This window comes from Harpia harpyja, chromosome 18 (genome assembly GCF_026419915.1).
Source record: "Harpia harpyja isolate bHarHar1 chromosome 18, bHarHar1 primary haplotype, whole genome shotgun sequence".
Classification (NCBI taxonomy): Eukaryota; Metazoa; Chordata; class Aves; order Accipitriformes; family Accipitridae; genus Harpia; species Harpia harpyja.
Window position 1 is genome coordinate 15,035,309 of NC_068957.1, and position 121,896 is coordinate 15,157,204.

At 43.6% G+C, this 121,896-nt stretch overlaps 5 protein-coding genes across 22 annotated transcripts; all 5 read right to left on the minus strand.

Moving 5' to 3' along the window:
- Nucleotides 1-15,145: 15,145 nt before the first annotated feature.
- On the minus strand, nucleotides 15,146-35,459 carry GCNA (germ cell nuclear acidic peptidase). Of its 3 annotated transcripts, none has more exons than XM_052813121.1 (10): nucleotides 35,092-35,459; nucleotides 34,182-34,228; nucleotides 31,560-31,611; nucleotides 31,110-31,183; nucleotides 29,164-29,604; nucleotides 26,752-26,923; nucleotides 25,510-25,654; nucleotides 23,759-23,897; nucleotides 19,604-19,808; nucleotides 15,146-17,566 (listed from the first exon to the last, which is right to left on the minus strand). In XM_052813121.1, the coding sequence occupies exons 1-10, from the start codon at nucleotides 35,442-35,444 to the stop codon at nucleotides 17,314-17,316; spliced, it is 1,881 nt and encodes a 626-aa protein (XP_052669081.1). In that variant the 5' UTR covers nucleotides 35,445-35,459; the 3' UTR covers nucleotides 15,146-17,313. The 3 variants fall into 3 exon arrangements, with proteins under 3 accessions (XP_052669081.1, XP_052669083.1, XP_052669084.1); XM_052813124.1 differs by lacking the exon at nucleotides 15,146-17,566 and adding an exon at nucleotides 18,298-19,134; XM_052813123.1 differs by lacking the exons at nucleotides 31,110-31,183; nucleotides 31,560-31,611.
- Nucleotides 35,460-36,353: 894 nt separating this feature from the next.
- Nucleotides 36,354-63,874, minus strand: OGT (O-linked N-acetylglucosamine (GlcNAc) transferase). Of its 3 annotated transcripts, none has more exons than XM_052813118.1 (22): nucleotides 63,629-63,874; nucleotides 59,656-59,836; nucleotides 58,364-58,607; nucleotides 56,736-56,804; nucleotides 53,648-53,764; nucleotides 52,138-52,217; nucleotides 50,515-50,710; nucleotides 50,137-50,277; nucleotides 49,823-49,923; nucleotides 49,476-49,629; nucleotides 49,274-49,375; nucleotides 48,831-49,010; nucleotides 47,442-47,600; nucleotides 45,668-45,757; nucleotides 43,528-43,653; nucleotides 42,026-42,196; nucleotides 41,789-41,905; nucleotides 41,542-41,709; nucleotides 39,294-39,446; nucleotides 38,324-38,576; nucleotides 38,006-38,129; nucleotides 36,354-37,397 (listed from the first exon to the last, which is right to left on the minus strand). In XM_052813118.1, exons 1-22 carry the CDS (start codon nucleotides 63,663-63,665, stop codon nucleotides 37,223-37,225), a joined length of 3,138 nt encoding a protein of 1,045 aa, XP_052669078.1. In that variant the 5' UTR covers nucleotides 63,666-63,874; the 3' UTR covers nucleotides 36,354-37,222. The 3 variants fall into 3 exon arrangements, with proteins under 3 accessions (XP_052669078.1, XP_052669079.1, XP_052669080.1); XM_052813119.1 differs by having other exon boundaries at nucleotides 59,656-59,806; nucleotides 63,629-63,873; XM_052813120.1 differs by lacking the exons at nucleotides 59,656-59,836; nucleotides 63,629-63,874 and adding an exon at nucleotides 54,973-55,117 and having other exon boundaries at nucleotides 58,364-58,525.
- Nucleotides 63,875-64,250: 376 nt separating this feature from the next.
- Nucleotides 64,251-98,107, minus strand: TAF1 (TATA-box binding protein associated factor 1). 7 transcript variants are annotated; one of them, XM_052813115.1, is made up of 40 exons: nucleotides 97,935-98,107; nucleotides 97,549-97,666; nucleotides 96,836-96,952; nucleotides 95,729-95,848; nucleotides 95,047-95,120; nucleotides 92,755-92,973; nucleotides 92,107-92,322; nucleotides 91,718-91,919; nucleotides 90,353-90,469; nucleotides 89,781-89,948; nucleotides 88,076-88,203; nucleotides 87,864-87,971; nucleotides 86,833-87,006; nucleotides 86,558-86,731; nucleotides 86,369-86,473; nucleotides 84,772-84,972; nucleotides 83,727-83,868; nucleotides 82,815-82,945; nucleotides 82,177-82,257; nucleotides 81,616-81,765; nucleotides 81,325-81,444; nucleotides 80,971-81,146; nucleotides 80,009-80,250; nucleotides 78,508-78,721; nucleotides 78,074-78,239; nucleotides 77,697-77,908; nucleotides 77,344-77,452; nucleotides 77,036-77,134; nucleotides 76,114-76,291; nucleotides 74,685-74,752; nucleotides 74,180-74,302; nucleotides 72,965-73,057; nucleotides 72,805-72,889; nucleotides 72,222-72,289; nucleotides 72,024-72,140; nucleotides 69,051-69,176; nucleotides 67,646-67,744; nucleotides 67,210-67,360; nucleotides 66,241-66,418; nucleotides 64,251-65,192 (listed from the first exon to the last, which is right to left on the minus strand). In XM_052813115.1, the coding sequence occupies exons 1-40, from the start codon at nucleotides 98,058-98,060 to the stop codon at nucleotides 64,976-64,978; spliced, it is 5,712 nt and encodes a 1,903-aa protein (XP_052669075.1). In that variant the 5' UTR covers nucleotides 98,061-98,107; the 3' UTR covers nucleotides 64,251-64,975. The 7 variants fall into 7 exon arrangements, with proteins under 7 accessions (XP_052669075.1, XP_052669072.1, XP_052669074.1 ...); XM_052813112.1 differs by having other exon boundaries at nucleotides 95,047-95,288; XM_052813114.1 differs by having other exon boundaries at nucleotides 96,809-96,952.
- An 82-nt stretch (nucleotides 98,108-98,189) lies between these two features.
- On the minus strand, nucleotides 98,190-111,979 carry LOC128153647 (rho-related GTP-binding protein RhoG-like). 6 transcript variants are annotated; one of them, XM_052813139.1, is made up of 5 exons: nucleotides 111,876-111,979; nucleotides 109,374-109,413; nucleotides 108,248-108,303; nucleotides 104,611-104,681; nucleotides 98,190-102,726 (listed from the first exon to the last, which is right to left on the minus strand). In XM_052813139.1, exon 5 carries the CDS (start codon nucleotides 102,703-102,705, stop codon nucleotides 102,130-102,132), a length of 576 nt encoding a protein of 191 aa, XP_052669099.1. In that variant the 5' UTR covers nucleotides 102,706-102,726; nucleotides 104,611-104,681; nucleotides 108,248-108,303; nucleotides 109,374-109,413; nucleotides 111,876-111,979; the 3' UTR covers nucleotides 98,190-102,129. The 6 variants fall into 6 exon arrangements, with proteins under 6 accessions (XP_052669099.1, XP_052669098.1, XP_052669102.1 ...); XM_052813138.1 differs by lacking the exon at nucleotides 104,611-104,681; XM_052813142.1 differs by lacking the exons at nucleotides 104,611-104,681; nucleotides 108,248-108,303.
- Nucleotides 111,980-112,703: 724 nt separating this feature from the next.
- On the minus strand, nucleotides 112,704-121,608 carry ITGB1BP2 (integrin subunit beta 1 binding protein 2). Of its 3 annotated transcripts, none has more exons than XM_052813135.1 (12): nucleotides 121,512-121,608; nucleotides 119,487-120,868; nucleotides 119,208-119,257; nucleotides 119,053-119,109; nucleotides 118,356-118,504; nucleotides 118,099-118,211; nucleotides 117,768-117,826; nucleotides 116,752-116,822; nucleotides 116,405-116,507; nucleotides 114,937-115,056; nucleotides 114,416-114,478; nucleotides 112,704-113,115 (listed from the first exon to the last, which is right to left on the minus strand). In XM_052813135.1, exons 2-12 carry the CDS (start codon nucleotides 119,548-119,550, stop codon nucleotides 112,867-112,869), a joined length of 1,098 nt encoding a protein of 365 aa, XP_052669095.1. In that variant the 5' UTR covers nucleotides 119,551-120,868; nucleotides 121,512-121,608; the 3' UTR covers nucleotides 112,704-112,866. The 3 variants fall into 3 exon arrangements, with proteins under 3 accessions (XP_052669095.1, XP_052669096.1, XP_052669097.1); XM_052813136.1 differs by having other exon boundaries at nucleotides 119,487-120,008; nucleotides 121,512-121,598; XM_052813137.1 differs by lacking the exon at nucleotides 121,512-121,608 and having other exon boundaries at nucleotides 119,487-121,261.
- Between the last annotated feature and the right edge of the window lie 288 nt (nucleotides 121,609-121,896).

Here is a 121,896-nt window from a genome sequence, read left to right on the forward strand (position 1 = left end):
GAGCCAGCCTTTTGCCTTTTCGGCAAGAGGCTCTGCCACGGCCGAGCGCCATGAGTTGTTGCGTCTCTGGGAAATCACAGATCCCCACTGCTGTTGTGCCTGTAGATAGGGCGCCAAGGCACCGTGAAGAACAGCAACAGCTTTCAGGGCTGGGCCATTGCTTTGGGGAGGAGCCGGACGTTTGCCTTTTCGGCAAGAGGCTCTTCTGCGGCCAAGCGACATGAGATGTTGCGTCTCTGGGAAAGCACAGATCCCCACTGCTGTTGTGCCTATCGATAGGGCGCCAAGGCACCGTGAAGAGCAGCAACAGCTTTCAGGGCTGGGCCCTTCCTTGTGGGAGAAGGAGCCGGACATTTGCCTTTTCGGCAAGAGGCTCTGCCGCGGCCGAGCGCCATGAGATCTTGCGTCTCTGGGAAAGCACAGATCCCCACTGCTGTTGTGCCTGTAGATAGGGCGCCAAGGTTAGGTGAAGAGCAGCAAGAGCTTTCAGGGCTGGGCCCTTCCTTGTGGGAGAAGGAGCCGGACGTTTGCCTTTTCGGCAAGAGGCTCTGCCGCGGCCGAGCGCCATGAGATGTTGCGTCTCTGGGAAAGCACAGATCCCCACTGCTGTTGTGCCTGTAGATAGGGCGCCAAGGCACCGTGAAGAGCAGCAAGAGCTTTCAGGGCTGGGCCCTTCCTTGTGGGAGAAGGAGCCGGATGTTTGCCTTTTCGGCAAGAGGCTCAGCCGTGGGCGAACGCCATGAGATGTTGCGTCTCTGGGAAAGCACAGATCCCCACTGCTGTTGTGCCTGTAGATAGGGCGCCAAGGCACCGTGAAGATCAGGAACACCTTTCAGTGCTGGGCCCTTCCTTGTGGGAGAAGGAGCCGGACGTTTGCCTTTTCGGCAAGAGGCTCAGCCGCGGCCGAGCGCCATGAGATGTTGCGTCTCTGGGAAAGCACAGATCCCCACTGCTGTTGTGCCTGTAGATAGGGCGCCAAGGCACCGTGAAGAGCAGCAACAGCTTTCAGGGCTGTGTCCTGACTTCTCGGAGAAGGAGCCAGCCTTTTGCCTTTTCGGCAAGAGGCTCTGCCGCGGCCGAGCGCCATGAGATGTTGCGTCTCTGGGAAAGCACAGATCCCCACTGCTGTTGTGCCTGTAGATAGGGCGCCAAGGCACCGTGAAGAGCAGCAACACCTTTCAGGGCTGGGCCCTTCCTTGTGGGAGAAGGAGCCGGACGTTTGCCTTTTCGGCAAGAGGCTCAGCCGCGGCCGAGCGCCATGAGATGTTGCGTCTCTGGGAAAGCACCAATCCCCACTGCTGTTGTGCCTGTAGATAGGGCACCAAGGCACCGTGAAGAGCAGCAAGAGCTTTCAGGGCTGGGCCCTTCCTTGTGGGAGAAGGAGCCGGACGTTTGCCTTTTCGGCAAGAGGTTCTGGTGCTGCCAAGCACCATGAGATTTTGCGTCTCTGGGAAAGCACAGATCCCCACTGCTGTTGTGCCTGTAGGTAGGGCGCCAAGGCACCGTGAAGAGCAGCAAGAGCTTTCAGGGCTGGGCCCTTCCTTGTGGGAGAAGGAGCCGGACGTTTGCCTTTTCGGCAAGAGGCTCTGCCGCGGCCGAGCGCCATGAGATGTTGCGTCTCTGGGAAAGCACAGATCCCCACTGCTGTTGTGCCTGTAGATAGGGCGCCAAGGCACCGTGAAGAGCAGCAAGAGCTTTCAGGGCTGGGCCCTTCCTTGTGGGAGAAGGAACCGGATGTTTGCCTTTTCGGCAAAAGGCTCAGCCGCGGCCGAACGCCATGAGATGTTGCGTCTCTGGGAAAGCACAGATCCCCACTGCTGTTGTGCCTGTAGATAGGGCGCCAAGGCACCGTGAAGAGCAGCAAGAGCTTTCAGGGCTGGGCCCTTCCAAGTGGGAGAAGGAGCCGGACGTTTGCCTTTTCGGCAAGAGGCTCAGCCGCGGCCGAGCGACATGAGATGTTGCGTCTCTGGGAAAGCACAGATCCCCACTGCTGTTGTGCCTGTAGATAGGGCGCCAAGGCACCGTGAAGAGCAGCAACAGCTTTCAGGGACGGACCCTTCCTTGTGGGAGAAGGAGCCGGACGTTTACCTTTTCGGAAAGGAGGTATCCGAGGCCGAGCACCATGAGATCTTGCGTATCTGGGAATGCAGATATTCCTCAGTTGTGTTGTGCCTGTAGATAGGGCGCCAAGGGAAGGTGAAGAGCAGCAAGAGCTTTCAGGGCTGGGCCCTTCCTTGTGGGAGAAGGAGCCGGACATTTGCCTTTTCGGCAAGAGGCTCAGCCGCGGCCGAACGCCATGAGATGTTGCGTCTCTGGGAAAGCACAGATCCCCAGTGCTGTTGTGCCTGTAGATAGGGTGCCAAGGGAAGGGAATAGCAGCAACAGCTTTCAGGGATGGACCCTTCCTTGTGGGAGAAGGAGCCGGACGTTTACCTTTTCGGAAAGGAGGTATCCGAGGCCAAGTGCCATGAGATCTTGTGTATCTGGGAATGCAGATATTCCCCAGTTGTGTTGTGCCTGTAGATAGGGCCCCAAGGGAAGGTGAAGAGCAGCAACAGCTTTCAGGGCAGGGCCCTTCCTTGTGGGAGAAGGAGCCAGACGTTTGCCTTTTCTGAGAGGCTCTGCCGAGGACCAGCGCCATGAGATGTTGCGTCTCTGGGAAAGCACAGATCCCCACTGCTGTTGTGCCTGTAGATAGGGCGCCAAGGGAAGGTGAAGAGCAGCAACAGCTTTCAGGGCTGGGCCCTTCCTTGTGGGAGTAGTAGCTGTATTTTTTCGATTTTGGAAGACTTTTTGCTGTATAATATTTATGAGCAATTTTGCTGGTTGAAATAAAGAGAGGACAGAGTTGAAGACAATACTACTAATAATGAAATGACATTAATAGTAATAAATGAATTGGAATATTCAACACAATTGATGCGCAATGCAGTTGCTCTCCACTTCCGACCATGCCCATTTAGTTTCCAAGCAGTGATTCGCTCGCTCCCAGTCAACTCCTCCCAGTTGATGTACTAGCTGTGACATCACATGGCATGGCATATTCCTTTGGCCATTTTGGCTCAGCTGTCCTGGCTCTGTCCCCTCCCAACTTCTTGTGCCACTCCAGCCTTCTTGCTGGCTGGGCATGAGAGGCTGAAAAATCCTTGACTTTAGACTAAACACTACTTAGCAGCAACTGAAAACATCAGTGTGTTATCAACATTCTTCTCATACTAAATCTGAGACATAGCACTATACCAGTTACTAGAAAGATTATCCCAGCAGAAACCTGGACAGTGTCTGAGCCCAGCTGCTGGAGGCACCTACCTTACATGTGTACATTCAGTCTCACTAGTGGCCTTCCTGGGGATATAGCCCTCATGGTGACACTGAGAGTTGCTAAAACGAACAGAGGATTGTGTTCTGGAGGAGCCACTTGGATTGGGTAAACTTGGTGAGGTGCTGGCAGCTGGGGGCAGGGGGGCTGCAGGTCTGGCCTCTGTGTGAGAAGACTGGGGCTGCCCTGTGCTGGAAACGGCTGGTGCCAGCTGGCAGCCACAGCTCAGCCTGCAGCAAGGCTGGGGACACCTCTGGGAAAACATCCAGCGAAGGCCACAGGGGTGAGAGAGCGTGGCTGGACTAGAAGATGCCAGAGGTGCCTCCCTACCCACGCCCTGCTGTTGGCTTGTCAGTCTGTGTCCCCAGGGGGGTGCCCTCAAACAGGCGTGGGTCTCTCCATGGTGACAGCCAGGCCTTTGTGACCAGGGCCGACATCATCCCCAGAGGCACTATGACAGAGGGCTCCACATGGCAGCTGTGGGGGCTCTTATGGGGCCAGAGCCTTAGGGTGCCCAATCCCAGGAGAGTGGCTCCATCACAAGGCAACATCTCCCCTGGGTGGCTGCAGCAGGTGCCCAACAGAGGACCCCAAAGATGCCCGAGAAGCATGAGGCAAACACTCGCTCCAAACCTAATGAGGTGCTGCGGCACTTGCAGGAGTGCCACCAGGTGAGGGATGGGTCTGGAGGGAGAGGCGGGTGGTGAGACACAGGGACGGCTGGGGCTGAGACGGCCAGCCCTGCGGGTCTCCGGCCCAGGCATAGCCATGCCATGCCCCAGGGGTTTCTCTGGGGCAGGCCTGCCTCCGGGACAGCCATGGCCCGTGCAGCCCCGCAGCAGTGCCCCAGAGGCAGAGAGCAGCGCGGAGCCGAGTTCAGCCTGGCTGTGGTGGCCAGGAGCTGCCTCGAAGCCAAGGCCATGCTTAACGGCACTGTGGAGGGGGCTGCTATGCCGACACAGCTGCCTCCATCGGGTGCTTCCTCTTTCTCCCCACAGGTGCACTGCAGGCAGTGCCGCAGCGCAGCCGGACCACAGGCTGTCACCTCTCCCCTGCCCAGTGAGCTCACAGAGCACTTGCAGCCATTGTACACAGTTAGGGACCTTGAAGGAGGCAGGGCCGAACGTCTCCCCAACCCTGGCAGGTGCTGATGGGAAGGCAGGAGGTGCTGGAGGGGACAGGTGCGAGCAGGCCCCCCCTGCAAGCTGAGATGCCTTTGCAATGCCCAGCTGGATGGCCGAGTGTGCCCGGCATGCTCCTGAGACCCAGTTGGGGGGCCACTCAGGGACTAGCCCTCTCCCCATCTGGCTCTGGGAGTATGGCAGCAGCCACCTGTGGGGCTGAGCACTGCCCTCAGAGCTGGCAGGAGGTTCTTGCCACAGGGGGTTTCCCGGTGGGACATGGGGGTGAAAGAACCCCCGTCACATGGCTTTTCTCCACATCTTCTCTTGCAGACGGACAGGCTGGGGGGCACAGCCCTGCAAGCAGGGTCACATGAGAAGAAAGAGTGCCCATTGCAGGCCTTGCTGCCTCTCCCAAGGCTTGAAGTGATGCAGGCACCTGCATCCCAGTACACACTTGCAGCTCCAACAGCAGGATCTGCAAATGTCACGAAGCTTCCCACTCTGCCAGCAGCAGCAACCTCTGGATCTTCTCTGAGAGGCAGAGCACATGCTGTGGGTCCCATGGCCAGTGGCCACCAAGAACTTGTCCCACCTGCTCGGGGCATCCTTGGTGACTGGGGCATGGCAATGAGGGCTGAGAGGTAGGGGCCTGCCCCACACAGCTGCACAAACCATGACGTGGCTCTGGAGACCAATGGTCCAGTTCTTGGTGTCAGGGGTCCTGAGTCGTGTTGTAGCCGCAAGGCAGGGACCTGACCAGCAGCTGGCGGCACAGGGACACCTTGCACTCACCACTGGTCTGGCGATACCTACAAGAACAGCCCAGGTGCAGGCCACCAAGGGTGGCAAGGCCCCTGCAGCTCAGCCAGGGCTTCATCCCCATGCTCCAGGGGGCACCTGGGCTGCTGGCCAGCTCTGTGCACCGGTCTCGTTGGCAAGGTGGACTAGCAAAGGGCACAGCTGGTGGCTAGGCGTCTGCCACCCTTGCAACCTATCCATGGCAAGCCGTCGCACAGACAGCCTAAGGTTGCCCCAAAGCGTCTTGTGATCATGCAAATCGAGATGGAGCATCTGGAGGAGCTGCAGTAAGAGGGCAATGACAAAACGTCTGAAGACCTTTCAGGACAGAGTCAGCTGGAGGAAGTCACCTCCATCCATACCATCACTGCCTGAGGACACCAGTTTCTCAACTTCTCCCTTGCCTGGAGCTCCCCATGAAGAGGGGCACAGAGTGACTGTCCCTTCATCAGCACCTCCAGATGCTCAGTCATTGACTCCTCCCTTACCTGCAGCCATGCACCAGCTTGCAGGTGGTGGTGCCAAAACTGTCACTGCAGATACCATGGACACTGCTCAGGACATCCTGAGTGACCAGGGCTTGGCAGCGAAGGTGGAGAGCCAAGGGCCTGCCCCTGTTGGCCCTGTAACGCTGACTTGGTAGACCTGAAGGAAGAGTGGGAAGATGTCCCTGACAGAGATACTGCAGGAGAAGGAGACACAGACCCCATCTCTTGCCCCATCAGAGGACACAGACACAGAGGCACCAGCTTCTCCCCTGGCCGGAGGTCCCAGGCACAAGGGGCACAGAGGACCTATCCCTGCCCACCCCCTCGCCTACAGCTCTCCTTCCCCCATAGGCGTTGCCACCCTCCTGTCCACCCCAGGTCACCGGCAATGGCCCTCCATCCTCAGGACAGCTTGTCGGGCTCTGCACAGAGCTTTCCGCTGCAGCTGCCTCACAGGACAGTGACAGCTGTGGCGTCCAGCTGCCAGCGCCCTGCGCCTGACCAGCGCAGCCTATCCTGTCTCCTTATTAAATTCCTTAGTGGCTATGTCCTGGGTGAGGGCTGTCTGTCCTGCGTGCATGTCTGTGCCAGGAGGGGCACAGCGCAGCTATCCCCAGAGGTGACCAGCTTCTGTGGATTTGCTTGATTATTGCGATGTATATATACATTTATGTGATAGAATGCCAAATTCCCCAACACAAGGATTAAAATTGTCCAATACATTAAGTTTCCTGTCTTTTTGATATTAACATTATTTGCAGTGGTAGCACTTTACTACAGAGAGTATTAACAAATTTTTAGGGAATACTTTGTGTACTTTCTAGATGGATACTTTCCATGGTATGCAGGTTGAATAACAGCTCTTCACTTATTCATCCAGGAGTTCAACAGTTTCTAGAACTTCTAGTGAAAGACGACTTAGGTCTTGGATCATATCCAAGCCTCAGCAATGACGAATTTCACCCCAACAGCATCCACAGTTTCATATATTCCTTTCCCTCAAAAGTGCTGGAAAGTGACCCAGTGTTCTCCGTGTGATGCGTGTTGATTTCTTACCTGATCTCCTGGATGCCACAGAGGTATTCAAAGCATCCTGCTGGTGTTGGTTCAGCACAGGGGATTGTTCATAACCTCTATATAGTGGACTGCCATTAGGAGTCTGCCATGAGTTCAGTGCTCGTACAGCTTCGCATAAGTTCCTTCCCCAATTAGCATTGCCATTTTGACATTTAAGCAACCATTCCATTTTTCTACTATACTATTACTCTGAGGCCAATAGCGTCAGTGGAAAGTCCACTTAAGACCATTCCTGTACTAGTTTATTTTAAAAAGATGAACCATTATCTGACTGCATCTCTTGTGGCACTGGCTGCGAAGCAAGCCATTGGTTTATTCCTGTTACTGTTGCCAATCCAGATGCAAGGCATGTAGGGTAAACACTACCCAAACCACTTACTATTTCATCTCCAGTCATAATCAATTTCCTTCAGAGGTATGTCATGGGTCCATTACAGCCAAACTGCCAAGTACCCCAAAGTGCTTTCCCTTTCCTGAGGTTTGCTTGTTGTTGACTTTTAACAAGATAATACCTCATATCATTACAAAAACCACAAGTGGTCACTAGTTGAACTGCTTGTTGTTTAGAAATTGGCCAGCCTCATCTTGCTGCATGCTGATATAGGTCACATGCACCAGTGTAACCCAACCATTCATGCAGCCATTTACCTAACCATTCAATACTCAGGGTAGACGAAAATCCTGCCACATTTATACTGGCTAGGTGGTCGGCCATATTGTTCCATTTGGCCACCTGAGTACTATTTTTCTGATGTGCGGCTACATGCCCTATAGCAATAGGACAGGAGATGGCAACCTCATATATTTGTTCCCAATATCTTCTTCCCCATACATCTCGATTCCCAATCTGGCAATTGTGTTTTGCGCAATTTCCTTGCCATCATATAGCACCAGCCCATATAGCATAGGAATCGGTGTATACAGTCCATGCGCTGTTTCTAAGAGCTAGTACTATGGCATAGCGCTCTGCTAATTGAGCAGAATCTTTATTTGTTCGGTTACTGCAGGTTCATTGGTTATGGCTACAGCAGCAGCCGTTTCTTGCCATTTACCCTGTATTTTACAAGCACTGCCATCGGTAAACCAGACACCATCTGGTTGATTGTTTTGAGTTTGTGTGGCAGGGTTTTGGTAGTGGGGGAGGGGCTACACAGGTGGCTCCTGTGAGAACAGCTAGAAGCTTCCCTGGCCACCTCTGCACCAGCTCCCGTCCCTTATGTACAGCCTGCCACAACATCCTGGCTCCTGTCTGCAATAAATCTCAGTGGGACAGTTATTTATTAGTCAATGTCCAGCTGCCAGATTTACAGTCACAGATGCTTGATACAGTTGCAGGCAGAAAACACCCAAGCATCAATGTCTGTAAATAAGCTCTTGGGACATCTGGATGACATGCAGATCCAGCTACAATTATTTATAAATGGAACAGAGAGGTCCTGTTAAGACTTGCGCTTGAGCCTGCAGGCACAACTCCAGCAGATGTGCTGGATGAACCACCAAAAGTGTCTCAAAGTCACCTCAGATCCAAGTGTTTTTAAACTCCAAGGAAGGAAAGAAACAGCAAATATGTTGAACTGGGCTTGTTTTTTAGCTAAAGAGCATCTGGGCCAAGAATTCCCCTCACCTGTGTTCTTGCACCATCGCTGAAGTTAACAGCTTGGCAGCAGGCCTAGGAGCAATCCTGCCCTCTGGCATTGGCAATCTAACAAATACCTATTGCTGCCCAAATGGGCAATTTTCCATGATCTGTCTGGTGCTGTTACTGTTGGTACAAGGTCTTATAATCCAGAGAGTCACCATGGGGAGGTGTCCTGGGTTCAGCTGGGATAGAGTTAATTTTTACAGGAACCTGGGAGGTGGGGGGGCATAGCCGGGGCAGCCGACCTGAACTAGCCAAGGAGCTATTCCATACCATGTGACATCATGCTCAGTATATAAATGGGGAGCGGGCCGGGGGAAGGGCTCTGGACTTTCAGTGGCGGAGCGTTGGGTTCCGGGTGGTGAGCAGTTGCACTGTGCATCACTTTTTTTTTTGTATATTCTTTCATTAGTACCGTTGTTGTAACCTTTTTTTGTGTTGTCCCAGTAAACTGCCCTTATCTCAACCCTCGAGGTTCCAGGTTTTTTGTTCTTTTCTCTCCTCCGTCTCCTCCTTATCCCACTGGAGGGGGGCGGGAGGAGTGAGCGAGCGGCTGCGTGGTCCTTTGTTACCAGCTGGGCTGAAACCATGACAGGAGGTTTCCCATTTAAATCTCTCCGGGAAAGAGCCAAGCTCCTGGATAAGTCCAGACCTTAGAAATGCTCTTACAATCGCTTTAGATCTGAACATTTGCAAACTCACTGCTGAACTGCCTTGAGCAGGATGGGAGCTGAGGAGATGATGGCACAGCAGCAGTTGCAGGGATGTGAGCTCCTGGCTTCTCCAGCTGCATGTCTCCTAGAGAAGGGGCTATTCTGGCACAGGAGACCGGCAGTACTATATCCACCAAAGAGCAGTTGCACAAGGAAGAAAAGAAAACCTACAGCAGTTTAAAAACACTCAACCGCTCTGCATAAGCTTTTTGGGTGGAAGATGAGGAACAGACCACGGCAGTTGGCTGAGAACTTTTATGAGGTCAGAATTGAGTTGTCCGAGCTGGGACGTGGTCAGGGAACTCAGCCCATCACAGGCTAAGACTGTAACAGGACATGGGTTTGCATCTCCTCTGGCAGACAGTCCAAGGGACAGAGGGTCTCCCATTGCTTAGTGCAGGACAGAAACCTCCTGTGTCAGCCACCGATTTCAGTTTCCCACACAAGCACTGACTCCATCTAACATGCAAGGTTGTTGCTAGTGTACACAGAGCCTGGGACTATGCCTTTTGGGCCATAATCTTTGTACCCTATATCTCCCTGACACCCGTCTCCAGCTGCTGTGGTAGGAGGTCCAGCTTCATCATTTCCACCTCTGATGCTAGAACATGGGAGAGGGATGGCACCCTCATTGTATTTGGGGCCCAAAGGACACAGATCCTCAAGGGCCTATAGTGCAAAAAAGCAGGTCAAGTTAAGAAGAAACACAGTTTTAATGTTTACAAGAATGTGAGCAAGGATCCTCTCCCTGCCCTCACCCACCCTGCCAGTGTGGGCAGAGAAGGTCAGAGCACAGGAAATCATCTCCTCAGCCAGAGCCACGTGTTGAAAAGGAAGGCAGAGATCAGACGGAGTAGACCAGGGCGTCCTTCTGACACCAGGCATTGCACTGCTCCTCCAGCATGCAGAGCTTCCCTGAGATACTTGTCAACTGCAAGGGAAACAGTGAGGCCACTGTCAGCCCTGCAGCAAATTACAGGACAGTGGCTGCATCCCAGAGACATGAGACAGCAAGGGATGGAGGAATGGGAGCTGCCATCTCCTTCAGATCTTCCTTTTCTAAATCAGCAGCTACCTTTGTGTGAGAGAATTAGAAGCACTACCTCAGCTCCTGAGCAGATGCTTCAGGAAAAGGTCCTTCCTATCAGAGGAGCATCTGAGCCCTTTAATGCCAGCAAACAGAGGGGTCTGGCTGTCTCCTGTAGACCTAGAGCCCCTCAAGATAGGAGCTTGATGAGTCATCGCACAAGTCCTCCCCTGCTTCTCTGTTAGCACCAGGGAACCTGGGAAGTCTAAATATTCACCATGTTCTCAATACACACTTTATTCATGCTTTTTTCATATGTAAACAATACTGGAATTATGTTAAGAAATTAACCCTTTCTTTCTTCACCTCCCTACCTCTCCTTCCTCCATGAATTGGGTTAAAACAAGCCCCTAGGCAATATATCAACCTGGAACAAAATTCCATTCCACCCTTACTTCTCCCTAAAAGACATTCTAGCGTTCATACTCATGTTTCTCGCACTAATAAACTTAGCCTTATTCTCACCTAGCTTAGTAGGAGACCCAGAGAACTTCACCACAGCAAACTCACTAGTCACACCCCCTCATATCTAGCCAGAACGATACTTGCTATTCACATACACCATCCCACGCTCGATCCCCAACAAACTAGGAGCACTAGCCCTAGCTGCCTCAGTATTAGTCCTATTCCTAAACCCACTCCTCCACAAATGCAAACAATGCACAATAGCTTCCCACCTCCTCTCTCAGCTCCTATTCTGAATCTTAGTTGCCAACCTCTTCATCCTAACATGACTGGATAGCCAACCAGCAGAACACCCATTCATCATTATCAGCCAACCAGCTTCCCTTACCTACTTCACCATCTCCCTAATTCTCTTTCCCATTACTGGAGCACTAGAAAATAAAATACTCAACTATTAAAAATACTCAGTTTATAAAAAAAACATTAGTCTTGTAAACCAAAGAGTGAAGATTACATCTCCTATTTCTAGTTATGGTGTGGCTGGCTAGAGTTGGGCTTCAGATGGTCTGGAGGGTGGCAGACATCTTTCAGGTGTAAGCTGAATGCTTCCCTCCGGTACACTTACCTTGTTATGACTTATCTCATCTTCAGCTGATGTGTCCATTAGCTATGAAGGCTTATAGCCTCTGAGGAGGGTGACAGGCAGTAGGTATGTCCCCAGGGCCGACTTAAAGGGGGCTCTATTGTTCCGCTTTACTGCTAAATCCACCTTCTAGCGATAATTTCAGATCCCCTTCTGTGAAGTTTTCTATTGTAGAAAATATAGCCTATTTCTTTTGCCCCATGAGCTATACCTTGACCTGTTTTGTTAGCAGGGTTAGCGTTAGTATACTGTTATAATCTCAGGACAGGTGAGCTAGCAACAGCAGTATGTAGACTGTCCTGGCAAGAAGTGGTTGGGTGTATCGTGGGTTATCAATTATAGAACAGTCTCTGCTAGGTGGATTTGGGGCACCACCAAGTCCTTAGAGGTTTAAGTGTTTGTGCTTATACTTCTTGGGCAGATAACATTGGTAAAGCATCAAGATTTAGGGCTAGGCATTGTGGAGTAACTAATCCCAGTTTGTGTCTTAGCTTTTGTGGGGTTTAATTCATCGTGGATGCTAAGATCATCTTGAGGATGGCTTTAGCTGCATGTTAGGCTTATGACAGCTCAGCTGCATTACTTCAGGCACTGGAGCAGGAATTCCCCTGCAGGCCCTGCAGAGGATGCCATGCTGGTCTGGCTAACTCCGGCAGACATTCACACTCTGGTAATAAACTCATGGAGAAACATTTACACCACCAGCTGATCCATTCAGGTGTTGACAGCTGTTTATTTAAAACAAAGGCCACCTTTGCAGGGGCTTACTAGTCAGTCACAGGCCCTTGTCCTGTGCTTATGCTGCTGGGCCAGCTGGGCCCCTCCTGGGGTCCAGCATGGGGGTCCTGGAAGAGCTCCAGGACCAAGGGGTTGACACAGGTGTTGTAGATGGTGATGCCTTCCCCTTGTGACAGCTCTTTGTCACTGTTGTCTTCCCACTCATCCTCCTCAGCCAAGGCACTTGGCTCAGCCTCTGGCAGTTGCAGGACTGCCCCCTCTACCCACTGCTTGCTGGGGGCATGGGCTACCAGCTGCTCCAGCATATCCTGCTTGCTTATGGCATTCTTCAGGAGCTCTGGCTGCCACAGGTTGAAAAATGAGTTCACCCTTGTCATGGTTTAACCCCAGCCAGCAACTAAGCAGCACAGAGCCACTCGCTCACTCTCCCACAGTGGGACTGAGGGGAGAGTCAGAAAGGTAAAAGTGAGAAAGAAACTTGTGGGTTGAGATAAAGCCAGTTTAATAATTAAAAAGAAATTTTTTTTAAAAATTGTTAGGAAAAAAACAACAAAGGAAGAGGAAAATAAAACGCAAGAAAAACAAGCAATGCAAATTAAAACAATTGCTCACTATCAACTGACCAATGGCCAGCCATGCCCCAGGCAGCCGCCCTGCCAACCTCCACCCACCAGCTTTATATGCTGAGCATAACATCCTGTGGTCTGGAATATCCCTTTGGTCAGCTGTCCCAGCTGTGTCCCCTCCGAATTTCTTGTGCACCCCCAGCCTACTCGCTGCTGGTGTGGGGTGAGAAGCAGAAGAGGCCTTGACTTTGTGTAAGCACTGCTCAGCAGTAACTAAAACTTGCCTGTATTATCAATGCTTTTCAGCACAAATGCAAAACATAGCCCCATACCAGCTACTATCAAGAAATTTAAGTCTATCCCAGCCAAAACCAGTACATTTTCCACCCCTTATTCCATACCATTTATGTCATGCTCAGGTCCCACACTATCACAATCATCCTTGTTCACCACCATCACCCCCCTTCCCATCCTGTGGTGTGTGTATATATATACACACACACAGATATCATTCCCTTAGTCCATTGACCACCACCCTGTAAAATGTCCACGAATGCCTATAAAATGTTCATTGCATTCATTTACTCTGTGGCTTTAGGGACCATCTGTTACAGTGGTCCGTAGGTCCAGCCTGGTCTCAGGACAGGAGAGGTGGTGTGTTGCATGTTGCATTGGGCACCGAAACCAGGTCAAGTAAGGTCACTGATGCATTTGCACTGCTTCTTGTAAGGTTCATCCTTCATTGGTTCAGGTGGTTTCTGCCATAGTGCTTCCTATAACATGCAACTCAAATCATGGATTGTTACAATTTAAATGTATATCAATTGCAATCTCCATTCCTGGTCCCTTTGGGCCAGGTTATAGGGTTTAATATTGCAATGAACTTCTACCCTTGCCCCTAGTCTGGCTACCAACAAGGGTTTCCTGCTATTAGTACCTTTGACACACAGCAGCCACAGCAGTGCTAACACAGCATCACGTAACACTGCCATCACACAACTCAAATCACAGGTTATTTTCACCCAGGATTAAAATCACCTTGAGGTACACATTGGACTTCCCTGTCTTTCCGCATTACCCACCAAGTGCGCCCAGGTCCTTGAGCAAAACCAATCCCACAAATGGGTTTGCCCTTTCCCAAGGAAGAAGTAACCCAGACAGTTCTTCCCAGCCAGTTCCTTGGATGTATCACAGGGACTTTATCTCCTTCCAGTGTGCAGGGGTTTTGAGTGCACAGGGGCAGGTCAACTGGCAGATCCTCTAAAGTAGCCAAGTGACTTCTGCTAAATTCATACCCCAGTGCTTGAATGTCCCAGCACCCATTGCTCTCAGTGTAGTTTTTAACAGTCAATTGTATAGTTCAATTTTCCCACAGGTTGGTGCATGATAGGGGATGTGATACACCCAGTCAGTGCCATGTTCCTTCGCCCAAGTCTTCATGAGGTTGTTTTGAAAACGTCTGATTCAATTCTTTCAGAGGTGCTGCACCACCAAAGAACTTGCTTTTCAAGGCCCAAGGTAGTATTCTGAGCAGTGGCATGGGTCACAGGGTATGTTTCCAATCATCCAGTAGTCACGTCCACCATTGTAAGTACATACTGCTTGCCATAGCAGGTTTGTGATAGTGTGATATAATCAGTCTGCCAGGCTTCCCCATATTGATATTTCAGCCATTGTCCTCTATACCAAAAAGCCTCTAGTTGCTTAGCTTGTGTGATTAGGACATGCCTGACATTCATGGAGAACCTGTGCAACGGCATCACTGGTCAGATCCACCCCTTGATCACGAGCCCATTTGTGTCATGGGCTCATCAAGCTATAAATAGCTCACCCTTATGTTCCCAGTCCAGATATACCTGAGCCACTTTGTTACGGGTTTGTGTGGCACAGGTTTTTTTGGTAGCAGGGGAGGGGGCCACAGGGGTGACTCCTGTGAGAAGCTGCTCAAAGCTCCCCCAGCTCCAAGTTGGACCCACCTCTGGCCCAGGCCAAGCCCATCAGTGACAGTGGTAGCACCTCTGGGAGAACAGATTTCAGAAGGGGAACCTGCAGTGAGTTGGGGATTAGAATGAGAGAGGAACACCTCTGCAGATACCAAGGTCAGCGAAGAAGGAGGGCGAGGAGGTGCACCAGAGGAGGTTGATGCCCCTGCAGCCCATGGTGAGACAGCAGGCTGTCCCCCTGCAGCCCATGGAAGTGAGCAGGGGAGGGGAGGCCCCCGAAGATGGCCGTGACTCCATGGGAAAGCCCGCCCTTGGAGCAGTGTGTGACTGAAGATCAGCCCGCGGAAAGGACCCACGCCAGGGAAGTTCAGGAAGAACTGCAGCCTGCGGAAAGGACTCACATTGGAGAAGATCATGAAGGACTTTCTCCTGTGGGAGGGACCCCACACTGGACCAGGGAGAAGAGCGAGGAGTCCTCCCCCTGAGGAAGAAGGAGCAGTAGAGACAATGTGTGGCAAGCTGACCCCAACCCCCACCCCTGTTCCCCTGCACTGCCAGGGGGAGGAGGGAGAGAAAACCAGGAGAGGAGTTGAGCCAGGAAGGAGGGAGGAGTAGGGGGAAGGTGTTCTAAGATTTGATTTTACTTCTCATTATCCTTGTTTTGATTTGATTTGTAGTAAATTAAATTGATTTTGTTTCTTCCCCAAGTTCAGCCTGTCTTTTTGCCCGTGACCGTAAGCGGGGAGTGATCCCTCCCAGTCCTTATCTCGACCCACAAGCCTGCCTTTATATTTTCTCCTCATCCCACTGTGGCTGGGGTAGGGGGAGTGAGCAAGCGGCTGCGTGGTGCTTTGTTACCAGCTGGGCTGAAACCACGACACACTTCAATTCTAGCAGCCTGGTCCACCAGCTCATTGTTTCCATGTTCTTCAGTGGCACAACTCTTGGGTATGCAAGCATCTACATGACAGACTTTTACTGCCAGGTTCTCTACCCAAGCAGCAATATCTTGCCACAATTCAGCAGCCCCAATGGGTTTACCTCTGCGCTGCCAGTTGCTCTGCTTCCATTGCTGTAGCCACCCCCACAGAGCATTTGCCACCATCCATGAGTCAGTATAGAAATTTTTCTCATTCAGAAATATCTAAAGCCAGCTGGATGGCTTTCACTTCTTCAGACTGACTTGATTCACCTTTTCCTTCAGCAGTTTCTGCAACTTGTTGTGTAGGACCCCACACAGCAGCTTTCCACCTCCAGTGTCTTCCCACAATATGACAGGGCTTACTGCTTTTCATTTGCTGGTGATTTACTATACAGCAGGATCTCTTCAGTATGAGTCCCCTCCTCTGGCGACACTCCACAGTTTCAGCCCTCTGGCCAGTCCATGATCACTTCCAAAATTCCTGGGCAGTTGGGGTTTCGCATTTGAGCCTGGTACAGTACCAGTGCAACCCACTTACTCAATGTAGCATCAGTTGCATGATGCATAGAGAGGACCCTCCCTTTGAACATCCAACTCCACACAGGCAATCAAGATGCCAAGAGGAAGTGTGCTTCAGTACTGACTATTTCTGAAGCGGCTCAAACTCCTTCATATGCTGCTAAAATTTCTTTTTCAGCTGGTTTATAAAGGGAGTGATAAAGACAGGGCAGGAGGTGGGGAGCAGGGAGAGGTATTCTCAACAGCAAGCAGGGTGACCTGCTGTAGGTGAAACTCAAAACTAGCTAGGAGAAATCAGAAGTTTTCACATACTATACCTACACAGCCACGATTAAATTGAAACAAAGAAGCCTGGTTCATTGTCATGGTTGGTATAAAATTGGCATTTATTGATTATTCAAAATTACTAATCCCCTGAGTAATTTGTTCACAGCAGACACAAACACTGTAACACACATTCAGGCACGTTCTACGTGAAAGACTTAAGTCATCTGACTAGCCCTTCTCATTTCATGGTGGAAAGTGTTTGAATTCACTTTCCCCAACCTGACCTTTTGCATCTATTTTAGCTTCTATGAAATCTCAGTGGTAGAGGCACAACTGCAATCAGAATTTAATCAGAAAGAGCTTTGATCTCACTAAGGGCCAGAGGGCTTTGCAGAAACTCACGCTTTCTCCAAGAGATCTGAGGCATCATCTACTTACTACCCACTTTTAACAAAAACAGCCAAGGATCACTCAAGAAAATTTCCTTGGGAGAATACCTGAACCCATGTTGAAGCCTTCCTCAAGGCCGCCCCTTTTCCTGCCTGGAAGTCATCCAGACAGAATCAGAGGACTTTGACTCGTGGGCCTGGAATTTTCTTGCATCTGGCAATCCCAGACAGATGTACATCTAGCAGTTCTTCAGCACATATACAGAGTCTAGAGCGTAACAGCTACCCAGATGAAAGAGTAAATCCATTGCTCACTGGAGCCACTGAAGACCTCCTATGGAGCACTATGTGTAAATACCATTGAGAAAATTCCAGACATAACGAGTCAGTCCCACGAAAGGCCTAGAACTGCATCTTTCCAGGCACAGGTAGTGTTTATCTTAAGTCTACGAAGGATAACCTGACTTGTGCATCACCGTGGACTTCCTATCATTACTTCTTGCTCACTCTTGCCATTTTAGAAATGGTCTTAAGGTCTTCTTTATTAGAAGTATTCAATACTAAAATATTAAAATGATTTGGAATACTCCAAAACACATTCTTAGACTTACATTAGACTCATTTACTACTACATACAAAATTTAAGTGGCATCAAGAAAGGAAGAGTATTGAGATACTACAGGGAATCTTGAAGCCTAGTTTTTAAAGCAAAATCAGCACTGAGTTTCCGCATGACTTCTGCGTGACTCAGCTCATGCTGCTCTCTTTTAGTAAGACCATAGTTTTCTTTCACATACTTTGCAAAGGGCATTAGATGTGTCCTAGCAGGAGTGCCATCCTTCTGAGTGGGCTGACTCAGGACCAGCTGCCCGCCACAGAAGGCACACATGAAGTGCTCTGTGTCCAGAGACTTGGAATGACGTCCAATCCTGAAATGGAAGAATAAGTACTTTGATTTCACACATGTAGTAGACAGTACTTGTGGGAAAGGGCTCCTTTCATCTTCTGCCAGGCTACTTAGGTCAGATTTCTAAGCTAGCATTTTAAAACAGGAAACAGACTAAATACTTCACACAGTGGAACAATCAAATCTGTATTACACATTTCTTTATGCTAGACCTTTTTCCACTGCCTTTTCAGCTTGGTTCCTTTCTCTGACTCTTTTAGTCTATTAGTATGAAGTGCTACAACATTTCAAAACACCTCCACAACCCATGTATCAACTACCCCTCGGAGTTTCTCCTCAAAGCCATCACCATCAAATCTTCTCAATGCTTTGTTGCATCTAAGCAACTAAGACATTGCATAGTCATATTAAACGCTTCAGGAAGATTCTTTGATATGTGAAATACTGTTTCCTTCCAGTGCTTCTGGAAGTAGCTCATATGATCTTGAGAAAAAAAATCCCATGCATGCTTTCTAAGCATGTATTTAGCCCCTAAAGTGAGGGGGGGAATAATAATCTTTAAAAAAAAAAAAAACACAAAAAACCCACACACCATTGTCAGCCACTTTCCTGGGCTATGCAGAACTGAATTCCCAAAACTTCATGCTTTCCCACTGAGACTGAGGTCATTACATACAGAAGCCTGTGGTCAGCTACGGTATTCCAGAAAAGGCAACACCTTCCATACCCATGAAAGGTAAGAAGTCTTTGAAATTACTATAGCAACTATTTATTCTGTTTGATCTCAGCAACATAAATAGCTCTCATCTCACAAGTGCAGTAAGCAAGACAGAAGTCTGACAACCAATGTTGCAATCTATCAGTAGAGCTGTGTCCTAGCTTCAACCCTTCATATCACAGTGCTGCTCACATCTGTGTGGCTCCAGATATCTATTCTTCCTTTAATATATACACAAGCTGAAAGAGTCCATGAGATAGATCAACTAGAAAACTGACTGTAGCTTTTGTAGAGTTTTAAACCAATAGATATCGTTATATTGTTGGTCTCTACATTTTACTTAGCACTACCATAACAAAGATACAAGATTAGTCAAAATGTTTAGTCTTAATTCAAAGTCATCAAGATACAAAACCCAGAGAGCTTCCTCTGATACTTTGTTCTAATATCTAATTACTGTCACACATTTTGTGCCCAGTTTTTATCAGGACTTGTTCTGCTTTTGAATTCCAGTTACTACTAACTGACTTCTTTCGGCATCAGATAGTCCTCAGCATCTTTACAAGGATGAGCATATAAAAAGTAACTCAATCCACCATGCCAAGTCTAGCACTCTTCTGTAGACTGTTTTTCCTTAGATCAAACCTAGACTGTTGTCATGGCACATTCAACGATGTTAGTTTATAAAATGTCTACAGATTTCAAAAGAACTTGGAATGCCTTATTTCTGCAACACATGCTAGTACTTTGCTTACAAGCATTCTACAGGGATGTACCAGATCCAGCCATTGCTCCATCAGTGTAGGCCCACAAGTATTACTCCTGATGTAGTACTTAGTTAAGACTGGAAGTACCACCCCCTAACAAAAAGCCTGTAATAAGATGTGTTGATCATGAAATCAGAGATAACTGGTCAAAAAATATCTGAAGTTCACTCAGTATTAACTACAGTAAGAAGTGAATCCAAATTTACATCATTTGAGCAATATTTGAAAAGTGAGAGCAGCCACGTGGGTGTGACCTTTCCCTGCCATGTCCTTCAAAGCTGAGGCACATATTCTGATCATTGACTGCTTCCCAAAGACCTTCCATCACCACCAATGGTCCTCAGATGACACTTCTGCCTGTCCTGACCTCTGAACTGGAAATGAAACTACCTGGAAAAAAACATGTGGAATCACATAGCAAGGTTCTGTAGGCTCGGGAAATGTGAAGTGACAACTCGGAGAGTATCCCAACTGCTTCACAGTTTAAGAGACCCATGATTTCTAGAGACAGGAGACTGCCAAGATAGAGACAAAGTTAATACATAGTCATATGCAAGATCAAAACATTACTCACGTAGCTTTGCACAGAACACACTCATAGATGAATTTGTAATTAATCTCATAGCTGTGGCATCGTGTTACTACTGGCAGTTCTGGATGAATCACAGCTGATTTATTGGCATAGAACCTCCAGAATCGTCCATGTCCATCACGAACACCATTGATCAGCCAGGTGGCTGCATGGCAAGCCTCATGAACTAGCGTGTCTCGAAGACGATCTTGGGTAAGGCAAACAGACATTAAGATCAGTCAGGTATGGGGAAGTACAAACTTTCATCCTTAGTCACTACGTCATGCCTTTGACGCTCTTTCTTTATTAAGATGCAAGAGTTCTTTTGGAGGTTGGAATTACCAATGTTTTGATAAGATAAAATGCCCCAAAACAAGGTTTTACTCAGTGCATTTCCAGTTTTGTGATTAGCCCCAATTCTGCATCCTAGTTACTTCCCTGCACACCTAATCTGTTTGGGGGTTTTTTTGTTTGTTTGGGTTGGGTTTTGGGGGGTTTTTTTCTTAATGAGACCTGAAACACCTTTATTTAGACCAAGATTCATTGATTGCTTTTGTAACATTGGTATTTTTCATCCAGAAACATCTAGAGTGGAGCACTGAATTTTCTCCACAATTAGAATAGAATATTTCGGTTGGAAGGGACCTACAATGATCATCTAGTCCAACTGCCTGACCAAAAGTTAAAGCAAGTTAAGGGCATTGTCCAAACGCCTCTTAAACACTGACAGCCTTGGGGCGTCGACCACCTCTCTAGGAAGCCTGTTCCAGCGTTTGACCACCCTCTTGGTAAAGAAATGCTTCCCAACATCCAGTCTAAACCCTGCCTGCACAGCTTTGAACTGTTCCCATGTGTCTTATCACTGGATAGCAGGGAGAAGAGATCACCACCTCCCTTTCCACGTCCCCTCCTCAGGAAGCTGTAGAGAGCAATGAGGTTGCCCCTCAGCCTCCTTGTCTAGTAGACAAGCCCAAAGTTCTTAGCTGCTCCTCATAGGACATGCCTTCCAGCCTGTTTTGGGTTTGTGTGGCAGGGTTTTGGTAGTGGGGAAGGGGCTACACAGGTGGCTCCTGTGAGAAGCTGCTAGAAGCTTCCCTGGCTCCAAGTCAGACCCACCACTGGCCAAGTCAGACCCAATCAGCAACAGCAGTAGCACCTCTGGGATAATGTATTTAAGAAAGGAAATCTGCAGTGGAGAGGGGAGTGGAAGGTGAGAGAAACCCCCATGCACACAGCAACATCAGTGAAGAAGGAGGGGGAGGAACTGCACCAGAGGAGGGGATGTCCCTGCAGCCTGTGGTGAGACGGCAGGCTGTCCTCCCCCAGCCCATGGAGGTGAGCAGATGCCCACCTGCAGCCCGGGGAGGACCCCACGCCAGAGCAGGGGGATGCTCCCGAAGATAGCCGTGACTCCATAAGAAAAGTGTGCACTGGAGCAGTCTGTGCCTGAAGGACTGCAGCCCACAGAAAGGACCCATACTGGAGCAGTTCGTGTAGGACTGTCTCCCGAGGGAGGGACCCCATGCTGGAGCAGGGGAAGAGCGAGGAGTCCTCCCCCGGAGGAGGAAGGAGGGGCAGAGACAACATGTGATGAACTGACCCCATTACCCGTCCCCCTGCGCTGCTTGGGGGGAGGACGTAGAGAAAACCGGGAGTGGAGTTGAGCTAGGAAGGAGGGAGGGGTGGGAGGAAGGTGTTTTAAGATTTGGTTTTACTTCTCATTATCCTGCTCTGATTCAATTGGTAACAAATTAAATTGATTGTGGTTTTTTCCCCCAAGTTGAGTCTGGTTTTTGCCCATAACCGTAATCAGTCCCTCCCTGTCCTTTTTTTGACCCACGAGCTTTTCATTATATTTTCTCCTCCCCATCCCACTGGGGGGCAGGAGTGAGCAAGCAGCCTCATGGTGCTTTGTTGCCAGCTGGACTTAAACCACAACACAGCCCTTTTACCAGCTTTGTTGCCCTCCTCTGGACACATTCAAGGACCTTCACATCCTTCTTAAATTGTAGGGTCCAGAACTGCACACAGTACTCAAGGTGAGGTTGCACCAGCACTGAATACAGCAGGATAATCACCTCTTTTGACCAGCTGGTTACACTGTGTTTGATGCACCCCAGAATGTGGTTTGCCGCCTTGGCTGCCAGGGCACACTTCTGACTCCTACTGAGCCTGCTGCTGACCAGCACCCCCAGATCCCTTTCTGCAGGGCTGGTCTCCAGCCACTACTCTCCCATTTTAGAATTGTGCCTGGTGTTACCCCATCCCAGGTGCAGAATCCAGCATTTGGACTTCTTAAATTTCATCCCATTAATCATTGCCCAATGCTCCAATCTATCTAGATTCCTCTGCAAGGCATCCTGTCCCTCAAGAGAGTCAACAGCACCTCCCAATTTGGTATCATCAGCAAACTTGCTAATAGCGCATTCAACTCCTGCATCCGGATAATTGATAAACATATTGAACAGGACTGGCCCTAGAATTGAACCCTGAGGAACACCACTGGCGACCAGTCACCAGCCAGATGTAGTCCCAATCACTACAACCCTTTGAGCTCTGCCCTTCATCCAGCGCACCATGAACCTGCTCATCCCACAGTTGGACAACTTGTCCAGAAGGATGCTGTTAGGGACAGTACCAGAACTCTGACTAAAATCCAGAAAAACTACATCCACCGCCTTGCCTTCATCAACTAGGTGGGTGACCTAATCATAGAAGGATATCAAACTAGTTAAACAGGACTTCCCCTTTGTGAACCCATGTTGACTGTGCCTGATGATTGAATTATTCTTCAAATGCTTTTCAATAGTACCCAGTATGATCTTCATAATTCTTCCAAGAAGCAAGGTTAGACTAACAGGTCTGTAGTTCCCTGGGTCTTCCCTCACGCCTTTCTTGTAAATTGGAATAACACTGGCTAGCTTCCAGTCAGTAGGGACCTCCCCAGACTCCCAAGACCATTGGCAGGTGACTGACAGGGGTCCTGCCATAACATCCCCCAGCTCCTTTAGTACTCTGGGGTGAATCCCATCAGGCCCCATGGACTTGTGAACATTCAGCTGATACAGCTGGTCCCTGACAATTTCAGTGTCCACAAATGGAAAATCACTGTTCCCATGCTCGTGGTCCCCTAACTCAGGGGACTGGGCAGCTCAGGGTCTGTCAGTTTTATTAAAGACCAAGGCAAAAAAGCATTGAATGCCTCTGCTTTTTCTTCATCCCTATTAATCAGATGACCATCTTCAACAAGCATCAGTCCAATGTTTTCTTTAGGCCTTCTCTTGCTATTAACATACTTTAAAAAGCCCTTCTTGTTATCTGACACAACACTGGCCAGTTTTAACTCTAACTGAGCTTTGGCCTTCCATGTCTTCTGCCTGCATACACAAACCACAGCTCCGTAATCTTCCTGCAAAGCCTGACCTCGCTTCCAGAGATCATACAATTTCTTTTTCCTCTTGAACTCCACGAGGAGCTCCCTGTTCAGTCAACTGGTCTTCTGCCCCGCTTGCTTGACTTACAACACAGTGGGATTGCCTGTTCCTGTGCTTCTAAAAGATGCTTCTTAACAACTGACCAGCAGTCGTGGACTCCTAAGCCCTCAAAAGCTGATTCCCAGGGTAGTCTTTTTGTATCTCTCAAATCAAATTTAATAAGCTTACTTAAAAATATTCTATTAATTACAGAACTGGTTCTCCTACAGTAACTGCAACATTCATTTCCCCAAATTGGGAGGGGATGAGGGAAAAATAACTGTTACAGTACCCACCACATAATAGAACTTAATTTGGCACTAACCTGTCTTTATTCCAGCTTTAAAATACTACTAACAAGGTGGCTAGCTATGATGGAAGAAGTCAGATTTCAGATTATAGTACACATAGAATTACAGTAACCTGGTCTTCAAATCAATAAGAAATATAAACAAAATACTGCAATTAGCATGAATATATCTCTGTTCTCATATTTTGTAAATTTGCCCCGCTTCTTAGAAGGGTTGTGAGGACAAGTACTACCATTAATGGATTTATTTATTCAAGAAAACATGAAATTTCAAAGCAAGGTCCAGTTCCAGATCTCTTCAGCCTCAGATTCATGTTTTTATCTCTAGAACTCGCTTTCTCAAAGAAGAATCAACATATCTTTTCTTTTACCTACCTGCAGAGTCACAGACTTTCTCAGAAAGTTCTATACGAGCGTAACGCTTTGCTTTAGGACCTTCTGTCTGCCCAGTTACACAATATCCTGCTGTTTTTCTCATTTTCTTATTCCAGATTATTACCATTTTCTCTGGCAACTGAAAAACAAACCAGTACATGTAATCTGCCCTCTCCTACCTCCCTTATCTTCTTCTGGCCCTCTGGCTTCCCCTTGTATTTACTGCAAAGCCAGTACAGGATGTGTCTGTTAGTGCCCTTAATACTGTTGTCAGTTAAGATGCAAACCCACCCTCCATGGCTTCTTATTCCCATCATGAATTTTTCTGTAACCAACACTGGGAGTTTCACAACACAAGATGAGACAAAAAGTCCCTTAGTGCATTGTTAGCATCCACAGTAGTACATGATCAGAAGTTCTACAGCTTAATAATTTACAGATCAAGTACCATCTGCTTTGGTTGTTCTGAACCTGCAATATGCTGTTTTAATTTAATGTACCTTCACACTGCAAAACGATAAATAATCACCCCTTGCTTATCTGTGCTGCTCCTGATTTTATAAGCCCTCAGCATATCCAACCTGGTTAGTTCTGTTCTTTTACTAACAGTTTTCTGTCATCTAAATTAGTTAATAAGCTTAAGTAACTGGTCCAACAGTAGTAAGTGCCAGCACAGGTATAGAGCTGAAGCACTGTGAAGTAGGATATTTTGCCTTCAGCAATAGTGAGCCTGTTCAGCTCAGCTTTATGTGAAATCATGACCTCTGCCTGTCCTTCGTCAGCTCAACAGTATTTTCTCAGCTGCACAGAAACATTTTCCTTCCTGAAAGAAATTCTACTGGAATTACTGAGGGCAGCATCCATCCTTTCAAGGATGTTTCTCACCAGAGGAGGGTCTCCAGTATCCCAGAAGATGTAAAGGTCAACACAGCGGTTCTCTGAAATTGAACCTTTAATTTGAAACATAACTTATAGCTTTAGGCTCACCCAAAACTGTTATTCAAAGGATAAGCAGCTTTTTAATCTGTTTCAGAATGGCAGACATGAACATGCAATAGGAATGAATGAAGACTGCATGTAACATGACTAAGCATGAGGCAGTAGGCCCTAACAACAAAGGGAAGCACTTTTATCCATCAGCTCCCTGCTCCCCAACATAGGCTCCCACCACTTGCCTTCTGTCAGCTGCTGGCAAGAAAGTTGTGCTACAACTAGCTATTAGGCTGTGGTAACACTGCAGAGTTCACTAGTACATGTTACTTCAGTAAAAGCTGAATGAGCAACAGTTGTAGGCAACCCTGAGCTTCTTTCAGCAGCAGAAAGCCATAGCTGCCTTTGCTGGGGTCTACTACCACAGAGGCAACAGAAATAATCCCAGGCTGCTGAGTGGATGACCATGCAGGTAAGAGAGGATACATGAAGATAAATTATCAGTCACCACTTCAAAGATGAAACTGATCCAAGGCCCCTCATGTACCACTTCCTCTCAAAGACTCTTGCACACCATCCAGACTGCTCACTTAAGGATGGTACACCATTACAGCTGGGAAAGCAAGCCAAGCTGAAAACTGCTGCATCACAGTGGTGATAAACCCCTTTCAAAGAAATTGCTTGAACTAATTCAAACGTAAGCTATTGCTATAAAGCTTAACTTCTACTAACTGAAGAGGATAAAGAGCAATCACATCAAAAAGTGAGGAGCAACATATTAACCAGTATTTTAGAATTGTAGTTTTTGTTTTGAAGCCAACCTTCTGCTCAAAGATGGTTCTATTATACAGACAGTAGAGCTTCTGCGCCAGCTCCTCTTTATTTTTCTTGAAATACTTCACATAGTGGGAAGCTGGATTTGAGAGATCTTGCAAGAAACAGCCAGGCACTGAGCACACCCTGAGTCTGCAAGAAAAGCCATAAAGCAGTTTACTGAAGTACAGAGATATCACACTGAAAAATAACAGCCACTTTATTGCCAATAAAGATCTCTGGGATGCTGCCACTGGCATAAACCTCTCCTGACTCTTTTCACTAGCTTGCCCTCACGAGGCCAGTGGGGCGCACATGTTTATACTGTCTTCTTCCCTCTTCAGGACCATGAAGGGGCAGAACTGTTGCAATAGTTCTGCACTTATTTCATTAATTCACAAAACTAGATTATGAGGACTCCTAAGTAGGAAAAAGAGGGTGGCTCAGATCTTTGTGACACAGCAAGCCATAATTGTACCAAAACTTGATCAATATATGAACAGCCCTAACATGATCACCCACAATAAAGGTATATTTTCAGAAACATAGCCAAAGATGTTCTGGGAATCCTCAGGACTTCATTCAGGGGAAGTGGATATTCCACTAGGATTACTAACTCCACTACTGCAGCATTCTGACAAAGCATCAGCTCTGAAGACATCATTTAAAGGTTTTGCATTGGTATATACAATTATAAAATGACTAAAGGAAACATCACATGGCTAAAATGCAGAATAAAGGCAGCTATTAGAAATGAAAAATACATTCTTCTGAAAAGCTTAAGCTGCATCCACATATAGAAAAAGAAACATGAATTCTGCAAGTTATAAGGATACAGGTCAAAAATACCAAGACAAGCTTGTTAAAAGGCATGAATTACTAATAGAATTAGTTTTAATATATATTCAGAGGCAGGCAGCTGGATAGACAGAATCTGCAGGGCCAGCGCATGTTAGAATTATGCTGTGCAAGACAAGGAATAGCAAGAGAGCTAACATTTACAAAGAAGATTTGACATTTGTCAGATTTAGTTGTCATCAATTCCTCTAAGTGGACATTAGCTTATATTCTGCCTGTCATACCTGAGACCGAAAGCTTTGATTTCCAGCTACTTAACTATTAACAACTGCTGAATTGGTAGCAGAAGTTTCTAGGTACCAGAAAAAACAGAACATCACCCTAGGCAAAATGCTTAGCATCTCTTTGTCCATCTATAATGGTCCTAGAACAGTAGATGAAGAAACACTTACCTTTTCTCTGTCTTTTCTGATTGTGAGCAACTGACCAATTCATTCCTAGGAATTCTTGCAGAAGCCTTTATCCTGAAAGGTGTTTCTTGAAGTGAAATGGAGTTTGGCCTTGGTGCCTTGACTCCCTCCCCTTTCAAGGGCTGGGCATCTTCACAGGGTGGCTTGATGTTTTCTAGTTCAACAGAAAGAGTCACAGGATTACACACTGTCAAAGAACGGGGAGCACAGACATCAACAACCAGGTAACAGACAACGGTGAAAAAAGTCAAATATTCCACCTCAGCATACACACTCTTGCTGTGCATACTTGAATGCAAAGGCTTTTACAACTGATGGAAAGGTAATTTGCTGTTATATACCACAAAAGTTACCATTCAATGAAGGAGTGGCAGACTCCAAACTTTCAAACATTCAGCTAGGAGGAAGCGGAGGGAAAAGAATTTGTGACCTCACTCAGGCGTTTCTGTGACATTTCCACTAATTGAAAATACGTCACCAGCACATTGGGAGCAGTAATGCAGAGACACCATCTGAACAACAAAAAAAATCATTTTAACCTTCTGTCATGTACCATAAGTCACATTGTTTGTTTCAGAGGCAAGTTCTGATCAGATAGCTGCCTACTTCACCAGTCCACATCTGGACAGATAGCCAAGACAACTGGCCCTTACACCAGAAATCAAGGACCGCTTCAAGGCTTGCAGTTTCAGTAGACGTTCTCTCTGCTGGCTTTTCTATAACTGTTCACCGATTTGGGCCACTCGTTGTGAGAGACTGAAAGAGTTAATGTCTCAAACATTGTGGTGGGGCAAGTTCTGCTTAAAGACAAACACTGCACAGCAAGGAACCAAGGTGAAAAGCCCATCAGCTCAGACATCAGCAACAGGAGGGGGAGGGCGTGCTGGAGGGTGCGCAGCTCCCTGTTCTGATACAAAGATCAAACAATGGCCCTGTCTGCAGGGAAGGAGAAGTTACTCCACAAATGACCCCCAAAGCCCAAAGGCTCACAAACTGCTCATTAACCTGACGAGTTTGGGTGCCCGCCCAAAGTAGGAGCAAGGATGATAAAAGGACACCAACTGAAGCCCTGGGTGCGCAAGCCCACCGGGACTGGACCCCTCAGCTGCCTGGACACCTCGGCTGACTGAACCAACGCTGGACCCAGGACCGGTGAAATCCTTCTCTCTTCCTTTTTCTCTCTCCGTCTTCTTCTCTCTTTCCTTTTCCTTTTTCACAATCCCTACACCTCATCCATTTCAAGATATAAACCGTTGACCATGTCTGAGACTAAGAGTAGATCCAGCTACCCCTGGGCCCTTCTCTGAGGAGGAGTCTAGAAAGCAAGGGGGTCTGCTCTGAACCTCGTGACTCAACGGGAGGGATCTCCTTATTCCCTGAATTGATGTATACAGTTACACGGTTTACAGAAGTAGTCTTATGCCAATCCCGGTTGTGAGAAACCCTGCCACCTAATACTACACCTCCCCAGTTCAGTTTGCTTCTGTCATGAATTAAATCTTTAACTGATCGTTTGGTGTCATTTCACCTTAATTTAGTCCAAGGGAATTTCAAATTAAACAGGACTCCCTGGTCTGTCCAGTCTGGGTCGTGACACTCGTCTCCTTTCACTATTCAGCCATATACAGGGAAGCCAATGCAGCTACCAGCTCACTTCTAGGATGTTTTATAGACCACACTGACATATTCCAATAAAAAAAAAAAAAAAAAAAAAAAACCACCACCACCACTTTTTTCCAGGGCATATTTCTATGCTGTCAGACATCCTCTTCCATAGGTGTCCTTGCCCTGAACTAGTCCTTGTTAGTGAGGAAGGCACTCTGCGTTTGCTTTTCTAGAAAGAGATTTGTTTTCACCTGCTTGTACTCAGCAATAGCCCTTTTCACCCTTTGCAATCTTTCAGTTGGAGCTCACTTCAGTTAGTCAGAGAGAAGGAACTACTGATTTACGAAATTCTCATTATAAACTGTATTTAAAATAAGTAAATTATAAATTCAAATACTAAATTAACAGCATCTAAACTGCTCAAAATTTCAGTCTTACCAAAACGACAGCTTCACATTAACTGCTATCATACATTTAAAAAAATTAAACATCATTCAAAACCACCAGTTAGATTTGTTTTCAGAACAATTTTAAAAACTAAAAATGCCTACAATTATAGGAATTATAAAAATAAGCAATAGTGAAAAACTTAAATCTTGATACCATGAGACTAGTAGAATCACTTTTCAGAATGCTCAGAGGAATAATTTCTGATTGCATCAAATTCAATTGCAAGATGCTGGGTTGCACTTCTAAAGCATATGCCACACAATTGAAAAGAATCAGGCAATTAGCACTACCATTGCTGCCAATCAGTAGCTTGCAAGTTAGCCAAGAACAATTGCTTACCTATTGTGCTTGGCTGGTAGACAGTTTTACTTGTGCTTAAGATTGGTTTTCGAGGTATACTCCGTTTCCTTATCCGTTCTATTAATGATTCAAATTCGTCATCTGAGCTATCTGATTCTACCTCTGTACTTTGCCTCAGCGCCACAGTTGGCACTTTATTTTCTGTACTTTTTTCACAGTTTCTTTCTTTCCTTCTAACAAGCAACTCTGGACTGCCTCTGGAAATTGACTTTTTCAGATTTTGTGGAGGTGGGAGTTTTATGCACCTCCGACTCTCTTTCAAGTCATTCACTCCCCCTTTTTGGTAGTCATGCCATGAACTTTCTACAAAGACAGAATCTTCAATGTCACTTGAAGCCTCTGGATACTGCAATTCTTGGCAGCAAGTGTTCTTCTTTCCAGAAGTCATCAACTTCTTCGGGGTCTGAAGATCCTTCTGTGCTGCAATTCAAAATAAACAGCTTAAAGTTTTGGTAATTTCGTTTAGGACACCTGCCTTTGTCTTAACACAAAAAAAATCCCTTGAAAGACAGGAAAACACAAAGAATAGAAAGATATCTTTGCATTTTCTTTATTACACCCTGCTCATTTATCATCATACTAAATGGAAAGTCACTGAAGGATGTATAAAAAAACCCAAATCTTAAACCCCATGTGTGTATACATCAGCCATCAGACCTAACAATCCTGAATAGGTAGCTAGCACTGGCATAATCTTCATTCCCACTAACAAAAGCTACATGCATGTAAGAGTGAGGCTGAACATTTCACATTAAAGTTTTATAACACCAGCAAGTGAAGGGTTAAAAAATGCTAAGCCTTAGCTGATCAGACCATAGCCTACAGCACAAAGCACACACTTGCCAACAAATGAGGCTTCTGACATCTCTGATTTGACCTATCAAGATCAAAGTATCATGTCAGATCTATTGGTGACTTTTTATTTTAATGATGCTTCTTGTCCACTTTCAGAAAAGCATTTCCCCTCCAGAAAGCATCCCAATAGTTTTTTACAGTCTGCAGCTGGCATACATATTTCAGGGTTGACATTCACACCAGCTGCAAGAGATCCCACCCTTCTTGATCAGGGGTCAGAGCTTCTCCAGGTTCACATGAGATCACTGTTATCATCCCTCACCTACTAGAATTCTATCACCTGATTGCTGGCCCAGCAACCATGTAAAGAATTCCAGAGCCCTGTTCACTCCTTCTAGGAAAGTCCAGTTTGCTCGTATCAATGAGAAGTGTGCCAGACAGCTGTAGTCAGTATCTGAATGTTAGTAAACCAAGGCACTTTCCATCCCTTGGGGGAAAAGAGGGATCTTCTGCTCAGACAAGCATTGAAGCCCCTCAAGTCATGGTTTGCCAGAGCACCTTGTAGCCAGCATTCACAGGATTACACACAGGACCTTGGCTAAAGACACTCCAAATTAAAGGACCCTATCTATAGCTCTGCAACACCCATAGGCAAGACTGGCCTGATTGCCAATATCTGCATCAAATTAAAGGTATCTAGCTTAACAACAGTTACCTTCTTTCTTTACTCAGTGTCTTTTAGCCACAGAATGAGCTGGTACAGCCATAGGAACACTGCTTTGCATATCCTAAGTCCTGTCTCCACAGTGATTATCCCATATTTGCAGCTCAGTCTAATCAGCCATGAGTTGCTACTCTCTTCACAGACCCAGATACTAGCAGATAGTCCACAGTATCTGCAGACCTACAGCAATGCTTCAAAATGTACACCTGTCAGAACAGTATAACCATGCTTTCCTCTGTTACCCCAGAGGAAAAAGAAAAGCCTCTCCTCTGGTACCCTTCAAGGAAGAGACAAAGTGATCTTATGCTTAACAAGCTCCCTCAGAAATTTATGAGCTTAGCAACGAATGCTATCTTTCCACCCATTAAAATGCCTGCTTCATATTTGCTGTTGGACAATTATTTACCATTCTTTGTTGTGCTCTCTCTCACTTTAAAGTCCAAGAAGAAATAATCCAAGTCATCAATTAAGTCCTTCAAACTATAAAACAAGCAATTAATGTGAAAAAAGGTAGGCACGAGCAGGAAAACAGAAGAGAAAGTTTGCCTTACTAAAAAAGCAAACAAAAAAAAAAAGCCACCCAATATACCATTATGAGCTGTTCACTGCAAATGTTACCAAATATGTCCATTAACAGGAATGGCAAGAGCACGTACACCTCCAAATATCCCATTTTACATTTGACTTGAACATACAGATTGAGCACATAACAGTTTTTCTGTCTGCACTCACTCCTATACATGTATCTGCCTATGAATCACTAAAACTTTTGATCATTTTTCTGTATTCTGAATAGTAGATGCAATACAGAAAACTAATATATAAACATTAAAGAGTCATTAATTACAGCACCTACCTTGCATCTGCCTTTTTAGAAACAGATTTGGGAGTTTTCATTCTAGCTAAAACTGAAGCAATAAAATATTAACTAAGAACAAGGTTCTGTTTCTTTTGTTATGCTTTTTTTTCTAAGAGAAAAGTTTGCAACTAGTAAAAATTCAGTCTAAAGTCTTTAAAAAACAAAACACACACAAACATAAGAATGCTTTACATGTAATTCCAACTCTTAATTCCTCAAAGCTGACACAGCAATTTTCTAGCATTTCCTTCATTATTCAATCCTTGCCAAGCACAAAGCCACATAAGAAGAGCCATTATGTATCTTGCAGTATCCAGTATAGCCTCTTCATATATGTGGATCATCGGGGGTGGAATTGAATGGGTTTAACAGTATTTTCCCCAAGCATTTTAATGACTGCAGGTAGTAGCTTTCCTACTGCACAGAGTTGTCCACATGCTTATTCCACTAAGTGACTCCAAAAAAGCATTCAAACGAAATGGTAACAGTAGTAACCCACTGCAGAACAGCAATTCGGTACTACTACTCAGAAATAAACACATTTTAATCACTCCGGGAATATTGTGGTGACTGCTAAACATGAAACATGGTTCAGGTAGCGGTACTGCAGATGCTTCAAGTAGTGACTCTTGAGAGGCTATCAGAAATGCCATCAAAATTTCACACACCATCATTATGAGAGATTCAGGAAAGTTGAAGGGAAACAAATTTAATTAAAACATAAATCAGGCTGGGGAGAAGGTAAACAACAGTCCCTTCTTCAGAACACAATGGGTCAAAATAGCAGTTAAGGAGTGTTCTCACAATCTGAAGATGCATACATGACTTCAATGGTATAAACTTTTGCACTATGCCATAAGCCCAAAACCAGAAGACAGATTTGTTGATAAAGCTTTTATGGTTGATTGGTAGATTCTGGTACCAGGAAGAGCAGCTGAGCTACACCCAAATAGTACCCTGAAAGCACACTGTAAGTTAAAAGGCATAGGATGGGACTGGGTATTGTCCTCTTTGAGGAAGAGCACAAGGTGGGGGGGGGGGGGGGGGGGGGGGAGAATTCAAGACCTTGAAGCTCAAGAAGTAGTTGGAGCAATAAATTATTCTCAGTTTTAGCACCCAGTAGTCTTCACCACTACCATCATTACAAAAGAAGTAACCACAGCATCTGCTGCCTTCCAAGCCACCACATCAAGGTGGCTCACTGAAGCACAAATGGCCAGCAGCCAGCTTTCCTAGATGTTCATAACCACAGTGTTCCTAGACCATGAAGCAGGACCAAACTAATAAGATGGCAAGCTGGTCACAGAAAACCAAATACTTACAGAAAAATATGACTTGCTACTTAATAAATCAATTCTCTTTAGTTTCTTGTCTCTTAGCACATATTTTCATTTCACTCTTTCCTACAACTGTCACTATAGTGATGGTATGGCAATAGAATAGCTTTGCAAATATTCTGCTCCAAGCCCCAACTACCAGCTACCCAACTCTCAGCTACCTTCCATGCCAGAGCTGACACATGACTTCGGCCTCAACAGCCTCCTGGATGGAGGAGGCAAAAAAGAGTAGAAAAAAAAGAGCAGACTATCAAATATGTAAGTTTAAAAAATTACAGGAAAGTGAGCAGTGACCTAATGAATGGACAGTATTGAAATATTTATCAGATTTAAAAGCCCAGAAGTAGTGCAGGAACTATACACAGCTCATTTTAATTCAACTGGACGCAAGTAGTAAGGCTTGACAATGCTTAAGATCATTCACATGGCACTGAGCTGGAGCACAGCATGAACTCTAAAGTAATGAGAAATCTGCTTTAAAAGCAGCTGGACTAACACGAGAGTGTTATGCAAAAGGCAAAATAAACAGATATGACTTGTTGCCTTACCATTTCTACCATCTCTTTTCAAATGTTGAATACATAGTGAGGAACATATTGCAAGATATACAAACCATTAAATTACTTACCACTCTGAAACTCACTTGAGATGTGGTAGAGCCATGATTAGTCCACCTAAGGAACAAGCTAAATAGAACTCTTGCAACAGGAAAAAACCCAGTGTGTGCTCAACTACCCTAGCACAAAATGATAGTCGTAATGGCTATTACCAAGAAGAAAAACACAAATATCAGGTACAGGCTAAACAAAGATAGGAAATTATGCACAGCAGACACCGCCATGTAAAATTTAGTATTCAATTCCATCTTACCAAGACCTCGAGCCACCATGAAAAGCCAAAAACATCCCTCCAACTGGTTAAGATTCATGTAGCAAAAGCCATGACACATAAGAGGGAATTCTGAGTAGTTTAGACATGTGTTTGGAACTGTAACTGCTTAGAGAAAATGTTTATTCAAAGACTCTCCATAGACTAAGAAGGAAGCATATGAGTGACATGGAACAGATAGAACTGAGGCAACAAGAAAAAGTAATGCCAGGCAAAAAGCATCCAAAATTGAGACATGAGATTCAAGAACACTTACTGTGGCAAGGAGAAAATGTACTTTGCAGCAGGAGCAATGAAAGAAAATAATGCATAAAAACTACTTCATTATAACTAGATAGAAATGTGTCCTTTTCATACTCCTTCAGAAAACAAAATAACACGTGCTATTACTTACACATTTCAAATTCTTCATCGCTGCTGGAAGAGAAGTACAGGGCATGGCTGCAAAAAATGAAATACAGAATAGTATCAGGAACATTAGGTCAACAGCAAGTAGATCTGCATCTCCACTGGTCTGAAATGCCTGTGAACACTGAGAACCAAATGTATACTGAAAAAAACCTGAACATCTCAAATAGGCTAAACTGTTTTAAATTATTTAAAATAGAAATATTAGAACTTGTATACTAAAATTTTTAACAACCATATATGTTCAATATTCAAGTAGCAACCAATTGCTGTCAAAATCTGAAAGACTGAACCGTTTGGAGACACGCAGGCTTAGGACATTACATTGGTTTAAGTTCAAATTGGGTATGAGAAGTCAGAAGGGATAGAAAGCTTGTTTCTCATCTTACATGTGGTATATGATCAGGTAGAGAACGCTGTGTTGTATTAAGTCTAAAACCTCAAAACATGCAGCAATGAGAAACAAGCTGCTTTTGTATAGAATGCACTTTAAATATGGTTGCCGTAAATATTTAGCAAACTGCAGTAGCTTTCATAAAGCTATTTTAAGATGCAAAATGGATGCATTACTACTTGGACTGCAATTCTCACGCAAATGTAAAGGCAAGCCATAATACTCTTACCAAATTATTTATTCCATTTTCTGGCAAAACCCAAACATTAACACCTTGAAAAATACACTATGCAATTGCTTAAAAATATGCAGACGGCTTCTTTTAATTACATTAAAGTTACTCAAACCTTAAAGGCTATAATTCTGAAACATGCTAATACCTACCAATTATCGTAAAACAAATCGAGCGCATAATCTAAAGCTATATTTAGATATGATCGACAACAATAACGGAGGACGCGTGAGGTGGGGCTGCTGCCCCACCGACCACCACCTCACCCACCTGCCGCCCCGTCGGCCCTGGCTCCCCACGGCCACTCGCCCCGGACCGCGTCCGCCTGAAGCCAAACCGCAGCAAGAGCCGCCATCGCACGAGTCTGAAGGCCCGCCGCCGGGACGTCCTCCGGCCACGCTCCCCGCCTGCTCCAGGCATTGACCGGGGGCGGGGGCGGCGGGGCGCTCCCCGCGGCCCTCACCGCCCTGGGGGGCCTGCGGGCGCCTCTGCTGCGGCAGTGCCCCGTCCCGTGCCTCCTCGAGCTGCAAGCGAAAGAGAGCATGAGCGGCCGGCCGGGGCGGTCGTGGCGGGTGGGGGCAGAAGGCGGCTGGCGGCCCACGACGCACCGCTGCCCGCTCCATCCCGCTTCAAACCGCCCGCGCCCCACGGCAGCGCTTCCGGGACACCGGGCCAGCCCGCATGCGCGCCGCCCCGCGCCTGCGCACAACGCAGAGACGGCCGGGCGGGACGGGCCCGCGGAGTCCCCCGTGGGTTCGCCGCTCTTGGCGGCGGAGGAATCGGCACCGGCTCCAGCTGAACTGCGGGTTCGGCCACCGCCACGCACAGACGTAGCTCGTAAAAAGGCTGTTACCGCCCCTCGTGATACCAGACAGCTGTTGCTAACAGGAGGGGGTGTGAGAGTAACTACAGGCAGGCTTTCTCCCCGGGGCATGCAGGCAGCGATGGCACCCCACCGAGAAGGGGTGCTCATCGGGGCAGGGTACACCCGGCACCAGCAGGGACTGAGTGTCTTAGGTGCACCGACACCTGGCAGCAAGTGGAGTCTCAAGCTAAGCACAACCAAGAGACACACTGACCTGCTGCGCCCCTAGCACCATCAGCAAGGTTGACACTCACTTCAAATTGCAGTCCTTGACCCACCACAGACATTTATGAGTAGGGGAATGCTATTGTTGCTTATTCAAAACAAAAGTATTAACTGACACATAGGCCATGTCTTTCAAGGTACTACAGAGTGTGACCTGAGATGACAGCACCATGAAGGCCAGAAGAAATAAGCTGCTGTGAGGCCCAAAACACTTCTGAATTAAGCATGCACACACACCCAAGCTTTCATGTTTGGGTGGGTTTAGTCTAACCTAGTGGAAACAGAAACATCTATGTACAAGATCTACACTTACCTGGGATTACTTCTGCTGAAATAAATAGCGTTATTTAAAACAGAATTACAGAAAGGAATATGAAAGGTCAGCAGTTCAGAATACTTTTCTGACAATAGCACAAGAAATGTAAAACACTGGTCAAATCAGTCAAACTGGCAAACCAAAGCTTTATTTTTTTGTTTGAAGTCTTTGCTACAGTACCTAGGACTGCACCTCTATACATAATTAACAATCATTCCTGAAAGATCTGTATTTGGCACCAGTTTGTGTTTACCTCAAACACTTGTGGGGAGGATTAATTTCAAATCAAATTTGGTTTTTCCACAGAATAGGAGCTGCCATTATGAAGCCAATTAGCTGAGTTATTGGAGAAGCATAAAAACAAAACAAAACAAAAAAACATAGTCCTTATCTAAACCAACACGTTACAGAGAGCTCCAAAACAGAGGTCAAACATTAAAAGGCTGATATAGGCTCCAGTGGTTTATAAAACCTATAAAAAAAGACTACACCAGCAAATACACCCTTTCAGTCCACACAGTTTAGAAATTAATGCAGGGAGCAACACTCGCTAGCTGGAAATCTTGTCATGGGAGAACCACACATATACCAACAGGAGTACCCAAAATCAAATTTTAAAATGCTCCAATTCCCAATCCACATAAAAGGAGAGAGATTCATAAGGAAAATTAAATCAATCCATGAAATCATAATTGGTTGGGCAGTTCAAACTTCCCCCAGCAGCCACTACATCACTCATACACACAGGCTCACATGTACACAGCTCAATCCCATTCAAATTCCTCATGGAATAAAAGGATCCCAGGCTCTATTGAGTCTTTCCCTATCATGCAAGAAATAAGTCTGGCTGTGCTTTAATCACCATCATGTATTACTTCAGCCACAGAGTACCAGGCAGATTAAGTAGAAATGCACAGTTTTTAGCTCATCATCTCCGCAGAATTGTTTGAGAGGCTCAGTTCCTGGAGAGTTCTGGGTGGGCACACAGTCTCTCTTCATGCAGACTCACTGGCCTCTACTGGCTTAATCATGTGGTCCGGCTTGTTGCCAGCAGCATAGTGATCCCACATCTGAAGATAAAGCCGCTCCAGGTCCATTGTGTACTGTTTTGTGTTGAACAAAGGACTGGATATTCTCTGCTTCCAGACTTTGCCACGTATTTTTTTCAGGCTACAAAAAGGAGTTAAAGCAGTCACAAGAGGTTCCAAACACTTCATAATACTGTTTACTTTCGAAATCTACTATTTTCAGCTAACCCAAAACTGCCAGTACAACTGTTTCAAAAATACCTGCTCCCCCACTTCCACCAAATTCATATTGTTATTTCATCCTCTCGGCACTTCTGATACAGACCAGCATGACCACTTCAACTCCGAAGAGCTGTGACATTAACACATTAAGTTGCTACATTATCTGTACTGCAGTAACTTTTTAGAGCATGATTTTAACTTGCAGTAAGTGACAAACTGCTTAATCCTCAATTCAAAAAGAACAAAAGGTGAACTATATTGCACTTTTTACCAGGTAAGAGCCTGCACATGAGCAATTTCTTCAGAACATGTAACATTATTACTCAACTGGGAGCACTGTTAAGTTTACTGTAAAAGCAGAAGCTGAGTTAACTGCAAGACAAGAAACCTCTAGACAAGGATTGCCCAGCTATTTTAAATATTAAACTATCTACGAGGTTAAAACTACTGGTAAGTTTCAGCACTGTGCCCAAATACAACACTTCACATTCCTGATGTTACCACATTACACAGTACAAGTTTGCTTACTATTCCAGATCAGTTCCCAGTTTCACTGCAATATCCTCATATTCCTGTCTACTTTTTGCAATGAGCTCAAGACAACCCAGGCAAGTAAGCTGGGAGGCAGCAACTCGTGATGCAAGAGTCTCGCCTGTAAGAAAAGGAAAAAAAAAAAGAAAAAATTGGTAACAGGAGTAAGCTTATCAAGTAACATATTGCAGAGCATGAGTTACTTTCCTTCTGCCTCTACAAGAAGCAACAAAGTTTGTTGGGCTTGCTGTTTGTTATTAAAAAATCAGTAATATTCAAACCCATCTGTTCTGTGTAGGTTCCCTGCTGCATTACCTGGCATAGTGACCATTGGAGTCCCAGCCCAGAGTACATCCATCCCAGTTGTGTGCCCATTGCAAAGCGGAGTGTCTAGACAAACATCAGCCAATTGCCCTCTCCTCACATGTTCTTCTTTGGGGGCAACAGGAGAAAAGATGATTCTGTTTTGGGAAAGACCCAAGTTTTGTGCATATTGCTGAATATTGGGTTCTCCTACAGCTGGGAAACGTAGCAGCCACAGCACGCTGTTCGGAACTCTTTTTAGGATCTGTAAAAAAATAAAGCAGCAAATACAGAAAGACAGGTCAGAAACATTTCCTTTTCTGAACAAGAAATTACCAGGTAACAAAATGAAGTGAAAGGCATAATCATTCAGTAATTTAATCTTCTGAGGTATAGAGCAGGAACAAAAGAGATCACCATTTCAAGTACATTAACTAGGACTGCATTCCCAATCCCACTGAAAGAGAGAGCAACTCTGAGCAACAGTTCATAGAGCAGTACTTAGTGAGTTAATCTTGAAATTTGTGATCTCATTTATTTATAGGCCCATGCTATGGAATATAAAAAAATTAACCCCTCAGGTAACTCTCAGCAGTACACTGTAAACTGGACCTTGATACTGACACTCAGTGCTCAGATCTATCAATCTACTGACTGCCAAAGCTAGTTATGACTTAATTGTGCAGACTAGGGAAGACCAAACTTATTTTGCAATGGAGTACCAGCATACTTAAGCTGTCCAAGACGTAATTTTTCACTGGCTAGAAGCAGCTGTGATTTGAAATCAATCTAAAAAAAATTCTGTATTTTATTAACACTAAGTCCTGCAACATAAGCATTGTAAGGATTCAAATGGCTCAGGGTCAATGTTTTCCACAGAACAGTTACAGTTTTAACTTGCATGAAGTTTTTGCTAACTTGAGTAGAACAGCTATGTTCCAGAAGTCTGGCCTTAGATTTTGTATTAGCTACAGATACTCACATTAGCCCACATCTGTAAAGTGGAAGGATCAATCTTATACAGCTGATTAAAGTTACAGTACACAACAGCATCCTCGGGTAAGCCATACTGAGAACGGGTAGTAACAATTATAGTTCGTGGAACTTCTTCACCAGTTGCTGCTTTGTTGTTAATCTGAAGAAGAAAAAGTAGCTATTGGAACACTGAAACTGCAGGAAACAAGACTATGCCCTGTGGAATTGTCCTAAGACACACTACAACATTTGTTAGCATCCTAAGTTACCGTAAGCATGTTTGGTTTTATTATACAAAACAAAATTGTCTGCTTACCCACAAGAATTTAACTGGGATGCCTACACGCTTGTGGATGCCACAATATTGCAACCATCAAGGCACAAAACACTGGGCATTTTCATGCCCTTGCTGTATCTCTCTGAAATTCCAAGTAACTGGAATAATTGGAAAGAGGAATCACATAAAGAGGCATTACACATGGATTCCTCCCCACCTTAAGGTCACTTCATTTCCTTGAGACCAAAAATGAAATTAAGACTTCAAGGAAAAATAAAAAAGTATTTAGGAAGCAAAGGTGGGGTTTGGTTTGTTTGGGGTTTTACAGCTTTTTTTTGGGGGGGGGGGGGGGGGCAGGTTTTTGGTTGGTTGGTTTTGGTGGTTTTGGGGTTTTTTTTAAGATAAAAGACAACAGGCACAGAACACAGTCAAGACTGAAGATACAGACTAATATGTAACTGATAGACTGTAAGGAACTAGCTGACAAGGAAATAATGGGAAATGCTGAAAATTAGACTAGAAGAGTTATTAATAGACTTTCAAAAAAGAATGGATCTTACAGCCTTCACAAAGAATAGGAATATGCTAATAAAAAACAGCAGAGGATGAAGTTGGGATAATCAGAATACCATGCAAGAGCCTTGAGGATTACTAAAATGGAAGTATGATTTTTTTATTTTTTGTTTTTTAAATAATGACAGGCAATGGTGGGATCAAAGACAGATAAAAACATCACTACAGATAAGGCAAAACAGGTGCTTAGAGCCTTCTCCTTTATATATATATATATATATTTTACATAAATATATATTTAAAATTTAGCTCAGTGGCAGTGTAGCCAGCCAAAATAAGCGTACTGTTGACAAACTTGACATGAATTTACAATGACTCGCTGTCACTGACTCTGTTAGAAGATGCATGAGATAATTTAGTTCAACAAATGTTGCTGAAAGCACTACTTATCCAGGTCACTGAGGAGACCTCAAAACCACAATGTACAGTTCTCATTGAACTACGCCCAAAAGTAGCTGATATCAAATCAGAACAAGCACAAAGAAGGGTTACAGTAGTGTGATCAAAAGATAGAAATCCTGTTTTAAAAGTGTACTGACAAAGCTTAGATTGTTTCATCTTGGTGGTGGAGTGCTAAGACAAGAATTCTCTATTATTCTCAGGGGACAACAATTTCAGAAAAAAATGCTAATAAGCTTACTGACCAAACCAAGACATAACCTATTACCAACTTAAAGGAAAGTCTCAGCTGTGAACAAAAGAACTCATAAAAAGAAACAAAGGCATGAGATTATGGATACAGCAGTGATAATAAAAAGTCTCATAAAATAACGTAAAAGTCTCCTGAATAACTGTAAACTTAATAAAATTCACAAGTTGAAAGAGTTATGCCAATGTCAGAATGTGGTATTTTTAAAAAGGAAGAACTGTTCTGCAAAGGAGGAAGTATTAAACAAAACCAGTAACTGTCACTATCACTAAAATCCCATTAACTGTTAAGCACTGAGAGGTGGTGGTATAGTGCATAGTTCAGAAAGATGTAAAGAGATGAATAAACATTGTTGAGATACAGTGGAATAACTTTGCCTGTATTACCCAGCAATTATTTTCTAAAGGAAAACACAACTGAAACTGGGTAACAGCTCACAAATGCCCTGCAGGCAATGAGCAAATCTTGCCTTCAAATTCTGAACAACCAAGTGTCTATTTTACGCAACAAGATTAAATTTCTTTGGGCTTTATAGATACCTCTTGATATAACCCCTCTATCTTTGGGTTAATAGATAGTACATCTTCCAGTACATCTGTGGCTTTTAACACATTTGTGAGTTTCCGTCAGTATGAGAACTAAACAAATCAACATGACAGAAGACAGACATTTGCTTGGAGTTTTTTCTTCCTTGCTATGTTAAAACATACAGATATAACATAAAACCCAAGAGAACAGCATCTTGAAGTGCCTCACCTGAGTAGTTGCTAATCCATTACTGATATTGAATCCGTTGATAGTTATCTGAATTTGCCCACGATTAATCATCTCAATCACAGCTTCTGCAATTGTGTTCATAGGAATGACAGGCATACTGAGGGCGGCATTGCCGTCTGCATTGTCACAACTGTCAGGACATTTCATCTAAGATAAATCACATAAGCATCAGAGAAAGTACTAGCTTAAGTCACTAAGACTGAACACACAAAGGAGTAGCTCTCACCTTAACAATCTTGACATCGGGGAGGCTGTCAAGGAAAGCCTTCAAGTCAATGCCATTCAAAACAATTCTGTTATCATAAATATGACCATTGGACTTGAAATCAATGACTGCTTTTTTCTGTTAAAATAAAAGTTTTAAAAAAGTTATAAGATGCCTTACCAAGTACTATACTAAGTACCATTTTATAAAGACAGCTACGGAAAACACCTGCTTTTCTTGCCCTATCTTCCTACGTACCTTCAGATGGGGGAACATGTTGGCATGGTCTCCAATAAAGAAAGTGTTTGGCATGTAAGCTAATTTCTCTGAATACTGCTCAGCCACCTCAACTGGAGAGGTTTCTTTGTCTGTGATGATATAATCCATGAACAACGCCCCACTGGTTCCAGGATACCCTAGCCACATTGCCTAAAAAACAAGAAAGCAAGCCTCCAGTCCCAGGTACATTGCAAAAATAAAGGAAGTTAAAAATCAACGCATTTTAAGTTAAATTTTCCACCTACAGATTCAAGTTTCTTGTTGCACTTTATCAACTGAAGAGCAACGACCAACACAAAACTTTCACTACTGAGACAGTGAACAGTCCAAGGATGTTCTAAAATTGATCCCTCAAGCAAAAGGCCAAAGTATACAACTATGTGCAGCTACAGCAAGAATTCCAACCATCGGTGATTACAATTTCTCTTAGCTGAGACAACTTCTGTAGCCCAGAGTGACTCTGATTCAGGCTTCTCCCACTGTCTTTCCATAGGCATTTTAGAAAATCCTTCATCAAAAAATAATTCTGACACCGATTCTGACTTATTCTAACCAGAATTTCACTAAGCCTGAAGAGATTAAAACACAACAACTCCACAAGTGCTTCAAACACCCTTGCTTTATTCTCAGTAATGCAAGAAAGCCAGTGGTGTACAGGAACCTCATGGAATTAAGGTGTTCTCTTTCAGGACATAGTCAACTGCCCATAAAGCACATAAAAAACCCAAACTACTCTGCTTCAACAGAGCAATCCTATCTGCCCCACATATGCTAAGCCCTAAAGTCTCTCTCGCTTACATGAGCCTTCAACATTTTTTCCACTCTGCCAGAAGGAAAAGAAAAACTCTTCCTACTCACAAGTGGTTTTCTGGAGATACAGAGCTGTCCTGGTTTTGGCTGGGGTAGTTAATTTTCTTTCTAGTAGCTGGTATAGTGCTATGTTTTGGGTTCAGTATGAGAAGAATGTTGATAGCAACAACTGAAAACATCAGTGTGTTAAGCAGTGTTTACATTAAGCCAAGGACTTTTCAGCTTCTCATGCCCAGCCAGCAAGAAGGCAGGAGGGGCACAAGAAGTTGGGAGGGACACAGCCAGGACAGCTGACCCAAACTGGCCAAAGGAATACTCCATATCACGTGATGTCATGTCCAGTATATAAACTGGGGGGAGTTGGCCGGGGGGGGGCGGATCATTGCTTGGGAACTAACTGGGCATCAGTCAGTGAGCGGTGAGCAATTGCATTGTGTATCACTTGTATTGTATATTCCAATTCTTTTATTATTATTATTGTCATTGTATTATCATTATTACTGTCTTCCTTTCTGTCCTATTAAGCTGTCTTTATCTCAACCCATGAGTTTTACTTTTTTTTCCTGATTCTCTCCCTGATCCCACTGGGTGGGGAGAGTGAACGAGCAGCTGCATGGTGCTTAGTTGCTGGCTGTGGTTATACCACAACAAGAGCCCTCTAACTTAGTTACCTGAATAGGTGCTGGTCTCAAGGCAAATAGTTCATTCCGGGCTCCTTTGGTGTAACCATTCATATTAATGAGAATGTGTATCCCATCCTGATGGATGCGGTCTGCTGCTTTTCCATTACATGGTATCTGAAGAATAAATAAATATATAAATAAATAGAAGTTATTTTTGGTTTCAGTCTTTCAGTAATAAATGTGGTTTGTCATCAGTGTACCAATGGATAAATGTCAACAGCATAATTTAATTCACATGAGACTTAAATCCTGTTACTCCTGGTTTTATGGAAGTGTAAATCCTCAACTCAATCAAAAAAAAAAAAAACCCTGTTGAATCCAAGAAAAACTTAAGTTTGCTAGACACAATTGAAGCAGTTACTGACAGAAATTGTAACTGCAGTACTTGAAGATTGCCTCTGCACATTCAAATCGGAAGAGCAATACCTAGCATTGCCAAGCTTAGCAAGTCATGCAGAAAAATAACACAAATGGACCACAGAAGAAACTTCAAGCAACACTGAAACTGCTTCAGTTCTTGGCTAAATCAAAACCAAAGAGCAGAACTTCACACAAGGTACTACCAATGACTTTCAAGAAAACAAAGCCTTGGAAATTACAGTGTGTCTCTTCCTGTCCAATACAGAAAGGTAAACAATTTTCAACCGTTTTAAATTCCTCCAAGAATTAATTACATAATTAGTCATTGCCTACAAGCAGATAAAACAAAATACTTAATAGAGGTCTCTAGCTCAGCCACAGTAAAACAAAACCAAAGGCTAGAAACTGAGGCTATACAAACCAGAACAACCCCACCACCACCACTCCTGTAAGGCTAATTAATGATCAAAGCTCATATGGGGCAAACTGGTTGATTCCCAAACTAAGGTAAGACAGAGAAATTACTTCAAACTGAAGATCAGGACTAAGCTAATTAACTACTCTGCAGCTACTACTAATGCTGACACACTCTATAGTTAATATGCACCATAAAAGTATTTCATTTTTGTAAAAAGGGAAAGCTACTTCACATTTTATAGCCTGGTAAACGCATGCACATACACAGTTATATCTCTGAGTAGACAACAATCTGAGTTCCCATCTTAGTTTAACTTTCAGTAAGTTACACTGCTAATGCAATAGATCACAGCAAATTGTTTCTACCTGTCTGACCCTCCTGTACAAATCTCTGAGAGTGGCACTGTAACCTAAAAATATGAGTTTGACACCTCAAGAATTTTAAATAAGAAAACTCAGTGGATCACTCTAGGCAAAGTAAAGAATTTTTCCTATATAGCTGTTAAGTGCAACAACAAATATGAAATTGCTGCCCGGTTTTACTATGACCCACGGCTTTCAACATCCACAGCTGCAAAAGTGGGGGGAGGGGAAGGACAGCTTTCCACAAGCATAACTGAAGCTCATTATTCTAGAACACTTTAAAAGATCAGCTTTAGCAAAATCCATCTCAAAGAGCAATTCTGCTGACACCAATTTAGCATTTTTACTTATAAGAGCAGGTTCTGAACAACATGATGAGTTTCAAAACTACAGGCAAGTTTTATCTATCACCTAATCTGGGATTATCCAGGTGCCAATCCAGTTCCATTATTAATGTATGCTGATTATCCCATGTTGCTTTAGGATTTTGCCAGTTATCTTGAGACAGTATAACAACTCCTTGACTTCTGTGTATACTGAAATCCCCATCAGTTTTCACATGGAACTTAAAAAAAAAAACAAAACCACCTGTAAGTGTTGCCAAAACAGCCTTTTGATAGAGGGGCAAAATCCCCACATTAATCATTAAGCCTCTGTCCTGCTTCACTGGAGTAAAGCAAGCTTAAATATATTTGCAGTAGTGGCATCTTGACTCATCCATGACATTTAGATACAACTATTATCTTAAGACCTAACACAACAGTTGTTCAAAACTGTCAATACCACTTCTTAGTAATCAGACAGAGGTCACACAATAACCACTGCATCCCAGGTAAGGCATAAAACCAATACATCTACAAAGTCCCAAATTCTGAAGGCTAACATCAGTTTAATTCAAGAAATGATTGCAACTAAAAATCTCAAACTACAGGCTGATCTCTTTCTTCATTTAGTTTTGCTAAAAGGTCAATGCATCAAAAAAGCTCACCTGAGATAAGTCAATGAAATGATTTGCTTCAGCCATCACTTTTACACGGAAGTTTGTACCATCGTCAGGACTCAGGGCATAACAGAATACCTGAGGTATGAGGCACCAAAAATTGAGTATCTGCAACAACTTGCCAACAAAGTAACTTTGCTATAAAACATATGGTATTGCAATTTTAAATTACATTAGCAAAATTACATCTAGTATCACGCAAACTGTATTACATTTGTGTAGCATTTACCAGTTGAGAAAGAAGTAAAAAAAAAAGGGGGGGGGGGGGCACACGTGGGGAGCATCAGGCATTTGATACATCTGCACCACACCCCAGTTTTACCTAGTTCTTATGCTGGAGTGTGGCACTGCATCTTGCATAGACACATGTACAATGTTGTCATCAGTGCAAGGTAAAGTAATTTTAACAAATGCATTTGCATAAACATTAAATTCTCTAAGAATGCCTTTTACGAGACACCTTTGAATTTGTAATTAGTGAGAAGCATAATTATGACTCAGGTTGAAGACAAGCTAAGCCTTGGGGAAGCTTTTTAACAGATTCTTTAAACGTGACTAGTTCTCTCCAGTTAAGAAACTGCAAATGTATCTGAGAAACTCAAGGTTGACAGGTTATGTAAACAGGCACCTTTAGCTAACCTAGGACATATAGAGAGTAGAATAAATAGAACAAATATGCAGAAAATTTATTATCTTGCAGGACAAAAGCATGGTTTTAGTAAAATAAAAGATAACTTCTATTTAGTATTTAAATTAAGCTCTGTAGAGCTTTATAAATGCAGAACAAGACAGACAGCCCTTTGTTTGAGCTGATACAAGGTTAAATGGTATATTCTCCCCACACCCCACATACTCAGACCACCAATTTATTTGTTTCATGAAAAAACTTGCTTCGTAGTCACACTTCTGATAACAATCCAAACATGCAGCTTTGCCACAGGAATTTCAGACTACAAAGACTTCATGACCAGGAAAAAGCAAGAAGGTAGGGGAAAAAAAGCCAAAAACCAAAACAAAAAAAAAAGATTAATAAAAAACACTTTTGCAAGAAGGAAAGACTTACAACTCTTTACGAAGATAAGCAAATTCTCACATCTTAGAAAACAGGAGCTCAAAACCAAGGCAATTTAAATAGTCATGGCGCAAACAATGTAACTGGGAATTAGTTCTGTCTACAGCCTCAATCCCTTAACATGACACTCAAATAAATACAGACATGACTGTCTTTAGCATTGCTAAATTGTACATGCTCCTTCTGGATTAAGTGTAGCATATCATTTCCTTTTGAAAAAGCATAACCAGACCAATCTGAAGTTCATGTTTGTGATTCAGGTATCCCTGAGAAAAATACATGTAAAAAAAAAAAACCAGCAGTAGAGAGTGAACAAAACCCAGATGCATATCTGTAAATCAGAAGTAACCAGGCAGTAGTAGCTTCATGTTGAAACACATCCACTCAAAGAACAGCAGCTGAAGCTTAAAAAGTTTTCCATGGGCCACAAATCCTACCTACAGTAATTCTAAGGACAGGTATCTAATTTGCCTACCTTCTAAATAACACTTCATATTGGTAAGGGAGGATGACTCAGGCTGGAGAACTCTTCAACCCATGAAAAAAAAGCCCGCTAACAAAAAAAACCCACAACCAAAAACCCTAGAAACAAAGATCTGCCCTTCCCTAGTTTACCTGCCTGCACCAAGAAAAAGAAAGTGCCGCTTACAGCCGTATTTAAAGCTTTAAGCATGCCATTTACATTTTTACCTCAAATTTGTCTGGGTTATGCATGCCTGGGATTGACTGCATTAGGTGTGAGGTTGGATGGTTTCCAAAATCAGAGCTCACATAGCCAATGCGAAGTCGACCTTCACTGGCCTTCAAATCCTTGGGATGCTCATATGGTGGCTTGTGAAGAACATTAATCTGTCAAGAAAACATACACAACCATTTATAAACTCAGGAACCAAAACCAAACTCTAAACAGATGGACAAAAAACCCCCATGAGTTTGTAGAATTAGCCTTATCCCGCATCCACTAAGTGGTCTGTGGGCATCTGTTGTTTCAAACCTGCATTATATGCATTGCATTGGAGCCAAGCATAATGTCCACGAATTGTGTTACGAGATGTCACGTACCCACGCTCAGCCAAATAAAGACAGACGTTACTACTCCAAGTTAACACTTCTGCTCTTCTACCAGTTTACTTTTTAAGTATTCCACCCCTGATTATTAAATATACTGATACACCACCACTATGACCAGGAAGTTCTCAAACTACAAGCCACTTGTGACCAGAACAGTATTCCTGTCAAGCACCACAGCACGCTTTCTGTTCTTATGCTCACTGTCTGCCCCAGACATCAGCTTGTAGCTGCTATCACTGACAGGATTATCAGGCTATTAAGACAAGCCAATTTGAAAGCTAAGTGTTATCTTCTGAAGTTTGAGATCTTTACATTAGCTAACCAGACCCTTCCACTGGCTGACAGCGTATTTTCAATTATAATTGGCAACCTGCTCAAGTAGTCCATCTCAACATTCACAAGCACCACCAGCTAGGACTCTCTGATTGAAGTGAAAAAGAAGTTGCATCAAATTTTAGTTAGAGAATTTGCCGTCAACTGCAACTGCACTCTTGGCAGCTTGAGGTGCTGTGCAGTCTCATGTGAACAGCACACAGTTAAGTAATTACAGCAAGAGTATGTTTTTGGAAGAATCTATTCTACTGTACACAAATTACTCCAAAACAGAATCACAACAAATACTCAAGTACTTCCTACTGTTATGTATCGCCCCTGTAACATCGCTGGCATCACCACTAAAGCGAGTGCATTTGGAAATCCCAGAGCCAATCAAACAGCAAGGATTCACTAGAGGCAAGGTCAGGTTCCAAGCACTATCAATGCTGGAAAGGACCAGAATTTGAGAAATACTATCACACAGCTGCCTGGATCTGTTTTACTGTTAGGAAAGAATAATTTACTCGCTCTGCTTTTCCAAAACGCCCCTCGTGTGTACTTTACAAAACTAGACAAGTAACACTATGTCCTACCTCGCTACGGGTCAGTGACCCAGAAACCTTAGATTTTCAGTAGGAACAGGCAAAACCACAAAGTACTTCAATCACAATTGGGCTGTGTAAAACTTTCTACCTTGTCCAAACACAGATTTCCATGTCTCTCAGCAATAGCCTTCCTAAAACTGTGAGAAAGGGGATACAGCATGCTATGATGTGGGTGGACAGAAGGCAGTCTGTTTTTCTCCAGTTGATCAGCTACAATGCTAACCAGCTTCTTCATTCTTTCATCATAGTCTGTCCAGTCACAGACAATCTAGAAAAAGGAAAAATTAAAAGATTATTAGGACAACAGCTTCCTTTGATCTATATCAGATATTTCTCAAGTTGAGACGAATGTTTCTTCCAAAAATGGAAGTGAGAACTTCAGTAATTACTGTTGATGACTGCATAATCTCTTCTGATTTAAGACTTAAGTCTACCCTTTACATTTAAATTAGTGTTTGGTTGAGGTGATCAAGCTTAGCACTTGCTGCAGAGGAATCTTAAGAATTACAATCAAAGCCTCATCTTCCTCACCTGCAGACAGTGGGCCAAGTTGCAGTAGGCATCTGGGAAATCAGGTTTCAGTTTCAGAGCAGTGCGGTAAGAGGCAATGGCTTCTGGTATATTCCCCGAGTCCTATAAAGACACAGAAGTGAGTCAGAAGATAAAAATATACTCAGGGTAAGTACCCACAGTGCCCCCCATACTCTAAGAGTGAATCATTCACATGTGCTACCTTGTGAATAGAGGCCAGGTTGCTGTGAGCATCAGCAAAAGCTGGGTTTATCTGAATGGCACGGGTATAGCACTGTAGAGCTCCTTGAACATCCTGCATCTCCTTCAAAGTATTTCCCATATTAGAATAAGCATCTGCAAATGTGGGGCTGATTCTGAGAAATAAAGATAATATATTATCATAAACAATAAAAGCTCCTCCTCCAATGAGAAACCATACCCAGACTTTTTCCATTTGCAAAGAAACTATCTGAATTAAAATACGCTACTGTAAGTCACTTTCTGTACAAATCTATGGCACTTTCCCGTTATGAAAGGCTGGGACTATTACAGATAGCATCCATTTACCTAATAGCCTCTTTGTAATGCATCAGAGCTTCCTGTAACTTTCCTTGCTGTTGCAGAACACTTGCTAAATTTGAATGTGCAGCAGCAAACTCTGGAAACACCTGGAAGAAAAAGAAGTAGAATCTCTCTCTCAAATGCCCCAAGTAGACCATATCAAAAAAGTACTTGTGCATTTCTTACTCTTCTTTTTATATGACTCAGGTCTCTGAGCAGACATTCCTCCACTTACTACTGAAGAGGGAAAAAAAACCTATGTCATATTACACATTCCCAACTTTAATTCCTCACCTCTCCCTCACCACATTCTACTGTACCTCAAGAGCCTTCCGATAAAGACGGACAGCTTCCTCAATATTCCCCTGTTCCCGTTTGATGTTTGCTAGATTGTTGAGAGAATCTGCATGAGTGGGACAAAGTCGAAGAGCTGTATTGTAGCATTCTTCTGCTTCTACCACCTTCAAAAAAAGGGATACTGTTAATATGGTAGTATTTGTTGTAACGGTACTGTTTATGAGAAGTCATTATACTATCACTTTTAACAGGTTCAAGGTGGAGATTTCCTGAGTTGTTCTTCCTTATGACTAACTAAATGAGGGTAACATCCCATCTTAATGAAGTTGGTGACACCTGCTGTCTAAAATAAACATTCACTGTACTTTTAAAAATTTTAAAAAGGAAAAAGAAGTACTTACACTGCCTTTCTCCTTCAAGGCGTTGGCCAAGTTACAATAGGCATCAGGGAAGTGAGGCTGTAGTTCAATAGCCCTCCTGTAGGTGTCTATTGCTAGGTCTATTAGTCCTTGCTCATAATACACACAGGCAAGGTTGCCATGCACAACTGCGTGATTTGGACTCAGACTCAAGGCTCGTAGGTAAGCTGCTACAGCTCTGTAACAAGAAAAAGAAGGTAAACAATCATCCACAGAGCAGCAATTATATTTACCTTGGTCATAAAAACGACCTACATAAAAAAACCCCAAACTTCAAGGGATATGTATTATTAATGCACACAAATCTGTCCTGTAAGATGTTACTGAAAACACAGAAGAGTACTGCCTGAATTAAAAGCCCAATCAAGGGATGAATTATTATTATTATTCATGTTATATTAAAGCTATGCTGAATTATGTAATGACTAGAAGACTAGAAGAAATACTTCATAAAACAGGAATGTTTTCCTCCCACCTGATGCTGTATAGCGATCAACACAAGTCTTCTGGCAAAAAAGTAAAGCTTTCATCTACTTTTTTTAAACACTCTTCATTACTAGGGTAACCATGAGACCTTCGCTCCATTTTTTTCCAGTTTATTATTCAATTGTAACAACATAAACAGTATTATTACATGTCTTTATTCTCTCCACTAACCTAACACATGAATCATGCTTTACTTACACTTCAAATTTCACTTTGTTCAAAAGTGAGATATTTAATTATACGCTCCTATAGCACTATGACTGATGTATTCAAATCCAATTTCTAGAAAAATCACAATATACATAGTACATAAATTCTCAAAAGGTGATGTAAAGTCCAAAATTATGAGAAAACATGCCCATTGATTCACAGTTAAAACAGAAATCACCAAGTGATTTACACCATGTGCAATGCAACTAGTTAGAATAATTAACCTATTCCCTGCAAGCTTTTATTAAATTTGGAGCCACAAACCACAGCTACCAGAAATTATAATCCAATTAACAGATGCAATATTGTACACTGCATATAAGCACCACAGCCTGGATCTTCTTCCAGAAACAAAGGTAAGATTCATGTATCAGATTAGAGGTCTCAAAACAAGTTAATTCAAGAAGACAGCAACAGTACTGCAACCCCATGCAATAACATGATACCAACACATAACAAATACAGAATATTCAATCAGATGCTTAGCTGAATTTCAGCATTTCAGCTTGTCTTACATAGAAGGAAAATTTTAGAAGACACACTCCTGTAGTTCATGTCCTGAATCATATAATGAAAACAGAGAACTCAAGGGTTCATGTCTTTCTCAGACATCTTATCTTCACCCATCCCCAGCCTTAAATTCAAATCTATTTTTATCCATACCTTCAGAAACTCTCATTTTTTACATTTTACTAAGTACAGGAAAGTAACACAGGAATAGATTCCATGGGAAATTTTTTTTTTTATTATTCCAGTAACCTGCTCTGTATGCATTTCAAAGCCATTTGCTTGCTTAGCTTACAGCAGAAGTCTTTGCTATACTGTCCAAAGAGATTTTATATTAGGAACCTAATTTGTATCTTGATACATCTGACAGGCCACTGACAGTGACAGGACTTATCTGCTTACCTGTCAAATATCCTTGCCTCCTTCAGGACATTTCCCAGATTGATGTAAGCATCCAAAAAATTTGGGTCAAGTGTTACAGCCTGAAAATATTTTTGAAGTAACAGTTTTGAGCATTAACACAAAAACATTCTCTATGAAACCTAGTTGGTTTTTTAGTTTGGTATTTTTTGTGTTGGGGTTTTTGTTTTTTTTTAATTTGACAAACCCAATCTGTAAGCATATAAGACTTTATCAATAACCTAGTAAGGAAGGAAAACTTTAAGTTACAGAAATCAATCACAGAGCATCAAAATTATTTATCTGTAGAAACAACAGCATGCACTACCTTCAAATTTATTCATTTGCTTACCTAGTTAGTTGCAACTACTACAGAACAAGTGTTAAACCTTTATTTCATGTTAGGCTGATCATACTTAACACTTCTCCCTACCCATGCTATGCTGCCTTTAATTTGTTTTTAGGGGAGAAAATCCCACAAAAAATGATCTATATCCTTTATCTACTGCAAAATAAAGACAGCATTTTAAAACTTCAGCAGCCCAGGAAAATAGAGATGGTTTCAAAAGAGCAAGAAAAGAGCAAATATTATCACTTGTGTAGGGAAAATTCAGTAGCCATTTAACTAAAAGAAAACATTTTCACTCTCTTTAGAACTAACAAAATGCAAAAAACTTAAGAACCAATAAAGTTACAGAAGATGCAGTAATAAGCTACATGTGAGTATTTGACAGGCCACACTCTTACAGTCTCTCATGGGAACTATTATTTCCAAATTAAAACACTTTATAATCTATCACTAACTAGACACAGATCCAAAAAAAATTCCAAGCAGTTAAAATTATTTTTGTAGATCTTAAGTCATAAATATCAGGAAGAAACTGTCCACCACATCTTAAATCTGGTTTTAGATCACTTTAGAAACTTTAGATGAGTACATTGATGAGTACTCACTTTAGATGAGTACAAACTGAATTAAGATGCTAACTAGATACTACCTAGAAGGTATCAGACAACTAGTTAATGACACCAATCTAGAGAAGTCTGAAACAATAGTGGTGAAAAATAATCCTGGAGAATAGGAATTAGTGTGTCACTTAAAATTGTTCTCCTCAGTTACTCAAAGGACTGTAATACCTGAAACAAAAATCACAATGAAAAATTATTTTAAGCAGAAAGTTGTTTCTCCCTCTCACACATGAAACATGCAAAACATTATTCCCATCAAATTAGGTTTTCAAAAAATTTATTCCGGAAAAGGACTGTAGAATAACTTAATGAATTTTCTTTTATTTGACATGTGCGTGAAGCCCTTAGGGCAATTCTAAACATGTCTCTCTAGTGGCATACAGGCAGTCTGAAACATTAGGAAGCAAAAAAAAAATGATTAACGTAAAATGTTTACTGGATCATAAGAAGTTCTCTGCTGATCAGAATATTTCTATCATCTACAAGTAAACAACTACATGTACATTAAAGTCTAGCAGGGAAGCTGATGGGCTTAGATAGTTACCTTTTCAAAGTGATGAATTGCAAGCCAAATTTCTCCTTGGGCATTGAAAACACAGCCAAGATTACTCCAAGCCACTGCAAAGTTTGGTTGAGTCTCAATTGCTTTTAAGTAACAGGCCTTGGAACAGTTAAAGAAGAGAGATACAAGGGAAGGGGAATATTTGTAAAAAGAAAAAAATGAGAAAAAATAATTGTTAGTATGCCTTCTCTAACCAGCCAAAAGTGACCCTGCAGTATAGGCTAGCTTGCGCCAAAACTAATGCGCTGCAAACTGTTGTTGATCCTGCGCCAGCGCAAACCAAAACCCAGGTGCAAGCCCACCATTTTTCAGTTATGCTGATAACAAATTAACATGCCTTTAGACACCAGGTCACTGCAGAAATCATCTTAGAAATAATTAAAGTAGTTCAGTGGAAATATGTGCCACCCTTACGTGCATAAAAACCCAAAAATTACTGTGTAAAAACAACCTCAAGTAATAAAATTACAAAATTGTGAAATATTCTAAAACAGAAATTACTTAAAAAAACAGAAAAACTACTGAAAAAGATGAAGCCATTCTTCAGTTTTAATTGTCCTTGTCAAGTGGGATGACACACTCAAATCCCTATCTTTTTTCCCCGGTTTCTTCAAATACATTCAATCACCTGCAGCTTCAAAACCTCAAATGACAGGATTGCATGAAGGTTTAGGTCCCTGTAATGCAAGCGCAAGAAATCGCTGCGCATCCTAAACAGCACGGCGCCACGCTATCGCTGCGAACTGCTTTGCTATATTGATTGCCCCTAGGTCCAGTGAACGGCCAACCAGAATCATTAATCTACCAGACAGGCCCATACAGAAACTCATGTATTAAATTTGATGTCTGGACTCTAAATGTGTTACAATCCAATTTTATCCAAAAGGCTACAGCCTGGAGCTTGGGCAGTCACCCAATCAGAGATTAATCATCTAGTCAACCGTTCATGAGGGCTTAATCGCACGCAATGCGCGTTACCGCTGCGCAGCCTTTGCGCTACTGCAGGATCACAGCGCATCATCAGAAGAGCAGAACGCTGCAATCCAAACAAAGAAGAAAAAAGGAAAAAAATGAACAACCAGAAGAGTTAGAAGCTTTTACTATTAACTATCTCCAATTATTTCTTTAAAAAAATATTTTAATTTACTTTTACTTTATTTCTTTGAAAGAATTTGTGGCTACTAGTATAAAATATTCTTACATTACTTGCTTGTAATTAAATATTTTAAGCTGTTTCTGAAGCCACAAGACAGAAGATTCAGGCATGGAGGCAAATGGTTTTGCTGTGGCAGTTACAAACCCGTTACCATATTTCTCATCATGTGACTTTTCGGTGCGTTCCTTGCTGGAAGAGGAGGAGGAGGTGTGTGTCTGCCCTAGATCCAGGCCTCGAGCTCCCTTCAGCGAGGCACCTTACGCATGGAATAGGAGGTTTCACCCACCTGAAACCTTCTAAATACAATATCAGTGGTGAAAAACCAAAAACAAGAGAGAAAATAAAACAAGATCATTAGTAAGAGTTCAACAAAGCAATTGCATTTTTTTGGATATGTCTTAACACATGGGAATGAGGACAATCTGTCTGTAACAAGGGAGACATGCAGAAGGGAGAGGGTTAATCAGGGCAACTGCATACAGCAGGGACTTTTTTTTTTTTTTGGAAGAAAGGCTCTGAAATATCTACAAAGAAATTAAATTTTAGTTCAAACTGTAAGGAATCTGCTGGCTTGATCTTTCAAATGGACTGATAACCAAAGAAACACATTGCAATTTACTCAAGGTATTTTTCCTCATTTATTAAGTTCTCACAAAACGGAATAACACTTTCAAACTAGGTGTCTCCAGAGCTCTGAAACAAAGAAGTCAGCAACCTAAGGCAGGCGCAGTGTCTTGGCCTATACCAGTCACACTAAAGCTGCAGTGAAGTGCAATTCATGTTAGCTGTCCGCTTGGTGGGCTGAGAACCAAGTGTCTCAAAGACTGTTCAAAATCTAAATGCTGCTAAATATTTTCAACCTGGATCTGACCAAATCAATTAGGCTGCCCTAGGATGGTATGCACATCCAAGTTGTTAAGAGAAATCAAAAAAAATAATAAACTTTGAAGCTGCACTCCCATTACCCCATAAAGATCATAACCCTCCCCAAATGGTGCTGCAGCCAAACAGACAGCTACGCTGTTCATACACTCCACTTTTTAGCATGCGCGTGGGGCTTGGAGTGACGGACGTGGAGTCCAGAGTGTTTCTGATTTCTCCACACTCCTCACCCCTGCAGCGCGGACGCGTAAGGTGGCTTGTAACAAGACAATTTCTTTGTGCAATCCAAGTTTTAACATGCCAAGAATTTTAAACTCATCTTGGTGTTCGAATTCTCAGTTTAGGAAACACAAGACTGCTATAAGCCACCTTTCCACTACAGCAAGTTTTCTTTCGATCAGTTCATTTCCCAAACAAACCAGCTTTGTCCTTCTGATTTCTTTATTTTGGGGGAGGGCAGAGGGAAGACATGAAGAAAAGATATTCGAGGGGTTCGCATACTGCAACTATTCATCATTTACTAGCCTTTCTTCCACTATAAAGGGAAGGGAAAAGTTAAATAAAAATCTTTAAAAGCCAATATTACAAGGTAACATTTGGATAAGTTTCTTCTCCACTTACAAGCCACAAAGGACTTTAGAAGAGCAGCATTTTCAATAGCACCTGCATCGTACAGGGATCTCGAGCTAACCACAGGCTCTCTGCTTGGCACCAGCAGGCAAGCCTCAGATTTGAAGGACTGTTACTTATTTCCAGATAAGAGCATGATGGAGCCCCTGCCCAATACTTCAGAATGGTATCAGATAGTCTAGTTCAGCAGAAAGGCTTGGTAACGTTCCATTTCTTGACTTAAACCAACTTTTTAACATGGACATGCCATATCTTGCCCTGCAACTACTCTGGGGTGTTTCAGTGCCTTCAGTTTTCAGCAGTTTCTCAGACTGTCTGTAGATCAACGCAGATTTGCAGACTTGGTGCAAAGTTCAAGTTTTCAAAACACTGACGTTTACATGTATTCTACCCAACACCTACCTTGGCTTCTTCCAAGCGACCCAGGGCTTTGAGCAGGTTCCCCAGGTCACTACGAACACAGTACAAGTCCTGAAAAATCAAAGTCACACTATCAGCTTCAGGACTTCAGACACCCAAAGGTCTTCACAGAGAACTTGCAAAGGAACACCCCATCCTCTACAGCTTATTTTAAATTCTTAAGAAATACATCACGAATGTAAATGATTTTTCTTGACCTAACATTACAACCAACAGATAATCTTACTGATTTTAGTACTGTAAAAATACAACTGTAAAGAAGTAGAAAGTAAGAAAGTAATATTTCATACAATTCTTCTTTATACAGAAATATAAAAGAAAACCGAGAATGAGTGCCCCCCCCCAGCAGCTTAAGTTCTTTTGCCATACATAAATACCTGAAGCTCCCCCCCCCCTTTTTTTTTAAAGCATGACTGCAAACCTGTATTCTTAAGTTACACCATTGCCGTTATGGCTTTTAACTAGATTATACATAGTGATTTTGCTTCCCGTATCCCCAAAGCAGTTTTTCTCCCTGTTTCTCCCACTAATCCATCCATTTTCAACAGCCTTGCCACATGTTCTTCTTCTTTCATTTTTAACAGCAGCACAGGCTGCAACTGCATTATCTAGCAGTAAAGACCACAGAGAATGGGGACATTTTTGTCAACGCTAACAAAAGAAGTTTCTAACCTAAACAAAACTCAGCTCTGGTAAGAAAACACCATCTACAGTATTTCTAACCAGTGCATAAACTCCACTAGTCACACCACTTAGCATACTAAGGTTAGACAAGTTCACCTAGGCTGAAGAACACAGCGAAACAAGATTCTGAGCTGTTGTTGGACTGGGTGTGCACTTGCGTTTCCAAAGGAAAAAGGATATACGCACACCAGACCAAGGCTGCATTTGAAGTATTTTTTGACAAAACGCATGACCAAATAGCAAGCAGATACCTTCATCGTGCTGAGTAGTACTATACAAATTATTTGAGTATGATGCAAAATAAACAGAAGATAGGAGTCTGATACACTGTTTACTAAAAATGTCAATTCAAAACAGTTACAACCAAAAATCCAAACACCAGATCTATTTTATAGGAGTCACTTATAGACAGATACTCAGTTTCAGCCTATAAAACATAAAAATGATGCTTCCGTAAACCAGTCCACAGTGGAAATCTAAGCAAGGCAACTGTCATCACCATGAAATTCCTGACTTCATGATACCGTAATACCTGATTTTTCAAGATCTCAAATTCAAGTCTGAGCAGTGATTCTCTCACTGTAATAATACTGCCTTAAAGCACACAAATGAGGTTATTCACTGAAACATCTGACTTCAGAGAAAAAAAAACCCAAACCAAAACCAAATGCCAATTCCTTGCTTTTCTGTTATCTCAATAATACAGATCAGCACAAAACCAGCAGCCCTGACTATATTGCAATTTAAAACTTTTTGTGACAGAAGTGTTTCAAAGATCCTTACAAAAAGTATAAATAGATCATTAAGCTTATGGTGTACAGGTTAGAGGGAAGGGTTATCACTTGTTTGTTCTCTGAAACCTGCTATTTGTGAGTCCTGGGACAGTAGTAAAGTATGGAGTTCTTCTATAAAATAGAGTTACTTACAGGGTTGTACTGAAGGGCAGACACATAGGCCTGTACTGCTCCTTCCATATCACCTGCAGCTACCAGCGCAGCAGCCAAATTAATATATCCATCAATGAAATCTGGTTTGAGGCGTAGTGCATGTCTATAATGTTCAATTGCTTCTTGTAGCTGTCCACGTTCCTTGTACACATTGCCTAGATTCGAGTAGGCTTCGGCCAACAGTGGATTCTGTTTAATAGCCAAAGTGCTGAAGTGAGCAGACCTGGAGAAAATTAGACAAGTTAGCAAAAAAAAAAACAACAACAAAACCCACCCTTGATTTTAAGTAACCAGGTAAACAGGCAAACACTGAACGGACATTCACGCTTAAGTGAGCCAAACTTAGCCAACAAATCTGGACTTACAGAGCTGCTTAAACTATCATCTCCCCTGTTCCTATTTTAGATTCTACTGAAGAAAGACAACTCTCATTTACAATCAGTGGGGTTCAAGTCACCTCACCAAATCTGAACTCAATGCAACTGGAGAACACACTACAGAAATCCTGTGAAGTCTCTTCCAACATTTGTATGCTTTAAGCAACATTCCACTCAATACACTTTTCAAGAAGCAGGACACAGCTGACAGATGTATGTGTAAAATTCAGTTGTATCCTCCCCCACTTTATTTTCCTGTATCTGAATGGTTATTACAACTTCATTCAGAAGCCTATATAAAATAAATCTCAAAGGTTCTTACTTCCTTCACCAGCACACAGAGATTTACAGCCAGAACTAGTAAAGTTCAAAATGCTTGAGGTACAGAAAGCAAGATCAGGAACAGGCAAGCAGAAAGAATATAGAGACAACTTTCAGATGACAAAAATCCTTAACTAATCATGCCATTTCAGAGCAAACAACCAGTCTTGCAACTTAAAAAAAAAAGACAAACCCAAAACAATAAACACCCACACTGCAGGTGGAATAAATAAACAAAAGCCTTTGTTTACATATGTAAATACCTCCAGTACACAGTAGCGTGGCTGACACTCCAGTATTAATGTGTACAACATTAAAATAATGTGAGAACAATAGCAAGATCTGTTGTAAAGCTAGCAATTCCAATTCGTATCTCTTACCCTAACAGAATTTAAAAAGGAAGAACATTATTTTTGACCAGTCCTTACTGCTGCCATGAAGTTAGTCAGTATTTGCGTTCAGTGATAAAAAAAAAGAAATCAATGTTAGAGTAGAACTTTTGTCAGCTATGCTCAGTAGTATTAGAGGTGCAAACTATAGAGAAAGCTTGACAGAACACCTCAAGTCTCCTACCTGTCCAATCTGCGACACTGGAAGTGAATGGATGATAGTAATAAAAGCACACCAGTATTATCAGGCTCTTGTCTCCAAAGCTGCATGCAGTGTCTCTCTGCTGCTTCAAAGTCTCCTGCCTGATACTCACGATGAGCCAACTCCGCTAACCCTTGGAAGGAAAGCATACGTTTCGTTGGTTCTGGAGAATCACCAAAACATTTAAGGGGGGAAAACAAAAAGTTAGATAATGGGAACAAAACAAAAAACAAAACAAAACAATGTGAAAAAAAAGTGTACACAACTGAAGGATGAAAACGTTTGACATTACATAAAACACCACAGCACATGGCAGTTTGAACTCTCAGATCTTCATGCTCCAACCTATTACTATGATATTTCTAACATCTGTACAAGTCCATGACTTCATCAGCTAATAATAGGAAACATGTAGACTGTAATGACTGTCAATATTTGTAAGTCAATCATTTTCCGTTAACCTGAAATATATTTAAAGAGATTTCTAGCATGGTATTGTACTTTGGTTCATAACAGTAGAAGTGCTGCTAACGGAACAATGACTCTCCTCACTCTCTCCCAAGACCGTAAACCTTATGCTTTGTAGTATTAAAAACATGTTCTAAAAACTTAATAGGGAAATGAAGGACAGCAGACAAAGACTTCAAAGGACTTGAACAAAAGAAGTTTTGCTGTGCCAGTAGTGAAAGCCCTTAAAAAAAAAAAGCAGCTGTAACATCCCTGGAATCCTCTATACTCCTACATTCTCTATAATGAATAAAAATTCCTTCATAGAAAAAAAAATTGGCCTTAGAACAATATCTGATGAGAGACAAACACACTTTAATGATTATGCAACTGGCCAACAGAAGGAACCATTAAACAGACAAGGTACTGGGAAGTAGTTACTGCTTCTGGAGGCTTAGCTGGAATGGAAGTAACAAAATGGTTTTAGTATTTAAGAGACAATTGTGGAGAACAATAAAGCACCACCTGTTCTAGACAAAACAACCTTAAGTGTGAAAAGTAAATAAAATTTCTTACAAAACACAGTTCTGTATTAAAATATAGACAAGTGCAGCCAGGAAAAAACCACAACCTATCATCCTAGAAAGAAGTGTTGGCCTTCAAATTCTGCCTTTAGACCAATGACTCTTACTATTAAAAGGTTTGATTACTGCAAGCATCTCTTATTTTCCCTCCTCAAGTCCAGCATTCCCAGTACTCTGCAGTCACTGAATTCCATTCATCAAACACTTCCCACCTGGACCTACAGAGTTTTAAAATTTTGAATTTAAATTAAACAGATAAATTTTGTATTTAAATGAAACGGATAAATCCTTCCTAGTACAACAAAGTACCTCAGTATTTGAGTACACATCTTTTTGCAGTTTGGTACTACAAAAATCCTTTGAGACTCTTTAATTCTTTTGTGAGAACTTTAAAGATAGCAAAATAATTACAAAGAGATTAGGTACAGAGTTACTATCTAGTGTTTATTTTATGAAATTAGGATTGATGTAAATTATTTTCAAAATCGCTTTTTTAGCAGTAGCAGGTTTTGAAGATAAGATGGCAAACACTACATGATACAACTAAAGTTGTTTTTCCAGATAGTATATTATCTCTATGTTTCACAGTAAGTTGGAACTAGCAAAACTACTTGCTTTCAGATATTTGACAAATTACTAACCCAAGTATCTTCATCCAGATTAGATTCTGTTCTCTAGGAACCTAGCTTAGTAGTTTTCCAAACCCTGACTAAGGGAAAAATGGACTTCAGTGTCTGGTTAAACCTACTGGCAATAAACAGATACAACTGCTATTCAACATGAGAATGACAGAACCATTTATGAAAGTCCAAGGTGCTGACAGTAATAATGATACTGGAGTACCAACATGCTCTTCCTTACTCCCTTCTTCTGCCATTAACAGCCACACAGGTTTAGCCCCTCTGGCAGTCAGTGTAATTTCAAGTTCTGCTGATGGCACAAACACAGGGAAGCTGGATAGAGGAAGAGCATGTCCCATGGAGTAATTTCTTCTTCAAATAAATTTCAATGGTACTATTAAATTTCAAAGCTAAAGCAAAAAAAAAACCAAAAGTTTAGACTTAAATTCTTACTACCATTTGGAAAGAAGCTTCCAACCCTTATCTAAATGCTACATTTTGCCTACTTAAGCAAAAAGTGAAACTGAAATGCAACTCCCGGGGCAAGAGAAAAGGTGGCGCAGAAATACTGTATTTAATACCCGGGAATAAGAACTGCTGACAAAAGCAACAAAAAAAGTGAAACACTATCATTTTCTTTCATTTATCAAGTCTTTTCACAAAACAATCCCCCCAAGAAGAGATGAAGCAAACCAACCACTCAGCGTAAAATAGCCAGTCATCTACCTCCGAACAACTATTTTAGCAATGATTCTTGAGAAGTTCATTGAAAAGCAGGAAGTGGACAGCTGTATCACAAAGTTCAAAATCAGCTAAACTTCCTATTAAAAGCTGGCTAGAAGAAAAGTTCTACAACCCAAATAATCCATAATACAGCCATCAATTGCTGCTCACTGAATCCATTTCTAAAGAAAATAATTGCAGTGAAGAGTCACAGGCAGAAGAATCCCTTATCAAATCTTGCATACATTACTTCATGTACATAGGCTAACTGGTGCTACATGCTTTGACTATGACCTTGGAAAAGCCTAGTACTGCTATGACAATGACCTTTCCTGAGACTTCTACAGAATACAAGCAAAATAAAAATCTGCACAGAACTATCACAAATGTATGCATGGCCATTTTTTTCCCCCAGAAATAACATCCAAAGCACTCAGCATATGCTCATACTCAACCTTACATTTAGATAAAATCCAGGCCCAGACAGGAGCAGTTGCCTTGTCCATCTGGGAGGTGGTGGTTATGAGGAGCACAGGATTATCCCCAAGCATGCGAATGTTCTTTTCACCTCCACAGATCAAGGCTGCAAGAGGATGCTCCAGCCTCACTGACTAGACATACAGTTCTAGCTGAGGAGCAACAAAATACCGTATTGCAGCACTTAGCCTCTCCACCTCCACTTCTGTATCACTACCATTTCCCTTTACATCCCTATCTCTATATTGCTATCCCATCTCTTTCTCCATAGACGCTAATTTTTTTTTTCTACTTTTCCCAGACCTCATTTCAGCATTTCAGACTCTTCCTTCCCTCTAGCTACAGAAACACCCAAAAATCTGAGGGATAAAGCTGTGTTGTCCTTTCATCCATTACTGTTATTCAGTAAACAAAATACTTCTTTTTCTTGCTCTACAGGGAAAGTGAGATTTCTCCTCTCTGCCATCCCTCAAGTTCTGGATCTGTAAACTAAATGTAAGACAAGATCCTTCTTAGCTAGAGCACACTATCCTACTGTTCAGAAAAGCACCTACTTCTCGGCTATGTATACCACAGAAGATCTGCTCCGTAAGTGTAGCAAGGCATTCTGGACCAATCAATATACATTTTGGGTCAGGTTTTTACCCTACTTCGTCCTCTACAAAAACCCAGTCACTTGATAGTTGGATAAATATAGCAGTGAGAGAGCACCGCACCAAGAACTAATCGCGCCGTGATACTCCAGGAGCGGCTTGCAGGCTGCGGCCGGGCAGCGCCGACAGGAGCCCGCCGAAGGACGAGCCCCGGCCAGCCGGCAGCCCGCGACAGCCCGTCGGCGCCCCAAGACAAGGGGAAACAAGCACAAAGGCGGCGGGGGCCGCGCCGGGAGCCACCGCCTCGTCCAGGCCGCCGCTTCTGGAAAGTTCCGCCGGGAGCGGGCCCGGCGAGCAGGCAGCGCCGCGCTCGGGGCGAGCCAGGCGCCGCCCCGGGGGGCGCAGGCCACCGTGCGGCCCCGGGCGAGGGCAGGGCCCAGCCTCCGCAGGGCTAGGGCTGCGGCGCTGCTGGCCCCCAGCGCGCCCGTCCCGGCGTGGCAAGCCACGGTACCTGTGCTGTCAGCCACGTTCCCCACGGAAGTCGCCATCGGGAAGGGAGCCGGTGAGGCTCTGGTGGAGTCAGCAGAAGGGCCGTGGGTGCGGAGAGGCCCACTCGGCTGAAGCGGGCGGCGCAGGACCGAGCTGCCCACAGTCCCCGCGCGCTGAGGCGGCGGCTCCCGAAATGGCGGTGGCGGAGGCAGCAAATTGTCGAATGGCTGCTGCCGGAACTAGCTTCCCCCCGGCAAGTAGTCCGGGCGGAGCCAACCAGTGGACCCGTATGGATCCCCTGTGCGGCGAACGGACCCCCACCGGAACTTCCTCCGTCTCCTTCCGCCAAGCCCGCCCTCCGGCAGGCAGTCGCCTACCGAGTGCACTTCCATCTTTGTCAGCTTAGGTATCCTTCCGCGCAAATCCGTTGCGACAAACGCAGAGCAACTGCGCGTGCGCAACCACCCTCCGCCGTGCGGATCCTCCCCACATGGCGGCCGCGGTACATCCGGGTGCGGGCGGCGCGGCGCCTGCTGGAAAGGCAAGGCTGGGGCGAGCAGGGACCCCCGGGCCCGGCCACGGCACCTGCGCTCGCCGGACAGGCATACTGGAGCGCGGAGAGACGGCAATAAAAGCAGTGCGTGTTTAAACCTTCTCGAGTTTTATTTACATGAACTCAGTCGGCAGTACAGCAGAATTTCCCACAGAACCCCAGAGTCTGCCCCTGCTTTCCAGGTGACTGAAAATGAGGAATCGCCTGTGAATAATAAGCCTTCCTGAAGACTCACATTACTAAATTCTGATTTCTGGGACTAATTGCGACTTCAAAAAAAAAAAAAAAATATAGGGCAGCTGTTTAGCATTCAAAGTAGTTAAGACAAATTATAAAAACCAGTCTGGGGTAAGACTTCAGACACTGCATTCATGCTATGGTCCCTGAGACAAACCTTCCCTTTAATGAAATGAAAACTTTCATAGTTGTTATCAACAGCAGGTATTTTACTCTGAGCAAGCTTTTTTTCTTCCTGACAGAGATGCATGTATCCAACAGGCCAGTATTTATGAGAAATTATTTTACATCTGTAAGACTGAAGAACAAACCATACAAATCTTTGTCAGTATTCTGGAACTAGTACAGGCTACAACAACCCAAAACTTCAGCAGGGCATGCTTGTCTAAAGCTTATTTTCACCATTTACTCAAGTCACATAACACGTTTTATAACCAATTATGATATTATATATAAAAAAAAAAATCTACTTCTTGTTAACACAGGCCACACTACACTGTTCCTTATACCAAAACTAGGACAAGAGAAATTTGGGAGCCAAGAGTAGCCCAGGATGACCACCATCTCAGGAAAAGGAGTTTATTCATCTGAGTCCAGGTCACTGTCTCCTGCAATAGAATGAAAGTCCTCACTGTCTTCCTCATCTTCAGACAGATGGACCTGACTTAATACACTCGGCCCACAGCGCTGCTGCTCTTCCTCTTCCTCCTCTTCTGAGATCTCATACCCTCCAATACTGCTGAAACTAGTATCTCTTGTGTTGGACTTTGGGTCTGGTTCTTCATAGCTGCCATAACTAGAAGAAAGAAAATACTCTTACTATACCATCATTTCAAATCAGCTGCTGATACCAACAATTCTGTATTTAACTCCTGTAAAAGTTCCCTGGCTCGAAGTCCTTGTGGAACACTTGGAACCACTGTACACTTTAATTCTGTCAATGGCCAACTTTTTAAAACAAAAAAACAGTTCTCCTGATGAAACAATTGTCTACCAGCATCCTCATCCCACTCTGATATACTCAAGGCAGGAAAAACAGACCGCTCTAACACCTTCCATCTGTCATGTTTAGTGCAGACAAAAAAGCAGACAGCCCATTCTCGTTATCTTCTTTAGCATTTTCTGCTGACTATGGTCAAGGTACTGGGCTGGACCACCCATTTGCCTGACCCAGCATAGCTGCCTGTACAATAATTTATTACGCAAATATCAATAATAGCATTAAGAGACTGAATTCCATAAGTAGAAAAAGACCAGAGAATCTAATGATAATACTCTACAGAATGGCCAGAGAAGGAAGAGTAGGTCAGTATTCTCAAGTGAATGCAAAAAAATAAAGCTGATAGTGCTGTACTTGTCATTTTCTAATAATGGAACTCCTTCCAAAATACAGAATATGCATATTCCTATTCTTTTGGACTTTAACTAAGCAGTTTCCTTTCAAGTAAGGAAATGTTTATTCTTTGCGGGGGGCGGGGGGGGGGGGTAATCAGCTAAATCATCTTTTAACTTCAAAGGCATCTTCTAGTTTCTGCGATAACCTATAAAAACCTTTATTTGTCCTGCCTTCAAAAACCACTATGTACAGAAAATCATCTAACCTACAAGAACGATTTTTTTTTTTAATTTAACTAACAATTTTATTAGTGAAAAATCTAACAGCAAAACCAAATTTCTGTTGATAAGTAAATTGCAATTATGGTAATTATGGTTGCAACACTGAAAACAGTGACTAACTTAATAAACGTGAGATATTCTTCAGCTTTTTATGATAAACACTTCAGAAATCTTTAAGAGAAGGGATTTTGAAGAATTACTTTAACAAGATTCTCAGCTCTCATTACCTGATATTACTGTCCTCCATAACATGAGATGTCTCCCCACCATCTCCTTCATACGACATCATGCTTTCTTCATTGTCCATGCCCATTCGTGTGTTCTCTTGAAGAACATGAGGTTGTTTAGGTCTCACTGCATTGGGCTCCACATCTGAGTCGCTGCCACTCTCACTCAGTTGGATAGCTGTGTAATAAACCAACATTTGGTCACAAATCAACAGTTTTGTTCTGGCAGTTACATACACATTGTCTTTGTTTAAAGGCTACAATATTGACTGTAAGGAATGTACACCAAGTAGTGTCTCCACAAGGTAGCAGAAAGGGTATCTGGGAGGTGATACCACTTACTGAGGACCCAATTCTGATGTTACTCAAAAGCAATCTCATTACCACCATTACTCAAAAAGGCCTTATTTGCTTGTCTACTCTGAATAATTCCCCCTTTTTCCCCCCTAATAATTTTCAGAAGCCATCGCTAAATACCACTATAAGCTTTTCTGCATGGCAAGTTTTTTAGTAAAACAGGGAAACAATCTGAAGAACCTCCAGACACCTCTTCCAGTTCTTGGTAACATTGACCACACTGTTTCATATCAAAATAAATGTTGTGCTTTTACTAAACTGCCCATTCCTACCTCTGCACACCAAATCATAGTCCCAGTCTTTTCAGAACCATTTGCAGTTTCACTTTATGAAATATAATAGACCAGATCTTGTCTTAACTCTGCTTTCTTTTGTGTCCATACTTACAGCACTCCTATTCCACTTTGTTTTCAGTTCCATTTATGTTCATCCAGTTTTCTCATCTGGCCCTTTGGTCTCTCTTCCTTTTTGACTACTAGGCCACCTGGCCTACATATCCCAGTTATGCTGTGTGCTCTCTACCCCATGTTTTTGTGATGGAAGCATAAGAAGATTAACTGGGTTTGTGAACAACCAGTTCCTATTCAACCTTTTATAAAAAAGGACACCTACATGAGAAAGGATTATCTCCCTCTTCATCACTCCCATCATCATCGTCCTCTCCATCTGACATGAGCAAATCTTCATAGAGGACACTGGCCTGCGTCTGCTGGGCTGATCCTTCTTCTTCATCAGCAAGGTCACCATCTGCATCTTCAACTTCCTAGGTCATACAGAACAGGGATAGTGAAGATCAAACAACATATAAATTACTGCTGCCATTTCCAGCATATGCCTACTATTTATCATACTATTCATTCTGAAGCATTCACTCATTTCATAATGCTAACGTTTTAAAACTACATTTAAAAGTCTAGCTATTGCTATAAATACTGCTGTCTTTCAGGGTGGCAGACACAGCAGACAACTCTTACACTATAGAGACTTCTACCACAAGTATGCAAGTCAACACATAGACTGTGGCTGGGATTTCTGTAAATATACTCACTGGGGCTGGAGTCTTAGGTTTCCCATCATCATCCTCATCAAACCCTTCAATATCTACGTCAGAGTCTTCCTCACCCAGCCTACCTCGCCCCTGGCGCATCTGAATGGGGAACACAAATAGCAATACCATTGAGGAAGGCGCTACTGGACACAAACCAAAGGGTATGACTGACATCTGGACCACAATGATGTGTGCGGCAGTACAGGGAGGGGAAAGACAAAAAGAAAAATATATGTATATCACTCTCAGAGCAAGGATCCTTTCTCTTTTTATTCCAAGATCAGAGAGCACACAGTCTCCACACACTTTTATCCTGATGGGCTCATCCTTGAAAAGGGAATCTCCAGCCTTACAGTACCAGAGTCCTTTGTTTACCTAGCTATTTCTGGAAAATACCACTAGATCTTAAGAAGTGCTTATTTTCACAAAATATTTTAAAAGCAGATGGCAGCTTCCAACAAATCTTCTCCTGCCCTTCTCTCTCCTGTTCTTCCCTCAGTCACAATGAGTCCAAGGTAGAGAGGACATGCAGATTCTGTCCCAGAGACTATAAATTTAAAGTCTATAGAAAGCTTGAAGACTTATCACCTAGAAGCATTCTCAAAGCTACAGCCAGCCACAATACTAGATGGAACTATTCATTTTCAAACTCTGTTTGTCTGGATTGCTCAGAAGAGCTCTTACTAGTCTTTCTGGTACCACATTCAGTCTCGTGGCCCTCCTCACCTTCTTCCTCCTCCTGGTAATTTATTTTCATGGTCATATTACTGCATCTCCTTCCGTTATTCTCTCTCCTCCAACAATTTTTTTTTTGTTTAATACAGAATAAAGACTAAGAAAAAAAAATATTCTATGGTTACTCTAACAAGTTCATTTATAATGATTTAGTAACTTTAACCTGCCTGCTTTTTTTTCTTTTACAACTATAAGGTACCTACAGTGGCAACCATCTCTTCCTAGGTGTTTGTACAGGTTCTAATCGTTACTGGATGCAACCATAATAATCTAATTATCATCTTCCAAATCTGTAGAATATACTTCACCATTCCCCTGTTCAGAATCAACAAGGGATTGCATATTAGCCCTTTGTAACACAAGTCAGGTTTCTACTCCCAGAAGTTGTGAAGCAAACAAATATCTGGCCTTAGGCAGATTCTTTTCCAACTTTTGATTCTCTATTCTTTGTTTTGCACTGTCTCAATTCCCAGCGCTCTTTAATTTTTTCTTTTTCCCTCAGAGCAGTCAAAATGAAGGAAATTGCATAACTTTTGAAGTGGGTTCCTTCTCTGCTTGGGAAACCTGCTGATCTTTTTGTCACCTGTTTCCTACAAAGTAATTGCCTCCTTTCACTAATTTGCTTTACAACCCAACTCTCCAACCACATGAAAAAATGGAGGATTCTGACCTGAGTTCCTCGCTTCTCTGGGGTAGTGATGGGAGTGTCCATAGCAGACAAATTGCTCTCATCTTGATAGACTGAAGCATCATGTGACATACTGAGGGAAGTGTTGGTATCATACAAATCAGGTGGCTAAAGTGTATGTGGAAACAGGAGACATAACATTCTCAGGCACTGAACTGAGACTAGAACAGTATCTTGAGAGGCAAGACTGGGATTTCAGGACTAAATGCATTTTTTGGCATGGTGTTTATATTATTAAACACTGTTTAATCAAAATAAGCTATTTATTCTTAAAGAACAAACATGGTAAAACGCAATGACTCACAACCTCAGGTTTGAAGTTTGCCAAATAGCAGATTTTAAAATAGAAGTCAGTACTTCTATGCAGCGCAATCCTATAGAGGCCAAAATTGTAAATGGAATCCAAAAGGATTAGATAGAGTTGTAGAGAATAGACCTCTCTGCAGCTCAGAAATACAATGGTCCAGATGCAACACCGGTTTAAGGTGCCTGAACAGCCAATTGCCAGAAGCAGAGAGGCTTCACTGTAAGAAGGATCACTGTATGTTTGCATCCACTTCTGGTCCCTGCCAGAGACAGAATACTTGATTATATCAACCTTTGGTTTGACTCAGCATGGCCCTTTTAATTTCCATTCCTATGATGGAAATAGTGTTGCAACCAGAAATGCTGCTATCAGAACTGGATAAAGTCTATTGCATATGAAATAGAATTGATTGAAAGTTGAAGCTTTGCTAGGTAAATAACTGTCTCAAGAGTCCCTAAAGCTGACAAAAGCAAGAAAAAAGGGGGGTTTGGATAAAGTGTTCTAAAAGCCAATCTGTTGTTTGCATGCCATTTGACCTCTGAAGAGTTAATGAGGAACTACAGGTTAGGATTTTGATGAAATGCCCTTATAATACACAGTGTATGTATCATAACAATCCTGAAAGTGTTAAGAGCAGCAGCAATACCATTTAAATTAGGCAAAACAGGCTTCCTAAGAATGTAAACAGACATGTAAACCACAGACAGCTCTCTAGTTGCTGTATCTGCTTTTTATATCCTGGAGTCCAGCTCCTGAAAACACATATGGGGAGATAATTATTAGTCATCACAACGGCATTTGAAATAAAGGGAACTAAAACCAAACAACGACCACCAGACCTGCCACCTGTGACAAGTCTGGAAGTGTGGGAAGCAGCAGTGTACCTTCAGCCAAGAAGCAAAGGGAAAGGGTGGCCTTCAGATGACAAGTTCAAGGGAGGAGCTCAGGAAGCTCTCTCCTTTAGCAAGCACAGAGAAGGAGCAGACAACTAATAGGCAGTTCACTACTCGGGCCTCTTTTCCTCTCTCCTGACCACCAACTTGGGAAAAAAAAAATCAGAACAGGTAATATGGCTCTTGGGAAGGAAACGATCAGATAGAGAGAAGAACGACATTTTTGTCCCTCACTCTCTGAGGTATTGGGATCATCCTTGATTCCATCTAATCTTCCTTGAACTGTGTCAATAGATAGTTTAAACAACCAATCACCAATGACTCCTTTGCAGCCTGACACTTCCCATTGCTAGGAAGGTCTTTTTCTGTGATACTCAGTTTCAGTATTCCCACCCCACTGAGTTCAATCATCATTCCTAGGAAATTCTTTCTAGCCTCCTAAAAGGCTACATTTGGCGGGGGTGTGGGGGGAGAGATGGATGGAGGGTGTTACATACTGCCTCAAAATTGTTTGTAGCCTGCTATCCTGGCTTCAGCCATATAATCTTTGCATACTTATTTCATAAAATATTTTAAACTAATTTTTCTCTTAAAAATAAACTTTATAAGATCTTAAATTGTTCCTGAACTTCAAGCCACTCTATTCTGCTCTGACTTTACTAAAATTAAATGCAACTTTCCAGATGTAATCACACCAGACTTGTAAAGAATAGAAAAATTATTGGTCTACAACTGGGATGAACAACTGCAAAGACAGCTTTGCTCTGTCTTCCTACACTGGGTATACAACATTTGAATTTTGATCATTCAGTTATTAGCAGAGAGATCTTTCCCAAGGCTTATGAACTTCAACAGTTTTTCCAAATAAACAAAAGGCACATCTCAGACATTAGGATGACATTCCCTGAACAGTTACCTAATTTAATCATGCAAATTCCAAAGGCAATTTTCTTTTTCAGGAACGAATTTGCCATTCCTCGTGAAAGTTTTTTACTGATGTTTTTCAAAACAACCAAACAGCCCAAGGCAAGAAGAAGCACTTAAAAAAAAAAAAGTCTAAATAGCTTATTAAACTTTGCCGAACTGTAAACACTGAAAAAGCAGTCTGTCATACAATCTCCAGTATAAATTATGCTTCCAACTTGGTCTATAAGACATACAAAATAACTGACACACACAATTGTCTGCTATAAAATAATAATGAGGAGTAAAAAATGTTATTTGCCTTAGAACCAAAATAAAGAAATGTAAAGAATCTCACCAAAGAATGCAGAGCAGTTGTACTTCGCTGACCATATTAGGCAGTTTCTTTGCTCATAGCAATAAGCCTCTTCAACAATACTCCCACCAAACAGCTCTCTGGCTTCTTAGCTTTACAGTATTGATGTTTTTTCCTTATGTTCTCCTTACCTTTGCACTGCTTGCCTTCTGAGGGTTTCTAACCGCTACACTTGCACAGTCTCTGAATTTCCAACAAACATTCAGTTGTACCTGACTGTACACAGCTCATTTTGAGACTGGTTTTGCAAGTTGCTTGGGAAATTACCTACTTTGTCTTAGGTATCTCACTCTCTGAAGCATCATAACCGCTTCTCATATTTATCCTTAAAAAATAGCTGTTAGCACACCATCCAACAAGATACTCTACTAACTGCAGACAGATGGAGAACAGTGAACAAAGAGGCACCTCTAGATCAAACATCCAGAAAATTGAAACTAAAGGAGAGGAAGCAAAAACTTTGCTTGGTCACTTGCCTGTGGAGTGTAGGGACCAGGGGTCATAGGATCAAGACTTTCCAGATCTGCCTCCTCTAGTGCTGCTTCCTTAGCAGTAGAGATGTCTCTCTCAAGTTGAGTCAGGTGCTCATCATACTAAGAACAAACAAGCTTGCTAAGGTTGCAGAACAGAAAATTCAAACATACAAAAATATTACAGTAGAGTTGTCCACGTACCTCAGCTAAAGTTTGGTAACAGATGTTTACAATCTCCTGGGCTGTTTTTGTGTACTGACTATCTGACCCTGTAGTAAGAAACAAATCTCTTTATGCATTCTGACATTTGGTCAGTTCCAGCTGCTCAGACAGAAAGACAGGTTTTGGTTACACAGCTCTCATGAAAACAGGTCCCTAAATCCCAAAACCTTGTGATCTAAGAAGAAATATAAAGCAGGGTTCACATTCAGCTAACAAACAGCAATCAGTTTGTTCCAGCATTAAAAATATGATCTAGCAGATAGGAAGGTTGTACCCTGTCAATCTCAAGGAAATTCCCAGAAACAAATCACTGAAGCAGAGATGTGTACGGAACAAGTAGAAAATCCTCCCCAATTGTAACTGCCCCATTCTGCATGGTAAATAAAGCACCATGTGACTGTGAAAACATCACTGTACAAGAATCTCTTTCCTCAGCAGGAAAGGAAATCAACAATCAAGCTCAGGATTCACAGCTTCAGGCTTTGACAGCACTACTGAACAGGTGCACAGATGTATTCATTTAAGTACAGAAGGCAGCTGAAGCCTTATTTTTACCACCTACCGTTGTACTTAATGCTGTTGGCAAGGATGAGGTTAACATCATCCAGGAAAGTGTCTCTGTTCTGGTATTTGTGTTTGGAGATATTCTGGAAGAGATTGTCACCCAGTAAGTAATCAAGTCTAAACATCTCTCAAGCAGCTGCTCAGTTCAAGCTACACACCTTGCGGATAGTCTCCAGATCCATTGGATTAGCAATCACTTTGTAATAATCAGGAACAAACTTTTTGTTAACTGGATGATGAAATGGCCAAGACTAAAGGAAAGAAAACAGACAGGTTTAGAAAGCTTCTGTGTAGAATTTTTTACAGTTTGAACTACAAATTTCATAAAACAAGTCTCCAGAACTGACTAACACCCAAAATGTATGGGAAGTATTTATCACAAGGCATCTTGAATCCAATCGTTTAGCTTCAGGAGGGACACAGAAAAAAGATCTACCAGTTGGATTTTTAACTAGGCCTGTTGATATGTTTGACAGTAGGAACATGTAATACAAAATAAGTCATACAAAGGACTTCTCTATTTAATGTAACTGTTTCCTCCACAACATAACTGCAGTGTCCAGCAAGAACACTCATTGCTTTTACAATAAGCGAAGAATATAAACCTAGGTCTGATCTCACAACCGGGGCGATGTATACCAATTTAACAGTTCATCATGGTGCGACGGCATAGAAAAACCCTAAAATCTGTTTCTAAACATCAGAAATGAGAACCTGGTGACAACAGAGAATGAAAACAACAAAGTTTTAAAGACGACAGGCATTAAGCCCTCTCTCATTCAGTCTAACCACTACAGACTTCTGTTCCTTACTCCATTCAGACATAATATACGTTATAGAAGAGTGACACTGAAATCCTTATCTGTGCAGTTTTATTCGGTATGCTTAAGGGTTTGGGTTTTTTTAACACTAATGAACTAGTACAACACTGGGTAAACCTGATCAATTAGAAATCAGCTTGTGTTTCATTTGCACCTGAAAACTGTACCTTTGCAGAGTGCTTCGAGACCTACCAAAGCAAGTGCTATAAGCAGCAGGAGAAGAGTATGTTTTATAATGACCATGCTTAATGATAATCACTGACTTCATACTAATGGGAGGTTGACACAGGCACTATCCACGAGTGAGAGCAGCAGCAAAAAAGGACTGGAACCCAGCCTTCACTTCTGGACCTTTGCTCCAGTGAAGGGAGTGAGTACCAGTACGTCTGTGCCAGTCAGAAAATCACAGGCCAGCTCCCTGACAGAGCACTCTTCTTTCTTTTTTTTTTTTTTTTTCTTTCTGTCAGTGCACTAACCACCACAATGTAAATACACAGCCACAGGACTATAATTTTGCACATCACACACACACACTCCACCCAAGCTATTTACATCTGGAACTGCCATCATCTTTTGAGTGACAATGTTATCCAAAATGAAGGAAAAGGCCACTTGATCATCATCATCCAGGAGGGGATTAATTGCTTTTTCTAATCGAGCCAGTTTATCTTCCTTCTGCAATAAAAGTAAGAAACATCAGTGGCTGACCCTAGATTAATAACTGTTATTATCAGGATACTCTGTCCCAAAGAGACTCCCATTCACCTTTTTATGAAGACATTTGTAAATAAAAGGAGGATACTAGCTTACATACAAGATAAAATAACTACAGAGTAACAAACAAGCATCTGTGTTTTGAGAAAGACTCCAATGTGAACTGTTTAAAATTGTAAAAATTCAAATACACCCTGGGGTGGGGGGAGGAGTTCCCTTATTCTTCTACTCTCCTTAAAGCCCTGTGTTTTGCCTACTTATGTCCTCTGTCCTCAAAGTCCTCAACCACCCCTGACCATCCTTCCCCTCTCCGCTCTGATCACAACTCATTCACAAGACTTGCCTCTTTCAGCTTTTCATCACACAGGTCCAGCATGGACTGAGATATCTGTGTCAGTGAGTGCTTTGGCCCTGCAAACACACAGCAAGTACAGTGAGATACTCCAGCCTGATTAAAAAGGCCAATTATGTCAAAATATGACTTCATCTTTTCTCCTAAAGCATCACTGATTATATTTCTAGCACAGTCAGGAGTATATCCTCAAGTATATTCTCAATACACACAATTACTAAAGTTTAGTATGGGTTTTATATGAGAAAAGGTTATTTATAGCAAACATTCACACTTCTGGTATGCATTCTATTAAGGTTTGGGAACCCTATGAGAAAGCAGCTGTGCCTGTGGAAGACTGGCTGCTCAGCCCTCCACCTTTGCCAAGCTTTCAGAGTGTAAGTCATGAAATTTCTGTTTGCTTCACTAAATCCAGTCAGTGAAGCAGAACTGCTAAGGAAGGCAAGATGGACATTTAAGGAATATTCAGAAAACCACAGCTTTAAATAATGTCATGATTCCTCAGACATGGAAGCAAGTATTTGCAACAGAACTATAAAAAAAAAATTCATTTATTAGGATAAAACAGGGACTTAGCTGTCAAAATAATAAAGGAAGCAGTAAAGGCACAAAACCAGTGCTGTCAGTGTCACCTTGAATGCTGCACAGCCCAGAGAGACTCAGCACAGCTGAGAGGTTTTTAATTTATCAAATGAATACTTTTTGGACAAAGACCTTTCTATCAGCAGTCAGAATAGAGCTGACCTATAATCACTCAATGAATCAGCACTTTTCCCCAGCAGATGCATGCTCAACTGCAGAATCTACACCTTTTGTTTTTTTAAACTAGCTTTCTGACCTTCCCAAATGGGGAAAAATTTATTGCAACTAAGAACCAAAATATGCAAAAATCATTACAGTAAACTCAACTCAAAGCTGGATGCTCCAAGGCAATGGCTTCAAAAGGTGTGAACTGTTCCTATTTGTATTAAAAGATTCGTTCACTAAAGCATAATATTGAGAAAATAAGTTCACAAGTATCTCCCCACTGATCCACGTCTCAAAGCAACAAGTAACAACGCTCATTAAGTAGTCTGCTGAAAATAATGTTTCGTTTAGCTTCACCGCAGTTTGACTTAATTCATGCACCAGTGTCTTCAGTCATTGATAGGTCCATTACTGAACTTCAGTTACTACATCACAGTCATCATTTAGTTATTGTTAAATGCTAGGGTCCACTTCTTATTTATGAATTAGCTCATTAACATTAATATAGTCTTTCAGGTATATCTGGAAAAACATATGTTTATTGTTGCCACCTGACAGTGAATTTATTCTGCTTTTCTGTTGCTTTTGTTATTTCTAAAGTAAAAGATCTACACCTCATACATGTACAATGTATCAGCAGAAACACAGTTTCCCTGTGTTGTTAATAGCCTACCATTGTATGTAGCACTGTTCTTAACAATTAGTTCCAGATGTTCTCTGAACTCTTCTCGGGATGGGTACTGTCGCTTACGAACATTTTCACGCAGGGTCTGTAAATCCATGGGCCGAGTAATAATCTTATAATAATCTTTGACAACTTTTGGATTTACAGGTGTATGAAAGGGGTATGTCTGAGGATGAAAAGAAAACAATGAATGCTTATTACCACAGTACTAGCACAGCTAATCTCAGTTTAACCTCCACAGTTGAATAGGCACTAGCGTATAAAACGTTTACACAGTTTCTTAACTGCACCAGGAAAAATACGGTAAGCTCAGCCCCACAGTGGCTATCACTTTCTTCTACAAAATGTTCTTTAATACCATTTTAAGAAGAAAAATCTCACAAAGAATTCTCAGAAGATATTTTTGGTTACGCAGCACAAAAGTCAAGAAAGTGAACTTTAAATTCTCATTTCAACTCAAATCTTCCTTTTAATCTTTTGATTGTGCAAGTTTCTGGTGAAGTCTGGTCAGAAAGAGTGAAGTACACAATTTGCTCCAGTGCCACATATATAAAATTATTCCACATTGCTACAGTCGAGTGTTATGCATCTTTTTCTGGTTTTGGGCGGGGGGGGGGGGGGGGGGGGGGGGCGGGCGGGCGGGTGGGGATCACATCCCAGGCTCTGAATATGTATCCATACAGAACTATTCAACATTTTTTTCTCATATGGATGCTTTCACCTCAAAAAGATTCTGAGCTGAGATAACTTAGGAAATAATGCACACCAACTGTATGCAGGGCAGGAGGGAAAGGGCTGGCACACCACTCATCTCAAAAAAGCCTTGCCTAATGTTGGTGTCTACAACACATAACCTACTTCAGCCATACTGCTTAAGACATAGGTTTTTGGTCTCATAGCTTAAACTTACATTAGGAAGATCCCTTATGTCATTGATGATGCCCTCCAAGATGGATGACAGTGTCACCATGGGATCTGTTCGCCGTCGGTGGATAGATTTATGAGGACGCTAAAAAAAAAATCAGAGGCAGAAAAATTAAGGCAGTTCCAAGATGCAAAATATTTACCCATAGAAATCCTAGGCAATTTAGTTTATTAATTTACTGGGCAGGTATCTGTGTTGCATGCGGAGGATGCACAGGAGTAGTAAAGAAACTGACCAGTTAGTACAAACAGAAATAGAGATGCTGCAATCAGCTCAGTAACACCTTCACTCACATTCAGATAATCACAGTGAACGGTTGTCCCTACTCGCCGCTTCTTCTTTGGAGGAAGCTGCTGTTTAGGAAACTTCAGGACCAGTGATTTCCTGCGAACCTCATCCGCACTAGGTGAAAACAAAAAAGTGTAATACTTTCTCTAGCCCTCTTGTGAATCAAGACCATTTGTCCCCCAGCATTGGCTCTGGTCCAATCTGCCATAATACCAAATATGCAATTGAAATACATAGTAATAGTCTATATAAAGCCCTGTCACTTTATTTCTGTGATTAATATACATATGAGTATTCCACACTAAGCTCTGAACTGTTTTTTCTTTCTACCTATCAGTATCTCTGCTTCTTCCCTTACCTCTCAATCAGTTGTTTTCCCAGGACAATTTTTGTTCCTTCTACTTTGATGAGTTCTTCATTATCATTGTGAATGACTGTTTTTTCCAGCTCTTCCTCCTGCTCCTCCGTCATTGCAACAGGATTAGAAGGTGGGGCATTTGTTTGGTAGTAAAGAGGGCAGAACTTATTAGTCCTCATATGGCCAATTGCACCACATGCTCCACATTTCAGCTGCAAAAATGTAAGAAAGATGACAGATCAGAATTCATACATAGGCTCCTAGTTTAGAGGCAAAGTATCATTAAAAGTCCCTAGTCAGACTAGTACAACAGCAGAACAAAAAACTTCTCCAATACCCAAGACCTGTTAGCATGCTTTACATATGGATATGCTTACTTTCAAGTCTGGACGCTCTTTCATTTTCTTGGGCTTCTTTTCTGGAGGGCCCTTGAGTTTCTCTTTTTCTTGGTTCCGTTTTAACCGCCGTAATTGTTCCTGGATCCTGCGCCGCTCCTTCCGCATTTCCTCACGGTGCTGTTCATCAAATAGAGCAAACTTTCGTCTGGAGGGGGGGGGAAGCCAAAATACAAGTTTTTCATCTGAGTTGATGATTTACCAGGTACTCTTCTGCCAGGTCAACCACTGCACAAAATTCATAATACCCTCCAAATGGACAGCCATTAAATCTCTCTCTCTCTACACAATTACATTGCTGGGCTTCTACACTCAATTCTACACTTCTTCATACTGCCAAAAGAATGAAATAGCCTACAGACAAAGTTAAAAAGAAAAAAAAAAAAACAACAGAAAAAAAATCATATAGGTCTTACATGAACTCTTCATCCTTGGTAGTCCGTATTCGGCAGTAGGCATCAATAACAGCGGGCTTGCGAACTGTCTCGCACCTCACATATTCTTTCCCATCCTCATCTCTAAACGTGCGATAGATTTTGAGGCGGCGGCCAGTGGCAGAGGAATTAAGGCTGGTTACAGAGGCAGTGTCATCATCTTTGTGAGAGTTTGCTGAGGCTCCTGAAGCTGATGCTACAAGAGAGTGTTTTATTTACTTTTAATTTCTTTCACACTGTAGAAACATCATTGTTTAAATACAGCAGATAGTTTTGGCTTAAAAACTTCCACGACACAAATTCAGGAAAACCTAAGCAATAGAAGTCTTTCCCTTGCTTGTTCATGTTTTCTTATCATGACATATATCAACCTGAAATAAAAGTAACCTACTGAATTATCCACATGGATTATAAAGCCAGAAGGAACAGCTACAGTCAACAAGGACCCGCAGGTGACTAAGTGCAACCTGTAAGGCAACTGCAACATGGCCCTGCAGATTGCTTATAGTTACAGTGGTTTTGATCATAGGTATGGAGATCTGGCAGAATCTGAAGGTCAACGATTATCCAGTTCTCCAACTAGTGTTAAAACCAGTGAGCTAGCCTTGTCTCATGTGACCACAGAATCTTTCCAGCACCATCCATAATTTTGGTTGAGAGATTTTGTTCAAAATAACACTGAATATCTTTTCATAAGGCAACAATCATCAGCAAATCTTCCACATATCCCTTACTAAATTATTCCAGTAATTATTTAATTAGTTATTTATTCTCAGTCTGGGTTTCCAACAGCAACAATAATGTCCCAGATGCAGCAGAGCTCAGCTTTGCTCATACACATGCAACAAGTAACAGTGGTCATGAGCACTGTCATACAGACAGAAGTTCATTCACAGGTCAAACACTTTTACTTGCCATTTAGGGACATGTCAAGTTCTCTATTGGAATGCACTTAGAATAAACACATCTCCAGGAGATCCAAATCTGGCGGCTGCCCAATTACCTCCAAAAAACACTGATACAGCACACGGTATAAGACACTGCTATCAGCCTACATATTGTGCCTGTCTGTTTCACATACATAGCTGTGTTTACACACAAGATCCAATTAGAGTACCATAAGCTGGTTGCAGGAACTATTTGTGAACACATCTTGAGAAAACTACTCAAAAACACATACCTCCCCCCGCCAAAAAAAGGAAAGGTAAACTTAAGCAGCAAGCAGCAGTGAATATCTAAAGGAATATCAGAGTAAGTTTATAGTTCAAAATAAGCAAAGCTATGGGGCAAAGAAAACACTTCAAATGCACTTTCAGCCAGTAACTGCTCAGGAGAAGGAAGAAGCCCCAGATAAGCATGTCTATACATTCTCCCTGTAAGGAATCCACACTCTTCTCTGAGGGGCCAGATCAGCACACTTTGAAGCCTGACACAAAGTTCTGCATCCCTTCCCAGGCACATTCTGGTGGTTGCAGTTACTTACATAGCCCCTTTTTGTCTCTTCTGTCCTTTTTGCCCCTCTCTTTGTCATTGCCACTGTCTTCTCCCAGAAGCATCCTTTGCAATTCCTTTCGTTCCTGCTCTTCTCTTTCCCGAGAGAGCTGAGAACTAGTTTTCTTGTTCTGTAACATATTCTCAATATTCTTTCCCATCTCTTCAAAGTCACTGTCTTCAGCTGAGCTGCTATCTGTGTCTGTTGACAGGATCTCAGTGGATTCCAGAACTCTGAAAGACAAGGCACCTTGAAAGTCACTTAGTGTCCATCCCCAACCCCCCCCCCCAAAAAATCAGCCTGTTACCTTCCCAGAAATACAAAGGTAAAAAAACCACAAAGATTTGAAAATTAATGTTGCAAATCACTACTACAAGAATAGGCATAATATATTCCCTTCTCAGTCCTCCTGTAATTCCCATGTCCAAAAGATCATTGTTCTAAGCCAATCTTCTCCAACAAGTTGATCTCTTCATCGTCAACAGTACTATATTCCCTCCCCACTCTCAGGTCTTGGGCCAGAACAAAGAATAATGCATGAATCCTTCTGGCAGTTCTTAAAGAATAGGACATAGAATTGGTAGCTGCTACCCAAGAGAGAAATGGCAAACTGCTGTTAACAAAACAAGCAAAAAAAAAATTTTTAAAAAAAGAAAGGAAGGAAATAGGGTGGTGAACTACCAATCTGTGGAACAGTGAAACATCTCATGCCATTATACATGGAAGACTATGCACCTCATTCTACCTTTCCAAAAGGTCTATGACAGCAAGATACTAAGGCTAATGCAAAAGTTTCTATTAACAGCCAAAGCCCCCTTTCTCAGTGCTGTATTTTGTGGGCCCAACCAGTTGAATCAACATCTATACCACCACATACCAGTGAGCCCCAGGCAAACATAGTTCTGGACTTTTAAGGTGGGGTTCAAGGCTGTAAACATCAGATAAGAACTTACTTATTTTGTAAATCAAAGATGCGCTGACACTCTTCTTTGTATCTCTCCTGATGTTCTGCTACAGAAAACCGAGACCCACGTGCAAATTTGCTCATAGGACCTTCCCCTGAACGAGCCTGCTCTGTAGACATTGTACGTACCACATCAATCACTTCCCAACGGGACAGCTTCTTTATCTGGAAAGAGGAAGACAGACTAGAAATGGCTTTAGAGACATACAACTGAGGTAGCTGACTGTGGATTTCAACTCCTTTCCTACAAGATCAGAGTAGAAACCTATACATCCCTTCCACCATCAACAGCTGAATCCATTAGTAAAGAGAACTCTGTAACCTGCTCCAGGTTCATGCTCACCTCCTCTTCAGGCACTCCAAATTTACGCAGAAGCTGTTTGGCATTTTTGAGAGAAAGACGGCGCAGATCAGCATCTGTCCCAGTCACTGTCTTTTTCACTGGCTGAGGTTCTTTATCATCCTGTGCAGAGGAAGATGCAACCTATTAATGTCATGACATAATAGTCTTTCCTAGGTTCATCTTCTGATATTTTCTCTTCCTGATGCCCCATATTTACTCCATTTCTCCCACATGACTTTCCATGACTTTCCAGTTATTGCTTCTTGTCCAACCCAACCTTGGGAACTATACCTTCTGCTGAGTTGGTTTGTTTGGAATCTTCACATAAGAAAATCCTTCACCACAACCGGTAGGATCTGCTACACCTGTCACTTCTAGGAGGCACTTGCCCTTCATAGCAGCAATGAAGGCTCGTGTGGTGTTCCATGGAGCTGTGCGCACCTGCCAGCAAGAACAGAAAATGTCCTCACAATCCTGCTACCATCAAGAATTCCAAGCTTTTTATTTTGGATTCTTCCAATCATACTGAGAACTTTTCAACTGACATAATGAGGGTGAATTCCACTTCTTGATCCTTCAGCTGCCCTGATAAAACCTCTATGAAGAACCAAAATGCTAGGTAACTCACAAAAGGCACTTAAGGCAAAAAGCCTAGTCCTGAAAGGACCTGGCAAGAAGGATGCCCAAACACAGGTATATAGCTTGGCAGCAGATTTCACAGGAAAGTCACAAGAACATTTGCTCTACTGAATCCTACTTTAAATATGTCCTTTAAATATAAAGGCCTCATTTCTCTCCTGCCATGCAGATTTATATATTGGCATGCATGCTCATGCATCGCTCTGACAGTACCTCATCATCAATCTTCATTTGGAAATCCTCTTCATTCTCCTCTTCTGGCGCAAAGAAGGATTTCTCTCCATAACCTGCATCCTGCAGAGAAATATTAGGAAAAAATGAGAACCTAAAGCCTTAAAAAGATTAGTGGAGAGAGAACTGGAAGTGTATTATGAACCTCCTGTGGAGACCTGTCATGCTGAACAAGCACACTTCCACAGACAGTTGTTTGCAGGATTCACTGTGACCCACAGTATCACAGATGGCAAACTGCCCAGTCTTTTGACAAACTCAATAACTAAATACTGCACTCGACTTCAAAAAAAAAATAACCAGTCTCTCTCACAGCCACATACTTGTTACTTTCTGCTGTAGAGCTCCAGGTAGAAATAAGCCCTTTCTTGTACCTTCTCTTTGCTATCTTTGAGCATAGCTAACTCAGTATTTAAATAATAGGTGGTAAGAATATAATGTCCCTTTAAGAACTTAACTCTTTTTGCACAGCAGAGAACTTAGCAAGTTGCCCAGTAGTCAAGGGCCTAATTTGCCTACTTTACAGCAAAATTAGCTGCAGGCAGAAGGTGTTACTTGGCCTCGCGCTTCACAGAACTACTTGTCAGTAACTTGCCTTATAGCCTACAAGGCGCATTTACCTTCAGTCGCTGCTCAGCCGCAATCATGCTGTAATAAGCACAGCACTGTTCTGGGGATACCATTGCTCTGATCTCTTCCTCTGTCGGCAATCTGAAATCTGGCTTTAAAACCCACCAATTTGAGTCCATCCCTGAAAAATGCACAGATCAAACACCAAGTAGTTTCCCACAAACGTTGGATGCCATCATAATCTTAAATGTATTTCAAGATTTAGTACCCTGCTGCAATGCTGGCAAAAGGAGTGAGTATGACAAATCCATGACACTTAAACCACTAGAAGTGATAGTTTTTTTCATTCTGCATTTGTCTAAACCAATGCCCCCTAACTCAGCGCCTGTTATATCAGCAAACTCTGATACATTCATGCTCATTCAGTGTATAAACTACATTCCAAAAGCATTTAATCCACCTTTCACTTCCTCATCTCAATCTTCACTTTCTCATCCTCATTCCCTGTGGCTGCCTAAAAAGCTTTGTATTACCACCTGTTTATCATTCTGCATATACAAAAACCAGAACTCAGGCTCCCAGAGCACTAATAGACTCATGAAGATGGGATAAGCTTCTACTGGCATGTATTTGCTTGCAAAACACAACACAGCCATAGACAAAGGGAAGGGAATTTGTATGTGTTGGTGTCATACGTTGTTACTTTACGAGTAAATCACTGCCCAAAGGGCTATTAAAAAAAAAACGTCTAAACTGTAGTCATTTCTCACCATCAAGCACATTTGTGCCAAAAGTACACATTTATAAAAACTGGAACAAAAAAACCTATCAGATTACATTTCAGTTCTTCAAACAGATGTTTTCAAAAATGGTTTATCAGGAGGAGATGTTGCCTCTTCCTGCTGTTTGGAACTCCAAGAGCAGCAACAAATGACTGACCGCCACATAAAATCTTTCAATACCTGTGCGTTTGAAATCAGCACAAAGCTTTAGCCGCTTTCGGATGCTACTCTCCGAGTGTGAAGGAAAGGCCTTCTTGATATCCTCCATGCGAATTCTCCGAGGACGGTCTCTGCTTTTCCAGAAAAGGCGATAAATAAAAACCTACAAAACATGACTCATTTGTGATGTCCAAAGAAAGAATACAACAAACCTGCAAAGACAGTGCAGACAATGCTGTTTCTAGTGACTACTTCAGACTTCCCATTGTTTCTTATAAATTTACTTAGTAAAGTTTTCCAAGCCACATGTCTGCTTCAGGTTCAGCAGTTTTTGAGAATGAGATGTGGAAAAAGTATTTGTCTTGAAATTTTGTATTATCACATTAGAAATGTTCATGCTTTGGTACAGAAACTTGGAACTCTGGGAACAGCAGGGATTTTCTTGCTCTGCAAATACCTCGAGTTATATTTTTGAATTAAACTGACGGTAAATTACTAGAAATTTTCTCCAGTATCTAAATTTGGGGATATTTATTTGAATGGTCACTGACAGTCCCAAAGCTTAACTGCCTCAAGATGTAGGAATCAATGAAGACCTATGAAGCAACTCTAATTCTGTGCTATGTAATAGGACTGCGATAAGATCCCTTCACTGCCTCTTAGTAAAATCCACGTAACTGTCATTTTATACAGCATAACCGCTTCAAAGTTCATTCTAATTCCTTCAGTTTCCTACATTTTTATATAATGTTATAACCTTTTATTTTGGCTAGTAAAAAGCCTCTATCATATACTTATCATATACTTATCAGATAGCATACAAGTAAACAGAAGCAGCATGCTATAAATAGTTGGTTAAATGACAACCAAAATGGTCTGTATGGTCAACATCCAACTCTTGTAGTGCTCTCACCTCACAACAACAACAACAACAAAAAAAAAAAAAGAGGAGCCATAGCAGCACAATGAGCTTCTCAAATCAAGGCTATCCACATGAAGCCTGTGCCTATGTCCTAGGCTTTCTCCAAAGACCCCTCAGATCCCCAAACTGACTCTTACCACATACCTGTAGAAAATCTCTGATATGGGTGTTAGCTCGTTTTGAGTTGGGACCAGGTACTTCATAAAGCGGGCACTCCTGACCAACTACAAAAATATCCACTAATTCTCGAACATAATAGCCTTGTCGTGTCCGGATAATCAGGAAATCCGTTTCAGGCATCTTATGTAAGTAGATAGGGGCCCGGAAAAGATTGTTTTCAAATGCCTAATAAGAGAAACAAATCAAAGTCTGAAAGCCAGGTTTTCATCAAATTTTCTGTAACTCAACCTACAAAAAAGATCTAAAAAAAAAAAAAAAAGCACAGTCATTCCAATGGTACACCATAATTTATATCACAATATATGTAGATGTGCAGTCAGAACATTCCTTGCTTATGCAGAGAATAACCAAGGATGAAGCACAAAAGCATAAGAAAACCTAGAACAAATGCAGAAAGAGTTTGAAGGGCTCTTTGGACTGACCTTTAAGGAGGTACTTTAAAAAGGGACAGAAAGAACACGTATGCAGAACAACACTATAACCACAGAAACCAGCCCAGGACACATGTACAGTCTGGGAATGGGAGAAGGCAACAGAAGCAAGGACTGAAGACTTTGCTCAGGAAAGGAGGTTGTGAGAACCTAACCAGAAAAGCAGAGAGCAGCAGAGTTGAGCATTTAAAAGTAACAAAGTTTAAATTAGCACCAAGGAGGCACTAGACCGAGTGGAACTGGAAAGACCATCCTCTTCTATAAGGGGTTTTCTCCACCTGTAGGGCTTCCACAAGCCTGACCCACTGCTACTCTCCCACACTACCCTCACCCACGTTGCAAAGCTTTCCCTGAGATGGCCCTGTCCTCACTTCAAGCTTTCCAGAAGTCCTGTTTTATCCATGATGAAGTCCCCTTAGGCTTGAACAATTAGCACTGTCAGTTCTGTGATGAATCTCCAGTATCAACCTTCACCTTACATTTTTCCTGTGGTACAGCATGGACAGAATTATTGCTGCAGCAAGAGCAGCTAGCATTACCTGAAATCAATTTATTTTTGCATTTATCATGGACTTTGTAATCAGGTGGTCCTTATAACATTCTTAATTCTTCTCCCCAACTCAACTGTATGTATTTCAACAGAGAAAGGCTCATAAAAGTAGAAGTCTACACACCTGACTAGTAACTGGCATCCAGCAGACAACTAGCAGTGTAATTCTCAGAAAGTACACATCAGCTTTTGCTCACACATCCTGGACCGTGATAAATCCATGTTTTCTGTCCCCTCCAACACCTATTTACTGAGCTTCCCAACATTCAAGCAGCTTTGACCTTCCATTCAGTCCTCTCTAACATATTTCTAATGCCATTACAAAGCAAAGCAGCAAAGATTCACTGCCTGCAATTCTTATCATTCCTACAACAATTTTAAAAAACATGCAAGAGAGAGGTATTAAAAAAGCCAAGAACTGAATTAGTATCAGTAAACAAAGAGACTTAAACTGGAAACAAAACAAAATCTATTTTTTTGGAAGTTGAGCATTATTTGTGATTCAATAAACAGGGCATGAAACATTCTGCCTATTACTCCACGTCCAGTTTTTCTCTCTTCTTATGCTTGGTTTTCTCACCTGCAGTAACTGGCCTGGATGCAGAGAACCCAGGAATGGAGAAGTGTGACAATAAACAGTCTCTCCATATTTACAGTCTGGAGCTCCCGGATCTTTGCCAGGTTTCTGCAATGGGCAATGAAGGTGCAGTTAGCACTCAGTGAGAGGCAGAAGAAAGTCACTGTCCAACAGCAAAACCTGCATACTCACCCTTTTGTAGTAATTTTTAATCTTTGTTGCCATGCCAACCTGCATCATTAAAGGGGCATTTTCCTCACTGTATTCAGCAAGAATGAGATCTCCATCCTTGCCAGTTAGGTCCTGTGGTGTGCGCATGAAGAACATTTCACCCCCACCAGAAGCCTGACGCTCCTGCTCTCTCATCTGTGCCAGTGAAGACAGTGTTAGGAAAACAGCACATCAAACAGATCTACTGCGCAAATGGAGCCACAGCAGACATCAGATACAGAGAAAAATAACTGTACCTTGGCTTTCTTTTTTATGTGCTTCAGCAGAGGTTGCACAGCATGGGGCCCTGGTTGGGACAAGGCACCAAAAGAATATTTCTTCAAGGGAGGCCGATGAAATTGTCGGAGCTTCATAGGACCCATATGGGTGGGAAAGAATGGCTGGCGAAGTTCCACTGCTGGGATAGAGTGCTAACACAGGAACAAAATGTGTGTTAAGAATGACACGTATCATCTCAAAACCAAGATCATCCTCCTATCCTGCTAACCCTTATATAACAGAACCTCATAACATTTTTAGGTCTGCTAGCAGTAATACTAGTGCATTGAAACTCACTTGTTATCATACATGTTGCCTTTTGAGGGAAGGCGCTTAGGTCCATATATAGATCTTTCCTTTCTGTACAGAGATGACTTTAATTTTACTATTCCAAATGGTACCCCATGAGAGAATTTTTTTATTAACTAGGAGCATGCAAAGCCATTATCCCTATCAGTGGGAGAGAAGAGCATTTGGAATTACATACATTTTTCCCATTACAAAAGAGGTTGGAATCAGATGAGGTTTTAGAAGAGGTCACTGAATACCACAATGAAGGAGGAAAAAAAAAAAAAAATCACCTCTTCACCTAGGGCTAGTGAGTAGTAGTTCAAATTCATCATTATCTGAATTATTTTTATAATATCCAGATTAAAACACACACTAGTAGCAGAAGTACAGCCTCAACTCTTGACTATCTGCACCACTTTCCCCCCCTCCCACTACTGCTTCAGAAAGAGTACTACAGAAAGAGACACCAAACAAAAGCATGGCAAGTACGATACAGCAAGATCTAGCAACTAAACCTCAGTTTGATGGAGCAATAAAGAAAAGTTAGTTCCTTCCCTCTAATCATTTTAATTAAACATTAAAAATTTCCCTCACGAACACTTACCCGACCTGCTGCAATCTAAATTCTGTTTTTCTACAAATCCGAAATTATACTCAGGTAGAAACCTCCTACCAAGACACTCTATCTATCTCTCACAGCCAAGATTCCTGTGACTACCTGAATGATGTTGCCTCCAAAGGTTCCTCGAAGTCCCTGCTGTTTGGGGTAGTAAAACTCATCATTGGAGAGGTTCCAGGGATCCTTCACCTCTGGCTGAGACATGTTCTAATTCAATATTAAACACAAAGAGAGAGCTGTAAAAAAAAAAAAAAAAAAATCACCCCTTCCACATCATTCCCAACCTGCAAGGTGCTAAAGCTTATGCTGACCTGCTGTGGTTCTTCCTTGATGACACCTGTTTTTCCCAACAGGATTCGACTCTTCTTTAGAGAAGATTCTTTCTTGTTCTCCTTGGATGGAGAGTTCAAAGTCATTTCTTCCTTTTCATCAGGAATTTCTAAAAACACAAGCAATCACACTGTAGGGCACTTGTCCTAGGGTTCCCTTTTCAGCACTGCAACCTCCTACTGAGCTGCAGCTTGGTCCAGATGTTTTAGCCTTTTTGTTCAGTTTCTGGGTTGACTGTCCTCCTTCTACACTCCTCCTCCTTTTCCTCCACACAGGTTAATATGAAACAAGCTCAACAAACACAGTAAAGTTCCATGCTTAAATCTCTACCTCACCTTCTTTCAGCAGTGAGCAGATTTGACTGGGAGGAGGGTGATTGTGGGGATTGTTTGGGGTATCCACTGCTCAACACAAAATTTACTAATAATCTAATCAATGAAAGTACATGAAATAGCATCTTTTCTGCCAAAGCTATTCTAAAGAGTTGAGAGTCAAGGCAACAGGAATGCCAATACTGTTTCCCAACTACATATATTTATAATCCTTTTCTTCCCCATATATATACAACACGAAAGTGAGTCTGAACCCAAAAATAATATGGACCTGAACCAAAAAGGGATTCCTGAAAAATTCCAGGAAAGTAGTATGAATTTTAAAAGTTAGCAATTTGTGAAGCATGGATTCTCCAAGTAAGATTTTCACACAAGAAGCAGGGCCTAGTGACATGGGCTTGGTAAACGCTATATCAACTTCATGGGCAGATGTCACGTCACCTGATATAAAATAAGAATGGGTTCACCTTTGTCACTAATCTGCAATTTTGTGGTGTATTTCAGACTTGGAAAGAAAACACAAGTCTGTTTGTCTTTACTTTAACCAAGCTCAAATTAAGAGTGATTTTCAAGGTTGCTGACTAATACCAAAACATTCCAATCAATACATAAAGAATTCTTAGAACTGACACACTTTCCTGAGGAAGGAAATGTAATCCAGGCCATGTAAAATTGTAGCAAGATATGCTTATCTTTAAATTACATAAGGCTGCTTGAAGATTACCAACACACAGATCTAAGAGAAAGTGGTGATTTTAGTGGTCCAAATAAGACAAAAATCTCTTCAGCTTATAGCAACATAAGCAGGGAGTACATTCATATCAAACTCCAGGAATACTAAGTTTATAGCAGCAACAAAAATGCTGACAGATATTATGCAAAGTCATTGCTCCCATGTGCCATTACCATAGCCTGAAAGAGGCTTAAGGAATCTGCTTCTTCAGGCTCTGAATACAAGCCATGCTGAGAATGGCATGGGCTAGTTTGTGGTTTACTTCTCTACATTCCCTCTTCGAACCAACATGCATGCAAGTAAAATTAAGACAGCCGCTTCTAAAACACACTAAGAGTCAGATTAATTATTTATGTTTCAGGGCATTAATTTTTACTCTTCTGTTACTGCTTTTAACTTGGGAGCTGAAAGTATGTACCACATCATACGAGTTATTAGCACTGCCGCCTTCTGCTTAGGCCTTTGATTACTTGCAAATTATCTTCAAAAGGCAGAAGAAAGAAAGGCTGTAAGTATTACCCCAGTCCATTTATCTTCATTACAGTGTGACTATAAATCCTTGCTTCCATTTCCACTTGTCTTTTCCCATTTGAATCAAATTTCTAGATGCCATAAACATACCTAGAATTATGTTTTCATCATTTGGATCAAGTGTTAAGACAGGGGGATCCAAGTAGGTTTCCATTGCCTGATCATCCCAGATGATATTGTCCTCCCAACGGCCATACACTAACTCTTCATTATCAATTGGGAAAATGGAGTACCAGGGCTTGTCTTCATCCAGGGAAACTGCAACAATCATAAGGTAGAATTCTTAAGAGTTTTATACGCTACCTTAGCAGAAAACCATTTCAGAGCTCATCCCCACATCTTATTCCCTCAACCTTCCGCATCTTTCAGGGCTTTCTGAGGCAGGACCTCTAAAAGGCAAAAGAAAACTCATCATGGAAGCAAAGAGGAAGCAGAGCCCCAAGTCTGAGCTCTACCAACACTTAGAGATTTTGCTCCATTGAAACACAGAGAACCTCCAAGAATGAAATAGGGCCTCTAACAGGTTTTAGAGCAAACAAGTATCCGTTTTATCTACACTTTGTTGCCAGAAAAGGACCCTGCTATTACATAGAACACAAGTCTATAGAGAAACACGTGTCACATGCACCTATTCATAGGCCAAAGATTGACATCCTCATTACCTTGCTGTTCAGGGGCCTGCTTTTCTTTGCCCTTTGCTATACCTAGGACTCCTGCTACATTTGGTTTCTGTGCTAGTGGAATTGGTGGATTGAGTAAAGAGCCGCTTCTGTTCAAACCTAGAGAAAAGAAAAACAAAAGTAAGGTTAGCTTGAGTGGGAGGGTTAGAGGGCATTGCACTGCCTTAAATCAGAACTTGAGGGTTGCATGGAGAATGATTTCTAGCCTTAACCAGGATGGGCCTGCTGCTCCTATCACAAAGAGCATCATGCATCATTAGTACAGGTAACCCTTACAAAAACACGTTCGCCCACAGCTTACTGCTGGAGTCTACAGCCTCTTCAAAGTTATGTTTGGCTTGCTTTGCATATGCTGCATGACAATGCATAAGGAGCATTTCTGCATGGTCCCTATAAAAGTGAGAGGCCTTAAGCAGACAGTTGCCATTGACAGAACAGTTGGTCTGGCCTCCAGCAGCTTCCTGTCTGATGTCAAACTGTCATAGAAAAAAGGATGGCCAAGCAGACCTCAAGGAATCGTTCTGTGGAGGCAGCTTCTCCCAACTCACCCATGCTCACATCACTTATGTCACTTAAGTTAATGCTTCTGGAAGGCATAAGACCCAATGCATGTGAACAGACCAACCATGTTTAACATGTTACTATAGCTTTTCACGGGACTCAAACACAGCGAGTCCAGGTCTGGATAGCTCAGGCACAATTGCGCTGAAAATTGTTATAAAAAGCTATCTTCAATTCACCTACCCAAATCTTCAGAGTGTCTTGTACTCTCAGCTAAACATTAAAGGATTGACACTAGTACCCAATAAAGATCTGACATTCCCATTAGTCTTTCCTTGCAGAAGCAGGGTAAGATATAACAAACAGATGATAAACAGTCATTCTACACAAGCAATTTAAATTTAAAATGCATCTGTGTCTAAGAGAAGTCTCAGGCTTGTAAGAATTATTACTTCCTATCTAGAAAAAACAGAATACCATTATTAGTTCAGGAGAAACTTCAGAAGACTTTCACACAATTCTTCCAATTAAAAGAAAAATATAAAGAAAATTCCATTGGTCTATAAATAGTAGACATCCTAAGTGTAGCATTGCTTGATACTAATGTAGATGGATCTAGCATCTGGTATTCCACATGGAGAGAAGAAAGCCAGAGCTGATATTTTCTTTAACAGAAGGGACCTACTCTGTTTTTAGAAAGTAAGAGTCTCAGAATTCTGAGCAGAGCTGTGATTTTGCCAAAAAACATTCCCTAGCAGGAAGAATTATGTTCTGTATTTGAGACGAAAGCATGCAATGAGTCAGCTCAACTACAGCAAGTACAATTCATATCAGACCATCAATTACCTTGTTGGGCATTGTATGCAGTGGCATTTCTAGTCATGCTGGATGGCAGCCAGCCTGCCAAACTTGCCCGCTGTGTCTTAGTCCCTTTGTGCTTGACATCTTCTCCATTCCAGATAACGTCATCCTCCCATTGGAGCTGTGTCACCATAAGGAAGTGCTCATCAGCTAGCAGATCATCCTTCTCATCCATCAACCCTGCATCCTGGAAGGAAAGAATAGTTGCTTGAAGACCTGCATCCACTTCACACTTTGAAACTAAAGGAGGAAAATTAGAAGTCTCATTTTGCATGGTGCACAACCATCCACCCGCCCATCACCAAGCTCTCATTGTGCAGCAATCCCCAGTGCCACACACACCTCCACACCTTCCCCCACAGTTCCCCTCTCACCCCCTCATCTGTGTGTCCTTTAACCTCCTGCTCCTTCTCTTTCAGCTTGAAACCATAATCAAATCCACTGCCATCTTCAGGGATCCCCAGCATATCATACCAGAGCTGTGCTGGGCCATAGCGCCACTCTGCCACTTTAGGCTTTGTATCTGCCACTTTGTCTATATCACCAGTTGACTGGGAAAATTTTGATTCCACAGGTGCCATCATGGTAATCTGAAGCACAGCAAAGGAGGGAATGGTTACACTGATGGTCCATCTAAGTGTCAGCAAGAGGTTTCTTCCTTCCAAGTTTCCCAGCTTATTCTCGGAGGAGAAAAGTATTTCTAAGAAGTGCTTTTCCATACTTACTAGCTGCCTTAAGAATGTTCTGCAATTAGACTTCCAAGAACACAGAAATTTCTTCTTGATACAAAGAGGATAAGCTCTCCTATTGATCCTGTACCACGGATGCAGCCTTCTCAGTAAGAAGCAATCACCTGAAGTCACTGACTAGTATCTGGAGAAGAGCTTCTGCACAGCTGGAATACAAGCCAACCCTGTCCTTTTATTCTGGAGGAAAAGCTCTTTACTCTAAAAGTCACTGTCCAATCCACTACTACCCCCAGTGCTAGGTGGCGACCCCCCTCTAAGTCTCAGATATCCCACCTCATCATCTGAAAGGCACTGCTCAGGAGGGGGAGGAGCAGCAAACTCATACTCCCAAGGAGATTTTCCTTCCATTCCACTCTCAACTACAACTTCACCCTCCTGTATCTGCACTTCTTGTGCCAACTCCCGATGTTTCTTCTTGCGTTTCCTTCGGGCACTACGCCAAACCGATGGAACATTCTTTCCAGGGCCAAAGAGACGCAGGAAACGCAGCACCTAGAACAGGAAAAAACAAGAGGGTCAGAGAAGAAAAAAACACTGTGGAATGCTTGTCTGTCTGTCTCTCACCTGAAAAGCAGTAATGAAAGAGAGCACTCTGAAATTCAGCCTGTACTACAATCCCAACCCCTGATGCAATCAACAGTCTCTTGATTATACTTGAAAAAAAGCTTCTGATCCATCCATTTGATGGATCCTTCCTTTTCAAATGGATTTGTTCTTAATTTCAGACACAAAGAAACTTAACAGAGGGAAGAAAGATTGCCTTTACATATTGGGCATGTGGTAAGACACCACCTGGAAATAATCACTTTCATTTTGAACAATCCACAACCTTCAGAAAGACACATGGAGACTGAAGAAGAGTTGATAAAATTATTAGCAAAAGAGACAAAGCTAGAAGACAGTTAGATAAAGCAGAGATTTCTTAAACTACCAGATAAAAATAAATACCATGGTCCAGAAAGAATACGCCCATTTTTATTTCCATCATAATGCAATTCCCTTATATGCATACAGCATACCTCCAAGACATGCACTAATGACAATGACAAATCTTCTCTTCTGTTTCTTCTACAATTATGATTGCTGTTTTTTAAGCACTGATAATTGTTTCTTCAGAGAACTCTTGTAAAGAGGGAAAGCATTATTCCCAAATTAACTGACAGATTTAGGAAACAGGAATTAGAACCAAGATTTGTAAAGAAACATCCTATTAATGCTCCCTGTTAATCTGTTAAAATGATCCCCAAAGGAAATAATGCTTATATGACCACTCTGTCCATCTCTGCCCACGTGCACGTTATCCTTCTTCCCAACACTTCCCCAGATTACTTCTGAACCCTTTGGCCAGTTTCAATGGCCCTTCACCAAGGGCAAAGGCCTCAGACATAGTTGAGCTGCTAACAGTTTAATGAAACACAAAGTCTGCTTCTCCACATGCTATTTTAAGTGGTTTCATCAAGAAAAACAGTACTACATTAACATGCACATTCTCAGACATGAACCAATCCTCGCAGCCAAATCTACAGCATTTCAGGCTTTCCCAGCTCTAGTGCTCATGAATTAATTATGAAAAGTGCTCAGCATTAACAGCTTGCACTGATTTCTACACCCACTGGGCACATTCAACACTGAACCAGTCCCTGACATTACATATTGAGCACCAAAGAAATGAATACACCAACTGATACAAAATACGGTAACACAGGAAACCAAATTTGCAAAAGCCAAGAGAGCAGCCAGAAGGCTAACTTCTGTGTCAGACCCTCACCTAGATTTCTAATAGACAGAGGTTAGCTAAATCATTACAACATGACATTTAATTATGCAAATTGCTCAGCTCCTTACACAAAGCCTGTGATGGAGGCACACATAAAACCAAGTTATCCTGGCTCACAACCATCTGTTTGACAACTCTAAGCTCATCTTTATTCTCCTTTCCGTCCCACATTTTCCCTCCTCTTGACAGCTTTAAAACTTTCAAAATAATTATTGAAATACATCGACTACATTTGCTATTCCTGAGCATTTCGGAAACTACTGTAATGAATTCGCTTTGTGCAAAAAACAATCATCCTTTCAACCAACTTGTTATTGAGCTAATTTCTGATCCATACTCCGAGCAGTTTTGAGGGAGGATTAAGTAAAGGATACAGATCACAAGTTGTTTCAGGAGAAGCACACCAAGTTCAGGACAGCATGAAAGGAGGAGCAAATATTTGCCAGAAAAGCCAGAAAGCAGACAGATTAGCATTATGTTTTTTAACCATCTGGCGAAAGTATTCTCTACTACCTCAGAAAAACAATTTTCACAAATCAACAGGCCTGTGCTATAGTCTTACAGAACAGCAAAATATTATTTCACACCCTGATTTATACAATGCTTTTTAAAAGGCTCCTGTCTGTTAAGCAGTCTGGAAACAGCAGCACACAGGAACTAAAGAAAGTACTGAGGTGAGCAAGAATATCTATGCCATTACTTAGTACATACCCTTAACACTATACGATTCACATTTAGAGGGCTTACATGATACAGTTTCTGTCACTTCCACACATCTCTTACAATACCTTGCCTGGTCGAAATTCCGGGAAGAGCTCTGTAACACTTGGCAACTGTTTGGTAGCATCTCGCTGCATGATTCCTGCAAGAGGAAGTGTGAGTTTGCCTTCCTTGGATTCTGCCTGCCTGGCTTCTTGAGGTCCCATCTCTGACTCAGAATCAGAGCTGCTGCTGAAATCCACCTTGTCGGAGGCAGCAGAGGAAGGAGCAATGATGGAGGGCAAAATGATACCGTCTCCATCTTCAGATACTACAATAGAACAAGCACCTTATAAACAAACAGGTTTCCTCCCTGTCCCCTAGTAAAACCCCATAATGCCACATCTACTGTTTATACCAAGTTATGCAAAAATTAAGCCTCTGCAGGAGTTATGAGTACCATTCTGGTTTAACCTTTCATTTTATCCTAAGCGTTCCAGGTGCATTTCCCAGCCACAACTGAGAGGATGAGATAAAAAAGCAGTTTCATTGTCAATGTCAGTATTTTAACAATCACTGGAAATATTTCCCCCTACGTTTCAGACAATCCTGTAACATTGCATATCAGGGCAAAGACCCACCTTTAGATGCAGTCTGCAGACTGAATTTTGACGACTTGTGGTGCTTGCCGCAGAATGAACTGCTACACAGCAGTGTTTGCTTCCTTCAGACATTCATATTGCCAGAGAGAAGAAGATAGTCTTCACTCACCAGTGGCAGCTGCATCCTTTTCATCTTCTTTCTTTCCAGGTACTGGAGGTGGTGGTGGTGGCGGCATCAACTTGGAATCAATATCTTCACAGTCAGCATCGTAATCATCTTCATCTTCATCTAACCAGTCAGGAAACAAGACTGCATATTAAGCAGACAATAAAAGGGAACCAGGCACCCTTCCCATTTATACTATCTCACACCTGTCCCAACCTGATGAGAAAATCATGTCTTCTCATTAGTAAGGAGACCATTCTCATTTTGTAACTAGATGCAAAACTCTTACAAGTTCAGCTTTCTGCATAAACTCATTTGCAAGACTGAAATTTAAGACAGAGTGGGAAGGAGGGAAAAAGGCAAATTGACAGCAAGATGACTGAAGCACTTAAAATATATATATATATTCTGCTATCACCTCCCCTTATTCACACTGTGCAGAGAAAATAAAGCTGCTAAAGAAGTAAGAAAAATGTGATTAAAAAGCCCAAATACCTTTACAGACCACTAACCACAATATGTCAACAGAAAGGTTAAGTGTAAGGTAGCTTTAAGGAATATGCAAAGATTTAGCATTTACACCAGCAGCTACTGAAAGGGAAAAGCTGCATGTTTTTGAAAATCTGTTCTAGGCCAGACAGAGAGCCCTGGGACTGACAAAAGAACCAAAGTGCCTTCTGCAGAAAGTAATTTCAGAAAAAGGATTCAAGGGTAAAACAGGAGAGAGATATTAAGACTGAAGTGACTCTCTAAGGGATCAGGACCTTATCTCTATCTTTGAGCATATCTGAGAAGCACCTAGCCTCCTGCATAACCCTCTTCCCAAGAACACAGGTTAAAGAAATATGAGCAGGTATTGGGTATTCTCTGCAGGGGATCCCAGAGCAAAAGGAGGATCCTGGTGTCTCTTCTGAATATAGTTTAACAAGCAACTAATTCCTTTAAAAAGGGAAGATATCAAGCAGTGGCTTGATCCAGTGAACAGAGTTTCACAAAAGCTTATATCGGATTCTTGAAGCAAGAAGTGAAAAGGCACAATGTCACCCTTATAAGAGACTATCAAGGCCCATTGCCCCAAAATACCTTCTACAGCTAGAGCTGTAACACTACCTGGTCTTCGAACTGGCTGCAGGCTGCCCATTGCCTGCTTATACCTACGGCTCTCATCTTCTGCCACTTCATTAATATCTGAATAATCAACAGCATCTTCTGTGCTCTTAACCCAGCCTAGGAAGAAAAGAAATCCAGTCACACAAAACTTCATCCTAATATATATTACTAACTTCACACTTCACTATGTACATATGAATCCCTTCCTATGCTTCCTTTTCTTAGAGGAACAAAACCATCTGATTAATATCTCCCATCAGAGTATTTTCCCCCTCATTCCAACCAAAAGCTCCAAGAGCTCCAAATTTCCCCTAGATATTGGTAAGTAACCACTTTAGCACAAGGAACACCTTTCACTGACTCAGTGAAACTGTTCAAGCTCAGAAATAAAAAAAGACATAATAATACTGTGCACTAAACAGGCTTGTTTAACACAGGGGAAAACACAGAATAAACTTACTTATGAGGGAGAAGAGACAACTGAAAAAAAAAAAACCTTATAAAAAATGAGAGAGCACAAGTGCAAAAGTGACCAGGAGATAATGTGGGGTTCACTCTGGCAAGAAGGCAAGGCCTTTGCCAGAGGACCTCTGACCAGATAACATCATATTCCTTGCAGTCCCAGATGACCTGGGTGCATTTCTTCCTCTCCAGTAGGAGCTCTGATCCTGCAGCCCCTCTGTCGTTTAACTGCAGGTACCCCAGTGCCTAACCTTCCTCATCCAGGTGGGCTCCATCAGCCTCCGGGCTGTCCTCCTCGCTGGCTGTGATCTCAGTGATCAGATTGCCCAGTCCCAGCACACCCAACCCGGCCAGGTGCTTCTTGGATTCCTGGAGAGACCAGAGCCACGACCCAGCTGGGAGGCTCCGCCAGCCAGGCCGGGCCGACACGAGCCCCCTAACCCCCTGCTCGGTCCCGTCCTGGAGCCCGCAGCCGACACTTCCCCGGGCCTGCCCCGGAGCCTGGCCCACCGACACCTCCTCCCTGGCCCGCCCCGAAACCGCGCCGCTGGGAACCCGGTTCCTCTCCGGTCCCTCAGCCCACGCCAACGGCCGGGCAGGGCCGAAGCGGCGTCTTCCCGGAGCGACACAGCCCTACCTTGTCGAGGACGCTGTCCCCCTCCAGCTGCCCCGCCTCATTGATGTTGCCGAAGAGAAACCCAGCCAGCGAGAAGGGTTCCGCGCGGCCGCCATCCGCCTCCTCCTCGCTCTCCGAGTCTGACATCGCGCCGATGTCGACCCGGAACCGGAACCGCAGCCCGGCCGCGACCTGAGGCAGCCGCCACCACCCCCCCAAGCCGGAAAACAGCGCCCCCGCGCCGCAACGTCGCAAGGAAGCGCAGAGGCTCCGGCGTGCACCGAAAAATCGTTTATTGCATTTAAGAAACGGGGTCTGGCTTTCCACAGGAAAGAACTACGTTTAGAACAGGTGCGTTACAAACAGCAGGGTGAGTTAATACAAGAGCCAGAGAGAGGAGGAAAGTTTTATTACAACTTAATTCCACATAATTTAAAAAAAAAAAATCCTTTAAAACTGTTAGCTGTAATACAAATTCTTTTATAGTATAAAATCAAGTTGCCAGTGTATGTATCAGTACCACACTTAAGAGTCTTGGGCTCCCACTGCTGACGGGTGCTTCTCGCAGCCCACCCGGGTGGTCAGGACTCCTGTGAGATCCATCCACTTCTCAGGGTCAGCCCAAGCAGCACCGAGGTTTCTACAGAGCAAGGTTTAGCACTCAGAGACAAAGCACGGTGAGGCTCTTCTAGTTTAAATTTCATAGAAATAGCTACAGCTGTAAACCGGAGAAAGCACTTACACATCTAAGCACGCCTCATAACATCCTTTGGACACAGAATTCCTAAACTGCTCAGCTCCCTGGGGGTTGCTTCAGCTATTATTTAAAAACACACTGAACTATTTCAGAAATCATTCACAAACTGAAAGATTAAAATTGGTCTCTTCATAAAGAGTCTCTTCTGTGAAATAAGACATACACACTGCATTTCTATTCAGTAACAAACTGAGGAATCTTGAACAGTTTGGGAAACCTGCACAGCTTAACCCAGGTTTTCTGATCTCCTGAAAACAGACAAAATCCAGCCATGGGATTGTGTGAAGTCTGTATTTGTTACCTGCCCACAGGAGGAAAAAAAAAAAAAAAACCAACCAAAAAAACCACCACAAAACATGTGGGAGGAACAGAACGATTGTAGACTGAAGCACTGGACTAATTACAATCAAATGCACCAAGAATTGTAGGGGGTAAAAAAAGGGAAGGAAAATCACAAACTAAGAATGCCCACTGAATGGAAAAGCTCATTGGATCTGTGCGCTCCTGAAGCTCATTCTCATGAAAAGCAGAGGCTGGAGGAAACCAGCTGTCAGCCAGCAGGACTTTTGCTCCTGGCAGAAAGCAACAGAAATACAAGGCATCTAATGACTATTAATGAGGTACTCCAAAGTCAGTAAAAAGTTTTTGACGGTGTTCAAAGTTCACTTTCTACTCATTTTCATCACTATCATGTTACTCGCCTCAGTACTGTTGTGCAATCCATTTATTAAGTAATCTAGATGGGGATAAAGTGTTCTAGCATAATGTAATCAATAATGTAATCAATTCAAATAAATTGATAAGTACTTGACTTTTATCTCACCATACTCTCTTCCAGTTAACACCAGGATGGCTGCTCTGTGCGCCTGCAGAAACAGCAGGGGGGTGTGCAATAATACTTGCTCACAGGATTTCTTCTCTACCAAATTATTGTAATCCAGTTAAGAATAACCACAAAAGATGCAGAACTAAAAGATTTCAGTATGTAAAAAAGTAAAAGATTTTTAAAACAGTAGTAGCTTCAGTACAAAATTGCAACTATATGTAGAAAAAAAAAAAAGAGGTGCCTGTTGTTGAAATTAAAAGTCTATTTAAGAGCAGTTCAAACATATCACAAACTTTAAAAAGTACATCTCTGAATGAAGCAAAGGTTATGGGCTTGCACCAGGGTAACCAGGCGGTTGATTTCGGCCTGACCAGCATTAAAAAACCCCACATGTACTGGCTTAAATAAATACATTTTAAACATGACAAACTCTATTTACTTAGTTACTGAAATTTACCTAAAGAAAATAATCTTGAATTACAAGGCACAGAGTTAATTGCTGTCTGCAAGTGAAGCCCACACTAAAGGCCTACTACTAAAGGCAGAACGTGGTGAGTAGAGGTTACCTCAATGAAATACTCCTACACCCTCATAGCCTGCAGGGCACTGCCGTAGGAGCCACATCTGGAACAGCACTTCTTCTACGAGTGCAAAAGACACAAAGACACTCTGGGCAATGGCACTTGGTGAAGAAAAATATGCAGAGTCTCTAGGCTTCTGCAAACATCATGCATAATGGGTGTTTTGGTGTTGCCTGTGATCAGGCAACATTTGGAACTCTGTATTGGTTCACTAGCCACATACACCAGTATTTGGATTAACTGCAGTTTGTAATCTATGGGTTGCAGTTTGCTAAAGCAGTACCAGTACAAGCATACCTCAGATATACAAAAATTGCAGTTAGTGTCAGCATCAGTTATACCAGCTGAAGCAAGGCACACCCTCTTTAAAGAGGGAAATTAGGGCACAAATACAAATCTTTCTATCCACCTGGTATTTTTGCCCATATCAGATAAAGCAAGGTCAAATTAACACAAGATCCCTAATAACCTTGTTTATGTATTTTCTGTTATCTTGCTAAAATGAGACTTTTTTCTGCCCAGGGCATACACCAGTGCAGTTTTGCATGTGTGGGAATCACAAGAAAGCAAGTTCTGAATTACCAATTGAGGCTGCATCCGGACAAAGACAGCACTGTCAACTTCAGACAACAAAGCCCAGTCCAGCACCACCAGTTTCACACAAAGTATCTTTGAAGCATGCTGCTTTCATACGACCAAGCTGTAAGGTTAAGTCTAAGGAAGGTTTCATGCGCTCACTCCTCAGCTGGTCCCAGAATCACACATAAAGAACAGTGCACATCCTGAAAATAAAAGCCAGCTGCCACTCACTAGAGCTGCTAAAGAAAGTTAAAAAGGACATAAATAGGACTTCAGTTAAGAGTTTATAAAAACTGATCACCTAGTAGAGAGGAGAAAACTGCCCAAGTAAACCTATCCAGTGACTGGCTAACCATTACAAATTTAACTGAAACCATCAGTGAGTTGCCAGGAAGAAGCAAGGGTTCCTGGTTCCTCTAAATAGAACCTCCAAATTTTGTCAGTGTTCTAGAAAAACAACAAAGGAATTTGATGTAAAAATCTCAGGTGATGGCCCCAAGAACATTAAGAAGTGAAGCAATGAATTCCTCAAGAACAAACGGGCAGCTGTCAAGTCTCTGGGATTCAAAGGGATCACACTGAAAATCTCATTTTGAGAAGTGTCATCCTAACTACCTCTGTCGGTCCAAGAAGATAACTGTTGACTTTATTCTCAAGGTGCAAAGTCTCGTTGGAGAGTGAAATAAAAACTCAGTTTAGAAGATTATGGAAGACTTGCATCTAAACTACTCTTCCACCTCTCCAATTCAAAAGTATGAAAATCACCCATTTGAGTGATTCATCATTATTCTAAGTTCCTTACATTAGGAGAAATCAGCTCCTGCTTCTATTAATAAAATCATTGCAGGTGTTCCCTGGGTCTTGCTCATTGCATTAAACATGCCTTATGCTAACTCTTCATATAAAATGATCACAGTTCACTATAAGGTGAATCTCAGTAATATTTCAGGCATTTTTGCATGTAAACAAATTGTTTTCAAGCTTTAAATTGACAAATCAAAACAACTGGACAGTCAGAATTCTGTTCGTAAAACAAATTCCATCAGTAAAGAAGGGATGGAAAAAGCAGCAGCTATGCTTAAAGCAAAGTTATCAGAATTTGTGCTTTTCAGCGAGTCTAGTAACTGATAGCTATCTAGTAAAGAAGTCTAGCTTCAAAGAACTCCTGTCTTTTATTTTCCTCCACTAAATAAGGACAGAAGCCAAGTGATCCGTGGAGAAGCTGAAGACTGGAACTTTAGAAATAAAGTAGGTATTTGACCTCTCAGTTGTGTAAAAAAAAAAAAAACAAAAAAAAAACCCACTGTTCTGTTTCAGTTTCCCTGAAGCAATAAGACTGCAAGAATTTTCGTTGCATAAACCGTTTCTGCTTAGAGCTGTTAGTGCAAGATGCAAATCTTCAATTTAATTCATTAAAGAGCCCTCCAAGATTCTAGTCAATATTCAACTTCAAACATCCATCACCCAAGGTAACTACAATAAGACACATTTTCTTGTGTTCTTCTTTGTCACAGGATACAGAACCGCACGCACAGCTTCAGCAAACACCTCCCGAACACCCTCCTGATTCAACGCTGAGCACTCCAAATATTTGACTGCTCCAATTTGTTTAGCCAGCGAAGTCCCCTGCTGCGGGGTAGTGGGAGCCAAACTTTGCTCTTTCAGCTTTTTAACTGTTTCCAGGTCATTTCTCAAGTCTCTCTTCGTGCCCACTAAAAGAATGGGAACATTTGGACAGTGGTGAGAAACTTCAGGATGCCATTTGTGCCTCACATTTGCATAGGAAGAGGGGCTACCAATGGAGAAACAGATGACAAATACATTGGTTTGAGGATACGAGAGCGTGCGCAGGCGGTCATATTCCTCCTGGCCTGCAGTGTCCCAGAGATTCAGGCTAACTGTCCGGCCATCAACGGTCATCTGGGCGCTGTAGTTGTCAAACACAGTAGGGATGTACTCTTCTGGGAAGGCATTGGTGGTATAGCTGATGAGAAGACACGTTTTTCCCACAGCACCATCTCCAACAACTACACACTTTATAGTCTGCATTCTTTACCCAGAAACAAAGTCCTGCACAAAGCAAGAAAAAAAAATTAGGAAAAGCACACTCAATTATAGTCATTTTAAAGATAAGCTTTAGCCAGTGTTTTTAATATTGCTAACAATTTCTTATCACAGCTAGACACACTCAGTCAGAGCCATTATGAAGAGCTTACAGGCTAGAAAGACAATAGTGAAATGGAGATGCAATGAGTTGAGAGCTCAGTGACAACTGGCTGCATTCCAACCATGTAAATACAAAATTAGCCAAATTCCCACAGTCTTGCCTTACTACCAGACAGTTTCCCACAGGCAAAGGGACAAGTCCTTAGAGATACCTACAAGTGGAAAGGGATCACAAACTCAGACCTAGTAACAAGGTACTCTGTCATTTGTTAGGTTCACACACACACCTGTGTATACACACACTCCCCCTCCAAGATTCACACTTCTTGTCTACATAGTATACTGCCTAAACAGTTTACCACAAAGAAAGGTCCAAAAATTAGGTAATAAACCAAGATACCCATTGCTGGGCTCCACTGCTACTGTTTACTGTAATAAATCACTCAACTCAAGATCAATCAGACCTCCAGACACTGCATTAGTTAGAGGACACCAGATAAAAGATTTAGAAAGTAGCACATACAAGAAAAGCTGTTCTTTGAAATATAACTAGCCATAATACCCAGATTAGAATACATAAAGAATTTTTCTAAAGAAGCCAAGAACAGATTATTCTCACTAATCAGCAACAGAACAAGCAAAACTTAATAGGCTTGAGCTACAATAAAGAAAGCTTATACTGAGCATTAGAAAAATACATGCTGTAAAACATCAGCAATCAAACAGCCTTCCTAGGCAGACTGGGGAATTGTTACAAAGGCTTCCCTATCCCCTTCCTAATATGTGAGGAGTAGGTTTAATAGTCAAACGGATATAGCCTAAAACTCAATTAATTCTAAACTTTCCTCACATGAACAACAGGAACTTTGAATATAGCATGGAACAACTACAAGCAGTCATTTGTTGTACATTTGTAGCATGCTGGAGCTTCCACTGCTAGCCTGAACAAGAAGAAACTTGCATCTGCCTTCTCACCCAAATGCCTTTGAGGTACTAGCAGTAATCCTCAACTTGCAACCAGCAAATACACTGCTTCAAACTGAAGAAACAAACAGTGGGAGGAACTATATTGCATATTCCAGAAAGATCATAGCTCCAACGCCATCAAAATAGCAAAGAGACCATATGAAAATGAGCAATAGTGAAGTACTTCACTTACAAAAGTCATGAAAACCCCTCCCTCCACCTTCCTCTTCAAGACCATCCAAACAAATCAACACCTCATTACCATTTAAGTCTCAGCTTTGTCCTTTTTGACAGTCTTTATTGTATCCAGTACTGCTGTCTTCCCACTAGGAGCACACATGATTCTTCTGTACTAAGTGAAAACATACTACCTTAAACTTTGGCACAAAGCTGCAACAGACAACTCGAGTGATATCGACTGTGGTCACTACAATATTCAGTGCTTAAGGAAGTGTCAATGTATGTACACACGCACTACTGAAAACCAGTCAGTGGTGGGAAGCAGTGCAGAAACCTTGCTCCACGAAGACCCAGCAGGACATTGAAGGGGAAGAATTTGGAGGAAAACAAACAGGAGGAAGATCCAGAAGCAGTTTATCCTTTTTGAAAATGGCAGGAATTACATTTCTAAAACAACATGAATCACCTGAAATGAAATCTGGCAAGCACTTCTGAGGTTTGGCAGGGAAGCATACATGTGAGTTTCATCATACATCAAAAACAACAGTCATCCTTTTTCAAGGCTCCAGTCAAGTGTAAAGAGAGATGTATGTGCAACTGCATATTGTAAAGGTAATCAGTAAAATGAAGAACAGCACTGACCAGCAAAAGCTGACAGAAGTACTGCATGTATTATTCCAGAACAGTTGTACCAAGATTTTCATTTAACAGGGCTAGGGAAACAACAACAAAAAAAACAAACAAACAAAAAAAATCAGTAAGTTCTGTCAAATTACAGGCTTAGAAAGATTTCTTCTTTTCAACATAATATTCCTGAACACAAAGGGTCTAAGTGCTACAAGCAAACAGTGACAGAAGAGAGGATGTATTTTAATACCATAACACTGTTCTACCTGAAGATGCAACCATAACTCACCATCCTAGTCTCTACTGCTGCTCTCCCAGTAGGGCAGACCACTACCTGCTTTCAGACACTGCCACACTCTCTCCAGCAGCAAGGCTGCCTTCAGAAGTTTCCAAACCCTGTTTCCCTTCCCACCCAGGTAGCACACCATGTGACCACATGCTGAAAAAGGGTTAGGAGTTGTTTCATCCAGTTTACTGAGCAGTACCACAATCAACTGTGTTGGTACAACCAAGCCAGTGGTAGCATATGGTGGGAATGAATCACGGGGGGAGGAACATCAGATGCTGCTATTGCTGCCAAAGTATCACTGGACTGCAGCACAGAGAGCAGGTTTTAAAGCTTATTCCTGTGTTTACTTCAAACCACTGAAGTACTAGAAGATGCTGTGCCAGAAACCCTAGCGGTGACCAACAATTCCAGAGCAAAAGTTGTTTTCCAAATGAACTACCTATGCAACAGACCACTATTTTGATCAGTCAACAAGTGACATCACAGACATGGCAGAACTAAGTCAGCTGGATACGTGCAATAAAAACTCAACTGTAGCAACAAAAGTCTCATGGAGAACGAGCTACACAAAGCCTTTTATATGCCCAGTTCATAGTTTCTAAAATAAACAAATTGCAAAGACTTGTAAACAGATCTCTTTAAAACACAAACCACGAGCTCCCCCAAGGACTTACACCTCTATGCATTTCTGTCCAGAGCTTTTCACAGAAAGACAGGGTATCCCAGAATTGCACTGCTACCTGCACACATCAGGCACTGATAGCTGGAGGGTCATTGCACCAATATTGTAAGACAACACAGGCACTTTCATATATTGGCAACCTAAAAAGCCACGTGTATCCCATACCATCAGCAGCTAAAATAGCTTGATTCAACCTGATTTAAAATTTCTAATGAAAGTGTGTTACCCAAAGATTATTTTGTTGGGGCTTTATTTAAGAGGTCATTAGAGCTTTCAATTCGGAGAACAGTAGTAAGGTAACAAAAAAGCCTGGAACATGAATGCTTTCACAGCATTAAGGTCTTGAATTACTTTACTAAGGCTTGGATTTTAGAAGAGCAACATTTGGAACAGGAAGTAATTCCATGCAAACATGCCAAAGCATCAGGCTAAGCATGAACTACACAAATACAATTCAAGAGCTTGCAGGCTTTTAAGTATGCTTCTCTGCAGGGCTCCTTCAAAGTAGGTTGTCTTAGCTGAAGGGAATCATATGTGGCATATGCAATACAGAAAAACACACACCAGGATACACAATTTAGTACTGAAACACAAAAGTTAGAGAAATTAATCAAAACAAAGAGTTGAAAGAAGCTCCTACACTCAAGAAACCTGTATGTTGCGAGCAGGTGTAGTTTGGATAAAAATTTACATATGGAAGAGAAAGGGTTTTTTTTAATTTAAGCCACAACCAAGCAAACAATATTATCTCCATCAGGCCTTTTCTATTAAATCCACATATTGCTTTGTTCAAAATGTATAAAGTCTCTACTTATTTTTTCTTGTAAACAATTTGCCTAGCAATAAAACTCTCATAAGATAGCAAGAAGCTGGGGTTCAAATTTGCATGAAAACTGTTTATTTCTCAAGCATGCTTGAACTTGGTACTGCATGCTATTTGAATATAAATATATGCTGGGAAAAAAAAAAACATACTCCAAAACCAAAATTACCAGCAAACATTACCAAGAGCAGGAAAATTGGTTTAGGGTTTGTTTGGGGGGTTTTTTGGTGAGCTTCAAAAGAATTTTGGGGGAAAAACTTTAGAGAGAAAAATTCCACATACAACAGGTAACAAGAACTGAAAAACAGAAAAATACAGATTAACACATCAATATATCAAAAACAAGACTTAGAATGTAGAAACAGAAAGGCGGGCACAACTTCAAAGCCAAGTTTAAAGGTTACTCAGCAAGAGAAAGGAGTGAACAGAAAGTCCAAATTAGTGAGAGGTAACACAGGTTGCTTAGTCCTGCCAGAGAAAGGACTTTTGTTACAGCTAAGGTGGAAGATCATCAGAACATGAAGATCTGTAGCAGTTACAGCAGAATGGGAATAGTTTTCAAAGAATTAAAAAAACAAACCCAACCACCTCACAAAGTGCTGTGCAAAAATACATAGATGAGTGTTATTTCTGTCTTGTCCATCAGTGCCTTTGAATTAGAATACTGGCATTCCTGTTTGGGTTAAGTTTCCTGCTCAGAAGATGCTGCAAAGTCTGCCTTCATTACCTGCACACCTGGCACTTCCTTTGGAATGTGCAAGATTTCAATCAACTTGTTGAGACATCATCTGGAGAGCTGCTCCTGTTCTGACCTAATTACATATTTTCTAGTATCATTATCATGGACAGCTTGCTCTCCTGTAACCCAACTGGATATTTGCTGGGAAAATTCACTACTTGGATTCCACTCCCCCTCCCCACAAACCTATCATAAGCGAAGTCATAGAATAACTTCATGTCGCATCAAAATTTTTTTGTGGAAGAGAAAAAACTTCTAGATCTTCCCTTTAATACTTCTGAAGGAAAGTTCCCTGTTGGCTGAGAGAAGGGAGAAAACAGTGACAGAAAACAGAGAGGAAACATGAACCTGAATTCTTCTGGGGCTTTCCAGATTTATGCTTTTTATACTTCCCGCATGTCGAAAAATTCTTGGCAGAGGAACTTCTTAGCAGGATATGTCTCTGCCCTTGCTACGTTAACACCAGATGCCTCTTTGTTAAGAGTATTTTAGCTTTGATATTGCTCTTCGATAACGTCATTTTCGCAGAGTTTGTCAGCTCTTCTGTATCTCTCTTTCCAGTTTGGATAGGGCCCCATTTTGGCCAAAAATGAGCAGAAAACACACTAGGGGTTCAGCCAAAATCACCTATACTGAGCTGTGTAGTTCTGTTCAGCCACCACCTTTTTTGCAGGCCCAGAAGTCTGATACTGCTTTATCAGGAGCAAGCAGAAGTTTAGATTTCTTAATGACTTAATTGCTCATCTTTCAGTAACAAAAACTAGATCAGAGATTATTCACTCTGCCTGATACGTGAAGTCATGCAGAAACTTTCAACAATTAATTGGGTGGATAAGGCAGTTCTAAGTATACCCTACTATCCTCACCATGCAAAGGAGTTAAAAGATTTTTCACGCATACAGCTTAGCCACCAGACCTGACAGGGAAAAGAAAGGGGCTCTCAGCAATTTAATCAAGACTGTGTTACTATTCCACAACAGCTCAGCTTACTTGTCATTGGTTTAGGCAAGCGCCAAATGAATGGACAAGTGCCAGACTTTCCGAATGCATGCCAAGAAAGAGTAAAAAAGTTAAATAGGAGACCTCATCCCTAATATCCTTCAGCAATGAATGACCTACTTGGACTTCTCAGTGCCGTTCAAAGTTTTCACACTGCTTTCTGTCCTGCCATTTACCTGCAAGAGAAACAAAACACATGGCAATAGCCTGAGTGGCAGCAGGGCAGGGGGAGGATGGGGGAATCAGCAAGCCAAGCAAGATTTCAGCAGCACAGCAGGAACCATGCAGTCCACCACCCAGAGTTCCACGTGAACAGCAGAATCGAGGAAGCTCGCTTTCTGCAGAGCTCTGCCTGGAGGTTCAGCTCCCGTGCACATATTACTGATGCCTAACAAGAGTGCAATTCTCACTGGTTGTTCCTGTTCCCTCAGTGTGAATGCTAGAAAGGCACAAAAAGTTGTTTCAAAGAAATAAAAGAAGCCACCCAAAACCTTTCATATAATGTTTTTAAAACCTCTACTCCTGTCAAATTAGGCTGAAATTGGTTTATTGATTTAAAGGTTAATTTTTTTTTGCAGGGACAAAACACACAAAAGCTTTACCATGTAAGCAGTATTTCTTAGGGACCCACAGTGAAAATGAAGTGGTCTGCATGAGGTATTTGGGCACCTCAACCACACAAACCTCAGTGCATCAACACTCTTACTACAGGCACGCATACTCCAAATTTTATAGGAGAGCAACAATATTAGTGACCAAATACCAATGACATTAAATTCCATGAATCCAGGATTATGTTTATTGGATAATAAATATCTCATAAGGGCATTAGAAACAAGCTTGTGAAACAGCTGCACAGCTGTGAAATAACACTAGACCAAGGTGCAGCTGCAGTCATACAGGAACTAAAAACTAGGACTTCAGTAGATATCTGAATCCCCAGTATATGAATGTGACATGTAACCTGCCATAATCAAAAGCTGCAGAGTATTAAACTTGATTTTCCTCCTGCAACCACATGCAGAAGCACAGATTCATCAAGACAGGTACCTTTCACAATTTACTTGAAAACAAGCAACATTGACACGCTTCAAGGGTGAGCACAGTAAAGGTGTGAGACTAGGAGCCAGGACTGCAGGGTTCTGTGCCCAGATCCACTACACACCTCCTGGGTGATAAAGCAACTTGCAGAGGTGCTGGGTATCACAGTCAGTTCATAAGAAGTGAATAACATCATCCTTCCTACCTTTTATAGATTCTGGCAAGGCCTTATTCATTACTGTTGGCTAAAAGAAAAAAAGGCAGTACTTCAGACATGAGGTTCTGTGAAGAAGCACATTAAACACATTGCAGGATGAATGATAAATCCAGTTAAAGCATCCCTGATTCCTATTTGAGGTGGAAAAAAAAAAAACCTGTTAGTCTATCTTCCTATCATCTTTTGTCACCTGGCATTCATTGGCACTCTAAATGCTCTTTATTTTTAAGAAAAGTTGTAACAAAGCCACTGTTGTATTTGAAGGGTAATATGTATACTGGGAAAATCTAAGCTTTTTCCTTGAGAAAAAAGCCCACACACACTTTTCATTCTCTTTGATTACTCCTCCTCCACCCCCAAATTTCACTGGGGGGTAAAAAAAAAAAAAAAAAAAAAAAACCAACACAAAAAATGCACTTGGTCTATCAGTAAGAGTTTTCAAAAGTGTCTTTAAATAATTTTGATACGATTAAAACATGAGTTAAAGCGTGCACTCAGTGCGTACTGTATCATGGCTTGTGCACTACAACATTGCAGTATTTGCCAGTCTCATTTGCACTGAGTATCGCAGTTCTAAAAAGTGAGCAGAAGTTACCAGTGGCAAAGAGTCTCTCAGCAGTCTATCAGATTTACACATACTGGCATAGGAAAGTAAAGTAAAAAAAAAAAAAAAAAACACCTCCTTTTAAAGGTATGTATCTTTACACAATACCAAGTTGTGTGAAAACCCTTTGGACTCCAAAAGAATCACAGCCTCATCATGTAAGCAAATCAAACTGCATATTCAGTTTACTCCTACTAATTACAAACCACATATTTCATTGTTTTTCCAAGATCTCTGTAAAGTTCCTTCTAAGAAAAACATTTATAAGCATCTTTTTTCATGGAAATAGTAAGCTAAAATGCCAAATATGTCTCCTAAACTTAAGTTCCCTACAGAAAAACTTGCGTGCGGCTGAACACTGGCAAATTGGCCAAACAGAGCCTTCGTGCTACGTATTTTACATTTGACACAGAAGAGAATGTAAGCTTTTTAAAATCAAAAAATAAGCTTGGGACAAAGAGCACACAGCTAATGATGCTGGCAAAAGGAGCGCCACACGCCAGCGCAGGACATGTTGCATTTAAAGCTATTTTATAACCCAGAGTAAATATGATGGGAATCACAAGCATTTATAAAAAGTAAACAGATACCGACTATTCACAAGGTCTTTCAAAAAAAAAAAAAAGAAAAAGAACAAAGGGACATCAAATTCAATCAGAAATAGCAACGTTCAGAACAAATAAAAGGTAAGATTACTTCTCAGGGTGCAAGGTTAAGCTAGGAGTTCCTCAGTACAGGGTGTTACAAATCCTGAAAGTTTATAGGACTCAAGAAGAGAATCATTAAGCTTATGAAAGACAGCTCTGTAGAGGCTGCTAAATTAGACAATACCTGTGACTCCCGAAACCCCTCAGAATATTTTAGGTCACTACCTTGCGTCACTACCTTGCTCCACTACCTTGCTCTACTCTTCCTGAGACAACAATTTGGCAGTTTTTAGAAAGCAGATCAAATATGACTACTCTTACATATCCCTGTAAAGGAAAATCCACTCTCAGCACTGAAACAAGAGACCTTTAGAAAAGGCTAACTCATCATATGCTAACCTTTTATTATATCCGCTGGGGGCAGAGGTCGCCTTAAATTTGTCACGGTACTCCTAAGGTGGATTAGCATCAGCCTGACTTTAGAACAGCCCAGCCCAACCTTCGGACACTGCGGAAGAGGGAAGAGCAGGACCTGCCCACGCGGCCATTCCCTCTTCCCGCACACCCCTGAGCGAGAAATGCGACCAGAGAAAAGCTCGTTCCAAAACATCCCCCTTCCCCTACTGCTCCAGCATCTCCGGGCCCCGATGAGCACATTCCACAAACACCACCGAGCGCAGACGCCGGGACCTGCATCCCATCTCCCGCAACCTCTGGAAACTAAGAAAACTACAGGCCCCGCGACTGGGGGCTTGATTACCCTCTCTACTCCCAGGCTCGCCCTTCCCTCCTCCTCCGGAGCCGGCTGCTTCCCCCGCGGGGCAGGTGCCGAGAAGGCGCGGTCAGCGCGCCAACAGCCTCCCCCGAGAAAGGACCCACGACCGCCGCAGCTCCCAGGCCGGGAGAGGCTGGCGCCGGCCCCAGGCCGCCGCCCCGCTGACAGCAAGGGTGGCGGCGGCCGGACGCAGAAGATCTTCATTCCCACCGCGCCGCCTGCCCCGGCCTCCGCCCGGCGGCGACGCTGAGGAGAAAGACCCGTAGATGCGCGGGCTGCCCGGGGCCCGCGGAGGCCGCTCCCCCGCCACCGGGCCCACGGCCACCCCACCTCAGTTCACCTCACGGCCCCTCAGGGCCCGCCGCGGGCCGCGCAGCCGCACGCGGGGAGCCCGGGGCGCCGCCCGCCCCCGCGCACCGGCACCGCGCCCGCGCCGCCGCCCGCCCCGCCAGCCCCGCGCTCACCTCCCGCACCGCCTCCGGCCGCTGCTCCCGGGGCGGCGGCAGACCCTCGACCCGGCCGCACCCCGGCGCCCGCCCCTGCCGCGCGCACGCGCTGCGCGCCCGCCACGCGCAGGCGCCCTCTGCCCCGCCGCCGCCCGCGGAGGGCCCGCCAGGGGGCGCAGCCGCGGGGCTGCGGCTGCCCTGGGCGGGGCGGGGCCGGGCCCCGGCCCCGGCGGGGGGCGGCCTGCAGGCCCTGCCCGCTCCTGCTGTCGGGTTTTAATACCTGAATATTTTAGCGCAATCGGCAAGCGGTGCGCGTCGCCCTCCGCCCCCCTTCCCAGCGCTGGGAGGTGTTACACAGCGAAACCCTCTCGGGAATCCCCTGCCTGCGTGGCTTCCCTGTCCCCCGGTATCGACCTCTCGCACCCGGGCAGTCTCACGCCTGTAAAGGTCTTCGCAGAGGAGGACGTCAGGTCCCTGCTGGCGCCGCAGGCAGTGATGACATTTCCTTCGTGCCCGCAGTCGCCATTGCCTTCCTAACACCTCCGGGGCCCGGCTCCCCTTCCCCGGCACGGAGGGAGGGAGGGAGGGGGCGGGGGGGGGGGGTAAGCTCAGCTCACCCTGCAGCCCCGGGGCTCTGCACCCCCCAGAAATGCCAGGGTCAGGCAGAACACCAGGCTATGAACGCTCCAGCCCCAAGGAGAGCTGGCACAGGCACCGGCCGCCTGAGGTGCAGACAAGGGGCATCCTCCCATTGTCCTGCCCTGGCTGGGCACAGGAGAGGGAAAGACAGATAGCAGGGTCCAGCCCGCTGACGTTTCTTAAGCGCCTGTCAGGAATTGCAGAGTATAACCTTTGCTCTGGGTTTTTATTACTTGCCCCTTCTGACCAGGGGAGAGGGCATGCTGCAGTCTGCACACAGCTCTGGGCTGGGCCTGCTCCTCTAGAGCTGGTGCCAAGGTCCCTGGCAGCTCAGGAGCCAGCACTGCTCAGCTGCTGAAGCACTTGACTGTCAGTTGCTTGGTGTTCCCGTCTCCAGCTCCTCGTCTTCCTCCTCCGACCAGCTCAAGCTGTCATCCGAGTCCTCCCCCTGCACTGCCCTGGGCTCCTCTGCATTGGCAGCCTCCTTCTGCTCGCCATAGGAGTGTGACCTGCTTTGGGGAAGCTCCAGCCTGGCCCAGGAGCCAGGGCTGGCTTTGCAAAGCATGATCTCCACCTTGGTAGGGACCATGCTCACAAAGCTCTTCTCTATTTCAATGACCTAGAGAGAGGGAAAGGTGCAGTGAGCTGGGCAGGGGAGGGTGGGCAGCACACACTCATCCTTCCCCTTACTGGCAGAGCCCTGCCAGAGAAGAGAGGAGAAATCTCCTCTCCTCATGAGCCAGGAGACAGAACAGGATGAAACCTGGGCTCCAGCTGAGCTTCACAGTGTTACATCTAAGCAGCATTGCAGTGCAGGTACAGAGCTCAGCTAGCCGCAGCCACGTGCATGGCTGCAGTACAGCCCTCTCCCCACGGCAGCGAGCTGCGCTGAGACACAGGCGTACCCACAGCCCATGCTCTGCTGCCCACCAGTGCAGACAGCACATGCCAGAAATAAAGGCGAGAAATGCATGTGCAAATTCCTGAGTCTCACTGCTCCTCCCCAGCCAGCAAGCAGCTGAGAAATCAGAGTGAGTCTCTCCCCTCACACTGCTGCCTGCCCACAGGCACAGCAGGATTGGAGGGGGAGACAGGAACCTGCTGGACCAAAGACCCTTTGGGGCAGTCTGGGACCAAACCCAGAACACCTACAGAGCTGGCAGTGACGTCCAGCTCTGCTTTTAGTCCAGGATCGGCTTTTGTAGCCACCAGAAGCCTCCAAAACAGCCCTCCTCACAACCCCTAAGGCATTTCCTAGCAGAGATGACTGTAAATGCTGGTACCTGGCCGACCTGGCTCCCCCAACAAGAACAAGGCAGCACTGTGGCAGCATTTAAAAGAGAGCAGCCAGGGTGCCTCAGGTAGTGCAGGGCAGTCAGATGGGCACCGAGCCCAGGCACCGTCCTGGCATGGCTCCCATGGGGTGCTACCACTATGGGATCAATAGAGAAAAACCTGATTTCCCCATCAGCCTTTGCTGCTATAGAAAACTGGAGCTCTGGAGATAAACGGGTCCTCTCTGCTGCGACAGCCATGGTGGACCTGTGTTCTCTGCAATGCTTGAAGAGCTGGCAATGAATCACACCAAGGGAGGGACTATGAAATGACTGTTCCACAGATGTGCCTGCCGGGGATGAGACAACGTCCCAGGTGCCACAGCATTTCTATGCAATAATCCAGTCGAAGTCTGCCTCCTGCTCCATGCACAGGAAGGACTGTGCAGAAATTGCAGCAACAACCATTTTGCTGCCTTTTCCAAAGTCTGAGAATCCTGACTACGCAGAGGGTAATTTTCCTTACTGGGAGCCTGTGTTTGGGGCTGCAAACGCTTCTCCCAGAGCACAGGCTGCCTCGCAGCATTGCAGCCCAGCCCAGCCCAGACTACTGGAACAGGGAAATCAAAGTAAACAGGATCTTACCCCCCAGAGATCCAGTTCTGCCTGGAAAATCTTATTCCCTTCAAAGATGATATGAACTTCAAGCTGAAAGATCAACAGAAAATTATCTGAGTGGGTAGCACAGCACTGCCAGAGCTCTTCCCCGGACAGTGCAGCTGCCTTCCAGCACTGCAATGTATCCCACGTCCTGGCTCCAGTGTAACGGTCTGGTGATCCCCTTGGCACCTGGGAGCATTTCACCCCCTTCAGAGCATGCCGGGTTCACCTCTGCCACCAGTCAAAGAATTAATGGCCAGCAAAGCTACTGCTAAGGCTGAAAGCCACTGAGCCAGAGTGGCTGGGCAGATGCTGCTGCAGCAGTGAAGCCACCGGGCTCTCAGCTCGGGAACGGCAGGTCGGCACTGCCAACACCAGCTGCAGCAACAGACCAAGCAGGCCATCAAAGAGTGCCAGGCACCCGACCAGCTCCTGGCTGTTGGCTCATCAAAATCAGGTGCCATGAAAGCACGCATCCACAGCCCAGCTTTGCCGGCCCTACTTACCACAGTGCGGTTGGCTTTCACACTGCTAAGGGCAGGCAGGGGGTTCTTGGCATAGACCGTCACCACCACCTGGCTGCTGGTTTGGTGCCAGTCCTGCCGGCATGACACCGCCTTCTTGTCCTGCCAGGGAGAGGAACCCATCACGGCACAGCATCTAGCCCAAGCACACCCCAAACAGAGGGGATGTCTGTGCTGGAGGATGTTCCTTTGCACATCTCCTTCACAGAGCGCCAGCTGAGGTCGGCATCAGCTAAGCAAGATCAAACCTTGCCTTCATGCAGGTTTTTGAGGGGAGGTTGTTCATGCGAAGGTGGGCAGCCCCTGCCAGGCTGTCCCATGCAACATGAAGCACCTGTGCTGTGCTTGGGGTTGCTCCAGAAGGATGCGTTAAGACCAGATACATCCCCTTCTTGTTCCAGAGTCACTCTGCTGTGCCCAAGCTCATAGGTGCTGTGCACAGTCAGGAAACTTAGTCTGGAGGACAGTGCAGGGGCTGTTGCTAGACATGGATCATGCCACCATGCTAAATTTGGGAGACAGATGAGCCCCAACTGGCCACGTTTCACCCTTCTCCCACAGGACCCCCACCTCGTCCATGCCCCAGGCAGCTTTGGCCCCAGCAGGCATTTCTGAGCATCACCAGGAGACAGACTTCCTGCAGCCCTCAGCATTGCCAGCCAAAGAAATGCCCCAGCAGGAATCCCAGTCCCAAACTCAGGTGACAATTAACACAAAGCATCTGCATCACAACATCACAGTCCATTCACTGCAGCCTCCTTTACATCCACTAGATGTTTTCTGCTCCAGGACAAAGAACAGACTGAGCTCAGAGGGGGTTGCTCTGAGCACTGCTGACTCAGAGGAACATGACGCACTTTCAGGGATATCCTGGGCCGCTTTGGTGCAACTTTCCCTGCTCAAGCCTGTTTCCAGTCAAGAGCTTTCCTGGGGAAACTTACACACACACACACACACAATATTGGGAATTGGGATCTTCTCCGCATTACCCTGCCACACCATCATGTTGCTATGTGGATGAGGTCCCTCCTGGGAAGCAGTTGCAGAGGGAAAGCTTCATTAAAACCAAATTCAGTCATCTGTCAAAACGTTTGGGTTTTTTTTTTGCAGGGCTTTTCCCGTGCTCAGCTGGCTGTCCCTGTGCAGCAGCCTACAGTGCTGGCTATACCATGCCCGGGGCCAGCTCCTGCCTCATTCAGCTTCCTATTGCACATCTGCCCATTGGGTGTAAGAGCTGACACTTTTTGTGAATGCAGGAGCAGCATTTTAAACAGCAGATGGGTGAAGATTAGGCATTCAAACCCTGCATGGTCATCTGTTGGCAATTATGAAAATTAAGATAATTAAATGCAGAAACCCATGTGAATGCAGAGCAAGGGAAGGAGCACTCCTCAGGTGCCAGTAATGGCACTTTGCTCACATGAGTCACCCCTGCCAAGAGCCCCCTTACCCCTTTCCCCATCCAGCAGTGCTGCCCGCTGCTGCAGCCCAGCTGCTCCAGGAAGGCACTGAAATCTGTTGTTTTGACTCCACAGCAGCTCCAGTACTTCATCCTGGGGAGAGCGGGGTGACCTGAGCGGGGAGCGCCCATGGGAGCAGGAAAGGGGGACCACAGCGGGCTTCAGGGTGGTGGGGGAGAGGGCGTCGGAACCAGCAGCTCCCCCATGCACCTGTCACCCAGGGGGGTGTCACCCATGACTGCACCAGCCATGCTGCTGAGGCCACACAGCCTTGCGATGTGGCACTTTCAGCCCTCAGCAGGGTCAGTTTGCTCCCCAGTAAAGGGTTGTTTCTTACCCCTCATGGAAGACAGGAACACCAGGATGGAAAGTACAAACCTCTGTGTTGCTCTCCGGACCCTGGTATATCTGTGGAGTGAGAAGCAGAGGAAAATTTTGGCTGTACCTCTGGCACAGCACGGCATGGCGCAGCCAGGTGTCCACCCATCAGTGCCCATCCTTGCACAGGGCACAGCATGATGCCCAACATCACCCTTTCACCAGGTCCAGCATCTGTGAGGACTTACTCTGGGACTCTGCCCAGCCCGTGGCCCGGCACTGGTCCCTGCTCCCTGCTGGCAGGGCAGCCAACCTGGCCTCACCAGGACCCCAGTGTCATTCCCATGACCCTGGCAGCAGCCCTTCCATATGCCCTCTCCCAAACACAGCCTGGTCCCAGCCAGAGGCTGGGCAACACCAGGACAGTGGGCAAGTTTGGACACCACAGAAACTCGCTCCGAGGTGCAAGGGGGCCGTTCATTCATTCTGTCCTTTCCCCTCCTTCCCAGAGCATGTCAGTCTTATGTCCTTATCCATCTCCCGCCTTTTGCTCTGTGCTTGCTCCCCTCTCTGCTGCTTTCCAAGCATGCCAGCCTTCCCACAGCTTGGTCCCTCCAGCACATGCCTCAAGGCAGGCAGACAGTCCTACACATGACGGCTTTGGGGCAAGATAGAAAGTGTGCTGTGCTGCATTAATTAAATGCAGGTGGGAATTACTCCACATGCATTTTACCTATATGCAATTATCCTGAATATGTGCTATAATTCATTGCAAGCAATTACAGCAGTGGAACGCAAATGTACCACCAATCCAGGAATATGGAATCCTCTTGCTGGGAGGTGACAGAGGCAGCCACTCCAGGGACAGGATGAGCAGGAGCATACAGAGCTGATGGGCACTGCCACCTCCCCCCTCCCCCGGCACCCTGCCCCACAGCTGGTGGCAGCTGGGAGACAAGCCCCCACACTGGACCTGCGATGCTCCCAGCCATGCAGCACAGACCATGCAAAGATGGGACCCTGCCAGGTACTCACCGCCTTGCAGGCTGCATTCTTGCAGGTGGTGCCAGCTCTCACCTGGGCAGCTGCCTCCCCTGCAAGAGCAACACAGCTTCATCCTGGGGCACGTACTGCCCACACCTGCCCCCAAACCCTCCCTCCAGCCCCACTGCCAGCTCCCCAGCTTAGCACGCACAGCCCCTGAGCACAGCCCATTGCAATATGCCTCTGAGACGCAGCTCTGTGGGTTTGCAGGTGGCTGAGCACGCAGCACCCACCATCTTGCGCTGAACCTGCCATGCAAAACCCCATGCTGAACTTGCCATGTGCAGCCCCACTGCTGTCCATCACGTCACCTCGTCACTACCTGTGCAACTGCCCTCAGGTGCCTCGTTCTTGGAGGACAAGTTCAGTTTCTCCAGTGCCTGCTCCAGAGACCTGGATACTTTAATTGGCAGCCGTTGTCTTGGCTCATTGGAGCTGGGAAAGAGCAGCAGCAGCAAAGGCCAAGTGGGGTTTTTTTGCAATTTAAGTGTCATTGCCTCTCCTGAGGAAGCAGCAGGGCAAGACATGTGCAGAAGAAGCGGCACAGCAGGGTGACACTGTTAGCTGAGCCCTTCTCACCTTGGTCTTTCCTGCTGCATCTTCTCAGCTGATTTTGGTCCTTGGATGATAAACTCCTCCACTGGATTAGCCTTTGGCTTGTCTGAGGTCTCCTCTTGGCTGAAAGACTCAGGGGGCTTCTCGTTGCTGTGAAACCCCTTTGTGCATCCCTGAGCAGCAGAGGCAAGCCTGATGGCTGCTTTGCCCTCCCTAACCCGGCGGCTGCTCCCAAACCTGCGAGTTTCTGTGCTCTGGTGGCTCTGAGTCCTGCAGGGATGGGCTCTGACACTGCACTAGGGCAGGGACTGAGTCTGCAGGGATTCCCGGGGACAAGACAGTGTGGCAGCCTGGCAGCTGAATGGCAGCAAGAGTCTCCCTCATGTCCCTGGGCCTCTGCTGCCTCCTCCCCTCCACCAGGACTGTTCAGACATTCACAGCTGTGCTGGCACTTGGGGCATTTGTGTTCATCCCACAGGATCCTGGTGGGGGATCCCAGCCCCTTCTGGCACCCTTCTCTGGGAGCACCTTCCCTGCACTTTGGGAGCAGCACCCTTGCTTGCAGGCTCCTTGGGAGAAGATAGGAAATCCCTGGCTGGCAGGGCAAAAGGGGCAGCCTTGATGTGGGATGGTGATGGGACAGGACAGGACAGGGCAGGGCAGGGGCAAGGAGGAGAGGACAGAGGAGTAGCGGGTGCATTTGGGCTGGTGGGTCGCTCACCTTTATGGAGAGGAACTCGGAGAAGTCTGTTGTACGTTTCTTGCAACAAGACCAGCCCTACGCACCAGGAGATGACAAACTGATTAGGTGTGGGCAATCCCGCCGGGCACAAGGTCCCTCCCTGCAGCTGCAGCCCTGGCTCCTGTCCCACTCACCTTCAGGGCATCATGGAAGATGGGGACGCCCGGGTGATACAGGCAGGAATCTGAAAAGGGAAAATCAGGCAGAACCTTTGAGGAGGAGCAATCCTGCCCACGAGCCGCCCATGATGCCCAGCAGCTCCTGAGCCAGCTCCTGCCATGCAGGCTGCCTGTGCTGGGCTCAGCTCAGCCCTGCTTGGCAGCTCAGGCCACAGCATGGTGGCTGAGGCTGCAGACCAGGAAAGCAGCACACATTCCCACTTACCCCAGTGCAATGCAGACGAGCCCACTTACCCCTGGCATTGTGCTCAGGATCAAACCTCTGCCCACAGCCCTTGTTGTAGCACAGCAACGCCATGGCTCAGGTGTACTTGTGGTGTCCTTCACTCCTTCCACAAAAATCCCATCAATCTCATCCCTGCCTGTGATCCCCCCCTCTGCTTCCCCGCAGTTTCCAGCCCAGGCGCCGGGAGGTGGCTTTGCCTATCTTTGGAGGCAGCAGGAGGAGGTGGCTGGTAACTGGAGAACAGGCTAAAGATGGACATAGCAGCTTGGCAGCTGACAGGACCCAGCGCCCAAGTTATCTTGAGAGGCATTTCTGTCCTGCCCCTGCAAGCGGCAGAGGAGTGGGTGCTGCAGGGTGGCTCCGCACCTGGGGTGGGCAGAGGACCTCGCAGCGCCTGCCGTCCCACCCGTGTCTGGCATGGAGGTATCACTGCCACCCTGGTGCTCATGCTCGGCTCAGGGCAACCTGCGACTCCTCTTGACCAACTGCTCTCAGCTTCTTTAGCACTTATAGAAGCAGCTGAAAGTTTCCTGAAAAAGAAGGGAAGAGACTTCCCAGAGTCCCAGGGCAAAACCTGTGCTGATCTCCCCCAGCCCCAAAAGGCACGACCATCTGCTGACAGAGGCACCAGCAGACCAAAGCAGTGCATGTGGCCAAGACATCCTTTGATGCAGGGTCTTGTGCAACCCAGGGATGAAATCTGTCCCCTGGAAGATCATTGTTGTCACAGAAGAAGAACGCAAAATGTTACGTTGGCCACCTGTACCCAGGAGGGGTTTGCTCGGTCTCCCTGCTCACATTCTGGGACCCAAGGGTTTTCCTCTACAAACAGGAAACCCTCCTGAGATCAAAGGTTTTACTTAGTTCCTACAAGCATCTAAAACAAATATTATTTCCTTCTTGTTGTTCCTGTTTGCAGAGACAGCTGTTTCCTGGGTGCTGCCCTGACCTGCTGGAGCACACAGCACCTGGAGAGCGTTTCTGCTCAGGAACCAGGTTCGACATAAGCCTTTGGCACTATCAGACAGCACAAAGGGCAGATCCTGCAAGCAGCAGCTGCCCAGGGAGTCTGCTCTGGAGGGTAACCCACAGGGTCCACTGTGGCTGATATAACCCCATCCCTGTCCCATGATGTTTGTTTAGCCTGGTTAATTCCCCTACAACAGCCTACAGGATCTCCTGACACCCCAAGAAGATCTCCAAAGTCCAGAGTTAGGATGAACCCTTGCCGAAATTCTGGAGCTCACCAGGGAGATGACTCCAGACTCATTTCACACTGCCCTGCTGCTCTACCTCCAGCTTAGTTCTGCCATCCCCACCTTGAGACACCTAGGACAGCAGCAACATCAGGCTTTTCTTTGTCATCTCGTTAGCAAGGAAGATGGCCCTGCTGGAGGGGAGGACACTTATCACCATCACCATCAGGCCTCCTTATACCTGGGTAGCCCGTGTATAAACCCACATCCAACCAAAAAGCTAGGAAGGAAATGTGAGGGCACCGGGGAACCGTCAGCACGAGCCACGTGGCTTCAAGCTAATACCTCCCTCAAAGGACTGCAGTGCCTCAGGACACAATAAATGACCCAACAGTCCCAAAGGTGAGTAAAAAACCACTGCTGGCATCCAGAGCCTCTGCTCAGGCAGGAGGGATCACTTGGGACCCAGGAGGCCAGGCAGAGCCCTCTGATGGGGGAATTTGCGGTCCCCGGGGTCTGAGCAGAGCTATAGTGTTTCAGATCTCCTTGTCCTTTCCATGAGCTGTCAGCAAGGCTGCAGCTGTTGCCATCCCCATGCCAGTGAGAATCTGGAGCTCAGGTTACCTCGCACGCCTCGGAGGAAACACCAAGAGGATGCTGTGGCTGACCCACACACTGAGGCTCATCGCAGAGGGACCAGCAGGTAGCTGCGGGGACTGCAGTTGAGCAGAGCCCCCTCAGCACCTGAGGAGCAGCGGCACTGCTCTGCCCTCACTCCTCTGCTGCACTGCTGCAAATGTCTGCATGGAACGAGGTGGCTCAAAAGACAGAACCTACCAGGAACACAGCACAGTGACATACTGCAAATTGGAGTGTCCACAGCTCCCGGCCCAAGGGGAGGCTCCCCAGGGAGGACAAGGTGAGGGGGTGCAGCCTGGAAGACAGACACGAGACATTCACCATGAAAAAGAGATGAGCTCCAGGGGAACTGCTCAGTCAGCCGCCAGCAGACTCAAGGCCCTGCTAGAACTGGTGCTTTAAAAATTAGGAAAAAGAGGAGATGAGGTTCAGGTGATCGCAAAAAGCATGCTGTACTGCACATCCATCACACAGTGTCTAGTTTGAAGCTGTGGCTTCTGGCAGTTGCATTTGGGCCACGGGGCTGTGTTGCTGAGTCCGGCCCTCCTCCAGGGCAGAGCTCCAAGTAAAGCAGAAGTCACCA

What these genes read in the sequence shown, in the direction of transcription:
- ITGB1BP2 (XM_052813135.1), bottom strand. Translation starts at nt 119,550, where the DNA reads ATGGCGTTGCTGTGCTACAACAAGGGCTGTGGGCAGAGGTTTGATCCT. An exon ending in GTTCCTGTCTTCCATGAGGG is followed by an intron (nt 116,508 to 116,751) that starts GTAAGAAACAAC and finishes CGCTCTCCCCAG; the next exon opens with GATGAAGTACTGGAGCTGCT. An exon ending in TGAAAGCCAACCGCACTGTG is followed by an intron (nt 114,479 to 114,936) that starts GTAAGTAGGGCC and finishes TTGATCTTTCAG; the next exon opens with CTTGAAGTTCATATCATCTT.
- OGT (XM_052813118.1), bottom strand. Translation starts at nt 63,665, where the DNA reads ATGGCGACTTCCGTGGGGAACGTGGCTGACAGCACAG. An exon ending in TGAGACCAGCACCTATTCAG is followed by an intron (nt 42,197 to 43,527) that starts GTAACTAAGTTA and finishes CTTGTTTTTTAG; the next exon opens with GCAATGTGGCTAGGGTATCC. An exon ending in TCCAATGGTCACTATGCCAG is followed by an intron (nt 38,130 to 38,323) that starts GTAATGCAGCAG and finishes CTTTTCTTACAG; the next exon opens with GCGAGACTCTTGCATCACGA.
- LOC128153647 (XM_052813140.1), bottom strand. Translation starts at nt 102,705, where the DNA reads ATGCAGACTATAAAGTGTGTAGTTGTTGGAGATGGTGCTGTGGGAAAA.
- TAF1 (XM_052813111.1), bottom strand. Translation starts at nt 98,060, where the DNA reads ATGTCAGACTCGGAGAGCGAGGAGGAGGCGGATGGCGGCCGCGCGGAA. An exon ending in ACCAAGGATGAAGAGTTCAT is followed by an intron (nt 78,240 to 78,507) that starts GTAAGACCTATA and finishes CCCCCCCTCCAG; the next exon opens with ACGAAAGTTTGCTCTATTTG. An exon ending in GTGATGAAAAGCTGAAAGAG is followed by an intron (nt 74,303 to 74,684) that starts GCAAGTCTTGTG and finishes CTTTTATTGCAG; the next exon opens with AAGGAAGATAAACTGGCTCG.
- GCNA (XM_052813121.1), bottom strand. Translation starts at nt 35,444, where the DNA reads ATGGAGCGGGCAGCGGTGCGTCGTGGGCCGCCAGCCGCCTTCTGCCCC. An exon ending in CAGGGCCGACGGGGCGGCAG is followed by an intron (nt 34,229 to 35,091) that starts GTGGGTGAGGTG and finishes CATTTTTTGCAG; the next exon opens with CCATGCCCTGTACTTCTCTT. An exon ending in TCAGAAAAGACAGAGAAAAG is followed by an intron (nt 25,655 to 26,751) that starts GTAAGTGTTTCT and finishes CTTTTCTTGCAG; the next exon opens with ACTCAGGGTGTGCTCAGTGC.